Source organism: Oncorhynchus clarkii, unplaced genomic scaffold (genome assembly GCF_045791955.1).
Source record: "Oncorhynchus clarkii lewisi isolate Uvic-CL-2024 unplaced genomic scaffold, UVic_Ocla_1.0 unplaced_contig_11233_pilon_pilon, whole genome shotgun sequence".
In the NCBI taxonomy this organism is placed as follows: Eukaryota; Metazoa; Chordata; class Actinopteri; order Salmoniformes; family Salmonidae; genus Oncorhynchus; species Oncorhynchus clarkii.
Genome location: NW_027257950.1, coordinates 212791 through 347500, shown reverse-complemented (window position 1 = coordinate 347500; position 134710 = coordinate 212791). Strand labels below are relative to the sequence as shown.

Sequence of the window (134710 nt, the reverse complement as noted above, 5' to 3'; positions counted from 1 at the left end):
ATAATATAATAGAGTTATAATAATATATAATATGATATAATATAATAGAGTAAAATAACCAAGTTAATTGTTGTTTTTAAATAACTTTCCTGATCATCTATTTTAGCAATAAGGCACGAGGGGTGTGGTATAGGAGGGGGGGTGGTATAGGTGGGGGTATATGAGGGGGTACATGAGGGGTGTGGTATATGAGGGGGTACACAGGGGGGTGTGGTATAGGAGGGGGTACACGAGGGTGTACACGAGGGGGTGTGGTATAGGCGGGGGTGTGGTATAGGAGGGAGGGTGGTATTGGAGGGGGTATACGAGGGGGTGTGGTATAGGAGGGGGTAAATGAGGGGGTGTGGTATAGTAGGGGGTGTGGTATAGGAGGGGGTACACGAGGGGGTACATGAGGGGGTGTGGTATAGGAGGGGTGTGGTATAGGAGGGGGTATACAAGGGGGTACATGAGGGGGTGTGGTATACGAGGGGGAATACGAGGGGTATACGAGGGTGTTCATGAGGGTGTGTGGTATATGAGGGGGTATACGAGGGGGTATACGAGGGGGTGTGGTATACGATTGGGTATACGATGGGGTACATGAGGGGGTGTGGTATACGAGGGGGTACACGAGGGGGTGTGGTGCACGAAGAAGTGTGGTATACGAGGCGGTGCAGTATAGGAGGGGGTGTGGTATAGCAGGGGGTGTGGTATAGGAGGGGGTGTGGTATAGGTGGGGGTGTGGTATACGTGGGGGTGTGGTATACGTGGGGGTGTGGTATATGAAGGGGTGTGGTATAGATGGGGGTGTGGTATATGCCCAATATACCACGGCTAAAGGCATATAACACTACGCAACGCAGAGTGCCTCGATACAACCCTTAGCCGTGATATATTGACCATATACCACAAACCCCCAGGTGCCTTATTGCTATTACAAACTGGTTACCAACGTAATTAGAGCACTAAAAAAACATGTTTTGTCATACCCGTGGTATCCCGGTCTGATATACCACGGCTGTCAGCCAATCACCATTCAGGGCTCGAACCACCCAGTTTACAATAAACAATATATCAAATATAATATATTTAATACCATTATGAAATATAACATACAATATAATTCATACACTATTTAATAAATAAATAATGTAGTTAATACCGTGTGCAATATGATACATGATATAGTTAATATATTGAATACAGTGACATTTAATACAGTGTAAATTAATGTTGTAATCGGGCTTCAACCCAACAGCCATGTTCTCATTCCCTCCTCTCACCCCTAACCTCTGAACCCTAACCTCTGAACCCTAACCTCTGTAACCTCTCTATCCCCTAACCCAGTCTACACCAGTCCAGTGGTTTAAAGCCCTGAGAGGACACTCTGACTAGGGCTTCTGATGTCACCAGTCCTTCTCTTCTTGTGGTGATGATGTCACGTCCTGTAGTGAGGATGTCATGTCCTGTAGTGATGATGTCACATCCTGTAGTGATGATATCACGCCATGTAGTGATGATGTCACGTCCTGTAGTGAGGATGTCATGGCATGTAGTTATGATGTCACATCCTGTAGCGATGAGAAAACAATGAAAACAAGCAAGCATCCCAGAAAAGTGCTCAAAATAGACAATGTTAACATATGTTGCTTAAGAAACAAGGTTCATGAAGTCAATAACTTGCTAGGAACAGATGACATTCATATTCTGACCATCTCTGAAACTCACTTAGATAATACCTTTGATGATACAGTGGTAGCAATACATGGTTATAACATCTACCGAAAATACAGAAATGCCAAAGGTGGAGGTGTTTCTGTTTATATTTAGAACCACTTTACTGTAAAGATTAGAGAGGATCTCATGTTAAATACTGTTGAAGTAATATGGCTACAGGGTCATCTGCCTCACCTAAAGCCCATTCTGGTGGGAAGCTGCTATAGACCACCAAGTGCTAACAGTCAGTATCTGGATAATGTTAAATATTGTATTAGTAATATGGCTACAGGTTCATCTGCCTCAACTCAAGCCCATTCTGGTGGGAAGCTGCTATAGACCACCAAGTGATAACAGTCAGTATCTGGATAACGTGTGTGAAATGCTTGATAATGTATGTGATATCAAAAGAGAGGAATATTTTCTGGGTGATTTAAATATTGACTGGCTTTCATCAAGCTGCCCAGTCAAGAAAAACCTTCAAACTGTAACCAGTAACTAACTAGTGCCTGCAACCTGGTTGAGGTTATCAGTCACCCTACCAGGGTAGTTACAAACAGCACAGGAATTAAGTCATCAACATGTATTGATCACATCTTAAAACTAATGCTGCAGAAATGTGCTTGAAAGCAGTATACAAATCCATCGGATGTAGTGATCACAATATGGTGGCCACGTCTAGGAAAACCAAAGTTCCAAAGGCTGGGCCTGATATAGTGTATAAGAGGTCATACAATACTATTTGTAGTGATTCCTATATTGTGGATGTAAAGAATATTTGTTGGTCCGTGGTGTGTAATGAGGAGCAAACAGACACAGCACCCATTAAGAAAGTGACTGTAAAAACTGTTAAATCCCTGTGGATTGATGAGGAATTGAAAAATGGTTGAGAGGGAAGAGGCAAAAGGAACGGTAAGTAAGTCTGGCTGCACAACTGATTGGCAAATGTACTGCAAATTGAGAAATCATGTGACTAAACTGAATAAAAATAATAAACTACACTATAAAACAAAGATAAATGATATAAAGAATGATGGTAAATTGAACATTTAATTGGAGCTTCAATTAAATTGAGGGAAAACAAGGTAACCTCAGCTCATTGAATCAGATGCTCATTCATCACAAACCCTACTGATATTGACAACTACAATAATGATTCCTTTCAATGGCAAGATTAGCAAACTTAGGCATGGAATACCAGCAACAAACTCTGACGCTACACATCCAAGTATATCTGACCAAATTATGAAAAACAGGTAGAGGTGAAAAAATTATTGTTATCTATCATCAATGAAAAGCCACTGGGGTCTGACAACTTGAATGGAAAATTAATGAGGATAATAACAGACGATATTGCCGCTCCTATTTGCCATATCTTCAATCCAAGCCTACTAGAAAGTATGTTCCCTCAGGCCTGGAGGGAAGCTAAAGTCATTCTGCTACCTAAGAATAGTAAAGCCCTCTTTACTGGCTCAAATAGCCGACCAATCATTCTGTTACCAACCCTTATTAAACTTCTGGAAAAAATGGTGTTTGACCAGATGCAATGCTATTTCACAGTAAACAAATTAAGTCTCAGCACGCTTATAGGGAAGGACTTTCAACAAGCACACCACTTACACAAATGACTGATGATTGACTGATAGAAATTGATAATGAAAATATTGTGGGAGCTGTTTCGTTAGACTTCAGTGCAGCATTTGACATTATCGATCATAGTCTGCTGATGGAAAAACGTAAGTGTTTTGGCTTTACACCCCCTGCTGTATTGTGAATAAAGAGTTTCCTGTCTAAAAGAACACAGAGGGTGTTCTTTAATGGAAGCCAACCCAACATAATCCAGGTAGAATCAGGCATTCCCCAGGGCAGCTGTCTAGGACCTTACTTTTTTCAATCTTTACTAACTACATGCCACCGGCTTTAAGTAAAGCCTGAGTGTCTATGTATGTGGATCACTCAACACTATACACGCCAGCTACTACAGCGACTGAAATGACTGCAACACTTAACAAACACTTAACAAAGAGCTGCAGTTAGTTTCAGTTTTGGAAGAGTGTTTTCTATCCCAAGCTGTCAATTATATGCATATTCTAGCATCTGGTCTTGAGAAATAGGCGGTTTACTTTGGGAACGTTATTTTTCCAAAAATAAAAATAGTGCCCCCTAGTTTCAAGATGTTAACAGCACTATCAACAAGGCAGGCCCTAGCTTTGTCACACCTGGACTACTGTTCAGTCGTGTGGTCAGGTGCCACAAAGAGGGACTTTTGAATTGGCTCAGGAGAGGGCAGCACGGCTGGCCCGTGGACGTACACAGAGAGCTAACATTAATATTATGGGGGCTGGTTCAAAGTGGAGGTTGACTTCATCACTACTTGTATTTGTGAGAGGTATTAACATATTGAATGTGCCACAAGGTGTCTGTCTAAACTACTAGCACACAGGTCAGACACCCATGCATACCCCACAAGACATGCCACCAGAGGTCTATTCACAGTCCCCAAGTCCAGAACAGACTATGGGAGGGGCACAGTTCCAAGACTACATGGAACTCTATTCCACATCAGGTAACAATAGAATCAGATAAAAAAACAGATCAAAATACACCTTATGGACTGTGACAAACAGTGTATCTACAACACAAACATAGGCACAGACACATACATACAGACACAAGATGACATATGCACTATACACACACATACACATGGTAGTGGAGAAGGGGCCTGAGGGCACATACCTAGTGTGTATTGAAATCTGAAATCTGAATAATATTGTCACGTTTTAATAATGTTGTGACTGATTTAATTTTGCTGGACCACAGGAAGAGTATCTGCTGACTTGGCAGGAACTAATGGGGATCCATAATAAACCCTAGGAAGAGTAGCTGCTGCCTTGGCAGGAACTAATGGGGATCCATAATAAACCCCAGGAAGAGTAGCTGCTGCCTTGGCAGGAAATAATGGGGATCCATAATCAACCCCAGGAAGAGTAGCTGCTGCCTTGGCAGAAACTAATGGGGATCCATAATAAACCCCAGGAAGAGTTGATGCTGCAGGAACTAACGGGGATCCATAATAAACCCTAGGAAGAGTAGCAGCTGCCTTGGCAGGAACTAATGGGGATCCATAATAAACCACAGGAAGAGTAGCTGCTGCCTTGGCAGGAACTAATGGGGTTCCATAATAAACTCCAGGAAGAGTAGCTGCTGCCTTGGCAGGAACTAATGGGGATCCATAATAAACCCCAGGAAGAGTAGCTGCTGCCTTGACAGGAACTAATGGGGATCCATAATAAACCCCATGAAGAGTAGCTGCTGCCTTGGCAGGAACTAATGGGGATCCATAATAAACCCCAGGAAGAGTTGATGCTGCAGGAACTAACGGGGATCCATAATAAACCCTAGGAAGAGTAGCAGCTGCCTTGGCAGGAACTAATGGGGATCCATAATAAACCACAGGAAGAGTAGCTGCTGCCTTGGCAGGAACTAATGGGGTTCCATAATAAACTCCAGGAAGAGTAGCTGCTGCCTTGGCAGGAACTAATGGGGATCCATAATAAACCCCAGGAAGAGTAGCTGCTGCCTTGACAGGAACTAATGGGGATCCATAATAAACCCCATGAAGAGTAGCTGCTGCCTTGGCAGGAACTAATGGGGATCCATAATAAACCCCAGGAAGAGTAGCTGCTGTCTTGGCAGGAACTAATGGGGTTCCATGATAAACCCCAGGAAGAGTAGCTGCTGCAGGAACTAATGGGGATCCATAATAAACCACAGGAAGAGTAGCTGCTGTCTTGGCAGGAACTAATGGGGTTCCATGATAAACCCCAGGAAGAGTAGCTGCTGCAGGAACTAATGGGGATCCATAATAAACCCCAGGAAGAGTAGCTGCTGCAGGAACTAATGGGGATCCATAATAAATACAAATACAAATCATGTCATGTAGTGATGATGTCACGTCTTGTAGTGATGATGTCACCTGGTGTGTGTGTGGAGGTGGGCGTGGCAGAGCGGGCAGGAGTGATGAGCGTCCTGGAACCCTGCGACCAGGAACGGGATCAGACAGCATCCGCAGATGAACCTGTACACACACACACACACACACACACACACACACACATACACACATACACACACACACATACACACATACACACACACACATACACACACACACACACACACACACACACACACACACACACACACACACACACACACACACACACACACACACACACACACACACACACACACACACACACATTTGCTATTACGGTTATTGCTCAGTAGGAGGCATCAGAGGGCCAATATCAATGTTGTAGTGAGCATTAACCAGGCCACACATGGCCCATGCAGCTATGCCAGGTGTGTGTCTGTGTTACCCCATGAGTGTCAGCAGGCCACACATGGCCCACGCAGCCACGCCAGGTCTGTTGGTGACGACCGTCGTGACGCGCTGATGACAGTTAGAACACTGTGTCATACAGGGGGTGTCGCCCATCGGACCCACAGCCTCTGATTGGATGATCACCACCGTCGGGGAATGCTGCTGCACTGTCTCCATGTTGACAGCTGACAGAGAGAGAGTTGTGATCAGAACCATGTCTATAGAACCATGTCTATAGAGAGTTCTGATCAGAACCATGTCTATAGAGAGTTCTGATCAGAACCATGTCTATAGAGAGTTGTGATCAGAACCATGTCTATAGAACCATGTCTATAGAGAGTTCTGATCAGAACCATGTCTATAGAACCATGTCTATAGAGAGTTCTGATCAGAACCATGTCTATAGAGAGTTCTGATCAGAACCATGTCTATAGAGAGTTGTGATCAGAACCATGTCTATAGAGAGTTCTGATAAGAACCATGTCTGTAGAACCATGTCTATAGAACCATGTCTATAGAGAGTTGTGATCAGAACCATGTCTATAGAACCATGTCTATAGAACCATGTCTATAGAACCATGTCTATAGAGAGTTGTGATCAGAACCATGTCTATAGAACCATGTCTATAGAACCATGTCTATAGAGAGTTGTGATCAGAACCATGTCTATAGAACCATGTCTATAGAGAGTTCTGATCAGAACCATGTCTATAGAGAGTTCTGATCAGAACCATGTCTATAGAGAGTTGTGATCAGAACCATGTCTATAGAACCATGTCTATAGAGTTCTGATCAGAACCATGTCTATAGAACCATGTCTATAGAGAGTTCTGATCAGAACCATGTCTATAGAGAGTTCTGATCAGAACCATGTCTATAAAGAGTTGTGATCAGAACCATGTCTATAGAGAGTTCTGATAAGAACCATGTCTGTAGAACCATGTCTATAGAACCATGTCTATAGAGAGTTGTGATCAGAACCATGTCTATAGAACCATGTCTATAGAACCATGTCTATAGAGAGTTGTGATCAGAACCATGTCTATAGAACCATGTCTATAGAACCATGTCTATAGAGAGTTGTGATCAGAACCATGTCTATAGAACCATGTCTATAGAGAGTTGTGATCAGAACCATGTCTATAGAGAGTTCTGATAAGAACCATGTGTCTATAGAACCATGTCTATAGAGAGTTCTGATCAGAACCATGTCTATAGAACCATGTCTATAGAGAGTTCTGATCAGAACCATGTCGATAGAGAGTTCTGATCAGAACCATGTCTATAGAGAGTTCTGATCAGAACCATGTCTATAGAGAGTTGTGATCAGAACCATGTCTATAGAGAGTTCTGATAAGAACCATGTGTCTATAGAACCATGTCTATAGAGAGTTCTGATCAGAACCATGTCTATAGAACCATGTCTATAGAGAGTTCTGATCAGAACCATGTCTATAGAGAGTTCTGATCAGAACCATGTCTATAGAGAGTTCTGATCAGAACCATGTCTATAGAGAGTTGTGATCAGAACCATGTCGATAGAGAGTTCTGATCAGAACCATGTCTGTAGAACCATGTCTATAGAGAGTTGTGATCATAACCATGTCTATAGAGAGTTCTGATCAGAACCATGTCGATAGAGAGTTCTGATCAGAACCATGTCTGTAGAACCATGTCTATAGAGAGTTCTGATCAGAACCATGTCTATAGAGAGTTCTGATCAGAACCACGTTTATAGAGAGTTCTGATCAGAACCGTGTCTATAGAGAGTTCTGATCAGAACCATGTCTATAGAGAGTTCTGATCAGAACCGTGTCTATAGAGAGTTGTGATCAGAACCATGTCTATAGAGAGTTGTGATCAGAACCATGTCTATAGAGAGTTCTGATCAGAACCGTGTCTATAGAGAGTTCTGATCAGAGCCAATTATATTTCACAACTTTCTAAATGGCTCTGGTTCTGATAGGTAGTTACTTTGTGTTGAGTGGTAGAGGAAGAAGCCAGTCTGCTCCTGACTGGGTAGTGACTGCCTGGTGGGCGGAGTCAGGACAGGAAACGGGTCCGTCTGCATGGTGACTACAGAGACAACCAATCAGAGAGGAGAACACAAACACACGCATGCAAATGCACACACGCACACACGCACACACACACCTACCTGCTTCTCCGTAGGTGGGTGGGGGTGTGGTTGGTGTTGGGTGGTGGGGAGGAAGGGAGGGGATGGTTACTATGGCGGTCGTGGGAGCGGGGGAATAGTGGGGGGCCTCGGACTGAGCGTTGTACGACGGGGGGTCCATCAGGAAGACAACAGGAAGTAGGTGCCACTGACAGGAAGCAGCTGAACCACGCTCCAATCAGAATCAGTCTCACGAGAACTAGAGTTAGATGGAGAAGCGTTAGACAAGGGGTCCTAGTACAGATGCAACTGTCTGTATGTCTGTCTGTCTGTCTGTCTGTCTGTCTGCCTGTGTCTGTCTGCCTGTCTGTCTGTCTGTCTGTCTGTCTGTCTGCCTGTGTCTGTCTGTCTGTTACGTTAGTCAACTTGTTAGAGAGTAGAAACAGTGCCAAACCTGTTATAGAGGATAGTAGTAGTAGTAACAGAGTCTAACCTGTTATAGAGGGTAGTAGTAGTAACAGAGTCTAACCTGTTATAGAGGATAGTAGTAGTAACAGTGTCTTACCTGTTATAGAGGGTAGTAGTAGTAGTAACAGAGTCTAACCTGTTATAGAGGGTAGTAGTAGTAGTAACAGAGTCTAACCTGTTATAGAGGGTAGTAGTAGTAGTAGTAACAGAGTCTAACCTGTTATAGAGGGTAGTAGTAGTAGTAGTAACAGTGTCTTACCTGTTATAGAGGGTAGTAGTGGTAGTAACAGAGTCTAACCTGTTATAGAGGGTAGTAGTGGTAGTAACAGAGTCTAACCTGTTATAGAGGGTAGTAGTAGTAGTAGTAACAGAGTCTAACCTGTTATAGAGGGTAGTAGTAGTAGTAGTAACAGTGTCTTACCTGTTATAGAGGGTAGTAGTAGTAGTAACAGAGTCTAACCTGTTATAGAGGGTAGTAGTAGTAGTAGTAACAGAGTCTAACCTGTTATAGAGGGTAGTAGTAGTAGTAGTAACAGTGTCTTACCTGTTATAGAGGGTAGTAGTGGTAGTAACAGAGTCTAACCTGTTATAGAGGGTAGTAGTAGTAGTAACAGAGTCTAACCTGTTATAGAGGGTAGTAGTAGTAGTAGTAACAGAGTCTAACCTGTTATAGAGGGTAGTAGTAGTAACAGAGTCTAACCTGTTATAGAGGGTAGTAGTAGTAGTAGTAACAGAGTCTAACCTGTTATAGAGGGTGGTAGTAGTAGTAACAGAGTCTAACCTGTTATAGAGGGTAGTAGTAGTAGTAACAGAGTCTAACCTGTTATAGAGGGTAGTAGTAGTAACAGTGTCTTACCTGTTATAGAGGGTAGTAGTAGTAGTAGTAACAGAGTCTAACCTGTTATAGAGGGTGGTAGTAGTAGTAACAGAGTCTAACCTGTTATAGAGGATAGTAGTAGTAACAGAGTCTAACCTGTTATAGAGGGTAGTAGTAGTAACAGTGTCTTACCTGTTATAGAGGGTAGTAGTAGTAGTAGTAACAGAGTCTAACCTGTTATAGAGGGTGGTAGTAGTAGTAACAGAGTCTAACCTGTTATAGAGGGTAGTAGTAGTAGTAGTAACAGAGTCTAACCTGTTATAGAGGGTAGTAGTAGTAGTAACAGAGTCTAACCTGTTATAGAGGGTAGTAGTAGTAGTAGTAACAGAGTCAAACCTGTTATAGAGGGTAGTAGTAGTAACAGAGTCTAACCTGTTATAGAGGGTAGTAGTAGTAGTAGTAACAGAGTCTAACCTGTTATAGAGGGTAGTAGTAGTAGTAGTAACAGAGTCTAACCTGTTATAGAGGGTAGTAGTAGTAGTAGTAACAGAGTCTAACCTGTTATAGAGGGTAGTAGTAGTAGTAGTAACAGAGTCTAACCTGTTATAGAGGGTAGTAGTAGTAGTAACAGAGTCTAACCTGTTATAGAGGGTAGTAGTAGTAGTAGTAACAGAGTCTAACCTGTTATAGAGGGTAGTAGTAGTAGTAACAGAGTCTAACCTGTTATAGAGGGTAGTAGTAGTAGTAACAGAGTCTAACCTGTTATAGAGGGTAGTAGTAGTAGTAGTAACAGAGTCTAACCTGTTATAGAGGGTAGTAGTAGTAGTAACAGAGTCTAACCTGTTATAGAGGGTGGTAGTAGTAGTAACAGTGTCTAACCTGTTATAGAGGGTAGTAGTAGTAACAGAGTCTAACCTGTTATAGAGGGTAGTAGTAGTAACAGTGTCTAACCTGTTATAGAGGGTAGTAGTAGTAGTAGTAACAGTGTCTTACCTGTTATAGAGGGTAGTAGTAGTAGTAACAGTGTCTTACCTGTTATAGAGGGTAGTAGTAGTAGTAGTAACAGAGTCTAACCTGTTATAGAGGGTAGTAGTAGTAGTAGTAACAGTGTCTTACCTGTTATAGAGGGTAGTAGTAGTAGTAGTAACAGAGTCGAACCTGTTATAGAGGGTAGTAGTAGTAGTAACAGAGTCTAACCTGTTATAGAGGGTAGTAGTAGTAGTAACAGTGTCTAACCTGTTATAGAGGGTAGTAGTAGTAACAGAGTCTAACCTGTTATAGAGGGTAGTAGTAGTAGTAGTAACAGAGTCTAACCTGTTATAGAGGGTAGTAGTAGTAGTAACAGAGTCTAACCTGTTATAGAGGGTAGTAGTAGTAGTAGTAACAGAGTCTAACCTGTTATAGAGGGTAGTAGTAGTAGTAGTAACAGAGTCTAACCTGTTATAGAGGGTAGTAGTAGTAGTAACAGAGTCTAACCTGTTATAGAGGGTAGTAGTAGTAACAGTGTCTTACCTGTTATAGAGGATAGTAGTAGTAACAGAGTCTTACCTGTTATAGAGGGTAGTAGTAGTAGTAACAGAGTCTAACCTGTTATAGAGGGTAGTAGTAGTAACAGAGTCTAACCTGTTATAGAGGGTAGTAGTAGTAGTAACAGTGTCTTACCTGTTATAGAGGGTAGTAGTAGTAGTAGTAACAGTGTCTTACCTGTTATAGAGGGTAGTAGTAGTAGTAACAGAGTCTAACCTGTTATAGAGGGTAGTAGTGGTAGTAACAGAGTCTAACCTGTTATAGAGGGTAGTAGTAGTAGTAACAGTGTCTTACCTGTTATAGAGGGTAGTAGTAGTAGTAGTAACAGAGACTAACCTGTTATAGAGGGTAGTAGTAGTAGTAGTAACAGAGACTAACCTGTTATAGAGGGTAGTAGTAGTAGTAGTAACAGTGTCTTACCTGTTATAGAGGGTAGTAGTAGTAGTAGTAACAGAGACTAACCTGTTACAAGAGGCTCAGCTGACTGAAACTGGTAGTGAGGTGATGACATCACAGCCTGAACCAACCTCTTACACACAAACACACACACACACACACACATTACAATACTGAGGAATGAGGAACATACAGCATACCTTCTCTGTCTCTGTCTCTCTGTCTCTGTCTCTCTGTCTCTGTTTTTCTCTCTGTCTCTCTCTCTCTGTCTCTGTCTCTCTCTGTCTCTGTCTCTCTGTCTCTCTCTCTGTCTCTGTCTCTCTGTCTCTCTGTCTCTGTCTCTGTCTCTCTGTCTCTCTGTCTCTCTGTCTCTGTCTCTCTGTCTCTGTTTTTCTCTCTGTCTCTCTCTCTCTGTCTCTGTCTCTCTCTGTCTCTGTCTCTCTGTCTCTCTCTCTGTCTCTGTCTCTCTGTCTCTCTGTCTCTGTCTCTGTCTCTCTGTCTCTCTGTCTCTCTCTCTCTCTCTCTTTGTCTTTGTCTTTGTCTCTCTCTCTTTCTCTCTGTCTTTGTCTCTCTCTCTCTTTGTCTCTCTCTCTCTTTCTCTTTCTCTCTGTCTTTCTCTCTCTCTCTCTCTGTCTGTATCTCCCCCTCTCTCTCTGTCTTTATCTCTCTCTCTCTCTCAATTCAATTCAAGGGGCTTTATTGGCATTATTGGCATGGGAAAAGTGTTAACAATAAAGACATTACAAATGTCATATTATATATATATATATATACAGTGTTGTAACAATGTACAAATGGTTAAAGTACACAAGGGAAAATAAATAAGCATACATATGGGTTGTATTTACAATGGTGTTTGTTCTTCACTGGTTACCCTTTTCTTGTGGCAACAGGTCACACATCTTGCTGCTGTGATGTCAGACTGGAATTTCACCCAGTAGATATGGGAGTTTATTAAAACTGGTTGTTTTGGAATTCTTTGTGTATCTGAGGGAAATATGGTCGTACTTTCGGCAGAAGGAAGTTTACAGTGGCTCCACTAAAAGTGTTATTCTGAGGGACTTAGAGGTCATTTGTGGTTGAGTACGTTTCCCTGCGTCACTACTTGACTCCTCCTTGTGCTGCTCCAGACCACCACAAGGGGGAGGTAGAGCACTGATTTTGGGTCCCAAGGCGCTACTGTGCTGCTCCAGACCACCACAAGGGGGAGGTAGAGCACTGATTTTGGGTCCCAAGGCGCTACTGTGCTGCTCCAGACCACCACAAGGGGGAGGTAGAGCACTGATTTTGGGTCCCAAGGCGCTACTGTGCTGCTCCAGACCACCACAAGGGGGAGGTAGAGCACTGATTTTGGGTCCCAAGGCGCTACTGTGCTGCTCCAGACCACCACAAGGGGGAGGTAGAGCACTGATTTTGGGTCCCAAGGCGCTACTGTGCTGCTCCAGACCACCACAAGGGGGAGTTAGAGCACTGATTTTGGGTCCCAAGGCGCTACTGTGCTGCTCCAGACCACCACAAGGGGGAGTTAGAGCACTGATTTTGGGTCCCAAGGCGCTACTGTGTCTCTAACTGACAATGGATATTTAAATATCTTCTACACACATCCTGTTCATACACACACATCCTGTTTATACTTTACACACATATCCTATGTTTATACTTTACACACATATCCTGTTTATACTTTACACACACATCCTGTTTATACTTTACACATATCCTGTTTATACACACATATCCTATGTTTATACTTTACACATATCCTGTTTATACTTTACACATATCCTGTTTGTACACACATATCCTATGTTTATACTTTACACACATATCCTGTTTATACACGTTAATGAACGGGCAACATAAACCTACATAGAAAATGATAATTGTGCACGACTTCGGTATTACTTACTGAAGCTGTTGTTAAACTAAGGTTTTTATTCTAAGAGAAACTTGGACTTCAAGTAGGGTGGAAATGCTCTTACTGTAGCCTGTATCAACCAGTCACATTGCACCTGAGTGGCACAGCAGTCTAAGACACTGCATCACAGTGCAAACTGCTTGCTATAGATGCTGGTTGCCAACCGTAACTGGGAGGTGGCGGCAGGCTTTTGGTTTCTCTCCCTCTAAAAACAGAAATAAATCATTCTAAATAACAAACTGGCTTTATTAACAAATAGGTAACAATGTCTTCAGGCAAGTCAGTTATTAAGAACAAATTCTTATTTTCAATGACGGCCTAGGAACAAATCAAAAGACAAATCCAATTTATTTACATAGCCCTTCGTACATCAGCTGATATCTCAAAGTGCTGTACAGAAACCCAGCCTAAAACCCCAAACAGCAAGCAATGCAGGTGTAGAAGCACGGTGGCTAGGAACAACTCCCTAGAAAGGCCAAAACCTAGGAAGAAACCTAGAGAGGTACCAGGCTATGTGTGGTGGCCAGTCCTCTTCTGGCTGTGCCGGGTGCAGAACATGGCCAAGATGTTCAAATGTTCATAAATGACCAGCATGGTCGAATAATAATAAGGCAGAACAGTTGAAACTGGAGTAGCAGCACGACCAGGTGGACTGGGGACAGCAAGGAGTCATCATGTCAGGTAGTCCTGGGGCATGGTCCTAGGGCTCAGGTCCTCCGAGAGAGAGAAAGAAAGAGAGAAGGAGAGAATTAGAGAACGCACACTTAGATTCACACAGGACACCGAATAGGACAGGAGAAGTACTCCAGATATAACAAACTGACCCTAGCCCCCCGACACATAAACTACTGCAGCATAAATACTGGAGGCTGAGAGTGGGTTAACTGGTCTAGGAACAGTGGGTTAACTGGTCTAGGAACAGTGGGTTAACTGGTCTAGGAACAGTGGGTTAACTGGTCTAGGAACAGTGGGTTAACTGGTCTAGGAACTTTGGGTTAACTGGTCTAGGAACAGTGGGTTAACTGGTCTAGGAACAGTGGGTTAACTGGTCTAGGAACAGTGGGGTTAACTGGTCTAGGAACAGTGGGTTAACTGGTCTAGGAACAGTGGGTTAACTGGTCTAGGAACAGTGGGTTAACTGGTCTAGGAACAGTGGGTTAACTGGTCTAGGAACAGTGGGTTAACTGGTCTAGGAACAGTGGGTTAACTGGTCTAGGAACAGTGGGTTAACTGGTCTAGGAACAGTGGGTTAACTGGTCTAGGAACAGTGGGTTAACTGGCCTAGGAACAGTGGGTTAACTGGTCTAGGAACAGTGGGTTAACTGGTCTAGGAACAGTGGGTTAACTGGTCTAGGAACAGTGGGTTAACTGGTCTAGGAACAGTGGGTTAACTGGTCTAGGAACAGTGGGTTAACTGGTCTAGGAACAGTGGGTTAACTGGTCTAGGAACAGTGGGTTAACTGGTCTAGGAACAGTGGGTTAACTGCCTGTTCAGTGGCAGAACGACTGATTTCTACCTTGTCAGCTCGCGATTCAATCTTGTAACCTTTCAGTTACTGGCCCAACGCTTTAACCACTAGGCTACCTGCTCCAACCACTGGGCTACCTGCTCTAACCACTAGGCTACCTGCTCTAACCACTAGGCTACCTGCTCTAACCACTAGGCTACCTGCCTCTAACCACTAGGTTACCTGCTCTAACCACTAGGCTACCTGCTCTAACCACTAGGTTACCTGCTCTAACCACTAGGTTACCTGCTCTAACCACTAGGCTACCTGCTCTAACCACTAGGCTACCTGCCTCTAACCACTAGGCTACCTGCTCTAACCACTAGGCTACCTGCTCTAACCACTAGGCTACCTGCTCTAACCACTAAGCTACCTGCCTCTAACCACTAGGCTACCTGATCCAACCACTAGGCTACCTGCTCTAACCACTAGGCTACCTGCTCCAACCACTAGGCTACCTGCCTCTAACCACTAGGCTACCTGCCTCTAACCACTAGGCTACCTGCTCTAACCACTAGGCTACCTGCTCTAACCACTAGGCTACCTGCCTCTAACCACTCGGCTACCTGCTCTAACCACTAGGCTACCTGCTCTAACCACTAGGCTACCTGCTTTAACCACTAGGCTACCTGCTCTAACCACTAGGCTACCTACTCTAACCACTAGGCTACCTGCTCTAACCACTAGGCTACCTGCTCTAACCACTAGGCTACCTGCTCCAACCACTAGGCTACCTGCTCTAACCACTAGGCTACCTGCTCCAACCACTAGGCTACCTGCCTCTAACCACTAGGCTACCTGCTCTAACCACTAGGTTACCTGCTCTAACCACTAGGTTACCTGCTCTAACCACTAGGCTACCTGCTCTAACCACTAGGCTACCTGCCTCTAACCACTAGGCTACCTGCTCTAACCACTAGGCTACCTGCTCTAACCACTAGGCTACCTGCTCTAACCACTAGGCTACCTGCCTCTAACCACTAGGCTACCTGCTCCAACCACTAGGCTACCTGCTCTAACCACTAGGCTACCTGCTCCAACCACTAGGCTACCTGCCTCTAACCACTAGGCTACCTGCCTCTAACCACTAGGCTACCTGCTCTAACCACTAGGCTACCTGCTCTAACCACTAGGCTACCTGCTCTAACCACTAGGATACCTGCTCTAACCACTAGGCTACCTACTCTAACCACTAGGCTACCTGCTCTAACCACTAGGCTACCTGCTCTAACCACTAGGATACCTGCTCTAACCACTCGGCTACCTGCTCTAACCACTAGGCTACCTGCTCTAACCACTAGGCTACCTGCTCTAACCACTAGGCTACCTGCTCTAACCACTAGGCTACCTGCTCTAACCACTAGGCTACCTGCTCTAACCACTAGGCTACCTGCCTCTAACCACTAGGCTACCTGCTCTAACCACTAGGCTACCTGCTCTAACCACTAGGCAACCTGCTCTAACCACTAGGCTACCTGCTCTAACCACTAGGCTACCCTGCCTCTAACCACTAGGCTACCTGCTCTAACCACTAGGCTACCTGCTCTAACCACTAGGCTACCCTGCTCTAACCACTAGGCTACCTGCCTCTAACCACTAGGCTACCTGCTACCTGCTCTAACCACTAGGCTACCTGCTCTAACCACTAGGCTACCTGCTCTAACCACTAGGCTACCTGCTCTAACCACTAGGCTACCCTGCTCTAACCACTAGGCTACCTGCTCTAAACACTAGGCTACCTGCTCTAACCACTAGGCTACCTACTCTAACCACTAGGCTACCTGCTCTAACCACTAGGCTACCCTGCTCTAACCACTAGGCTACCCTGCTCTAACCACTAGGCTACCTGCTCTAACCACTAGGCTACCCTGCTCTAACCACTAGGCTACCTGCTCTAACCACTAGGCTACCTAGTACCTGCTCTAACCACTAGGCTACCTGCTCTAACCACTAGGCTACCTGCTCTAACCACTAGGCTACCTGCTCTAACCACTAGGCTACCTGCTCTAACCACTAGGCTACCCTGCCTCTAACCACTAGGCTACCTGCTCTAACCACTAGGCTACCTGCTCTAACCACTAGGCTACCTGCTCTTACCCCTAGGCTACCCTGCTCTAACCACTAGGCTACCTGCTCTAACCACTAGGCTACCTGCTCTAACCACTAGGCTACCTGCTCTAACCACTAGGCTACCCTGCTCTAACCACTAGGCTACCTGCTCTAACCACTAGGCTACCTGCTCTAACCACTAGGATACCTGCTCTAACCACTAGGCTACCTACTCTAACCACTAGGCTACCTGCTCTAACCACTAGGCTACCTGCTCTAACCACTAGGCTACCTGCTCTAACCACTAGGCTACCTGCCTCTAACCACTAGGCTACCTGCTCTAACCACTAGGCTACCTGCTCTAACCACTAGGCTACCTGCTCTAACCACTAGGCTACCTGCTCTAACCACTAGGATACCTGCTCTAACCACTAGGCTACCTACTCTAACCACTAGGCTACCTGCTCTAACCACTAGGCTACCTGCTCTAACCACTAGGATACCTGCTCTAACCACTAGGCTACCTGCTCTAACCACTAGGCTACCTGCTCTAACCACTAGGCTACCTGCTCTAACCACTAGGCTACCTGCTCTAACCACTAGGCTACCTGCTCTAACCACTAGGCTACCTGCTCTAACCACTAGGCTACCTGCCTCTAACCACTAGGCTACCTGCTCTAACCACTAGGCTACCTGCTCTAACCACTAGGCTACCTGCTCTAACCACTAGGCTACCTGCTCTAACCACTAGGCTACCCTGCCTCTAACCACTAGGCTACCTGCTCTAACCACTAGGCTACCTGCTCTAACCACTAGGCTACCCTGCTCTAACCACTAGGCTACCTGCCTCTAACCACTAGGCTACCTGCTACCTGCTACCTGCTCTAACCACTAGGCTACCTGCTCTAACCACTAGGCTACCTGCTCTAACCACTAGGCTACCTGCTCTAACCACTAGGCTACCCTGCTCTAACCACTAGGCTACCTGCTCTAAACACTAGGCTACCTGCTCTAACCACTAGGCTACCTACTCTAACCACTAGGCTACCTGCTCTAACCACTAGGCTACCCTGCTCTAACCACTAGGCTACCCTGCTCTAACCACTAGGCTACCTGCTCTAACCACTAGGCTACCCTGCTCTAACCACTAGGCTACCTGCTCTAACCACTAGGCTACCTAGTACCTGCTCTAACCACTAGGCTACCTGCTCTAACCACTAGGCTACCTGCTCTAACCACTAGGCTACCTGCTCTAACCACTAGGCTACCCTGCCTCTAACCACTAGGCTACCTGCTCTAACCACTAGGCTACCTGCTCTAACCACTAGGCTACCTGCTCTTACCCCTAGGCTACCCTGCTCTAACCACTAGGCTACCTGCTCTAACCACTAGGCTACCTGCTCTAACCACTAGGCTACCTGCTCTAACCACTAGGCTACCTGCCTCTAACCACTAGGCTACCCTGCTCTAACCACTAGGCTACCCTGCTCTAACCACTAGGCTACCTGCTCTAACCACTAGGCTACCTGCTCTAACCACTAGGCTACCCTGCTCTAACCACTAGGCTACCTGCCTCTAACCACTAGGCTACCTGCTCTAACCACTAGGCTACCCTGCTCTAACCACTAGGCTACCTGCTCTAACCACTAGGCTACCTGCTCTAACCACTAGGCTACCCTGCTCTAACCACTAAGCTACCCTGCTCTAACCACTAGGCTACCTGCTCTAACCACTAGGCTACCCTGCTCTAACCACTAGGCTACCTGCTCTAACCACTAGGCTACCTGCTCTAACCACTAGGCTACCCTGCTCTAACCACTAGGCTACCTGCTCTAACCACTAGGCTACCCTGCTCTAACCACTAGGCTACCTGCTCTAACCACTAGGCTACCTGCTACCTGCTCTAACCACTAGGCTACCTGCTCTAACCACTAGGCTACCTGCTCTAACCACTAGGCTACCTGCTCTAACCACTAGGCTACCTGCTCTAACCACTAGGCTACCTGCCTCTAACCACTAGGCTACCTGCTCTAACCACTAGGCTACCTGCTCTAACCACTAGGCTACCTGCTCTAACCACTAGGCTACCTGCTCTAACCACTAGGCTACCCTGCCTCTAACCACTAGGCTACCTGCTCTAACCACTAGGCTACCTGCTCTAACCACTAGGCTACCCTGCTCTAACCACTAGGCTACCTGCCTCTAACCACTAGGCTACCTGCTACCTGCTACCTGCTCTAACCACTAGGCTACCTGCTCTAACCACTAGGCTACCTGCTCTAACCACTAGGCTACCTGCTCTAACCACTAGGCTACCCTGCTCTAACCACTAGGCTACCTGCTCTAAACACTAGGCTACCTGCTCTAACCACTAGGCTACCTACTCTAACCACTAGGCTACCTGCTCTAACCACTAGGCTACCCTGCTCTAACCACTAGGCTACCCTGCTCTAACCACTAGGCTACCTGCTCTAACCACTAGGCTACCCTGCTCTAACCACTAGGCTACCTGCTCTAACCACTAGGCTACCTAGTACCTGCTCTAACCACTAGGCTACCTGCTCTAACCACTAGGCTACCTGCTCTAACCACTAGGCTACCTGCTCTAACCACTAGGCTACCCTGCCTCTAACCACTAGGCTACCTGCTCTAACCACTAGGCTACCTGCTCTAACCACTAGGCTACCTGCTCTTACCCCTAGGCTACCCTGCTCTAACCACTAGGCTACCTGCTCTAACCACTAGGCTACCTGCTCTAACCACTAGGCTACCTGCTCTAACCACTAGGCTACCTGCCTCTAACCACTAGGCTACCCTGCTCTAACCACTAGGCTACCCTGCTCTAACCACTAGGCTACCTGCTCTAACCACTAGGCTACCTGCTCTAACCACTAGGCTACCCTGCTCTAACCACTAGGCTACCTGCCTCTAACCACTAGGCTACCTGCTCTAACCACTAGGCTACCCTGCTCTAACCACTAGGCTACCTGCTCTAACCACTAGGCTACCTGCTCTAACCACTAGGCTACCCTGCTCTAACCACTAAGCTACCCTGCTCTAACCACTAGGCTACCTGCTCTAACCACTAGGCTACCCTGCTCTAACCACTAGGCTACCTGCTCTAACCACTAGGCTACCTGCTCTAACCACTAGGCTACCCTGCTCTAACCACTAGGCTACCTGCTCTAACCACTAGGCTACCCTGCTCTAACCACTAGGCTACCTGCTCTAACCACTAGGCTACCTGCTACCTGCTCTAACCACTAGGCTACCTGCTCTAACCACTAGGCTACCTGCTCTAACCACTAGGCTACCTGCTCTAACCACTAGGCTACCTGCTCTAACCACTAGGCTACCCTGCCTCTAACCACTAGGCTACCTGCTCTAACCACTAGGCTACCTGCTCTTACCACTAGGCTACCTGCTCTTACCCCTAGGCTACCCTGCTCTAACCACTAGGCTACCTGCTCTAACCACTAGGCTACCTGCTCTAACCACTAGGCTACCTGCTCTAACCACTAGGCTACCTGCCTCTAACCACTAGGCTACCCTGCTCTAACCACTAGGCTACCCTGCTCTAACCACTAGGCTACCTGCTCTAACCACTAGGCTACCTGCTCTAACCACTAGGCTACCCTGCTCTAACCACTAGGCTACCTGCCTCTAACCACTAGGCTACCTGCTCTAACCACTAGGCTACCCTGCTCTAACCACTAGGCTACCTGCTCTAACCACTAGGCTACCTGCTCTAACCACTAGGCTACCCTGCTCTAACCACTAAGCTACCCTGCTCTAACCACTAGGCTACCTGCTCTAACCACTAGCCTACCATGCTCTAACCACTAGGCTACCTGCTCTAACCACTAGGCTACCTGCTCTAACCACTAGGCTACCCTGCTCTAACCACTAGGCTACCTGCTCTAACCACTAGGCTACCTGCTACCTGCTCTAACCACTAGGCTACCTGCTCTAACCACTAGGCTACCTGCTCTAACCACTAGGCTACCTGCTCTAACCACTAGGCTACCTGCTCTAACCACTAGGCTACCCTGCCTCTAACCACTAGGCTACCTGCTCTAACCACTAGGCTACCTGCTCTAACCACTAGGCTACCTGCTCTAACCACTAGGCTACCTGCTCTAACCACTAGGCTACCTGCTCCAACCACTAGGCTACCTGCTCTAACCACTAGGCTACCTGCTCCAACCACTAGGCTACCTGCCTCTAACCACTAGGCTACCTGCTCTAACCACTAGGTTACCTGCTCTAACCACTAGGTTACCTGCTCTAACCACTAGGCTACCTGCTCTAACCACTAGGCTACCTGCCTCTAACCACTAGGCTACCTGCTCTAACCACTAGGCTACCTGCTCTAACCACTAGGCTACCTGCTCTAACCACTAGGCTACCCTGCTCTAACCACTAGGCTACCTGCCTCTAACCACTAGGCTACCTGCTCTAACCACTAGGCTACCTGCTCTAACCACTAGGCTACCCTGCTCTAACCACTAAGCTACCCTGCTCTAACCACTAGGCTACCTGCTCTAACCACTAAGCTACCCTGCTCTAACCACTAGGCTACCTGCTCTAACCACTAGGCTACCCTGCTCTAACCACTAGGCTACCCTGCTCTAACCACTAGGCTACCTGCTCTAACCACTAGGCTACCCTGCTCTAACCACTAGGCTACCTGCTCTAACCACTAGGCTACCTGCTACATGCTCTAACCACTAGGCTACCTGCTCTAACCACTAGGCTACCTGCTCTAACCACTAGGCTACCTGCTCGAACCACTAGGCTACCTGCTCTAACCACTAGGCTACCCTGCCTCTAACCACTAGGCTACCTGCTCTAACCACTAGGCTACCTGCTCTAACCACTAGGCTACCTGCTCTTACCCCTAGGCTACCCTGCTCTAACCACTAGGCTACCTGCTCTAACCACTAGGCTACCTGCTCTAACCACTAGGCTACCTGCTCTAACCACTAGGCTACCTGCCTCTAACCACTAGGCTACCCTGCTCTAACCACTAGGCTACCCTGCTCTAACCACTAGGCTACCTGCTCTAACCACTAGGCTACCTGCTCTAACCACTAGGCTACCCTGCTCTAACCACTAGGCTACCTGCCTCTAACCACTAGGCTACCTGCTCTAACCACTAGGCTACCCTGCTCTAACCACTAGGCTACCTGCTCTAACCACTAGGCTACCTGCTCTAACCACTAGGCTACCCTGCTCTAACCACTAAGCTACCCTGCTCTAACCACTAGGCTACCTGCTCTAACCACTAGGCTACCCTGCTCTAACCACTAGGCTACCTGCTCTAACCACTAGGCTACCTGCTCTAACCACTAGGCTACCCTGCTCTAAAAACTAGGCTACCTGCTCTAACCACTAGGCTACCTGCTCTAACCACTAGGCTACCCTGCTCTAACCACTAGGCTACCTGCTCTAACCACTAGGCTACCCTGCTCTAACCACTAGGCTACCTGCTCTAACCACTAGGCTACCCTGCTCTAACCACTAGGCTACCTGCTCTAACCACTAGGCTACCTGCTCTAACCACTAGGCTACCTGCTCTAACCACTAGGCTACCTGCTCTAACCACTAGGCTACCCTGCTCTAACCACTAGGCTACCTGCTCTAACCACTAGGCTACCTGCTCTAACCACTAGGCTACCTGCTCTAACCACTAGGCTACCCTGCTCTAACCACTAGGCTACCTGCTCTAACCACTAGGCTACCTGCTCTAACCACTAGGCTTCCCTGCTCTAACCACTAGGCTACCCTGCTCTAACCACTAGGCTACCTGCTCTAACCACTAGGCTACCTGCTCTAACCACTAGGCTACCCTGCTCTAACCACTAGGCTACCCTGCTCTAACCACTAGGCTACCCTGCTCTAACCACTAGGCTACCTGCTCCAACCACTAGGCTACCTGCTCTAACCACTAGGCTACCCTGCTCTAACCACTAGGCTACCTGCTCTAACCACTAGGCTACCTGCTCTAACCACTAGGCTACCCTGCTCTAACCACTAGGCTACCTGCTCTAACCACTAGGCTACCTGCTCTAACCACTAGGCTACCTGCTCTAACCACTAGGCTACCTGCTCTAACCACTAGGCTACCCTGCTCTAACCACTAGGCTACCCTGCCGCCGCCAATAACCTCATTATTGTTATTTTATTGTGTAACTTTTTATTTTGTTTGAATTTTATTTATTTTTATTTATTTATTATATTTTGTAACTATTTTTTCTTAAAATGGCATTGTTGGTTAAGGGCTTATTAGTAAACATTTCACTGTAAGGTCTGTACAGCAGATCGGTTAGGTATACAGCGCATGTCACAAATAACATTTGATTTGATCTGTCTGTCTCTGTTTCTGTCTGTCTCTGTTTCTGTCTGTGTCTCTGTCTCTGTCTCTATCTGTCTCTCTGTCTGTCTCTGTTTCTGTCTGTCTCTGTTTCTGTCTGTCTCTGTTTCTGTCTGTGTCTGTTTCTGTCTGTCTCTGTTTCTGTCTGTCTCTGTTTCTGTCTGTCTCTGTTTCTGTCTGTGTCTCTGTCTCTATCTGTCTCTCTGTCTGTCTCTGTTTCTGTCTGTCTCTGTTTCTGTCTGTCTCTGTTTCTGTCTGTGTCTGTTTCTGTCTGTCTCTGTTTCTGTCTGTCTCTGTTTCTGTCTGTCTCTGTTTCTGTCTGTGTCTCTGTCTCTATCTGTGTCTCTGTCTGTCTCTGTTTCTGTATGTCTCTGTTTCTGTCTGTCTCTGTTTCTGTCTGTGTCGCTGTCTCTATCTGTGTCTCTGTCTGTCTCTGTTTCTGTCTGTCTCTGTTTCTGTCTGTGTCTCTGTCTGTGTCTCTGTCTCTATCTGTGTCTCTGTCTGTCTCTGTTTCTGTCTGTCTCTGTTTCTGTCTCTATCTGTGTCTCTGTCTCTATCTGTGTCTCTGTCTGTCTGTGTCTCTGTCTCTATCTGTGTCTCTGTCTGTCTCTGTTTCTGTCTGTGTCTCTGTCTCTATCTGTGTCTCTGTCTGTCTGTGTCTCTGTCTCTATCTGTGTCTCTGTCTGTCTGTGTCTCTGTCTCTATCTGTGTCTCTGTCTGTCTGTGTCTCTGTCTGTCTGTGTCTCTATCTGTGTCTTTCTGTCTGTGTCTCTGTCTCTATCTGTGTCTCTGTCTGTCTGTGTCTCTGTCTCTATCTGTGTCTCTGTTTGTCTGTGTCTCTGTCTCTCTCTCTATCTGTGTCTCTGTCTCTGTGTGTGTCTATTTGTGTCTCTATATCTGTGTGTGTCTATCTGTGTCTCTATCTATGTGTGTGTCCCTATCTCTGTCTCTATCTCTGTGTGTGTCTATCTCTGTGTGTCCCTATATCTGTGTCTATCTCTGTGTGTCTCTATCTCTGTCTCTCTCTGTGTCTCTATCTCTGTGTGCATCTCAACAGTCTAAAGTTGTTTCCTCTTGTCGTCTCCTCTCCTAGTTGTCTATCCTTGTTTCCTATCCTTGTCTCCTCTTCTCCTCCCCTCTATAAAGACTCGCCACTCCAGACTTCAGAATCAAATCACTTTTATTATTAAACCAAGAGAAACCATAGAAACCAATAAACTACTCTTGATTGGTTCAGTCCTCTGACTTTACAGCTCGTCTTTAGACGTCTCATTGGCTGGCGGTGGCGATGACTCATCAGTGACCTGTCAGAAGGAGAGAGGGGATTGGTCAAGAGAGCTGGAGTGGGAGGGGTTTGTATTAACAGTGACAGGGGATTGGTCAGAAGAGCTTAGAGTGGGAGGGGTTTGCATAATTAGTCAGGTAAGTTCAACTTCACCTCCTCTTCATCATCCTCATCCTCCTCTTCCACCTTCGGAAGCTGTCCTCCATTGTCCAGGAACATAGCAAACGTCTCCAAGTCTCTGGTCCCACTGTACTCTACCTCCTACACACACACACACACACACACACACACACACACACACACACACACACACACACACACAGAGAGAGAGAGAGACAGAGGGTCAGGTGTGACTGGTTTTTATCATGATGCCTGACTGTTCAAATCTCTTCCTCATTGCTCTCCAACACACACACACACACACACACACACACACACACACACACACACACACACACACACACACACACACACACACACACACACACACACACACACACACACACACACACACACACACACACGGTGTAGTTTGTGATAGAGGTGTGACAGTGTAGTCTTTCTATCCTTCCGATAGATTGTGTGTGACTCCCTCCAGGGTCAGAGGTTAAGGTTAAGGTCAGAGGTTAAAGGTTACCTTGCTGTCTTCTCCAGCAGGGTAGTATCGTAGCGTAGGGAAGCCAGACACAGACACTCCCTCTACCTCGTTTGTTTAGGGTCAGAGGTTAAGGTTAAGGTCAGAGGTTAAGGGTTAAAGGTTACCTTGCTGTCTTCTCCAGCAGGGTAGTATCGTAGTGTAGGGAAGCCAGACACAGACACGCCCTCTACCTCGTTTGTTTATGGTCAGAGGTTTAGGTTAAGGTCAGAGGTTAAAGGTTACCTTGCTGTCTTCTCCAGCATGGTAGTATTGTAGCGTAGGGAAGCCAGACACAGACACTCCCTCTACCTCATTTGTTTAGGGTCAGAGGTTAAGGTTAAGGTCAGAGGTTAAGGGTTAAAGGTTACCTTGCTGTCTTCTCCAGCAGGGTAGTATCGTAGTGTAGGGAAGCCAGACACAGACACGCCCTCTACCTCGTTTGTTTATGGTCAGAGGTTTAGGTTAAGGTCAGAGGTTAAAGGTTACCTTGCTGTCTTCTCCAGCATGGTAGTATTGTAGTGTAGGGAAGCCAGACACAGACACTCCCTCTACCTCGTTTGTTTAGGGTCAGAGGTTAAGGTTAAGGTCAGACGTTAAGGGTTAAAGGTTACCTTGCTGTCTTCTCCAGCAGGGTAGTATCGTAGTGTAGGGAAGCCAGACACAGACACTCCCTCCACCTCATTGGTCGTGGCGTCAATCTTGGCAATGATGATGTCATCCCGGTCAGCGTACTTCTCTGCCAACATCTCCCAGACTGGTGCCAGCTCCTTACAGTGACCACACCATGGGGCATCTACACACAGGCACACTATCTTTAGCTAACGTTCGCTAGCTAGTTAGGGTTTGGGTTACTTCTCTGCCAGCTTCTCCCAGACAGGAGCCAGCTCCTTACAGTGACCAATGGGGCATCTACACACACACTATCTTTAGCTAACGTTCACTAGCTAGCTCAATTTACACTTAGCTAGCTACTAGCGACAGGTAACTGGCTAAAAAGAGGAAACACCACTAGCGACAGGTAACTGGCTAAATAGAGGAAACACCAAGATGGTGTCTTAATAAGTCTTCACCACGACGACCAGCCAAACAGCTTCACCTCAGATTCTACAGGTGTCTGGAACTCTCTCGGAGGGATGCGACACCATTCTTCCACAATAAAGACGACCAGCCAAACAGCTTCACCTCAGATTCTACAGGTGTCTGGAACTCTGTCGGAGGGATGCGACACCATTCTTCCACAATAAAGACGACCAGCCAAACAGCTTCACCTCAGATTCTACAGGTGTCTGGAACTCTGTCGGAGGGATGCGACACCATTCTTCCACAATAAAGACGACCAGCCAAACAGCTTCACCTCAGATTCTACAGGTGTCTGGAACTCTGTCGGAGGGATGCGACACCATTCTTCCACAATAAAGACGACCAGCCAAACAGCTTCACCTCAGATTCTACAGGTGTCTGGAACTCTGTCGGAGGGATGCGACACCATTCTTCCACAATAAAGACGACCAGCCAAACAGCTTCACCTCAGATTCTACAGGTGTCTGGAACTCTGTCGGAGGGATGCGACACCATTCTTCCACAATAAAGACGACCAGCCAAACAGCTTCACCTCAGATTCTACAGGTGTCTGGAACTCTGTCGGAGGGATGTGACACCATTCTTCCACAATAAAGACGACCAGCCAAACAGCTTCACCTCAGATTCTACAAGTGTCTGGAACTCTGTCGGAGGGATGCGACACCATTCTTCCACAATAAAGACGACCAGCCAAACAGCTTCACCTCGGATTCTACAGGTGTCTGGAACTCTGTCGGAGGGATGCGACACCATTCTTCCACAATAAAGAGGTTATTTTGTTGACGTTGGAAAATGCTGACTCCGCCCTTCCAGAACCGTAAGTGTTTAATTGGGTTGAGCTCTGGTGACTGAGACGGCCATGGCATATGGTTTACATCATTCAGCGACCACTCATACCCTGTGGATGGGGGCAGTGTCATCCTATGGGAGCAGAGCTATGGTGGCCAAAATAATGGCCTGCCGAGCATTCTTATACGTGACCCTAAACATGATGGGATGTTAATTGCTTAATTAACTCAGGAACCACACCTGCACACCTGCTTTCAATATACTTTGTATCCCTCATTTACTCAAGTGCTTCCTTTATTTTAGCAGTAATCTGTAGTACAGAGAGGATTTATTATGCCACGCCTTGGAAGTTGAACTGCTGATGATTGATACAGGAATAGTTGACTTACAGAACTCTACGAAGACATTCTTGTTGTTGTCGAGGGCGACAGCCTCAAAGTTCTTCCCGACCAGAACTTTAACGGGTCCTTTATCCCAGTCCTCTGGTACCTCCTCGCTCAGCAGGTGAGACTGTAACCACAACACACAGTTATCCTCTAACCCCTGACCTCTAACCCATAACCTCTCATCTCTAACCCTTGACCACTAATCGCTAACCTCTAACCCCTGACCTCTAACCCATAACCTCTCATCTCTAATCCTTGACCACTAATCTCTGATCTCTAACCCCTGACCTCTAACCTTAAACTCCTGACCCCTAACCCCTGACCCTTATGCCAGTCCTCAGGTACATCCTCACTGAGAAAGTGGGCCTGGAACCATAACAAACAGTTAGACCCTAATCCTGACCTCGAAACTTTACACCCTGTGTGGCTGTAGGGGTATACGTGTGAACTGGTTGGCTGGCTATAGTGGTGGGAGTATTGTGATTGGCTAGCTCTAGTAGTAGGGGTGATGTGACTGGCTAGCTCTAGTAGTAGGAGTGATGTTATTGGCTAGCTCTAGTAGTAGGGGTGATGTGATTGGCTAGCTCTAGTAGTGGGGGTGATGTGATATGTTGGCAGTAGGGTCAGGAATTATGTGATTGACTAGCTCTAGTAGTAGGAGTGATGTGATTGGCTAAGTCTAGTAGTAGGAATGATGTGATTGGCTAGCTCTAGTAGTAGGAGTGATGTGATTGTCCAAGTCTAGTAGTAGGAGTGATGTGATTGGCTAAGTCTAGTAGCAGGGGTGATGTGATTGGCTAAGTCTAGTAGTAGGAGTGATGTGAATGGCTAGCTCTAGTATTAGGGGTGATGTGATACGTTGGCAGTATGGTCAGGAGTGATGTGATTGGCTAAGTCTAGTAGTAGGTGTTATGTGATTAGTTAGCGCTAGCAGTAGGAGTGATGTGATTGGTTGGGTGGGTGGTTGATTACCTTCACGGTTCCGTCCAGAACTCCCTGACAGAACGTTTGGAGCGTGGCGGCCGTTATCTGCCCAATCAGAGCAAACTTTTTGGTGGTGTCGGTGTTGATGATGCGTACAGCGGGGGCGTCGCCCTCGGAAAGACCGAAGTACTTCAGGACATGACTGACTGGTCCCGTTACATCTATAATGATGAACAATACCTACACACACACACACACACACACACACACACACACACACACACACACACACACACACACACACACACACACACACACACACACACTTGTCAATGCCCATACCAACGAAAACCTTGAAAAACCATGACAATCTGCTGCTGAACAATGTACTGAATATAGTAGTGTGTAGTAGTATACTGCATATAGTAGTAGTAGTATAATGTTTATATTTTTTATTTTATTTTATTTCACCTTTGATTAACCAGGTAGGCTAGTTGAGAACAAGTTCTCATTTGCAACTGCGACCTGGCCAAGATAAAGCGTAGCAATTCGACACAAACAACAACACAGAGTTACACATGGAATAAACAAAACATACAGTCAATAATACAGTAGAACAAAAGAAAACAAAAAGTCTATATACAGTGAGTACAAATGAGGTAAGTTAGGAAATAAATAGGCCATGGTGGCAAAGTAATTACAATATAGCAATTAAACACTGGAATGGTAGATCGGCAGAAGATGAATGTGCAAGTAGAGATACTGGGGTGCAAAGGAGCAAAATAAATAAATAAATATGGGGATGATAGATGGGCTGTTCAAGCTGCTCTGACAGCTGGTGCTTAAAGTTAGTGAGGGAGATGTGAGTCTCCAGCTTCAGAGATTCTTGCAATTCTTTCCAGTCATTGGCAGCAGAGAACTGGAAGGAAAGACGACCAAAGGAGGAATTGGCTTTGGGAGTGACCAGTGAGATATACCTGCTGGAGCGCGTGCTACGGGTGGGTGCTGCTATGGTGACCAGTAAGCTGAGATAAGGCGGGGCTTTACCTAGCAGAGACTTGTAGATAACCTGTAGCCAGTGGATTTGGCGACGAGTATGAAGCGAGGGCCAACCAACGAGAGCGTACAGTTCGCAATGGTGGGTAGTGTATGGTTGCTTTGGTGACAAAACGGATGGCACTGTGATAGACTACATCCAGTTTGTTGAGTGTTGGAGGCTATTTTATAGATGACACCACCGAAGTCGAGGAACGGTAGGATGGTCGGTTTTACGATGGTATGTTTGGCAGCATGAGTGAAGGATGCTTTGTTGCGATATAGGAAGCCGATTCTAGATTTAATTTTGGATGCTTAATGTGAGTCTGGAAGGAGAGTTTACAGTCTAACCAGACACCCAGGTATTTGTAGTTGTCCACGTATTCTAAGTCAGAGCCGTCCAGAGTAGTGATGCTGGACGGGCGAGCAGGTGCGGGCAGTGATCGATTGAATAGCATGCATTTTAGTTTTACTTGCGTTTAAGAGCAGTTGGAGGCCACGGAAGGAGAGTTGTATGGCATTGAAGCTCGTCTGGAGGTTAGGTTAACACAGTGTCCAAGGAGGGATAGAAGTATACAGAATGGTGTCGTCTGCGTAGAGGTGAATCAGAGAATCACCAGCAGCAAGAGCAACATCATTGATGTATACAGAAAAGAGAGTCGGCCCGAGAACTAAACCCTGTGGCACACCCATACAGACTGTCAGAGGTCCGGACAACAGGCCCTCCGATTTGACACATTGAACTCTATCAGAGAAGTAGTTGGTAAACCAGGCGAGGCAATCATTTGAGAAACCAAGAAATCGAGTCTGCCAATAAGAATGTTGTGATTGACAGAGTCGAAAACCTTGGCCAGGTCGATGAATACGGCTGCACAGTAATGTCTCTTATCGATGGCGGTTATGATGTCGTTTAGAACCTTGAGCGTGGCTGAGGTGCACCCATGACCAGCTCTGAAACCAGATTGCATAGCGGAGAAGGTACGGTGGGATTCGAAATGGTCAGTAATCTGTTTGTTAACTTGGCTTTCGAAGACCTTAGAAAGGCAGGGTAGGATAGATATAGGTCTGTAGCAGTTTGGGTCTAGAGTGTCACCCCTTTGAAGAGGGGGATGACCGCGGAGCTTTCCAATCTTTGGGAATCTCAGACGATACGAAAGAGAGGTTGAACAGGCTAGTAATAGGGGTTGCAACAATTTCGGCAGATAATTTTAGAAAGAGAGGGTCCAGATTGTCTAGCCCGGCTGATTTGTAGGGGTCCAGATTTTGCAGCTCTTTCAAAACATCAGCTATCTGGATTTGGGTAAAGGAGAAATGGTGGGGGCTTTGGCGGGTTGCTGTGGAGGGTGCCGGGCAGTTGACCGGGGTAGGGGTAGCCAAGTGGAAAGCATGGCCAGCCGTAATGCTTATGGCCAGCCGAAATGCTTATTGAAATTCTCAATTATAGTGGATTTATCGGTGGTGACAGCCTTAAAAAACCACTGCCAGCGGTCATCAATTGTAAAAAGCCTTGCCTTATCTAACTGCCTGTCTATATTTGTTCCTAACTTCCTTGAAAAGTTGCATATCACGGGGGCTATTCGATGCTAATGCAGAATGCCACAGGATGTTTTTGTGCTGGTCAAGGGCAGACAGGTCTGGAGTGAACCAAGGACTATATCTGTTCCTGGTTCAAATTTTTTTGGGAGGGGCATGCTTATTTAAGATGGTGAGGAAGGCATTTTTTTAAATAACCAGGCATCCTCTACTGACAGGATGAGATCAATATCCTTCCAGGATACCCTGGCCAGGTCGATTAGAAAGGCCTGCTCGCTGAAGTGTTTCAGGGAGCGTTTGACAGTGATGAGTGGAGGTCGTTTGACCGCTGACCCATTACGGATGCAGGCAATGAGGCAGTGATCGCTGAGATCCTGGTTGAAGACAGCAGAGGTGTATTTAGAGGGCAAGTTGGTTAGGATGATATCTATGAGGGTGCCCGTGTTTACGGCTTTGGGGAGGTACCTGGTAGGTTCATTGATCATTTGTGTGAGATTGAGGGCATCAAGCTTAGATTGTAGGATGGCTGGGGTGTTAAGCATGTTCCAGTTTAGGTCGACTAGCAGCACGAGTTCTGAAGATAAATGGGGGGCAATCAGTTCACATATGGTGTCCAGAGCACAGCTGGGGGCAGAGGGTGGTCTATAGCAGGAAGCAACAGTGCGAGACTTGTTTTTAGAGAGGTGGATTTTTAAAAGTAGAACTTCAAATTGTTTGTGTACAGACCTGGATAGGACAGAACTCTGCAGGCTATCTTTGCAGTAGATTGCAACACCGCCCCCTTTGGCAGTTCTATCTTGTCTGAAAATATTGTAGTTAGGGAAGAAAATGTCAGAATTTTTGGTGGTCTTCCTAAGCCAGGATTCAGACACAGCTAGAACATCCGGGTTGGCAGAGTGTGCTAAAGCAGTGAATAAAACAAACTTAGGGAGGAGGCTTCTAATGTTAACATGCATGAAACCAAGGCTTTTACGGTTACAGAAGTCATCAAAAGCCTGGGGAATAGGAGTGGAGCTAGGCACTGCAGGGCCTGGATTCACCTCTACATCACCAGAGGAAAAGAGGAGAAGTAGGATAAGGTTTCTAGGCGCGATAAAATAGCTTCAAGGTATAAAGTACAGACAAAGGTATCGTCATCTGCTCATCTATCACTCCAGTGTTAATCTGCTAAAATGTAATTACTTAACTACTATGGCCTATTTAATGCCTTGTCACGCCATTTGCATGCACTGTATATAAACTTTATTTTTTCTATTGTATTGTATTTTTTATTCCATGTGTTACTCTGTGTTGTTGTTTTGTGTCGCCCTGATTTGCTTTATCTTGGCCAGGTCGCAGTTGTAAATGAGAACTTGTTCTCAACTGGCCTACCTGGTTAAATAAAGGGTTAGGGTTACATATATAATACATAAATACCTGGTTAATTAAAGGGTTATGGTTTTATATATATACAGTGCCTTGCGAAAGTATTCGGCCCCCTTGAACTTTGCGACCTTTTGCCACATTTCAGGCTTCAAACATAAAGATATAAAACTGTATTTTTTTGTGAAGAATCAACAACAAGTGGGACACAATCATGAAGTGGAACGACATTTATTGGATATTTCAAACTTTTTTAACAAATCAAAAACTGAAAAATTGGGCGTGCAAAATTATTCAGCCCCTTTACTTTCAGTGCAGCAAACTCTCTCCAGAAGTTCAGTGAGGATCTCTGAATGATCCAATGTTGACCTAAATGACTAATGATGATAAATACAATCCACCTGTGTGTAATCAAGTCTCCGTATAAATGCACCTGCACTGTGATAGTCTCAGAGGTCCGTTAAAAGCGCAGAGAGCATCATGAAGAACAAGGAAAACACCAGGCAGGTCCGAGATACTGTTGTGAAGAAGTTTAAAGCCGGATTTGGATACAAAAATATTTCCCAAGCTTTAAACATCCCAAGGAGCACTGTGCAAGCGATAATATTGAAATGGAAGGAGTATCAGACCACTGCAAATCTACCAAGACCTGGCCGTCCCTCTAAAATTTCAGCTCATACAAGGAGAAGACTGATCAGAAATGCAGCCAAGAGGCCCATGATCACTCTGGATGAACTGCAGAGATCTACAGCTGAGGTGGGAGACTCTGTCCATAGGACAACAATCAGTCGTATATTGCACAAATCTGGCCTTTATGGAAGAGTGGCAAGAAGAAAGACATTTCTTAAAGATATCCATAAAAAGTGTCATTTAAAGTTTGCCACAAGCCACCTGGGAGACACACCAAACATGTGGAAGAAGGTGCTCTGGTCAGATGAAACCAAAATTGAACTTTTTGGCAACAATGCAAAACGTTATGTTTGGCGTAAAAGCAACACAGCTGAACACACCATCCCCACTGTCAAACATGGTGGTGGCAGCATCATGGTTTGGGCCTGCTTTTCTTCAGCAGGGACAGGGAAGATGGTTAAAATTGATGGGAAGATGGATGGAGCCAAATACAGGACCATTCTGGAAGAAAACCTGATGGAGTCTGCAAAAGACCTGAGACTGGGACGGAGATTTGTCTTCCAACAAGACAATGATCCAAAACATAAAGCAAAATCTACAATGGAATGGTTCAAAAATAAACATATCCAGGTGTTAGAATGGCCAAGTCAAAGTCCAGACCTGAATCCAATCGAGAATATGTGGAAAGAACTGAAAACTGCTGTTCACAAATGCTCTCCATCCAACCTCACTGAGCTCGAGCTGTTTTGCAAGGAGGAATGGGAAAAAATGTCAGTCTCTCGATGTGCAAAACTGATAGAGACATACCCCAAGCGACTTACAGCTGTAATCGCAGCAAAAGGTGGCGCTACAAAGTATTAACTTAAGGGGGCTGAATAATTTTGCACGCCAAATTTTTCAGTTTTTGATTTGTTAAAAATGTTTGAAATATCCAATAAATGTCGTTCCACTTCATGATTGTGTCCCACTTGTTGTTGATTCTTCACAAAAAAATACAGTTTTATATCTTTATGTTTGAAACCTGAAATGTGGCAAAAGGTCGCAAAGTTCAAGGGGGCCGAATACTTTCACAAGGCACTGTATATACCTGGTTAAATAAAGGTGAAATTAAAAAAATAAAAAACATTCTGGAGATCAAATTTGAATATTGAAACAATGTTGCATATGTCAGAGAGACAGACAGCAAGGTTTATACAAATCTCTGCTGTTGAGAACTAAATGACAGTCTAAAAGACTAGAGGAGATCAAGTTTATAAATTGCCTGGCCGGGCTGAAGAGGCAGTGGATTGCGCAGTCAGATGGAACAGAGTAAATAGACATTTTAACATCATAGATTTAGACGGTGGTAACTTGTGGAATAGACGCCGGCTGGAATGCGGTTTTAACCAATCAGGATTAGACCCATCCATTATATAAATGTATAGCAGTATTTCTATAGTTGTGTATAGTATAATACCTTGCCCTTGAAGTCCCTGGCCACGGTGCTGTATTCAGTGAGAAGGTTCTTCTGCTCCTGGACTGTAGAGTTGATGAACAGGAGGGTGTGGGTGTGAACCTTTGAACCAAAGATCTTATCCGCATTCTGCAGGATAGACAGACACAACACACTCAATAGGCTGTGTGTGCGTGTGTGTGTGTGTGTATGTTTGTCTGTGCGTGTGTGTGTGTGTGTGTACCTGCTCGTTGAACTCTATGACCAGCTCCAGACTGTTGGTCCTGATGAAGACAGTCAGCTCCTCTTTACCCACCTTCTCCTTCTCAGACACAGACAGGTCTGCCCTGCCCTCGTCAAACTAACACACACACACACACACACACACACACACACACACACACACACACACACACACACACACACACACACACACACACACACACACACACACACACACACACACATTAGGGGTTAGAGGTCAGAGCTCCTCACCTTCTCCTCCTCAGACACAGACAGGTCTACTCTGCCCTCATCAAACTAACACACACACACACACACACACACACACACACACACACACACACACACACACACACACACACACACACACACACACACACACACACACACACACACACACACATTAGGGGTTAGAGGTCAGAGCTCCTCACCTTCTCCTCCTCAGACACAGACAGGTCTACCCTGCACTCGTCAAACTAACACACACACACACACACACACACACACACACACACACACACACACACTCACACTCACACACACACACACACACACACACACACACACACACACACACACACACACACACACACACACACACACACACACACACACACATTAGGGGTTAGAGGTCAGGGGTTAGAGGTCAGAGCTACTCACCTTCTTGAACAGCACCACACTGTTGTTCTTTACTTCATATTTCTGGAAGACCTCTGGACTGGTTGTCACCCCGAACACCATGTCAACCATCTCCATGGCAACACTATAGAACACCTTGGCCTCCTCACTCTCCAGACTCTGGTGGACAGATCAGATAGATTATATATAGAGCAGACAGACAGACAGAGAGACAGACAGACAGACAGACAGACAGACAGACAGACAGACAGACAGAGAGAGAGACAGACAGACAGACAGACAGACAGACAGACAGACAGACAGACAGACAGACAGACAGACAGACAGACAGACAGACAGACATCTGTACTAGACACATGGGCTCTAATATGATACAGGAACAATACGTTACATTTATTTTCAAACATATTGGTGTGATTTGGTTTTGATGTGATACGACTCGATGACATTTGGTTAGATTAGAGGATGAATAGATACGGTTTGTTTCGATGTGATACGTCTTGATAACATTTGGTTAGATTAGAGGATGAATAGATACGGTTTGTTTCGATACGATACGACTCGATAACATTTGGTTAGATTAGAGGGTGAATCGGTACGGTTTGTTTCGATGTGATACGACTCGATGACATTTGGTTAGATTAGAGGGTGAATAGATACGGTTTGTTTCGATGTGATACGACTCGATGACATTTGGTTAGATTAGAGGGTGAATAGATACGGTTTGTTTCGATGCGATACGACTCGATAACATTTGGTTAGATTAGAGGGTGAATAGATACGGTTTGTTTCGATGTGATACGACTCGATAACATTTGGTTAGATTAGAGGGTGAATCGATACGGTTTGTTTCGATGTGATACGACTCGATAACATTTGGTTAGATTAGAGGATGAATCGATACGGTTTGTTTCGATGTGATACGACTCGATAACATTTGGTTAGATTAGAGGGTGAATCGATACGGTTTGTTTCGATGTGATACGACTCGATAACATTTGGTTAGATTAGAGGGTGAATAGATACGGTTTGTTTCGATGTGATACGACTCGATAACATTTGGTTAGATTAGAGGATGAATCGATACGGTTTGTTTCGATGTGATACGACTCGATAACATTTGGTTAGATTAGAGGATGAATAGATATGGTTTGTTTCGATGCGATACGACTCGATAACATTTGGTTAGATTAGAGGGTGAATAGATACGGTTTGTTTCGATGCGATACGACTCGATAACATTTGGTTAGATTAGAGGATGAATCGATACGGTTTGTTTCGATGTGATACGACTCGATAACATTTGGTTAGATTAGAGGATGAATCGATACGGTTTGTTTCGATGCGATACGACTCGATAACATTTGGTTAGATTAGAGGGTGAATCGGTACGGTTTGTTTCGATGTGATACGACTCGATAACATTTGGTTAGATTAGAGGGTGAATCGGTACGGTTTGTTTCGATGTGATACGACTCGATAACATTTGGTTAGATTAGAGGGTGAATAGGTACGGTTTGTTTCGATGCGATACGACTCGATAACATTTGGTTAGATTAGAGGGTGAATAGATACGGTTTGTTTCGATGTGATACGACTCGATGACATTTGGTTAGATTAGAGGGTGAATCGATACGGTTTGTTTCGATGTGATACGACTCGATAACATTTGGTTAGATTAGAGGATGAATCGATACGGTTTGTTTCGATGTGATACGACTCGATAACATTTGGTTAGATTAGAGGGTGAATCGATACGGTTTGTTTCGATGTGATACGACTCGATAACATTTGGTTAGATTAGAGGGTGAATAGATACGGTTTGTTTCGATGTGATACGACTCGATAACATTTGGTTAGATTAGAGGATGAATCGATACGGTTTGTTTCGATGTGATACGACTCGATAACATTTGGTTAGATTAGAGGATGAATAGATATGGTTTGTTTCGATGCGATACGACTCGATAACATTTGGTTAGATTAGAGGGTGAATAGATACGGTTTGTTTCGATGCGATACGACTCGATAACATTTGGTTAGATTAGAGGATGAATCGATACGGTTTGTTTCGATGTGATACGACTCGATAACATTTGGTTAGATTAGAGGATGAATCGATACGGTTTGTTTCGATGCGATACGACTCGATAACATTTGGTTAGATTAGAGGGTGAATCGGTACGGTTTGTTTCGATGTGATACGACTCGATAACATTTGGTTAGATTAGAGGGTGAATAGGTACGGTTTGTTTCGATGCGATACGACTCGATAACATTTGGTTAGATTAGAGGGTGAATCGATACGGTTTGTTTCAATGCGATACGACTCGATAACATTTGGTTAGATTAGAGGGTGAATAGATACGGTTTGTTTCGATACGATACGACTCGATGCACTAACATTTGGTTAGATTAGAGGATGAATAGATACGGTTTGTTTCGATGCGATACGACTCGATAACATTTGGTTAGATTAGAGGGTGAATAGGTACGGTTTGTTTCGATGTGATACGACTCGATAACATTTGGTTAGATTAGAGGGTGAATAGATACGGTTTGTTTCGATGCGATACGACTCGATAACATTTGGTTAGATTAGAGGATGAATCGATACGGTTTGTTTCGATGTGATACGACTCGATAACATTTGGTTAGATTAGAGGATGAATCGATACGGTTTGTTTCGATGCGATACGACTCGATAACATTTGGTTAGATTAGAGGGTGAATCGGTACGGTTTGTTTCGATGTGATACGACTCGATAACATTTGGTTAGATTAGAGGGTGAATAGGTACGGTTTGTTTCGATGCGATACGACTCGATAACATTTGGTTAGATTAGAGGGTGAATCGATACGGTTTGTTTCAATGCGATACGACTCGATAACATTTGGTTAGATTAGAGGGTGAATAGATACGGTTTGTTTCGATACGATACGACTCGATGCACTAACATTTGGTTAGATTAGAGGATGAATAGATACGGTTTGTTTCGATGCGATACGACTCGATAACATTTGGTTAGATTAGAGGGTGAATAGGTACGGTTTGTTTCGATGTGATACGACTCGATAACATTTGGTTAGATTAGAGGGTGAATAGATACGGTTTGTTTCGATGTGATACGACTCGATAACATTTGGTTAGATTAGAGGATGAATAGGTACGTTTTGTTTCGATACGATACGATACGACTCGAAAACATTTGGTTAGATTAGAGGGTGAATAGATACGGTTTGTTTCGATGTGATACGACTCGATAACATTTGGTTAGATTAGAGGATGAATAGATACGGTTTGTTTCGATGCGATACGACTCAATAACATTTGGTTAGATTAGAGGGTGAATAGATACGGTTTGTTTCGATGTGATACGACTCGATAACATTTGGTTAGATTAGAGGGTGAATAGATACGGTTTGTTTCGATGTGATACGACTCGATAACATTTGGTTAGATTAGAGGATGAATAGATACGGTTTGTTTCAATGCGATACGACTCAATAACATTTGGTTAGATTAGAGGGTGAATAGATACGGTTTGTTTCGATGTGATACGACTCGATAACATTTGGTTAGATTAGAGGGTGAATAGGTACGGTTTGTTTCGATGTGATACGACTCGATAACATTTGGTTAGATTAGAGGATGAATAGATACGGTTTGTTTCGATGCGATACGACTCGATAACATTTGGTTAGATTAGAGGATGAATCGATACGGTTTGTTTCGATGTGATACGACTCGATAACATTTGGTTAGATTAGAGGATGAATAGATATGGTTTGTTTCGATGCGATACGACTCGATAACATTTGGTTAGATTAGAGGGTGAATAGATACGGTTTGTTTCGATGCGATACGACTCGATAACATTTGGTTAGATTAGAGGATGAATCGATACGGTTTGTTTCGATGTGATACGACTCGATAACATTTGGTTAGATTAGAGGATGAATCGATACGGTTTGTTTCGATGCGATACGACTCGATAACATTTGGTTAGATTAGAGGGTGAATCGGTACGGTTTGTTTCGATGTGATACGACTCGATAACATTTGGTTAGATTAGAGGGTGAATAGGTACGGTTTGTTTCGATGCGATACGACTCGATAACATTTGGTTAGATTAGAGGGTGAATCGATACGGTTTGTTTCAATGCGATACGACTCGATAACATTTGGTTAGATTAGAGGGTGAATAGATACGGTTTGTTTCGATACGATACGACTCGATGCACTAACATTTGGTTAGATTAGAGGATGAATAGATACGGTTTGTTTCGATGCGATACGACTCGATAACATTTGGTTAGATTAGAGGGTGAATAGATACGGTTTGTTTCGATACGATACGACTCGATAACATTTGGTTAGATTAGAGGGTGAATAGATACGGTTTGTTTCGATGTGATACGACTCGATAACATTTGGTTAGATTAGAGGATGAATAGGTACGGTTTGTTTCGATGTGATACGACTCGATAACATTTGGTTAGATTAGAGGATGAATAGATACGGTTTGTTTCGATACGATACGACTCGATGCACTAACATTTGGTTAGATTAGAGGGTGAATAGATACGGTTTGTTTCGATGTGATACGACTCGATGACATTTGGTTAGATTAGAGGATGAATAGATACGGTTTGTTTCGATACGATACGACTCGATAACATTTGGTTAGATTAGAGGGTGAATAGATACGGTTTGTTTCGATGTGATACGACTCGATAACATTTGGTTAGATTAGAGGATGAATAGGTACGGTTTGTTTCGATACGATACGATACGACTCGAAAACATTTGGTTAGATTAGAGGGTGAATAGATACGGTTTGTTTCGATGCGATACGACTCGATAAAATTTGGTTAGATTAGAGGGTGAATCGATACGGTTTGTTTCAATGCGATACGACTCGATAACATTTGGTTAGATTAGAGGGTGAATAGATACGGTTTGTTTCGATACGATACGACTCGATGCACTAACATTTGGTTAGATTAGAGGATGAATAGATACGGTTTGTTTCGATGCGATACGACTCGATAACATTTGGTTAGATTAGAGGGTGAATAGATACGGTTTGTTTCGATGTGATACGACTCGATAACATTTGGTTAGATTAGAGGGTGAATAGGTACGGTTTGTTTCGATGTGATACGACTCGATAACATTTGGTTAGATTAGAGGATGAATAGATACGGTTTGTTTCGATGCGATACGACTCGATAACATTTGGTTAGATTAGAGGATGAATCGATACGGTTTGTTTCGATGTGATACGACTCGATAACATTTGGTTAGATTAGAGGGTGAATAGGTACGGTTTGTTTCGATGCGATACGACTCGATAACATTTGGTTAGATTAGAGGGTGAATAGATACGGTTTGTTTCGATACGATACGACTCGATAACATTTGGTTAGATTAGAGGGTGAATAGGTACGGTTTGTTTCGATGCGATACGACTCGATAACATTTGGTTAGATTAGAGGGTGAATAGATACGGTTTGTTTCGATGTGATACGACTCGATGCACTAACATTTGGTTAGATTAGAGGATGAATAGATACGGTTTGTTTCGATGCGATACGACTCGATGCACTAACATTTAGCTAGATTAGAGGGTGAATCGATACGGTTTGTTTCGATGCGATACGACTCGATAACATTTGGTTAGATTAGAGGATGAATCGATACGGTTTGTTTCGATGTGATACGACTCGATAACATTTGGTTAGATTAGAGGATGAATCGATACGGTTTGTTTCGATGCGATACGACTCGATAACATTTGGTTAGATTAGAGGGTGAATCGGTACGGTTTGTTTCGATGTGATACGACTCGATAACATTTGGTTAGATTAGAGGGTGAATAGGTACGGTTTGTTTCGATGCGATACGACTCGATAACATTTGGTTAGATTAGAGGGTGAATCGATACGGTTTGTTTCAATGCGATACGACTCGATAACATTTGGTTAGATTAGAGGGTGAATAGATACGGTTTGTTTCGATACGATACGACTCGATGCACTAACATTTGGTTAGATTAGAGGATGAATAGATACGGTTTGTTTCGATGCGATACGACTCGATAACATTTGGTTAGATTAGAGGGTGAATAGGTACGGTTTGTTTCGATGTGATACGACTCGATAACATTTGGTTAGATTAGAGGGTGAATAGATACGGTTTGTTTCGATGCGATACGACTCGATAACATTTGGTTAGATTAGAGGATGAATCGATACGGTTTGTTTCGATGTGATACGACTCGATAACATTTGGTTAGATTAGAGGATGAATCGATACGGTTTGTTTCGATGCGATACGACTCGATAACATTTGGTTAGATTAGAGGGTGAATCGGTACGGTTTGTTTCGATGTGATACGACTCGATAACATTTGGTTAGATTAGAGGGTGAATAGGTACGGTTTGTTTCGATGCGATACGACTCGATAACATTTGGTTAGATTAGAGGGTGAATCGATACGGTTTGTTTCAATGCGATACGACTCGATAACATTTGGTTAGATTAGAGGGTGAATAGATACGGTTTGTTTCGATACGATACGACTCGATGCACTAACATTTGGTTAGATTAGAGGATGAATAGATACGGTTTGTTTCGATGCGATACGACTCGATAACATTTGGTTAGATTAGAGGGTGAATAGGTACGGTTTGTTTCGATGTGATACGACTCGATAACATTTGGTTAGATTAGAGGGTGAATAGATACGGTTTGTTTCGATGTGATACGACTCGATAACATTTGGTTAGATTAGAGGATGAATAGGTACGTTTTGTTTCGATACGATACGATACGACTCGAAAACATTTGGTTAGATTAGAGGGTGAATAGATACGGTTTGTTTCGATGTGATACGACTCGATAACATTTGGTTAGATTAGAGGATGAATAGATACGGTTTGTTTCGATGCGATACGACTCAATAACATTTGGTTAGATTAGAGGGTGAATAGATACGGTTTGTTTCGATGTGATACGACTCGATAACATTTGGTTAGATTAGAGGGTGAATAGATACGGTTTGTTTCGATGTGATACGACTCGATAACATTTGGTTAGATTAGAGGATGAATAGATACGGTTTGTTTCAATGCGATACGACTCAATAACATTTGGTTAGATTAGAGGGTGAATAGATACGGTTTGTTTCGATGTGATACGACTCGATAACATTTGGTTAGATTAGAGGGTGAATAGGTACGGTTTGTTTCGATGTGATACGACTCGATAACATTTGGTTAGATTAGAGGATGAATAGATACGGTTTGTTTCGATGCGATACGACTCGATAACATTTGGTTAGATTAGAGGATGAATCGATACGGTTTGTTTCGATGTGATACGACTCGATAACATTTGGTTAGATTAGAGGATGAATAGATATGGTTTGTTTCGATGCGATACGACTCGATAACATTTGGTTAGATTAGAGGGTGAATAGATACGGTTTGTTTCGATGCGATACGACTCGATAACATTTGGTTAGATTAGAGGATGAATCGATACGGTTTGTTTCGATGTGATACGACTCGATAACATTTGGTTAGATTAGAGGATGAATCGATACGGTTTGTTTCGATGCGATACGACTCGATAACATTTGGTTAGATTAGAGGGTGAATCGGTACGGTTTGTTTCGATGTGATACGACTCGATAACATTTGGTTAGATTAGAGGGTGAATAGGTACGGTTTGTTTCGATGCGATACGACTCGATAACATTTGGTTAGATTAGAGGGTGAATCGATACGGTTTGTTTCAATGCGATACGACTCGATAACATTTGGTTAGATTAGAGGGTGAATAGATACGGTTTGTTTCGATACGATACGACTCGATGCACTAACATTTGGTTAGATTAGAGGATGAATAGATACGGTTTGTTTCGATGCGATACGACTCGATAACATTTGGTTAGATTAGAGGGTGAATAGATACGGTTTGTTTCGATACGATACGACTCGATAACATTTGGTTAGATTAGAGGGTGAATAGATACGGTTTGTTTCGATGTGATACGACTCGATAACATTTGGTTAGATTAGAGGATGAATAGGTACGGTTTGTTTCGATGTGATACGACTCGATAACATTTGGTTAGATTAGAGGATGAATAGATACGGTTTGTTTCGATACGATACGACTCGATGCACTAACATTTGGTTAGATTAGAGGGTGAATAGATACGGTTTGTTTCGATGTGATACGACTCGATGACATTTGGTTAGATTAGAGGATGAATAGATACGGTTTGTTTCGATACGATACGACTCGATAACATTTGGTTAGATTAGAGGGTGAATAGATACGGTTTGTTTCGATGTGATACGACTCGATAACATTTGGTTAGATTAGAGGATGAATAGGTACGGTTTGTTTCGATACGATACGATACGACTCGAAAACATTTGGTTAGATTAGAGGGTGAATAGATACGGTTTGTTTCGATGCGATACGACTCGATAAAATTTGGTTAGATTAGAGGGTGAATCGATACGGTTTGTTTCAATGCGATACGACTCGATAACATTTGGTTAGATTAGAGGGTGAATAGATACGGTTTGTTTCGATACGATACGACTCGATGCACTAACATTTGGTTAGATTAGAGGATGAATAGATACGGTTTGTTTCGATGCGATACGACTCGATAACATTTGGTTAGATTAGAGGGTGAATAGATACGGTTTGTTTCGATGTGATACGACTCGATAACATTTGGTTAGATTAGAGGGTGAATAGGTACGGTTTGTTTCGATGTGATACGACTCGATAACATTTGGTTAGATTAGAGGATGAATAGATACGGTTTGTTTCGATGCGATACGACTCGATAACATTTGGTTAGATTAGAGGATGAATCGATACGGTTTGTTTCGATGTGATACGACTCGATAACATTTGGTTAGATTAGAGGGTGAATAGGTACGGTTTGTTTCGATGCGATACGACTCGATAACATTTGGTTAGATTAGAGGGTGAATAGATACGGTTTGTTTCGATACGATACGACTCGATAACATTTGGTTAGATTAGAGGGTGAATAGGTACGGTTTGTTTCGATGCGATACGACTCGATAACATTTGGTTAGATTAGAGGGTGAATAGATACGGTTTGTTTCGATGTGATACGACTCGATGCACTAACATTTGGTTAGATTAGAGGATGAATAGATACGGTTTGTTTCGATGCGATACGACTCGATGCACTAACATTTAGCTAGATTAGAGGGTGAATCGATACGGTTTGTTTCGATGTGATACGACTCGATAACATTTGGTTAGATTAGAGGGTGAATAGATACGGTTTGTTTCGATGTGATACGACTCGATAACATTTGGTTAGATTAGAGGGTGAATAGATACGGTTTGTTTCGATGTGATACGACTCGATAACATTTGGTTAGATTAGAGGGTGAATAGATACGGTTTGTTTCGATGTGATACGACTCGATAACATTTGGTTAGATTAGAGGATGAATCGATACGGCTTGTTTCGATGCGATACAACTCGATAACATTTGTTGCATAAACATATTAAAATCTGCTGCTGATGAAGGCCTCTGAACTGGATCTGTCTGAGACACTCATTGTTCTGTGTGTGTAAATGATGTACACTGAGGTGACAAACCATTAGGAACACCTTCGTTATTTATCTTATTGCACTTTTGCAACCCAGTATCTCTTCTTGCACATCTATCACTCCAGTGTTAATGCTACATTGTTCTATTGGTGTAGGCCTGTTTAGTTGGTATTGACCTGACTAGGGTGTTCTGATGAAGGTATGATGGCTGGTTCTATTGGTGTAGGCCTGTTTAGTTGGTATTGACCTGACTAGGGTGTTCTGATGAAGGTATGATGGCTGGTTCTATTGGTGTAGGCCTGTTTAGTTGGTATTGACCTGACTAGGGTGTTCTGATGAAGGTATGATGGCTGGTTCTATTGGTGTAGGCCTGTTTAGTTGGTATTGACCTGACTAGGGTGTTCTGATGAAGGTATGATGGCTGGTTCTATTGGTGTAGGCCTTAAAATGTTCAGATATAAGAGAAGAGGGTCAGATGCGTGAGATAGAAGAGAGGAAGGTCAGACGCGAGTTGGCAGCTCTGAAGTTGGATCGTCTTTTGAGGCTTTAAACTGTTCTTACACTGGGATTTACACTGGGATGTACACTGGGATGTACACTGGGATTTACACTGGGATTTACACTGGGATTTACACTGGGATTTACACTGGGATTTACACTGAGATTTACACTGGGATTTACACTGGGATTTACACTGAGATTTACACTGGGATTTACACTGAGATTTACACTGAGATTTACAACATTCAAATCAACTGGGAAATGGTGACGGTGAACCTGAATAATCAAAAATAAAATCTAATGTAGATTACTATGTACAGACACTATAGTCTCTAGTCTAATGTTCAGACTGCTGTACAGACACTATAGTCTCTAGTCTAATGTTCAGACTGCTGTACAGACACTATAGTCTCTAGTCTAATGTTCAGACTGCTGTACAGACACTGTAGTCTTTAGTCTAATGTTCAGACTGCTGTACAGACACTATAGTCTCTAGTCTAATGTTCAGACTGCTGTACAGACACTATAGTCTCTAGTCTAATGTTCAGACTGCTGTACAGACACTATAGTCTCTAGTCTAATGTTCAGACTGCTGTACATACACTATAGTCTCTAGTCTAATGTTCAGACTGCTGTACAGACACTATAGTCTGTAGTCTAATGTTCAGACTGCTGTACAGACACTATAGTCTCTAGTCTAATGTTCAGACTGCTGTACAGACACTATAGTCTCTAGTCTAATGTTCAGACTGCTGTACAGACACTATAGTCTCTAGTCTAATGTTCAGACTGCTGTACAGACACTATAGTCTCTAGTCTAATGTTCAGACTGCTGTACAGACACTATAGTCTCTAGTCTAATGTTCAGACTGCTGTACAGACACTATAGTCTCTAGTCTAATGTTCAGACTGCTGTACAGACACTATAGTCTCTAGACAGACAGACAGACAGACAGACGTCAGGGACTAGAGGTCAAAGGGTTAGGGTTGGAGACCAGGGGTCAGGGTCAGGGTCAGGGTTGGAGACCAGGGGTCAGGGTCAGGGTTAGGGTTGGAGGCCAGGGGTCAGGGTCAGGGTTAGGGTTGGAGACCAGGGGTCAGGGTTGGAGACCAGGGGTCAGGTGTCAGGGTCAGGGTTAGGGTTGGAGACCAGGGGTCAGGGTTAGGGTTGGAGACCAGGGGTCAGGGTTAGGGTTGGAGACCAGGGGTCAGGGTTAGGGTTGGAGACCAGGGGTCAGGGTCAGGGTTGGAGACCAGGGGTCAGGGTCAGAGTTGGAGACCAGGGGTCAGGGTTAGGGTTGGAGACCAGGGGTCAGGGTCAGGGTTGGAGACCAGGGGTCAGGGTCAGGGTTGGAGACCAGGGGTCAGGGTACTCACAGTGAAGAACCCCAGCACTGTAACGTTGTGAAGGCTGATGTGTTCTGAAGCGGCATCAGTCGTCTCTAACACCACGGCACTAGGACCTGACCGCCTCTTCAACCACTGGACAATACCCTGCACTGTCCTCTTCCCTAAAACACACACAGTTTGATGGTTAGGTTTAGGGTCAGTAGGGTTAGAGGTCAGAGGTCAGGGGCTAGAGGTTATTACCAGTGAAGTCGATGGGGTTGTTTCTGTCTCCATCGGTGAACAGTTTGATGGTTGGGAAACTTCCGACATCAAACTCTTCTGCCAGCTCCTTCTCCTCTGCAGCATCCACTTTAGCCAGACGGTATCCCTCGCTCTCTCCCTCCTTTCTCTCTCCCTTCAACACCCCCGCTGCCTCCGCATACACCGGCTCCAACTGACGGCAGTGACCACACCACGGAGCATCTACACACACACACACACACACACACACACACACACACACACACACACACACACACACACACACACACACACACACACACACACACACACACACACACACACACACACACACACACAATTGCATATGGCAAATTAATGATAAAATGCAAATATACCAGATCAGATCCAGAGTCAGTTGAGGCTAAACTGGTAACCATGGTAACTCCTCATAACCTTAACCTCAGGTAGAGATAGCCCTGGTAGCCATGGTAACTCCTCCTAACCTTAACCTCAGGTAGAGATAGCCCTTGGTAGCCATGGTAACTCCTCCTAACCTTAACCTCAGGTAGAGATAGCCCTGGTAACTCCTAACCTTAACCTCAGGTAGAGATAGCCCTGGTAACTCCTCCTAACCTTAACCTCAGGTAGAGGTAGCCCTGGTAACTCCTCCTAACCTTAACCTCAGGTAGAGATAGCCCTGGTAACCATGGTAACTCCTCCTAACCTTAACCTCAGGTAGAGATAGCCCTGGTAGCCATGGTAACTCCTCCTAACCTTAACCTAAGGTAGAGATAGCCCTGGTAACTACTACTAACCTTAACCTCAGGTAGAGGTAGCCCTGGTAACTCCTCCTAACCTTAACCTCAGGTAGAGATAGCCCTGGCAGCCATGGTAACTCCTCCTAACCTTAACCTCAGGTAGAGATAGCCCTGGTAGCCATGGTAACTCCTCCTAACATTAACCTCAGGTAGAGATAGCCCTGGTAACTCCTCCTAACCTTAACCTCAGGTAGAGGTAGCCCTGGGAGAATTTACATGTGCTGCAGTTGGAGAGAACATGTGAACATTCAGCTGATAAGGGTCCTTAGTGATGACGAGTGTTAAGGTCAGGGAGTAAAACAAATAAGCGTCCTGAGAGATGACGAGGGTTAGGGTAAGGGAGTTATAGAGTCATGAGGATGAATAGAAGGTTTCAAATGAATTGTACAACAGGCCAGGATGACTAGGTGACTAACCCTAACCCAAGACGACTAGGTGACTAACCCTAACCCTAACCCAAGAGGACTAGGTGACTAACCCTAACCCTAACCCAAGATGACTAGATGACTAACCCTAACCCAGATGACTAGGTGACTAACCCTAACCCAAGAGGACTAGGTGACTAACCCTAACACTAACCCAGATGACTAGATGACTAACCCTAACCCAAGATGGCTAGGTGACTAACCCTAACCCAGATGACTAGGTGACTAACCATAAAACAGATGACTAGGTGACTAACCCCAACCCAAGATGACTAGGTGACTAATCCCAACCTAAGATGACTAGGTGACTAACCCTAACCCAGATGACTAGGTGATTAACCCTAACCGAGATGACTAGGTGACTAACCCTAACCCAGATGACTAGGTGATTTACCATAACCCAAGATGACTAGGTGATTAACCCTAACCCTAGATGACTAGGTGACTAACCCTAACCCAAGATGACAGGTGACTAACCCTAACCCTAACCCAGATGACTAGGTGACTAACCCTAACCCAGATGACTAGGTGACTAACCCTAACCCAGATGACTAGGTGACTAACCGTAACCCAGATGACTAGGTAACTAACCCTAACCCAAGATGACTGGGTGACTAACCCTAACCAAGATGACTAGGTAACTAACCTTAACCTTCACTATGTTTCTACTCACAGAACTCAACCAGCAGGAACTTGTTTTCACTCAGGGCCCTTTGGAAGTTATTGATGTGTAGAACCATCACGTCCTTCTCCTCCTCTATCTCAGTCGTTTTCTCTTTCTTCTCCGGCTCCGTCTCTTGTTCCGCTGCGTCGGTCTGTTCTGGACTGGTGTCCTCCGCCGTCTCGGTCTGGGACACATGGAGAACCAGAACCACGGCTACTAGAACCACACAGAACCGCATGGTGATGATGCTGATGGAGAATAACCCTCGTCACAAACTGTTCTGCTGGTCACACACTATCCTGTCCACTAGTCACGCAGTGTCCTGCCTCTCCTGTCCACTAGTCACGCAGTGTCCTGTCTCTCCTGTCCACTAGTCACGCAGTGTCCTGTCTCTCCTGTCCACGAGTCACGCAGTGTCCTGTCTCTCCTGTCCACTAGTCACGCAGTGTCCTGTCTCTCCTGTCCACTAGTCACGCAGTGTCCTGTCTCTCCTGTCCACGAGACACGCAGTGTCCTGTCTCTCCTGTCCACTAGTCACGCAGTGTCCTGTCTCTCCTGTCCACTAGTCACGCAGTGTCCTGTCTATCCTGTCCACTAGTCACGCAGTGTCCTGTCTCTCCTGTCCACTAGTCACGCAGTGTCCTGTCTCTCCTGTCCACTAGTCACGCAGTGTCCTGTCTCTCCTGTCCACTAGTCACGCAGTGTTCTGTCTCTCCTGTCCACTGGTCACACTCTGTTCTGTCTCTCCTGTCCACTAGTCACACAGTGTCCTGTCTCTCCTGTCCACGAGTCACGCAGTGTCCTGTCTCTCCTGTCCACGAGTCACGCAGTGTCCTGTCTCTCCTGTCCACTGGTCACACTCTGTTCTGTCTCTCCTGTCCACTGGTCACACTCTCTTCTGTCTCTCCTCTCTCCAGTCTCTCCTCTCTCTAGTCTCTCCTCTGTTCTGTCTCTCCTCTCTCCAGTCTCTCCTCTGTTCTGTCTCTCCTCTCTCCAGTCTCTCCTCTGTTCTGTCTCTCCTCTCTCCAGTCTCTCCTCTGTTCTGTCTCTCCTCTCTCCAGTCTCTCCCCTGTTCTGTCTCTCCTGTATCCAGTCTCTCCTCTGTTCTGTCTCTCCTCTCTCCAGTCTCTCCTCTGTTCTGTCTCTCCTGTCCACTGGTCACACTCTGTTCTGTATCTCCTCTGTTCTGTCTCACTGCCACACACAACTGATAACACAGTCTCCTCTGACGAGCACAATAGGTGCGTGTGTGTGTGTGTCAGAATCCTACTGGTCTCACTACCGACCAATCAGAAGCCGAATAACAATCTTAAATGGCCAATCACAAAGTGTCACATTTCACTGGAGTAGAAACGGTAGCTCAGTTCAAACACACACACACACACACACACACACACACACACACACACACACACACACACACACACACACACACACACACACACACAAACATATATACATTGGGGCAACAAAGTATTTAGTCAGCCACCAATTGTGCAAGTTCTCCCACTTAAAAAGATGAGAGAGGCCTGTAATTTTCATCATAGGTACACTTCTACTATGACAGACAAAATGAGAAAAAAATTCCAGAAAATCACATTGTAGCATTTTTTATGAATATATTTGCAAATGATGGTGGAAAATAAGTATTTGGTCACCTACAAACAAGCAAGATTTCTGGCTCTCACAGACCTGTAACTTCTTCCTTAAGAGGCTCCTCTGTCCTCCACTCGTTACCTGTATTAATGGCACCTGTTTGAACTTGTAATCAGTATAAAAGACACCTGTCCACAACCTCAAACAGTCACACTCCAAACTTCACTATGGCCAAGACCATAGAGCTGTCAAAGGACACCAGAAACAAAATTGTAGACCTGCACCAGGCTGGGAAGACTGAATCTGCAATAGGTAAGCAGCTTGGTTTGAAGAAATCAACTGTGGGAGCAATTATTAGGAAATGGAAGACATACAAGACCACTGATAATCGCCCTCGATCTGGGGCTCCACGCAAGATCTCACCCCGTGGGGTCAAAATGATCACAAGAACGGTGAGCAAAAATCCCAGAACCACACGGGGGGACCTAGTGAATAACCTGCAGAGAGCTGGGACCAAAGTAACAAAGCCTACCATCAGTAACACACTACGCCGCCAGGGACTCAAATCCTGCAGTGCCAGACATGTCCCCCTGCTTAAGCCAGTACATGTCCAGTCCCGTCTGAAGTTTGCTAGAGAGCATTTGGATGATCCAGAAGAAGATTGGGAGAATGTCATATGGTCAGATGAAACCAAAATATAACTTTTTGGTAAAAACTCAACTCGTTGTGTTTGGAGGACAAAGTATGCTGAGTTGCATCCAAAGAACACCATACCTACTGTAAAGCATGGGGGTGGAAACATCATGCTTTGGGGCTGTTTTTCTGTAATGGTACCAGGACGACTGATCCGTTTAAAGGAAAGAATGAATGGGGCCATGTATCGTGAGATTTTGAGGGAAAACCTCCTTCCATCAGCAAGGGCATTGAAGATGAAACGTGCCTGGGTCTTTCAGCATAACAATGATCCCAAACACACAGAGAAGGAGAGAAGGAGTGGCTTCGTAAGAAGAATTTCAAGGTCCTGGAGTGGCCTAGCCAGTCTCCAGATCTCAACCCCATAGAAAATCTTTGGAGGGAGTTGAAAATCTGTGTTGCCCAGCAACAGCCCCAAAACATCACTGCTCTAGAGGAGATCTGCATGGAGGAATGGGCCAATATACCAGCAACAGTGTGTGAAAACCTTGTGAAGACTTACAGAAAACGTTAGACCTCAGTCATTGCCAACAAAGGGTATATAACAAAGTATTGAGATCAACTTTTGTTATTGACCAAAAACTTATTTTCCACCATAATTTGCAAATAAATTCATTAAAAATCCTACAATGTGATTTTCTGGATTTTTCTTTCTCATTTTGTCTGTCATAGTTGAAGTGTACCTATGATTAAAATTACAGGTCTCTCTCATCTTTTTAAGTGGGAGAACTTGCACAATTGGTGGCTGACTAAATACTTTTTTGCCCCACTGTATATCCTAGAAACCTAGTTAAACTATAATTACCACCCAGCTACCTCCCTGTTCCCTAACACTTTATCACCAACTACCTCCCTGTTCCCTAACACTTTATCTACAGCTACCTCCCTGTTCCCTAATACTTTATCTACAAGGCTTGAACTCATAACATTGTCATCTAATTTCTGTATACTGCTGTATAAGTACAACACGCTAACAGATTGCACCACAGGATCCATCAACAACACTTTCACTGATCTTCATATTTTGCAGAAATGGAGCTGAACGATATTCGGACCAAGTCAATACTACTGTTGAGGTACCTGGCTAGCTCAGTTGGTAGAGCATAAATAGACAGGCAGAGGGTTCAGGAAATGTACATGCTCCTGGTGAGGATCGAACTCACAACCTCGGCATTGCTTAGCTGCATACTGCTGTATAAGTACCACACACTAACCGATTGCGCCACAGGAGCCTGATCACCTGTTCACCATATTTTGCACAAACATAGATGTACAATATTCGGTCCGAGTCAGTCCGACGATTGACCTACCTGGCTAACTCAGACGGTAGAGAATGACACTCTTTATCTCGTATTCGTGGGTTCGAACCACAAATGGGGTGATTCTTTTCTGAGCCGAAGCACCAAAAAACTTCGCAAACAGCCATACGCTTGGACTTTCGAGCAGGCTTGCCACCCTGCATTGCTGACTTGTCAGGCATAGCTGGTGATAGAGAAGACGATGATTTTGTATTCTATCTCTGCCTGCACTCTGACCTGTTATCTCAATGACATACCTATTATCTACTAAACGTCCTCCTAAATGGATTGAATAAATGCTCCTTTTATGGACAAGAAATAGACAGGCAGAGGCTTCAAGAAGAATACTTGCTCCTGGTGGGGCTTGAACTCATAACCTTGTCATCTAATTTCTGTATACTGCTGTATAAGTACAACACGCTAACAGATTGACCACAGGATCCATCAACAACACTTTCCCTGATCTTCATATTTTGCAGAAACGGAGCTGAACGATATTCGGACCAAGTCAATACTACTGTTGAGGTACCTGGCTAGCTCAGTCGGTAGAGCATGACACTCTAAATCTCAGGGTCGTGGGTTTGATCCCCACGTTAGGTGGTTATTTTCACTGCAGAAGCACCAACTCACTGACTTTCGAGCAGGTTTGCCACCCTGCATTGCTGACTTGTCAGGCATAGCTGGTGATAGAGAAGACTATGAATTTGAATACTTGCTGTTCCTGCACTCTGACCTGTTATCTCAATGACATACCTATTATCTATTAAACGTCCTCCTAAATGGATTGAATAAATGCTCCTTTTATGGACAAGAAATAGACAGGCATAGGCTTCTAGAAGAATACTTGCTCCTGGTGGGAATTGAACTCATAACCTTGTCATCTAATTTCTGTATACTGCTGTATAAGTAAAACAGGCTAACCAATTGCACCACAGGATCCATCAACAACACTTTCACTGATCTTCATATTTTGCAGAAATGGAGCTGAACGATATTCGGACCAAGTCAATACTACTGTTGAGGTACCTGGCTAGCTCAGTCGGTAGAGCATAAATAGACAGGCAGAGGGTTCAAGAAAAGTACATGCTCCTGGTGAGGATCGAACTCACAACCTCGGCATTGCTTCGCTGCATACTGCTGTATAAGTACCACGCGCTAACCGATTGCGCCACAGGAGCCTGATCACCTGTTTACCACATTTTGCACAAACATAGATGTACAATATTCGGTCAGAGTCAGTCCGACAATTGACCTACCTGGCTAACTCAGACGGTAGAGAATGAGACTCTTCATCTCGTATTCGTGGGTTCGAACCACAAATGGGGTGATTATTTTCTGAGCCGAAGCACCAAAACACTTCGCAAACAGCCATACGCTTGGACTTTCGAGCAGGCTTGCCACCCTGCATTGCTGACTTGTCAGGCATAGCTGGTGTTAGAGAAGACGATGATTTTGTATTCTATCTCTGCCTGCACTTTGACCTGTCATCTCAATGACATCCCTATTATCTATTAAACGTCCTCCTAAATGGATTGAATAAATGCTCCTTTTATGGACAAGAAATAGACAGGCATAGGCTTCTAGAAGAATACTTGCTCCTGGTGGGGCTTGAAGTCGTAACCTTGTCATCTAATTTCTGTATACTGCTGTATAAGTACAACATGCTGACAGACTGCACCACAGGATCCATCAACAACACTTTCACTGATCTTCATAATTTGCAGAAATGGAGCTGAACGATATTCAGACCAAGTCAATACTACTGTTGAGGTACCTGGCTAGCTCAGTCGGTAGAGCATAAATAGACAGGCAGAGGGTTCAAGAAAAGTACATGCTCCTGGTGAGGATCGAACTCACAACCTCGGCATTGCTTCGCTGCATACTGCTGTATAAGTACCACGCGCTAACCGATTGCGCCACAGGAGCCTGATCACCTGTTTACCACATTTTGCACAAACATAGATGTACAATATTCGGTCAGAGTCAGTCCGACAATTGACCTACCTGGCTAACTCAGACGGTAGAGAATGAGACTCTTTATCTCGTATTCGTGGGTTCGAACCACAAATGGGGGGATTCTTTTCTGAGCCGAAGCACCAAAAAACTTCGCAAACAGCCATACGCTTGGACTTTCGAGCAGGCTTGCCACCCTGCATTGCTGACTTGTCAGGCATAGCTGGTGATAGAGAAGACGATGATTTTGTATTCTATCTCTGCCTGCACTCTGACCTGTCATCTCAATGACATCCCTATTATCTATTAAACGTCCTCCTAAATGGATTGAATAAATGCTCCTTTTATGGACAAGAAATAGACAGGCAGAGGCTTCAAGAAGAATACTTGCTCCTGGTGGGGCTTGAACTCATAACCTTGTCATCTAATTTCTGTATAAGTAAAACAGGCTAACCAATTGCACCACAGGATCCATCAACAACACTTTCACTGATCTTCATATTTTGCAGAAATGGAGCTGAACGATATTCGGACCAAGTCAATACAACTGTTGAGGTACCTGGCTAGCTCAGTCGGTAGAGCATGAGACTCTTAATCTCAGGGTCGTGGGTTTGATCCCCACGTTAGGTGGTTATTTTCACTGCAGAAGCACCAACTCACTGACTTTCGAGCAGTCTAGCCACCCTGCATTGCTGACTTGTCAGGCATAGCTGGTGATAGAGAAGACTATGAATTTGAATACTTGCTGTTCCTGCAATCTGACCTGTTATCTCAATGACATACCTATTATCTATTAAACGTCCTCCTAAATGGATTGAATAAATGCTCCTTTTATGGACAAGAAATAGACAGGCAGAGGCTTCTAGAAGAATACTTGCTCCTGGTGGGGCTTGAAGTCGTAACCTTGTCATCTAATTTCTGTATACTGCTGTATAAGTACAACATGCTGACAGACTGCACCACAGGATCCATCAACAACACTTTCACTGATCTTCATATTTTGCAGAAATGGAGCTGAACGATATTCGGACCAAGTCAATACTACTGTTGAGGTACCTGGCTAGCTCAGTCGGTAGAGCATAAATAGACAGGCAGAGGGTTCAAGAAAAGTACATGCTCTTGGTGAGGATCGAACTCACAACCTCGGCATTGCTTCGCTGCATACTGCTGTATAAGTACCACGCGCTAACCGATTGCGCCACAGGAGCCTGATAACCTGTTTACCACATTTTGCACAAACAGATGTACAATATTCGGTCAGAGTCAGTCCGACAATTGACCTACCTGGCTAACTCAGACGGTAGAGAATGAGACTCTTTATCTCGTATTCGTGGGTTCGAACCACAAATGGGGGGATTCTTTTCTGAGCCGAAGACTTTCGAGCAGTCTAGCCACCCTGCATTGCTGACTTGTCAGGCATAGCTGGTGATAGAGAAGACTATGAATTTGAATACTTGCTGTTCCTGCACTCTGACCTGTTATCTCAATGACATACCTATTATCTATTAAACGTCCTCCTAAATGGATTGAATAAATGCTCCTTTTATGGACAAGAAATAGACAGGCATAGGCTTCAAGAAGAATACTTGCTCCTGGTGGGGCTTGAACTCATAACCTTGTCATCTAATTTCTGTATACTGCTGTATAAGTAAAACAGGCTTACCAATTGCACCACAGGATCCATCAACAACACTTTCACTGATCTTCATATTTTGCAGAAATGGAGCTGAACGATATTCGGGCCAAGTCAATACTACTGTTGAGGTACCTGGCTAGCTCAGTCGGTAGAGCATGAGACTCTTAATCTCAGGGTCGTGGGTTTGATCCCCACGTTAGGTGGTTATTTTCACTGCAGAAGCACCAACTCACTGACTTTCGAGCAGTCTAGCCACCCTGCATTGCTGACTTGTCAGGCATAGCTGGTGATAGAGAAGACTATGAATTTGAATACTTGCTGTTCCTGCACTCTGACCTGTTATCTCAATGACATACCTATTTTCTATTAAACGTCCTCCTAAATGGATTGAATAAATGCTCCTTTTATGGACAAGAAATAGACAGGCATAGGCTTCTAGAAGAATACTTGCTCCTGGTGGGGCTTGAAGTAGTAACCTTGTCATCTAATTTCTGTATACTGCTGTATAAGTACAACAGGCTAACCAATTGCACCACAGGATCCATCAACAACACTTTCACTGATCTTCATATTTTGCAGAAATGGAGCTGAACGATATTCGGACCAAGTCAATACTACTGTTGAGGTACCTGGCTAGCTCAGTCGGTAGAGCATAAATAGACAGGCAGAGGGTTCAAGAAAAGTACATGCTCCTGGTGAGGATCGAACTCACAACCTCGGCATTGCTTCGCTGCATACTGCTGTATAAGTACCACGCGCTAACCGATTGCGCCACAGGAGCCTGATCACCTGTTTACCACATTTTGCACAAACATAGATGTACAATATTCGGTCAGAGTCAGTCCGACAATTGACCTACCTGGCTAACTCAGACGGTAGAGAATGAGACTCTTCATCTCGTATTCGTGGGTTCGAACCACAAATGGGGTGATTCTTTTCTGAGCCGAAGCACCAAAACACATCGCAAACAGCCATACGCTTGGACTTTCGAGCAGGCTTGCCACCCTGCATTGCTGACTTGTCAGGCATAGCTGGTGTTAGAGAAGACGATGATTTTGTATTCTATCTCTGCCTGCACTCTGACCTGTCATCTCAATGACATCCCTATTATCTATTAAACGTCCTCCTAAATGGATTGAATAAATGCTCCTTTTATGGACAAGAAATAGACAGTTAGAGGCTTCAAGAAGAATACTTGCTCCTGGTGGGGCTTGAACTCATAACCTTGTCATCTAATTTCTGTATACTGCTGTATAAGTAAAACAGGCTAACCAATTGCACCACAGGATCCATCAACAACACTTTCACTGATCTTCATATTTTGCAGAAATGGAGCTGAACGATATTCGGACCAAGTCAATACGACTGTTGAGGTACCTGGCTAGCTCAGTCGGTAGAGCATGAGACTCTTAATCTCAGGGTCGTGGGTTTGATCCCCATGTCAGGTGGTTATTTTCACTGCAGAAGCACCAACTCACTGACTTTCGAGCAGTCTAGCCACCCTGCATTGCTGACTTGTCAGGCATAGCTGGTGATAGAGAAGACGATGATTTTGTATTCTATCTCTGCCTGCACTCTGACCTGTCATCTCAATGACATCCCTATTATCTATTAAACGTCCTCCTAAATGGATTGAATAAATGCTCCCTTTATGGACAAGAAATAGACAGGCAGAGGCTTTAAGAAGAATACTTGCTCCTGGTGGGGCTTGAAGTCGTAACCTTGTCATCTAATTTCTGTATACTGCTGTATAAGTACAACGTGCTGACAGACTGCACCACAGGATCCATCAACAACACTTTCACTGATCTTCATATTTTGCAGAAATGGAGCTGAACGATATTCGGACCAAGTCAATACTACTGTTGAGGTACCTGGCTAGCTCAGTCGGTAGAGCATAAATAGACAGGCAGAGGGTTCAAGAAAAGTACATGCTCCTGGTGAGGATCGAACTCACAACCTCGGCATTGCTTCGCTGCATACTGCTGTATAAGTACCACGCGCTAACCGATTGGGCCACAGGAGCCTGATCACCTGTTTACCACATTTTGCACAAACATAGATGTACAATATTCGGTCAGAGTCAGTCCGACAATTGACCTACCTGGCTAACTCAGACGGTAGAGAATGAGACTCTTTATCTCGTATTCGTGGGTTCGAACCACAAATGGGGGGATTATTTTCTGAGCCGAAGCACCAAAAAACTTTGCAAACAGCCATACGCTTGGACTTTCGAGCAGGCTTGCCACCCTGCATTGCTGACTTGTCAGGCATAGCTGGTGATAGAGAAGACAATGATTTTGAATTCTATCTCTGCCTGCACTCTGACCTGTCATCTCAATGACATCCCTATTATCTATTAAACGTCCTCCTAAATGGATTGAATAAATGCTCCTTTTATGGACAAGAAATAGACAGGCAGAGGCTTCAAGAAGAATACTTGCTCCTGGTGGGGCTTGAACTCATAACCTTGTCATCTAATTTCTGTATACTGCTGTATAAGTAAAACAGGCTAACCAATTGCACCACAGGATCCATCAACAACACTTTCACTGATCTTCATATTTTGCAGAAATGGAGCTGAACGATATTCGGACCAAGTCAATACTACTGTTGAGGTACCTGGCTAGCTCAGTCGGTAGAGCATAAATAGACAGGCAGAGGGTTCAAGAAAAGTACATGCTCCTGGTGAGGATTGAACTCACAACCTCGGCATTGCTTCGCTGCATACTGCTGTATAAGTACCACGCGCTAACCGATTGCGCCACAGGAGCCTGATCACCTGTTTACCACATTTTGCACAAACATAGATGTACAATATTCGGTCAGAGTCAGTCCGACAATTGACCTACCTGGCTAACTCAGACGGTAGAGAATGAGACTCTTCATCTCGTATTCGTGGGTTCGAACCACAAATGGGGTGATTCTTTTCTGAGCCGAAGCACCAAAACACTTCGCAAACAGCCATACGCTTGGACTTTCGAGCAGGCTTGCCACCCTGCATTGCTGACTTGTCAGGCATAGCTGGTGTTAGAGAAGACGATGATGTTGTATTCTATCTCTGCCTGCACTCTGAACTGTCATCTCAATGACATCCCTATTATCTATTAAACGTCCTCCTAAATGGATTGAATAAATGCTCCTTTTATGGACAAGAAATAGACAGTTAGAGGCTTCAAGAAGAATACTTGCTCCTGGTGGGGCTTGAACTCATAACCTTGTCATCTAATTTCTGTATACTGCTGTATAAGTAAAACAGGCTAACCAATTGCACCACAGGATCCATCAACAACACTTTCACTGATCTTCATAGTTTGCAGAAATGGAGCTGAACGATATTCGGACCAAGTCAATACGACTGTTGAGGTACCTGGCTAGCTCAGTCGGTAGAGCATGAGACTCTTAATCTCAGGGTCGTGGGTTTGATCCCCATGTCAGGTGGTTATTTTCACTGCAGAAGCACCAACTCACTGACTTTCGAGCAGTCTAGCCACCCTGCATTGCTGACTTGTCAGGCATAGCTGGTGATAGAGAAGACTATGAATTTGAATACTTGCTGTTCCTGCACTCTGACCTGTTATCTCAATGACATACCTATTATCTATTAAACGTCCTCCTAAATGGATTGAATAAATGCTCCTTTTATGGACAAGAAATAGACAGGCATAGGCTTCTAGAAGAATACTTGGGGCTTGAAGTCGTAACCTTGTCATCTAATTTCTGTATACTGCTGTATAAGTACAACATGCTGACAGACTGCACCACAGGATCCATCAACAACACTTTCACTGATCTTCATATTTTGCAGAAATGGAGCTGAACGATATTCGGACCAAGTCAATACTACTGTTGAGGTACCTGGCTAGCTCAGTCGGTAGAGCATAAATAGACAGGCAGAGGGTTCAAGAAAAGTACACGCTCCTGGTGAGGATCGAACTCACAACCTCGGCATTGCTTCGCTGCATACTGCTGTATAAGTACCACGCGCTAACCGATTGCGCCACAGGAGCCTGATCACCTGTTTACCACATTTTGCACAAACATAGATGTACAATATTCGGTCAGAGTCAGTCCGACAATTGACCTACCTGGCTAACTCAGACGGTAGAGAATGAGACTCTTTATCTCATATTCGTGGGTTCGAACCACAAATGGGGTGATTATTTTCTGAGCCGAAGCACCAAAAAACTTCTCAAACAGCCATACGCTTGGACTTTCGAGCAGGCTTGCCACCCTGCATTGCTGACTTGTCAGGCATAGCTGGTGATAGAGAAGACGATGATTTTGTATTCTATCTCTGCCTGCACTCTGACCTGTCATCTCAATGACATCCCTATTATCTATTAAACGTCCTCCTAAATGGATTGAATAAATGCTCCTTTTATGGACAAGAAATAGACAGGCAGAGGCTTCAAGAAGAATACTTGCTCCTGGTGGGGCTTGAACTCATAACCTTGTCATCTAATTTCTGTATACTGCTGTATAAGTAAAACAGGCTAACCAATTGCACCACAGGATCCATCAACAACACTTTCACTGATCTTCATATTTTGCAGAAATGGAGCTGAACGATATTCGGACCAAGTCAATACTACTGTTGAGGTACCTGGCTAGCTCAGTCGGTAGAGCATGAGACTCTTAATCTCAGGGTCGTGGGTTTGATCCCCACGTTAGGTGGTTATTATCCCTGCAGAAGCATCAACTCACTGACTTTCGAGCAGTCTAGCCACCCTGCATTGCTGACTTGTCAGGCATAGCTGGTGATAGAGATGAATTTGAATACTTGCTGTTCCTGCACTCTGACCTGTTATCTCAATGACATACCTATTATCTATTAAACGTCCTCCTAAATGGATTGAATAAATGCTCCTTTTATGGACAAGAAATAGACAGGCTTCAAGAAGAATACTTGCTCCTGGTGGGGCTTGAAGTCGTAACCTTGTCATCTAATTTCTGTATACTGCTGTATAAGTACAACATGCTGACAGACTGCACCACAGGATCCATCAACAACACTTTCACTGATCTTCATATTTTGCAGAAATGGAGCTGAACGATATTCGGACCAAGTCAATACTACTGTTGATGTACCTGGCTAGCTCAGTCGGTAGAGCATGAGACTCTTAATCTCAGGGTCGTGGGTTTGATCCCCATGTTAAGTGGTTATTTTCACTGCAGAAGCACCAACTCACTGACTTTCGAGCAGTCTAGTCTGCATTGCTAACTTGTCAGGCATAGCTGGTGATAGAGAAGACTATGAATTTGAATACATGCTGTTCCTGCACTCTGACCTGTCATCTCGATGACATCCCTATTATCTATTAAACGTCCTCCTAAATGGATTGAATAAATGTTCCTTTTATGGACAAGAAATAGACAGGCAGAGGCTTCAAGAAGAATACTTGCTCCTGGTGGGGCTTGAACTCATAACCTTGTCATCTAATTTCTGTATACTGCTGTATAAGTAAAACAGGCTAACCAATTGCACCACAGGATCCATCAACAACACTTTCACTGATCTTCATATTTTGCAGAAATGGAGCTGAACGATATTCGGACCAAGTCAATACTACTGTTGAGGTACCTGGCTAGCTCAGTCGGTAGAGCATGAGACTCTTAATCTCAGGGTTGTGGGTTTGATCCCCACGTTAGGTGGTTATTTTCACTGCAGGAGCACCAACTCACTGACTTTCGAGCAGTCTAGCATTGCTGACTTGTCAGGCATAGCTGGTGATAGAGAAGACTATGAATTTGAATACTTGCTGTTCCTGCACTCTGACCTGTTATCTCAATGACATACCTATTAAACGTCCTCCTAAATGGATTGAATAAATGCTCCTTTTATGGACAAGAAATAGACTTCTAGAAGAATTCTTGCTCCTGGTGGGGCTTGAAGTCGTAACCTTGTCATCTAATTTCTGTATACTGCTGTATAAGTACAACATGCTGACAGACTGCACCACAGGATCCATCAACAACACTTTCACTGATCTTCATATTTTGCAGAAATGGAGCTGAACGATATTCGGACCAAGTCAATACTACTGTTGAGCTACCTGGCTAGCTCAGTTGGTAGAGCATAAATAGACAGGCAGAGGGTTCAAGAAAAGTACGTGCTCCTGGTGAGGATCGAACTCACAACCTCGGCATTGCTTCGCTGCATACTGCTGTATAAGTACCACGCGCTAACCGATTGCGCCACAGGAGCCTGATGACCTGTTTACCACATTTTGCACAAACATAGATGTACAATATTCGGTCAGAGTCAGTCCGACAATTGACCTACCTGGCTAACTCAGACGGTAGAGAATGAGACTCTTTATCTCGTATTCGTGGGTTCGAACCACAAATGGGGTGATTCTTTTCTGAGCCGAAGCACCAAAAAACTTTGCAAACAGCCATACGCTTGGACTTTCGAGCAGGCTTGCCACCCTGCATTGCTGACTTGTCAGGCATAGCTGGTGATAGAGAAGACGATGATTTTGTATTCTATCTCTGCCTGCACTCTGACCTGTCATCTCAATGACATCCCTATTATCTATTAAACGTCCTCCTAAATGGATTGAATAAATGCTCCTTTTATGGACAAGAAATAGACAGGCAGAGGCTTCAAGAAGAATACTTGCTCCTGGTGGGGCTTGAACTCATAACCTTGTCATCTAATTTCTGTATACTGCTGTATAAGTAAAACAGGCTAACCAATTGCACCACAGGATCCATCTACAACACTTTCACTGATCTTCATATTTTGCAGAAATGGAGCTGAACGATATTCGGACCAAGTCAATACTACTGTTGAGGTACCTGGCTAGCTCAGTCGGTAGAGTATGAGACTCTTAATCTCAGGGTAGTGGGTTTGATCCCCACGTTCGGTGGTTATTTTCACTGCAGAAGCACCAACTCACTGACTTTCGAGCAGTCTAGCCACCCTGCATTGCTGACTTGTCAGGCATAGCTGGTGATAGAGAAGACTATGAATTTGAATACATGCTGTTCCTGCACTCTGACCTGTTATCTCCATGACATACCTATTATCTATTAAACGTCCTCCTAAATGGATTGAATAAATGCTCATTTTATGGACAAGAAATAGACAGGCAGAGGCTTCAAGAAGAATACTTGCTCCTGGTGGGGCTTGAACTCATAACCTTGTCATCTAATTTCTGTATACTGCTGTATAAGTACAACATGCTGACAGACTGCACCACAGGATCCATCAACAACACTTTCACTGATCTTCATATTTTGCAGAAATGGAGCTGAACGATATTCGGACCAAGTCAATACTACTGTTGAGGTACCTGGCTAGCTCAGTCGGTAGAGCATGAGACTCTTAATCTCAGGGTCGTGGGTTTGATCCCCACGTTAGGTGGTTATTTTCACTGCAGAAGCACCAACTCACTGACTTTCGAGCAGTCTAGCCACCCTGCATTGCTGACTTGTCAGGCATAGCTGGTGATAGAGAAGACTATGAATTTGAATACTTGCTGTTCCTGCACTCTGACCTGTTATCTCAATGACATACCTATTATCTATTAAACGTCCTCCTAAATGGATTGAATAAATGCTCCTTTTATGGACAAGAAATAGACAGGCATAGGCTTCTAGAAGAATACTTGCTCCTGGTGGGAATTGAACTCATAACCTTGTCATCTAATTTCTGTATACTGCTGTATAAGTAAAACAGGCTAACCAATTGCACCACAGGATCCATCAACAACACTTTCACTGATCTTCATATTTTGCAGAAATGGAGCTGAACGATATTCGGACCAAGTCAATACTACTGTTGAGGTACCTGGCTAGCTCAGTCGGTAGAGCATAAATAGACAGGCAGAGGGTTCAAGAAAAGTACATGCTCCTGGTGAGGATCGAACTCACAACCTCGGCATTGCTTCGCTGCATACTGCTGTATAAGTACCACGCGCTAACCGATTGCGCCACAGGAGCCTGATCACCTGTTTACCACATTTTGCACAAACATAGATGTACAATATTCGGTCAGAGTCAGTCCGACAATTGACCTACCTGGCTAACTCAGACGGTAGAGAATGAGACTCTTCATCTCGTATTCGTGGGTTCGAACCACAAATGGGGTGATTATTTTCTGAGCCGAAGCACCAAAACACTTCGCAAACAGCCATACGCTTGGACTTTCGAGCAGGCTTGCCACCCTGCATTGCTGACTTGTCAGGCATAGCTGGTGTTAGAGAAGACGATGATTTTGTATTCTATCTCTGCCTGCACTCTGACCTGTCATCTCAATGACATCCCTATTATCTATTAAACGTCCTCCTAAATGGATTGAATAAATGCTCCTTTTATGGACAAGAAATAGACAGGCATAGGCTTCTAGAAGAATACTTGCTCCTGGTGGGGCTTGAAGTCGTAACCTTGTCATCTAATTTCTGTATACTGCTGTATAAGTAAAACAGGCTAACCAATTGCACCACAGGATCCATCAACAACACTTTCACTGATCTTCATATTTTGCAGAAATGGAGCTGAACGATATTCGGACCAAGTCAATACTACTGTTGAGGTACCTGGCTAGCTCAGTCGGTAGAGCATAAATAGACAGGCAGAGGGTTCAATAAAAGTACATGCTCCTGGTGAGGATCGAACTCACAACCTCGGCATTGCTTCGCTGCATACTGCTGTATAAGTACCACGCGCTAACCGATTGCGCCACAGGAGCCTGATCACTTGTTTACCACATTTTGCACAAACAGATGTACAATATTCGGTCAGAGTCAGTCCGACAATTGACCTACCTGGCTAACTCAGACGGTAGAGAATGAGACTCTTTATCTCGTATTCGTGGGTTCGAACCACAAATGGGGTGATTCTTTTCTGAGCCGAAGCACCAAAAAACTTCGCAAACAGCCATACGCTTGGACTTTCGAGCAGGCGTGCCACCCTGCATTGCTGACTTGTCAGGCATAGCTGGTGATAGAGAAGACGATGATTTTGTATTCTATCTCTGCCTGCACTCTGACCTGTCATCTCAATGACATCCCTATTATCTATTAAACGTCCTCCTAAATGGATTGAATAAATGCTCCTTTTACGGACAAGAAATAGACAGGCAGAGGCTTCAAGAAGAATACTTGCTCCTGGTGGGGCTTGAACTCATAACCTTGTCATCTAATTTCTGTATACTGCTGTATAAGTAAAACAGGCTAACCAATTGCACCACAGGATCCATCAACAACACTTTCACTGATCTTCATATTTTGCAGAAATGGAGCTGAACGATATTCGGACCAAGTCAAAACTACTGTTGAGGTACCTGGCTAGCTCAGTCGGTAGAGCATGAGACTCTTAATCTCAGGGTCGTGGGTTTGATCCCCACGTTAGGTAGTTACTTTCACTGCAGAAGCACCAACTCACTGACTTTCGAGCAGTCTAGCCACCCTGCATTGCTGACTTGTCAGGCATAGCTGGTGATAGAGAAGACTATGAATTTGAATACTTGCTGTTCCTGCACTCTGACCTGTTATCTCAATGACATACCTATTATCTATTAAACGTCCTCCTAAATGGATTGAATAAATGCTCCTTTTATGGACAAGAAATAGACAGGCATAGGCTTCTAGAAGAATACTTGCTCCTGGTGGGGCTTGAAGTCGTAACCTTGTCATCTAATTTCTGTATACTGCTGTATAAGTACAACATGCTGACAGACTGCACCACAGGATCCATCAACAACACTTTCACTGATCTTCATAATTTGCAGAAATGGAGCTGAACGATATTCAGACCAAGTCAATACTACTGTTGAGGTACCTGGCTAGCTCAGTCGGTAGAGCATAAATAGACAGGCAGAGGGTTCAAGAAAAGTACATGCTCCTGGTGAGGATCGAACTCACAACCTCGGCATTGCTTCGCTGCATACTGCTGTATAAGTACCATGCGCTAACCGATTGGGCCACAGGAGCCTGATCACCTGTTTACCACATTTTGCACAAACATAGATGTACAATATTCGGTCAGAGTCAGTCCGACAATTGACCTACCTGGCTAACTCAGACGGTAGAGAATGAGACTCTTTATCTCGTATTCGTGGGTTCGAACCACAAATGGGGGGATTCTTTTCTGAGCCGAAGCACCAAAAAACTTCGCAAACAGCCATACGCTTGGACTTTCGAGCAGGCTTGCCACCCTGCATTGCTGACTTGTCAGGCATAGCTGGTGATAGAGAAGACGATGATTTTGTATTCTATCTCTGCCTGCACTCTGACCTGTCATCTCAATGACATCCCTATTATCTATTAAACGTCCTCCTAAATGGATTGAATAAATGCTCCTTTTATGGACAAGAAATAGACAGGCAGAGGCTTCAAGAAGAATACTTAATCCTGGTGGGGCTTGAACTCATAACCTTGTCATCTAATTTCTGTATACTGCTGTATAAGTAAAACAGGCTAACCAATTGCACCATAGGATCCATCAACAACACTTTCACTGATCTTCATATTTTGCAGAAATGGAGCTGAACGATATTCGGACCAAGTCAATACAACTGTTGAGGTACCTGGCTAGCTCAGTCGGTAGAGCATGAGACTCTTAATCTCAGGGTCGTGGGTTTGATCCCCACGTTAGGTGGTTATTTTCACTGCAGAAGCACCAACTCACTGACTTTCGAGCAGTCTAGCCACCCTGCATTGCTGACTTGTCAGGCATAGCTGGTGATAGAGAAGACTATGAATTTGAATACTTGCTGTTCCTGCAATCTGACCTGTTATCTCAATGACATACCTATTATCTATTAAACGTCCTCCTAAATGGATTGAATAAATGCTCCTTTTATGGACAAGAAATAGACAGGCAGAGGCTTCTAGAAGAATACTTGCTCCTGGTGGGGCTTGAAGTCGTAACCTTGTCATCTAATTTCTGTATACTGCTGTATAAGTACAACATGCTGACAGACTGCACCACAGGATCCATCAACAACACTTTCACTGATCTTCATATTTTGCAGAAATGGAGCTGAACGATATTCGGACCAAGTCAATACTACTGTTGAGGTACCTGGCTAGCTCAGTCGGTAGAGCATAAATAGACAGGCAGAGGGTTCAAGAAAAGTACATGCTCTTGGTGAGGATCGAACTCACAACCTCGGCATTGCTTCGCTGCATACTGCTGTATAAGTACCACGCGCTAACCGATTGCGCCACAGGAGCCTGATAACCTGTTTACCACATTTTGCACAAACATAGATGTACAATATTCGGTCAGAGTCAGTCCGACAATTGACCTACCTGGCTAACTCAGACGGTAGAGAATGAGACTCTTTATCTCGTATTCGTGGGTTCGAACCACAAATGGGGGGATTCTTTTCTGAGCCGAAGACTTTCGAGCAGTCTAGCCACCCTGCATTGCTGACTTGTCAGGCATAGCTGGTGATAGAGAAGACTATGAATTTGAATACTTGCTGTTCCTGCAATCTGACCTGTTATCTCAATGACATACCTATTATCTATTAAACGTCCTCCTAAATGGATTGAATAAATGCTCCTTTTATGGACAAGAAATAGACAGGCATAGGCTTCAAGAAGAATACTTGCTCCTGGTGGGGCTTGAACTCATAACCTTGTCATCTAATTTCTGTATACTGCTGTATAAGTAAAACAGGCTTACCAATTGCACCACAGGATCCATCAACAACACTTTCACTGATCTTCATATTTTGCAGAAATGGAGCTGAACGATATTCGGGCCAAGTCAATACTACTGTTGAGGTACCTGGCTAGCTCAGTCGGTAGAGCATGAGACTCTTAATCTCAGGGTCGTGGGTTTGATCCCCACGTTAGGTGGTTATTTTCACTGCAGAAGCACCAACTCACTGACTTTCGAGCAGTCTAGCCACCCTGCATTGCTGACTTGTCAGGCATAGCTGGTGATAGAGAAGACTATGAATTTGAATACTTGCTGTTCCTGCACTCTGACCTGTTATCTCAATGACATACCTATTATCTATTAAACGTCCTCCTAAATGGATTGAATAAATGCTCCTTTTATGGACAAGAAATAGACAGGCATAGGCTTCTAGAAGAATACTTGCTCCTGGTGGGGCTTGAAGTAGTAACCTTGTCATCTAATTTCTGTATACTGCTGTATAAGTACAACAGGCTAACCAATTGCACCACAGGATCCATCAACAACACTTTCACTGATCACCATATTTTGCAGAAATGGAGCTGAACGATATTCGGACCAAGTCAATACTACTGTTGAGGTACCTGGCTAGCTCAGTCGGTAGAGCATAAATAGACAGGCAGAGGGTTCAAGAAAAGTACATGCTCCTGGTGAGGATCGAACTCACAACCTCGGCATTGCTTCGCTGCATACTGCTGTATAAGTACTACGCGCTAACCGATTGCGCCACAGGAGCCTGATCACCTGTTTACCACATTTTGCACAAACATAGATGTACAATATTCGGTCAGAGTCAGTCCGACAATTGACCTACCTGGCTAACTCAGACGGTAGAGAATGAGACTCTTCATCTCGTATTCGTGGGTTCGAACCACAAATGGGGTGATTCTTTTCTGAGCCGAAGCACCAAAACACATCGCAAACAGCCATACGCTTGGACTTTCGAGCAGGCTTGCCACCCTGCATTGCTGACTTGTCAGGCATAGCTGGTGTTAGAGAAGACGATGATTTTGTATTCTATCTCTGCCTGCACTCTGACCTGTCATCTCAATGACATCCCTATTATCTATTAAACGTCCTCCTAAATGGATTGAATAAATGCTCCTTTTATGGACAAGAAATAGACAGTTAGAGGCTTCAAGAAGAATACTTGCTCCTGGTGGGGCTTGAACTCATAACCTTGTCATCTAATTTCTGTATACTGCTGTATAAGTAAAACAGGCTAACCAATTGCACCACAGGATCCATCAACAACACTTTCACTGATCTTCATATTTTGCAGAAATGGAGCTGAACGATATTCGGACCAAGTCAATACGACTGTTGAGGTACCTGGCTAGCTCAGTCGGTAGAGCATGAGACTCTTAATCTCAGGGTCGTGGGTTTGATCCCCATGTCAGGTGGTTATTTTCACTGCAGAAGCACCAACTCACTGACTTTCGAGCAGTCTAGCCACCCTGCATTGCTGACTTGTCAGGCATAGCTGGTGATAGAGAAGACGATGATTTTGTATTCTATCTCTGCCTGCACTCTGACCTGTCATCTCAATGACATCCCTATTATCTATTAAACGTCCTCCTAAATGGATTGAATAAATGCTCCCTTTATGGACAAGAAATAGACAGGCAGAGGCTTTAAGAAGAATACTTGCTCCTGGTGGGGCTTGAAGTCGTAACCTTGTCATCTAATTTCTGTATACTGCTGTATAAGTACAACGTGCTGACAGACTGCACCACAGGATCCATCAACAACACTTTCACTGATCTTCATATTTTGCAGAAATGGAGCTGAACGATATTCGGACCAAGTCAATACTACTGTTGAGGTACCTGGCTAGCTCAGTCGGTAGAGCATAAATAGACAGGCAGAGGGTTCAAGAAAAGTACATGCTCCTGGTGAGGATCGAACTCACAACCTCGGCATTGCTTCGCTGCATACTGCTGTATAAGTACCACGCGCTAACCGATTGGGCCACAGGAGCCTGATCACCTGTTTACCACATTTTGCACAAACATAGATGTACAATATTCGGTCAGAGTCAGTCCGACAATTGACCTACCTGGCTAACTCAGACGGTAGAGAATGAGACTCTTTATCTCGTATTCGTGGGTTCGAACCACAAATGGGGGGATTATTTTCTGAGCCGAAGCACCAAAAAACTTTGCAAACAGCCATACGCTTGGACTTTCGAGCAGGCTTGCCACCCTGCATTGCTGACTTGTCAGGCATAGCTGGTGATAGAGAAGACAATGATTTTGAATTCTATCTCTGCCTGCACTCTGACCTGTCATCTCAATGACATCCCTATTATCTATTAAACGTCCTCCTAAATGGATTGAATAAATGCTCCTTTTATGGACAAGAAATAGACAGGCAGAGGCTTCAAGAAGAATACTTGCTCCTGGTGGGGCTTGAACTCATAACCTTGTCATCTAATTTCTGTATACTGCTGTATAAGTAAAACAGGCTAACCAATTGCACCACAGGATCCATCAACAACACTTTCACTGATCTTCATATTTTGCAGAAATGGAGCTGAACGATATTCGGACCAAGTCAATACTACTGTTGAGGTACCTGGCTAGCTCAGTCGGTAGAGCATAAATAGACAGGCAGAGGGTTCAAGAAAAGTACATGCTCCTGGTGAGGATTGAACTCACAACCTCGGCATTGCTTCGCTGCATACTGCTGTATAAGTACCACGCGCTAACCGATTGCGCCACAGGAGCCTGATCACCTGTTTACCACATTTTGCACAAACATAGATGTACAATATTCGGTCAGAGTCAGTCCGACAATTGACCTACCTGGCTAACTCAGACGGTAGAGAATGAGACTCTTCATCTCGTATTCGTGGGTTCGAACCACAAATGGGGTGATTCTTTTCTGAGCCGAAGCACCAAAACACTTCGCAAACAGCCATACGCTTGGACTTTCGAGCAGGCTTGCCACCCTGCATTGCTGACTTGTCAGGCATAGCTGGTGTTAGAGAAGACGATGATGTTGTATTCTATCTCTGCCTGCACTCTGAACTGTCATCTCAATGACATCCCTATTATCTATTAAACGTCCTCCTAAATGGATTGAATAAATGCTCCTTTTATGGACAAGAAATAGACAGTTAGAGGCTTCAAGAAGAATACTTGCTCCTGGTGGGGCTTGAACTCATAACCTTGTCATCTAATTTCTGTATACTGCTGTATAAGTAAAACAGGCTAACCAATTGCACCACAGGATCCATCAACAACACTTTCACTGATCTTCATAGTTTGCAGAAATGGAGCTGAACGATATTCGGACCAAGTCAATACGACTGTTGAGGTACCTGGCTAGCTCAGTCGGTAGAGCATGAGACTCTTAATCTCAGGGTCGTGGGTTTGATCCCCATGTCAGGTGGTTATTTTCACTGCAGAAGCACCAACTCACTGACTTTCGAGCAGTCTAGCCACCCTGCATTGCTGACTTGTCAGGCATAGCTGGTGATAGAGAAGACTATGAATTTGAATACTTGCTGTTCCTGCACTCTGACCTGTTATCTCAATGACATACCTATTATCTATTAAACGTCCTCCTAAATGGATTGAATAAATGCTCCTTTTATGGACAAGAAATAGACAGGCATAGGCTTCTAGAAGAATACTTGGGGCTTGAAGTCGTAACCTTGTCATCTAATTTCTGTATACTGCTGTATAAGTACAACATGCTGACAGACTGCACCACAGGATCCATCAACAACACTTTCACTGATCTTCATATTTTGCAGAAATGGAGCTGAACGATATTCGGACCAAGTCAATACTACTGTTGAGGTACCTGGCTAGCTCAGTCGGTAGAGCATAAATAGACAGGCAGAGGGTTCAAGAAAAGTACACGCTCCTGGTGAGGATCGAACTCACAACCTCGGCATTGCTTCGCTGCATACTGCTGTATAAGTACCACGCGCTAACCGATTGCGCCACAGGAGCCTGATCACCTGTTTACCACATTTTGCACAAACATAGATGTACAATATTCGGTCAGAGTCAGTCCGACAATTGACCTACCTGGCTAACTCAGACGGTAGAGAATGAGACTCTTTATCTCATATTCGTGGGTTCGAACCACAAATGGGGTGATTATTTTCTGAGCCGAAGCACCAAAAAACTTCTCAAACAGCCATACGCTTGGACTTTCGAGCAGGCTTGCCACCCTGCATTGCTGACTTGTCAGGCATAGCTGGTGATAGAGAAGACGATGATTTTGTATTCTATCTCTGCCTGCACTCTGACCTGTCATCTCAATGACATCCCTATTATCTATTAAACGTCCTCCTAAATGGATTGAATAAATGCTCCTTTTATGGACAAGAAATAGACAGGCAGAGGCTTCAAGAAGAATACTTGCTCCTGGTGGGGCTTGAACTCATAACCTTGTCATCTAATTTCTGTATACTGCTGTATAAGTAAAACAGGCTAACCAATTGCACCACAGGATCCATCAACAACACTTTCACTGATCTTCATATTTTGCAGAAATGGAGCTGAACGATATTCGGACCAAGTCAATACTACTGTTGAGGTACCTGGCTAGCTCAGTCGGTAGAGCATGAGACTCTTAATCTCAGGGTCGTGGGTTTGATCCCCACGTTAGGTGGTTATTATCCCTGCAGAAGCATCAACTCACTGACTTTCGAGCAGTCTAGCCACCCTGCATTGCTGACTTGTCAGGCATAGCTGGTGATAGAGATGAATTTGAATACTTGCTGTTCCTGCACTCTGACCTGTTATCTCAATGACATACCTATTATCTATTAAACGTCCTCCTAAATGGATTGAATAAATGCTCCTTTTATGGACAAGAAATAGACAGGCTTCAAGAAGAATACTTGCTCCTGGTGGGGCTTGAAGTCGTAACCTTGTCATCTAATTTCTGTATACTGCTGTATAAGTACAACATGCTGACAGACTGCACCACAGGATCCATCAACAACACTTTCACTGATCTTCATATTTTGCAGAAATGGAGCTGAACGATATTCGGACCAAGTCAATACTACTGTTGATGTACCTGGCTAGCTCAGTCGGTAGAGCATGAGACTCTTAATCTCAGGGTCGTGGGTTTGATCCCCATGTTAAGTGGTTATTTTCACTGCAGAAGCACCAACTCACTGACTTTCGAGCAGTCTAGTCTGCATTGCTAACTTGTCAGGCATAGCTGGTGATAGAGAAGACTATGAATTTGAATACATGCTGTTCCTGCACTCTGACCTGTCATCTCGATGACATCCCTATTATCTATTAAACGTCCTCCTAAATGGATTGAATAAATGTTCCTTTTATGGACAAGAAATAGACAGGCAGAGGCTTCAAGAAGAATACTTGCTCCTGGTGGGGCTTGAACTCATAACCTTGTCATCTAATTTCTGTATACTGCTGTATAAGTAAAACAGGCTAACCAATTGCACCACAGGATCCATCAACAACACTTTCACTGATCTTCATATTTTGCAGAAATGGAGCTGAACGATATTCGGACCAAGTCAATACTACTGTTGAGGTACCTGGCTAGCTCAGTCGGTAGAGCATGAGACTCTTAATCTCAGGGTTGTGGGTTTGATCCCCACGTTAGGTGGTTATTTTCACTGCAGGAGCACCAACTCACTGACTTTCGAGCAGTCTAGCATTGCTGACTTGTCAGGCATAGCTGGTGATAGAGAAGACTATGAATTTGAATACTTGCTGTTCCTGCACTCTGACCTGTTATCTCAATGACATACCTATTAAACGTCCTCCTAAATGGATTGAATAAATGCTCCTTTTATGGACAAGAAATAGACTTCTAGAAGAATTCTTGCTCCTGGTGGGGCTTGAAGTCGTAACCTTGTCATCTAATTTCTGTATACTGCTGTATAAGTACAACATGCTGACAGACTGCACCACAGGATCCATCAACAACACTTTCACTGATCTTCATATTTTGCAGAAATGGAGCTGAACGATATTCGGACCAAGTCAATACTACTGTTGAGCTACCTGGCTAGCTCAGTTGGTAGAGCATAAATAGACAGGCAGAGGGTTCAAGAAAAGTACGTGCTCCTGGTGAGGATCGAACTCACAACCTCGGCATTGCTTCGCTGCATACTGCTGTATAAGTACCACGCGCTAACCGATTGCGCCACAGGAGCCTGATGACCTGTTTACCACATTTTGCACAAACATAGATGTACAATATTCGGTCAGAGTCAGTCCGACAATTGACCTACCTGGCTAACTCAGACGGTAGAGAATGAGACTCTTTATCTCGTATTCGTGGGTTCGAACCACAAATGGGGTGATTCTTTTCTGAGCCGAAGCACCAAAAAACTTTGCAAACAGCCATACGCTTGGACTTTCGAGCAGGCTTGCCACCCTGCATTGCTGACTTGTCAGGCATAGCTGGTGATAGAGAAGACGATGATTTTGTATTCTATCTCTGCCTGCACTCTGACCTGTCATCTCAATGACATCCCTATTATCTATTAAACGTCCTCCTAAATGGATTGAATAAATGCTCCTTTTATGGACAAGAAATAGACAGGCAGAGGCTTCAAGAAGAATACTTGCTCCTGGTGGGGCTTGAACTCATAACCTTGTCATCTAATTTCTGTATACTGCTGTATAAGTAAAACAGGCTAACCAATTGCACCACAGGATCCATCTACAACACTTTCACTGATCTTCATATTTTGCAGAAATGGAGCTGAACGATATTCGGACCAAGTCAATACTACTGTTGAGGTACCTGGCTAGCTCAGTCGGTAGAGTATGAGACTCTTAATCTCAGGGTAGTGGGTTTGATCCCCACGTTCGGTGGTTATTTTCACTGCAGAAGCACCAACTCACTGACTTTCGAGCAGTCTAGCCACCCTGCATTGCTGACTTGTCAGGCATAGCTGGTGATAGAGAAGACTATGAATTTGAATACATGCTGTTCCTGCACTCTGACCTGTTATCTCCATGACATACCTATTATCTATTAAACGTCCTCCTAAATGGATTGAATAAATGCTCATTTTATGGACAAGAAATAGACAGGCAGAGGCTTCAAGAAGAATACTTGCTCCTGGTGGGGCTTGAACTCATAACCTTGTCATCTAATTTCTGTATACTGCTGTATAAGTACAACATGCTGACAGACTGCACCACAGGATCCATCAACAACACTTTCACTGATCTTCATATTTTGCAGAAATGGAGCTGAACGATATTCGGACCAAGTCAATACTACTGTTGAGGTACCTGGCTAGCTCAGTCGGTAGAGCATGAGACTCTTAATCTCAGGGTCGTGGGTTTGATCCCCACGTTAGGTGGTTATTTTCACTGCAGAAGCACCAACTCACTGACTTTCGAGCAGTCTAGCCACCCTGCATTGCTGACTTGTCAGGCATAGCTGGTGATAGAGAAGACTATGAATTTGAATACTTGCTGTTCCTGCACTCTGACCTGTTATCTCAATGACATACCTATTATCTATTAAACGTCCTCCTAAATGGATTGAATAAATGCTCCTTTTATGGACAAGAAATAGACAGGCATAGGCTTCTAGAAGAATACTTGCTCCTGGTGGGAATTGAACTCATAACCTTGTCATCTAATTTCTGTATACTGCTGTATAAGTAAAACAGGCTAACCAATTGCACCACAGGATCCATCAACAACACTTTCACTGATCTTCATATTTTGCAGAAATGGAGCTGAACGATATTCGGACCAAGTCAATACTACTGTTGAGGTACCTGGCTAGCTCAGTCGGTAGAGCATAAATAGACAGGCAGAGGGTTCAAGAAAAGTACATGCTCCTGGTGAGGATCGAACTCACAACCTCGGCATTGCTTCGCTGCATACTGCTGTATAAGTACCACGCGCTAACCGATTGCGCCACAGGAGCCTGATCACCTGTTTACCACATTTTGCACAAACATAGATGTACAATATTCGGTCAGAGTCAGTCCGACAATTGACCTACCTGGCTAACTCAGACGGTAGAGAATGAGACTCTTCATCTCGTATTCGTGGGTTCGAACCACAAATGGGGTGATTATTTTCTGAGCCGAAGCACCAAAACACTTCGCAAACAGCCATACGCTTGGACTTTCGAGCAGGCTTGCCACCCTGCATTGCTGACTTGTCAGGCATAGCTGGTGTTAGAGAAGACGATGATTTTGTATTCTATCTCTGCCTGCACTCTGACCTGTCATCTCAATGACATCCCTATTATCTATTAAACGTCCTCCTAAATGGATTGAATAAATGCTCCTTTTATGGACAAGAAATAGACAGGCATAGGCTTCTAGAAGAATACTTGCTCCTGGTGGGGCTTGAAGTCGTAACCTTGTCATCTAATTTCTGTATACTGCTGTATAAGTAAAACAGGCTAACCAATTGCACCACAGGATCCATCAACAACACTTTCACTGATCTTCATATTTTGCAGAAATGGAGCTGAACGATATTCGGACCAAGTCAATACTACTGTTGAGGTACCTGGCTAGCTCAGTCGGTAGAGCATAAATAGACAGGCAGAGGGTTCAATAAAAGTACATGCTCCTGGTGAGGATCGAACTCACAACCTCGGCATTGCTTCGCTGCATACTGCTGTATAAGTACCACGCGCTAACCGATTGCGCCACAGGAGCCTGATCACTTGTTTACCACATTTTGCACAAACAGATGTACAATATTCGGTCAGAGTCAGTCCGACAATTGACCTACCTGGCTAACTCAGACGGTAGAGAATGAGACTCTTTATCTCGTATTCGTGGGTTCGAACCACAAATGGGGTGATTCTTTTCTGAGCCGAAGCACCAAAAAACTTCGCAAACAGCCATACGCTTGGACTTTCGAGCAGGCGTGCCACCCTGCATTGCTGACTTGTCAGGCATAGCTGGTGATAGAGAAGACGATGATTTTGTATTCTATCTCTGCCTGCACTCTGACCTGTCATCTCAATGACATCCCTATTATCTATTAAACGTCCTCCTAAATGGATTGAATAAATGCTCCTTTTACGGACAAGAAATAGACAGGCAGAGGCTTCAAGAAGAATACTTGCTCCTGGTGGGGCTTGAACTCATAACCTTGTCATCTAATTTCTGTATACTGCTGTATAAGTAAAACAGGCTAACCAATTGCACCACAGGATCCATCAACAACACTTTCACTGATCTTCATATTTTGCAGAAATGGAGCTGAACGATATTCGGACCAAGTCAAAACTACTGTTGAGGTACCTGGCTAGCTCAGTCGGTAGAGCATGAGACTCTTAATCTCAGGGTCGTGGGTTTGATCCCCACGTTAGGTAGTTACTTTCACTGCAGAAGCACCAACTCACTGACTTTCGAGCAGTCTAGCCACCCTGCATTGCTGACTTGTCAGGCATAGCTGGTGATAGAGAAGACTATGAATTTGAATACTTGCTGTTCCTGCACTCTGACCTGTTATCTCAATGACATACCTATTATCTATTAAACGTCCTCCTAAATGGATTGAATAAATGCTCCTTTTATGGACAAGAAATAGACAGGCATAGGCTTCTAGAAGAATACTTGCTCCTGGTGGGGCTTGAAGTCGTAACCTTGTCATCTAATTTCTGTATACTGCTGTATAAGTACAACATGCTGACAGACTGCACCACAGGATCCATCAACAACACTTTCACTGATCTTCATAATTTGCAGAAATGGAGCTGAACGATATTCAGACCAAGTCAATACTACTGTTGAGGTACCTGGCTAGCTCAGTCGGTAGAGCATAAATAGACAGGCAGAGGGTTCAAGAAAAGTACATGCTCCTGGTGAGGATCGAACTCACAACCTCGGCATTGCTTCGCTGCATACTGCTGTATAAGTACCATGCGCTAACCGATTGGGCCACAGGAGCCTGATCACCTGTTTACCACATTTTGCACAAACATAGATGTACAATATTCGGTCAGAGTCAGTCCGACAATTGACCTACCTGGCTAACTCAGACGGTAGAGAATGAGACTCTTTATCTCGTATTCGTGGGTTCGAACCACAAATGGGGGGATTCTTTTCTGAGCCGAAGCACCAAAAAACTTCGCAAACAGCCATACGCTTGGACTTTCGAGCAGGCTTGCCACCCTGCATTGCTGACTTGTCAGGCATAGCTGGTGATAGAGAAGACGATGATTTTGTATTCTATCTCTGCCTGCACTCTGACCTGTCATCTCAATGACATCCCTATTATCTATTAAACGTCCTCCTAAATGGATTGAATAAATGCTCCTTTTATGGACAAGAAATAGACAGGCAGAGGCTTCAAGAAGAATACTTAATCCTGGTGGGGCTTGAACTCATAACCTTGTCATCTAATTTCTGTATACTGCTGTATAAGTAAAACAGGCTAACCAATTGCACCATAGGATCCATCAACAACACTTTCACTGATCTTCATATTTTGCAGAAATGGAGCTGAACGATATTCGGACCAAGTCAATACAACTGTTGAGGTACCTGGCTAGCTCAGTCGGTAGAGCATGAGACTCTTAATCTCAGGGTCGTGGGTTTGATCCCCACGTTAGGTGGTTATTTTCACTGCAGAAGCACCAACTCACTGACTTTCGAGCAGTCTAGCCACCCTGCATTGCTGACTTGTCAGGCATAGCTGGTGATAGAGAAGACTATGAATTTGAATACTTGCTGTTCCTGCAATCTGACCTGTTATCTCAATGACATACCTATTATCTATTAAACGTCCTCCTAAATGGATTGAATAAATGCTCCTTTTATGGACAAGAAATAGACAGGCAGAGGCTTCTAGAAGAATACTTGCTCCTGGTGGGGCTTGAAGTCGTAACCTTGTCATCTAATTTCTGTATACTGCTGTATAAGTACAACATGCTGACAGACTGCACCACAGGATCCATCAACAACACTTTCACTGATCTTCATATTTTGCAGAAATGGAGCTGAACGATATTCGGACCAAGTCAATACTACTGTTGAGGTACCTGGCTAGCTCAGTCGGTAGAGCATAAATAGACAGGCAGAGGGTTCAAGAAAAGTACATGCTCTTGGTGAGGATCGAACTCACAACCTCGGCATTGCTTCGCTGCATACTGCTGTATAAGTACCACGCGCTAACCGATTGCGCCACAGGAGCCTGATCACCTGTTTACCACATTTTGCACAAACATAGATGTACAATATTCGGTCAGAGTCAGTCCGACAATTGACCTACCTGGCTAACTCAGACGGTAGAGAATGAGACTCTTTATCTCGTATTCGTGGGTTCGAACCACAAATGGGGGGATTCTTTTCTGAGCCGAAGACTTTCGAGCAGTCTAGCCACCCTGCATTGCTGACTTGTCAGGCATAGCTGGTGATAGAGAAGACTATGAATTTGAATACTTGCTGTTCCTGCAATCTGACCTGTTATCTCAATGACATACCTATTATCTATTAAACGTCCTCCTAAATGGATTGAATAAATGCTCCTTTTATGGACAAGAAATAGACAGGCATAGGCTTCAAGAAGAATACTTGCTCCTGGTGGGGCTTGAACTCATAACCTTGTCATCTAATTTCTGTATACTGCTGTATAAGTAAAACAGGCTTACCAATTGCACCACAGGATCCATCAACAACACTTTCACTGATCTTCATATTTTGCAGAAATGGAGCTGAACGATATTCGGGCCAAGTCAATACTACTGTTGAGGTACCTGGCTAGCTCAGTCGGTAGAGCATGAGACTCTTAATCTCAGGGTCGTGGGTTTGATCCCCACGTTAGGTGGTTATTTTCACTGCAGAAGCACCAACTCACTGACTTTCGAGCAGTCTAGCCACCCTGCATTGCTGACTTGTCAGGCATAGCTGGTGATAGAGAAGACTATGAATTTGAATACTTGCTGTTCCTGCACTCTGACCTGTTATCTCAATGACATACCTATTATCTATTAAACGTCCTCCTAAATGGATTGAATAAATGCTCCTTTTATGGACAAGAAATAGACAGGCATAGGCTTCTAGAAGAATACTTGCTCCTGGTGGGGCTTGAAGTAGTAACCTTGTCATCTAATTTCTGTATACTGCTGTATAAGTACAACAGGCTAACCAATTGCACCACAGGATCCATCAACAACACTTTCACTGATCACCATATTTTGCAGAAATGGAGCTGAACGATATTCGGACCAAGTCAATACTACTGTTGAGGTACCTGGCTAGCTCAGTCGGTAGAGCATAAATAGACAGGCAGAGGGTTCAAGAAAAGTACATGCTCCTGGTGAGGATCGAACTCACAACCTCGGCATTGCTTCGCTGCATACTGCTGTATAAGTACTACGCGCTAACCGATTGCGCCACAGGAGCCTGATCACCTGTTTACCACATTTTGCACAAACATAGATGTACAATATTCGGTCAGAGTCAGTCCGACAATTGACCTACCTGGCTAACTCAGACGGTAGAGAATGAGACTCTTTATCTCGTATTCGTGGGTTCGAACCACAAATGGGGTGATTCTTTTCTGAGCCGAAGCACCAAAAAACTTCGCAAACAGCCATACGCTTGGACTTTCGAGCAGGCTTGCCACCCTGCATTGCTGACTTGTCAGGCATAGCTGGTGATAGAGAAGACGATGATTTTGTATTCTATCTCTGCCTGCACTCTGACCTGTCATCTCAATGACATCCCTATTATCTATTAAACGTCCTCCTAAATGGATTGAATAAATGCTCCTTTTATGGACAAGAAATAGACAGGCAGAGGCTTCAAGAAGAATACTTGCTCCTGGTGGGGCTTTAACTCATAACCTTGTCATCTAATTTCTGTATACTGCTGTATAAGTAAAACAGGCTAACCAATTGCACCACAGGATCCATCTACAACACTTTCACTGATCTTCATATTTTGCAGAAATGGAGCTGAACGATATTCGGACCAAGTCAATACTACTTTTGAGGTACCTGGCTAGCTCAGTCGGTAGAGCATGAGACTCTTAATCTCAGGGTCGTGGGTTTGATCCCCACGTTAGGTGGTTATTTTCAATGCAGAAGCACCAACTCACTGACTTTCGAGCAGTCTAGCCACCCTGCATTGCTGACTTGTCAGGCATAGCTGGTGATAGAGAAGACTATGAATTTGAATACTTGCTGTTCCTGCACTCTGACCTGTCATCTCAATGACATACCTATTATCTATTAAACGTCCTCCTAAATGGATTGAATAAATGCTCCTTTTATGGACAAGAAATAGACAGGCATAGGCTTCTAGAAGAATACTTGCTCCTGGTGGGGCTTGAAGTCGTAACCTTGTCATCTAATTTCTGTATACTGCTGTATAAGTACAACATGCTGACAGACTGCACCACAGGATCCATCAACAACACTTTCACTGATCTTCATATTTTGCAGAAATGGAGCTGAACGATATTCGGACCAAGTCAATACTACTGTTGAGGTACCTGGCTAGCTCAGTCGGTAGAGCATAAATAGACAGGCAGAGGGTTCAAGAAAAGTACATGCTCCTGGTGAGGATCGAACTCACAACCTCGGCATTGCTTCGCTGCATACTGCTGTATAAGTACCACGCGCTAACCGATTGCGCCACAGGAGCCTGATCACCTGTTTACCACATTTTGCACAAACATAGATGTACAATATTCGGTCAGAGTCAGTCCGACAATTGACCTACCTGGCTAACTCAGACGGTAGAGAATGAGACTCTTCATCTCGTATTCGTGGGTTCGAACCACAAATGGGGTGATTATTTTCTGAGCCGAAGCACCAAAACACTTCGCAAACAGCCATACGCTTGGACTTTCGAGCAGGCTTGCCACCCTGCATTGCTGACTTGTCAGGCATAGCTGGTGTTAGAGAAGACGATGATTTTGTATTCTATCTCTGCCTGCACTCTGACCTGTCATCTCAATGACATCCCTATTATCTATTAAACGTCCTCCTAAATGGATTGAATAAATGCTCCTTTTATGGACAAGAAATAGACAGGCATAGGCTTCTAGAAGAATACTTGCTCCTGGTGGGGCTTGAAGTCGTAACCTTGTCATCTAATTTCTGTATACTGCTGTATAAGTAAAACAGGCTAACCAATTGCACCACAGGATCCATCAACAACACTTTCACTGATCTTCATATTTTGCAGAAATGGAGCTGAACGATATTCGGACCAAGTCAATACTACTGTTGAGGTACCTGGCTAGCTCAGTCGGTAGAGCATAAATAGACAGGCAGAGGGTTCAAGAAAAGTACATGCTCCTGGTGAGGATCGAACTCACAACCTCGGCATTGCTTCGCTGCATACTGCTGTATAAGTACCACGCGCTAACCGATTGCGCCACAGGAGCCTGATCACCTGTTTACCACATTTTGCACAAACATAGATGTACAATATTCGGTCAGAGTCAGTCCGACAATTGACTTACCTGGCTAACTCAGACGGTAGAGAATGAGACTCTTCATCTCGTATTCGTGGGTTCGAACCACAAATGGGGTGATTCTTTTCTGAGCCGAAGCACCAAAAAACTTCGCAAACAGCCATACGCTTGGACTTTCGAGCAGGCGTGCCACCCTGCATTGCTGACTTGTCAGGCATAGCTGGTGATAGAGAAGACGATGATTTTGTATTCTATCTCTGCCTGCACTCTGACCTGTCATCTCAATGACATCCCTATTATCTATTAAACGTCCTCCTAAATGGATTGAATAAATGCTCCTTTTACGGACAAGAAATAGACAGGCAGAGGCTTCAAGAAGAATACTTGCTCCTGGTGGGGCTTGAACTCATAACCTTGTCATCTAATTTCTGTATACTGCTGTATAAGTAAAACAGGCTAACCAATTGCACCACAGGATCCATCAACAACACTTTCACTGATCTTCATATTTTGCAGAAATGGAGCTGAACGATATTCGGACCAAGTCAATACTACTGATCTAGCTGGTCTGTCATAATATAATAGAAACAGTAGATCTAGCTGGTCTGTCATAATATAATAGAGAGAGTATATCTAGCTGGTCTGTCATAATATAATAGAAAAATAGAGACAGTAGATCTAGCTGGTCTGTCGTAATATAATAGACACAGTAGATCTAGCTGGTCTGTCATAATAAAATAGAGGCAGTAGATCTAGCTGGTCTGTCATAATATAATAGAGACATAGAGACAGTAGATCTAGCTGGTCTGTCATAATATAATAGAGACAGTAGATCTAGCTGGTCTGTCACAATATAATAGACACAGTAGATCTAGCTGGGTTGTCATAATATAATAGAGACAGTAGATCTTGCTGGTCTGTCATAATATAATTGAGACAGTAGATCTAGCTTGTCTGTCATAATATAATAGAGAGAGTATATCTAGCTGGTCTGTCATAATATAATAGAGACATAGAGACAGTAGATCTAGCTGGTCTGTAATAATATAATAGAGACAGTAGATCTAGCTGGTCTGTCATAATATAATAAAGACAGTGGATCTAGCTGGTCTGTAATAATATAATAGAGACAGTAGATCTAGCTGGTCTGTCATAATATAATAGAGATAGTATATCTAGCTGGTCTGTCATAATATAATAGAGACATAGAGACAGTAGATCTAGCTGGTCTGTCATAATATAATAGACACAGTAGATCTAGCTGGTCTGTCATGATATAATAGAGACAGTAGATCTAGCTTTTCTGTCATATAATAATAGAGAGAGTAGATCTTGCTCGTCTGTCATAATATAATTGAGACAGTAGATCTAGCCTGTCTGTCATATTATAATAGAGACAGTAGATCTAGATGGTCTGTCATAATATAATAGAGAGAGTATATCTAGCTGGTCTGTCATAATATAATAGAAAAATAGAGACAGTAGATCTAGCTGGTCTGTCGTAATATAATAGAGACAGTAGATCTAGCTGGTCTGTCATAATATAATAGAGACAGTAGATCTAGCTGGTCTGTCATAATATAATAGAGACAGTAGATCTAGCTGGTCTGTCATAATATAATAGAGACAGTATATCTAGCTGGTCTGTCATAATATAATAGAGAAAGTATATCTAGCTGGTCTGTCGTAATATAATAGACACAGTAGATCTAGCTGGTCTGTAATAATAAAATAGAGGCAGTAGATCTAGCTGGTCTGTCATAATATAATAGAGACATAGAGACAGTAGATCTAGCTGGTCTGTTATAATATAATAGAGACAGTAGATCTAGCTGGTCTGTTATAATATAATAGACACAGTAGATCTAGCTGGTCTGTCATAATATAATAGAGACAGTAGATCTTGCTGGTCTGTTAAAATATAATTGAGACAGTAGATCTAGCTTGTCTGTCATAATATAATAGAGACAGTAGATCTAGCTGGTCTGTCATAATATAATAGAGACAGTAGATCTAGCTGGTCTGTCATAATATAATAGAGAGAGTACATCTAGCTGGTCTGTCATAATATAATAGAGACATAGAGACAGTAGATCTTGCTGGTCTGTCATAATATAATAGAGACAGTAGATCTAGCTGGTCTGTCATAATATAATAAAGACAGTGGATCTAGCTGGTCTGTCATAATATAATAGAGACAGTAGAGCTAGCCTGTCTGTCATATTATACTAGAGACAGTAGATCTAGCTGGTCTGTCATAATATAATAGAGAGAGTATATCTAGCTGGTCTGTCATAATATAATAGAAAAATAGAGACAGTAGATCGAGCTGGTCTGTCGTAATATAATAGACACAGTAGATCTAGCTGGTCTGTCATAATATAATAGAGACAGTAGATCTAGCTGGTCTGTCATAATAAAATAGAGGCAGTAGATCTAGCTGGTCTGTCATAATATAATAGAGACAGTAGATCTAGCTGGTCTTTCATAATATAATAGACACAGTAGATCTAGCTGGTCTGTCATAATATAATAGAGACAGTAGATCTAGCATGTCTGACATAATATAATAGAGAGAGTATATCTAGCTGGTCTGTCATAATATAATAGAGAGAGTACATCTAGCTGGTCTGTCATAATATAATAGAGACAGTAGAACTAGCATGTCTGACATAATATAATAGAGACAGTAGATCTTGCTGGTCTGTGAAAATATAATTGAGACAGTAGATCTAGCTTGTCTGTCATAATATAATAGAGAGAGTATATCTAGCTGGTCTGTCATAATATAATAGAGACATAGAGACAGTAGATCTAGCTGGTCTGTCATAATATAATAGACACAGTAGATCTAGCTGGTCTGTCATGATATAATAGAGACAGTAGATCTAGCTTTTCTGTCATATAATAATAGAGAGAGTAGATCTTGCTCGTCTGTCATAATATAATTGAGACAGTAGATCTAGCCTGTCTGTCATATTATAATAGAGACAGTAGATCTAGATGGTCTGTCATAATATAATAGAGAGAGTATATCTAGCTGGTCTGTCATAATATAATAGAAAAATAGAGACAGTAGATCTAGCTGGTCTGTCGTAATATAATAGAGACAGTAGATCTAGCTGGTCTGTCATAATATAATAGAGACAGTAGATCTAGCTGGTCTGTCATAATATAATAGAGACAGTAGATCTAGCTGGTCTGTCATAATATAATAGAGACAGTATATCTAGCTGGTCTGTCATAATATAATAGAGAAAGTATATCTAGCTGGTCTGTCGTAATATAATAGACACAGTAGATCTAGCTGGTCTGTAATAATAAAATAGAGGCAGTAGATCTAGCTGGTCTGTCATAATATAATAGAGACATAGAGACAGTAGATCTAGCTGGTCTGTTATAATATAATAGAGACAGTAGATCTAGCTGGTCTGTCATAATATAATAGACACAGTAGATCTAGCTGGTCTGTCATAATATAATAGAGACAGTAGATCTTGCTGGTGTGTTAAAATATAATTGAGACAGTAGATCTAGCTTGTCTGTCATAATATAATAGAGACAGTAGATCTAGCTGGTCTGTCATAATATAATAGAGACAGTAGATCTAGCTGGTCTGTCATAATATAATAGAGAGAGTACATCTAGCTGGTCTGTCATAATATAATAGAGACATAGAGACAGTAGATCTTGCTGGTCTGTCATAATATAATAGAGACAGTAGATCTGGCTGGTCTGTCATAATATAATAAAGACAGTGGATCTAGCTGGTCTGTCATAATATAATAGAGACAGTAGAGCTAGCCTGTCTGTCATATTATACTAGAGACAGTAGATCTAGCTGGTCTGTCATAATATAATAGAGAGAGTATATCTAGCTGGTCTGTCATAATATAATAGAAAAATAGAGACAGTAGATCGAGCTGGTCTGTCGTAATATAATAGACACAGTAGATCTAGCTGGTCTGTCATAATATAATAGAGACAGTAGATCTAGCTGGTCTGTCATAATAAAATAGAGGCAGTAGATCTAGCTGGTCTGTCATAATATAATAGAGACAGTAGATCTAGCTGGTCTTTCATAATATAATAGACACAGTAGATCTAGCTGGTCTGTCATAATATAATAGAGACAGTAGATCTAGCATGTCTGACATAATATAATAGAGAGAGTATATCTAGCTGGTCTGTCATAATATAATAGAGAGAGTACATCTAGCTGGTCTGTCATAATATAATAGAGACAGTAGAACTAGCATGTCTGACATAATATAATAGAGACAGTAGATCTTGCTGGTCTGTGAAAATATAATTGAGACAGTAGATCTAGCTTGTCTGTCATAATATAATAGAGAGAGTATATCTAGCTGGTCTGTCATAATATAATAGAGACATAGAGACAGTAGATCTAGCTGGTCTGTCATAATATAATAGACACAGTAGATCTAGCTGGTCTGTCATGATATAATAGAGACAGTAGATCTAGCTTTTCTGTCATATAATAATAGAGAGAGTAGATCTTGCTCGTCTGTCATAATATAATTGAGACAGTAGATCTAGCCTGTCTGTCATATTATAATAGAGGCAGTAGATCTAGATGGTCTGTCATAATATAATAGAGAGAGTATATCTAGCTGGTCTGTCATAATATAATAGAAAAATAGAGACAGTAGATCTAGCTGGTCTGTCGTAATATAATAGAGACAGTAGATCTAGCTGGTCTGTCATAATATAATAGAGACAGTAGATCTAGCTGGTCTGTCATAATATAATAGAGACAGTAGATCTAGTTGGTCTGTCATAATATAATAGAGACAGTATATCTAGCTGGTCTGTCATAATATAATAGAGAAAGTATATCTAGCTGGTCTGTCGTAATATAATAGACACAGTAGATCTAGCTGGTCTGTAAGAATAAAATAGAGGCAGTAGATCTAGCTGGTCTGTCATAATATAATAGAGACATAGAGACAGTAGATCTAGCTGGTCTGTTATAATATAATAGAGACAGTAGATCTAGCTGGTCTGTCATAATATAATAGACACAGTAGATCTAGCTGGTCTGTCATAATATAATAGAGACAGTAGATCTTGCTGGTCTGTTAAAATATAATTGAGACAGTAGATCTAGCTTGTCTGTCATAATATAATAGAGACAGTAGATCTAGCTGGTCTGTCATAATATAATAGAGACAGTAGATCTAGCTGGTCTGTCATAATATAATAGAGAGAGTACATCTAGCTGGTCTGTCATAATATAATAGAGACATAGAGACAGTAGATCTTGCTGGTCTGTCATAATATAATAGAGACAGTAGATCTAGCTGGTCTGTCATAATATAATAAAGACAGTGGATCTAGCTGGTCTGTCATAATATAATAGAGACAGTAGAGCTAGCCTGTCTGTCATATTATACTAGAGACAGTAGATCTAGCTGGTCTGTCATAATATAATAGAGAGAGTATATCTAGCTGGTCTGTCATAATATAATAGAAAAATAGAGACAGTAGATCGAGCTGGTCTGTCGTAATATAATAGACACAGTAGATCTAGCTGGTCTGTCATAATATAATAGAGACAGTAGATCTAGCTGGTCTGTCATAATAAAATAGAGGCAGTAGATCTAGCTGGTCTGTCATAATATAATAGAGACAGTAGATCTAGCTGGTCTTTCATAATATAATAGACACAGTAGATCTAGCTGGTATGTCATAATATAATAGAGACAGTAGATCTAGCATGTCTGACATAATATAATAGAGAGAGTATATCTAGCTGGTCTGTCATAATATAATAGAGAGAGTACATCTAGCTGGTCTGTCATGATATAATAGAGACAGTAGAACTAGCATGTCTGACATAATATAATAGAGACAGTAGATCTTGCTGGTCTGTGAAAATATAATTGAGACAGTAGATCTAGCTTGTCTGTCATAATATAATAGAGAGAGTATATCTAGCTGGTCTGTCATAATATAATAGAGACATAGAGACAGTAGATCTAGCTGGTCTGTCATAATATAATAGAGACAGTAGATCTAGCTGGTCTGTCATAATATAATAGAGACAGTAGATCTAGCTGGTCTGTCATAATATAATAGAGAGAGTACATCTAGCTGGTCTGTCATAATATAATAGAGACATAGAGACAGTAGATCTTGCTGGTCTGTCATAATATAATAGAGACAGTAGATCTAGCTGGTCTGTCATAATATAATAGAGACAGTAGATCTAGCCTGTCTGTCATATTATACTAGAGACAGTAGATCTAGCTGGTCTGTCATAATATAATAGAGAGAGTATATCTAGCTGGTCTGTCATAATATAATAGAAAAATAGAGACAGTAGATCGAGCTGGTCTGTCGTAATATAATAGACACAGTAGATCTAGCTGGTCTGTCATAATATAATAGAGACAGTAGATCTAGCTGGTCTGTCATAATAAAATAGAGGCAGTAGATCTAGCTGGTCTGTCATAATATAATAGAGACAGTAGATCTAGCTGGTCTTTCATAATATAATAGACACAGTAGATCTAGCTGGTCTGTCATAATATAATAGAGACAGTAGATCTAGCATGTCTGACATAATATAATAGAGAGAGTATATCTAGCTGGTCTGTCATAATATAATAGAGAGAGTACATCTAGCTGGTCTGTCATAATATAATAGAGACAGTAGATCTAGCATGTCTGACATAATATAATAGAGACAGTAGATCTTGCTGGTCTGTTAAAATATAATTGAGACAGTAGATCTAGCTTGTCTGTCATAATATAATAGAGAGAGTATATCTAGCTGGTCTGTCATAATATAATAGAGACATAGAGACAGTAGATCTAGCTGGTCTGTCATAATATAATAGAGACAGTAGATCTAGCTGGTCTGTCATAATATAATAGAGACAGTAGATCTAGCTGGTCTGTCATAATATAATAGAGAGAGTACATCTAGCTGGTCTGTCATAATATAATAGAGACATAGAGACAGTAGATCTTGCTGGTCTGTCATAATATAATAGAGACAGTAGATCTAGCTGGTCTGTCATAATATAATAAAGACAGTGGATCTAGCTGGTCTGTCATAATATAATAGAGACAGTAGATCTAGCCTGTCTGTCATATTATACTAGAGACAGTAGATCTAGCTGGTCTGTCATAATATAATAGAGAGAGTATATCTAGCTGGTCTGTCATAATATAATAGAAAAATAGAGACAGTAGATCGAGCTGGTCTGTCGTAATATAATAGACACAGTAGATCTAGCTGGTCTGTCATAATATAATAGAGACAGTAGATCTAGCTGGTCTGTCATAATAAAATAGAGGCAGTAGATCTAGCTGGTCTGTCATAATATAATAGAGACAGTAGATCTAGCTGGTCTTTCATAATATAATAGACACAGTAGATCTAGCTGGTCTGTCATAATATAATAGAGACAGTAGATCTAGCCTGTCTGTCATATTATACTAGAGACAGTAGATCTAGCTGGTCTGTCATAATATAATAGAGAGAGTATATCTAGCTGGTCTGTCATAATATAATAGAAAAATAGAGACAGTAGATCGAGCTGGTCTGTCGTAATATAATAGACACAGTAGATCTAGCTGGTCTGTCATAATATAATAGAGACAGTAGATCTAGCTGGTCTGTCATAATAAAATAGAGGCAGTAGATCTAGCTGGTCTGTCATAATATAATAGAGACAGTAGATCTAGCTGGTCTTTCATAATATAATAGACACAGTAGATCTAGCTGGTCTGTCATAATATAATAGAGACAGTAGATCTAGCATGTCTGACATAATATAATAGAGAGAGTATATCTAGCTGGTCTGTCATAATATAATAGAGAGAGTACATCTAGCTGGTCTGTCATAATATAATAGAGACAGTAGATCTAGCATGTCTGACATAATATAATAGAGACAGTAGATCTTGCTGGTCTGTTAAAATATAATTGAGACAGTAGATCTAGCTTGTCTGTCATAATATAATAGAGAGAGTATATCTAGCTGGTCTGTCATAATATAATAGAGACATAGAGACAGTAGATCTAGCTGGTCTGTCATAATATAATAGAGACAGTAGATCTAGCTGGTCTGTCATAATATAATAGAGACAGTAGATCTAGCTGGTCTGTCATAATATAATAGAGAGAGTACATCTAGCTGGTCTGTCATAATATAATAGAGACATAGAGACAGTAGATCTTGCTGGTCTGTCATAATATAATAGAGACAGTAGATCTAGCTGGTCTGTCATAATATAATAAAGACAGTGGATCTAGCTGGTCTGTCATAATATAATAGAGACAGTAGATCTAGCCTGTCTGTCATATTATACTAGAGACAGTAGATCTAGCTGGTCTGTCATAATATAATAGAGAGAGTATATCTAGCTGGTCTGTCATAATATAATAGAAAAATAGAGACAGTAGATCGAGCTGGTCTGTCGTAATATAATAGACACAGTAGATCTAGCTGGTCTGTCATAATATAATAGAGACAGTAGATCTAGCTGGTCTGTCATAATAAAATAGAGGCAGTAGATCTAGCTGGTCTGTCATAATATAATAGAGACAGTAGATCTAGCTGGTCTTTCATAATATAATAGACACAGTAGATCTAGCTGGTCTGTCATAATATAATAGCGACAGTAGATCTAGCATGTCTGACATAATATAATAGAGAGAGTATATCTAGCTGGTCTGTCATAATATAATAGAGACATAGAGACAGTAGATCTAGCTGGTCTGTCATAATATAATAGAGACAGTAGATCTACCTGGTCTTTCATAATATAATAGAGACAGTAGATCTAGATGGTCTGTCATAATATAATAGAGACAGTAGAACTAGCCGGTCTGTCATAATATAATAGAGACAGTAGATCTTGCTGGTCTGTCATAATATAATTGAGACAGTAGATCTAGCTGGTCTGTCATAATATAATAAAGACAGTAGATCTAGCTTGCATGTCATAATATAATAGACACAGTAGATCTAGCTGGTCTGTCATAATATAATAGAGACAGTAGATCTAGCTGGTCTGTCTTAATATAATATAGACAGTAGATCTAGCTGGTCTGTCATAATATAATAGAGAGAGTATATCTAGCTGGTCTGTCATAATATAATAGAGACATAGAGACAGTAGATCTAGCTGGTCTGTCTTAATATAATATAGACAGTAGATCTAGCTGGTCTGTCTTAATATAATATAGACATTAGATCTAGCTGGTCTGTCATAATATAATAGAGATACTAGATCTAGCTGGTCTGTCATAATATAATAGAGAACGTAGATCTAGGTGATCTGTCATAATATAATAGAGACATTAGATCTAGCTTGTCTGTCATAATATAATAGAGGCAGTAGATCTAGCGTGTCTGTAATAATATAATAGAGACAGTAGATCTAGCTGGACTGTCATAATATAATAGAGACAGTAGATTTAGCTGGTCTGTCATAATATAATAGAGACAGTAGAGACAGTTAATCTAGCTGGTCTGTCATATTATAATAGAGACAGTAGATCTAGCTGGTCTGTCATAATAAAACAGAGGCAGTAGATCTAGCTGGTCTGTCATAATATAATAGAGACATAGAGACAGTAGATCTAGCTGGTCTGTTATAATATAATAGAGACAGTAGATCTAGCTGGTCTGTCATAATATAATAGACACAGTAGATCTAGCTGGTCTGTCATAATATAATAGAGACAGTAGATCTTGCTGGTCTGTCAAAATATAATTGAGACAGTAGATCTAGCTTGTCTGTCATAATATAATAGAGAGAGTATATCTAGCTGGTCTGTCATAATATAATAGAGACATAGAGACAGTAGATCTAGCTGGTCTGTCATAATATAATAGAGACAGTAGATCTAGCAGGTCTGTCATAATATAATAGAGACAGTAGATCTAGCTGGTCTGTCATAATATAATAGAGAGAGTACATCTAGCTGGTCTGTCATAATATAATAGAGACATAGAGACAGTAGATCTTGCTGGTCTGTCATAATATAATTGAGACAGTAGATCTAGCTGGTCTGTCATAATATAATAAAGACAGTGGATCTAGCTGGTCTGTCATAATATAATAGAGACAGTAGATCTAGCATGTCTGACATAATATAATAGAGAGAGTATATCTAGCTGGTCTGTCATAATATAATAGAGACATAGAGACAGTAGATCTAGCTGGTCTGTCATAATATAATAGAGACAGTAGATCTACCTGGTCTTTCATAATATAATAGAGACAGTAGATCTAGATGGTCTGTCATAATATAATAGAGACAGTAGAACTAGCTGGTCTGTCATAATATAATAGAGACAGTAGATCTTGCTGGTCTGTCATAATATAATTGAGACAGTAGATCTAGCTGGTCTGTCATAATATAATAAAGACAGTAGATCTAGCTTGCATGTCATAATATAATAGACACAGAAGATCTAGCTGGTCTGTCATAATATAATAGAGACAGTAGATCTAGCTGGTCTGTCTTAATATAATATAGACAGTAGATCTAGCTGGTCTGTCATAATATAATAGAGAGAGTATATCTAGCTGGTCTGTCATAATATAATAGAGAAATAGAGACAGTAGATCTAGCTGGTCTGTCTTAATATAATATAGACAGTAGATCTAGCTGGTCTGTATTAATATAATATAGACATTAGATCTAGCTGGTCTGTCATAATATAATAGAGATAGTAGATCTAGCTGGTCTGTCATAATATAATAGAGAACGTAGATCTAGGTGATCTGTCATAATATAATAGAGACATTAGATCTAGCTGGTCTGTCATAATATAATAGAGGCAGTAGATCTAGCGTGTCTGTCATAATATAATAGAGACAGTAGATCTAGCTGAACTGTCATAATATAATAGAGACAGTAGATTTAGCTGGTCTGTCATAATATAATAGAGACAGTAGAGACAGTTAATCTAGCTGGTCTGTCATATTATAATAGAGACAGTAGATCTAGCTGGTCTGTCATAATATAATAGAGAATGTAGATCTAGCTGGTCTGTCATAAAATAATAGAGATATTAGATCTAGCTGGTCTGTCATAATATAATAGAGACAGTAGATCGAGCTGGTCTGTCATAATTGAATAGGGACAGTAGATCTAGCGTGTCTGTAATAATATAATAGAGAGAATAGATCTAGCTGATCTGTCACAATATAATAGAGACAGTAGATCTAGGTGATCTGTCATAATATAATAGAGACATTAGATCTAGCTGGTCTGTCATAATATAATAAGAGAGAGTACATCTAGCTGGTCTGTCATAATATAATAGGGACATAGAGACAGTAGATCTTGCTGGTCTGTCATAATATAATTGAGACAGTAGATCTAGCTGGTCTGTCATAATATAATAAAGACAGTTGATCTAGCTGGTCTGTCATAATATAATAGAGACAGTAGATCTAGCCTGTCTGTCATATTATAATAGAGACAGTAGATCTAGCTGGTCTGTCATAATATAATAGAGAGAGTATATCTAGCTAGTCTGTCATAATATAATAGAAAAATAGAGACAGTAGATCTAGCTGGTCTGTCGTAATATAATAGAGACAGTAGATCTAGCTGGTCTGTCATAATAAAATAGAGGCAGTAGATCTAGCTTGTCTGTCATAATATAATAGAAACAGTAGATCTAGCTGGTCTTTCATAATATAATAGACACAGTAGATCTAGCTGGTCTGTCATAATATAATAGAGACAGTAGATCTAGCTTGTCTGACATAATATAATAGAGAGAGTATATCTAGCTGGTCTGTCATAATATAATAGAGACATAGAGACAGTAGATCTAGCTGGTCTGTCATAATATAATAGAGACAGTAGAACTAGCTGGTCTGTCATAATATAATAGAGACAGTAGATCTTGCTGGTCTGCCATAATATAATTGAGACAGTAGATCTAGCTGGTCTGTCATAATATAATAAAGACAGTAGATCTAGCTTGCATGTCATAATATAATAGACACAGTAGATCTAGCTGGTCTGTCATAATATAAAAGAGACAGTAGATCTAGCTGGTCTGTCTTAATATAATATAGACAGTAGATCTAGCTGGTCTGTCATAATATAATAGAGAGAGTATATCTAGCTGGTCTGTCATAATATAATAGAGACATAGAGACAGTAGATCTAGCTGGTCTGTCTTAATATAATATAGACAGTAGATCTAGCTGGTCTGTCTTAATATAATATAGACATTAGATCTAGCTGGTCTGTCATAATATAATAGAGACAGTAGATCTAGCTGGTCTGTCATAATATAATAGAGAGAGTATATCTAGCTGGTCTGTCATAATATAATAGAAAAATAGAGACAGTAGATCGAGCTGGTCTGTCGTAATATAATAGACACAGTAGATCTAGCTGGTCTGTCATAATATAATAGAGACAGTAGATCTAGCTGGTCTGTCATAATAAAATAGAGGCAGTAGATCTAGCTGGTCTGTCATAATATAATAGAGACAGTAGATCTAGCTGGTCTTTCATAATATAATAGACACAGTAGATCTAGCTGGTCTGTCATAATATAATAGAGACAGTAGATCTAGCATGTCTGACATAATATAATAGAGAGAGTATATCTAGCTGGTCTGTCATAATATAATAGAGAGAGTACATCTAGCTGGTCTGTCATAATATAATAGAGACAGTAGATCTAGCATGTCTGACATAATATAATAGAGACAGTAGATCTTGCTGGTCTGTTAAAATATAATTGAGACAGTAGATCTAGCTTGTCTGTCATAATATAATAGAGAGAGTATATCTAGCTGGTCTGTCATAATATAATAGAGACATAGAGACAGTAGATCTAGCTGGTCTGTCATAATATAATAGAGACAGTAGATCTAGCTGGTCTGTCATAATATAATAGAGACAGTAGATCTAGCTGGTCTGTCATAATATAATAGAGAGAGTACATCTAGCTGGTCTGTCATAATATAATAGAGACATAGAGACAGTAGATCTTGCTGGTCTGTCATAATATAATAGAGACAGTAGATCTAGCTGGTCTGTCATAATATAATAAAGACAGTGGATCTAGCTGGTCTGTCATAATATAATAGAGACAGTAGATCTAGCTGGTCTGTCATAATATAATAGAAAAATAGAGACAGTAGATCCAGCTGGTCTGTCGTAATATAATAGACACAGTAGATCTAGCTGGTCTGTCATAATATAATAGAGACAGTAGATCTAGCTGGTCTGTCATAATAAAATAGAGGCAGTAGATCTAGCTGGTCTGTCATAATATAATAGAGACAGTAGATCTAGCTGGTCTTTCATAATATAATAGACACAGTAGATCTAGCTGGTCTGTCATAATATAATAGAGACAGTAGATCTAGCATGTCTGACATAATATAATAGAGAGAGTATATCTAGCTGGTCTGTCATAATATAATAGAGAGAGTACATCTAGCTGGTCTGTCATAATATAATAGAGACATAGAGACAGTAGATCTTGCTGGTCTGTCATAATATAATTGAGACAGTAGATCTAGCTGGTCTGTCATAATATAATAAAGACAGTGGATCTAGCTGGTCTGTCATAATATAATAGAGACAGTAGATCTAGCCTGTCTGTCATATTATAATAGAGACAGTAGATCTAGCTGGTCTGTCATAATATAATAGAGAGAGTATATCTAGCTGGTCTGTCATAATATAATAGACAAATAGACACAGTAGATCTAGCTGGTCTGTCATAATATAATAGAAACAGTAGATCTAGCTGGTCTGTCATAATAAAATAGAGGCAGTAGATCTAGCTGGTCTGTCATAATATAATAGAGACAGTAGATTTAGCTGGTCTTTCATAATATAATAGACACAGTAGATCTAGCTGGTCTGTCATAATATAATAGAGACAGTAGATCTAGCATGTCTGACATAATATAATAGAGAGAGTATATCTAGCTGGTCTGTCATAATATAATAGAGACATAGAGACAGTAGATCTAGCTGGTCTGTCATAATATAATAGAGACAGTAGATCTAGATGGTCTGTCATAATATAATAGAGACAGTAGAACTAGCTGGTCTGTCATAATATAATAGAGACCGTAGATCTTGCTGGTCTGTCATAATATAATTGAGACAGTAGATCTAGCTGGTCTGTCATAATATAATAAAGACAGTAGATCTAGCTTGCATGTCATAATATAATAGACACAGAAGATCTAGCTGGTCTGTCATAATATAATAGAGACAGTAGATCTAGCTGGTCTGTCTTAATATAATATAGACAGTAGATCTAGCTGGTCTGTCACAATATAATAGAGAGAGTATATCTAGCTGGTCTGTCATAATATAATAGAGAAATAGAGACAGTAGATCTAGCTGGTCTGTCTTAATATAATATAGACAGTAGATCTAGCTGGTCTGTATTAATATAATATAGACATTAGATCTAGCTGGTCTGTCATAATATAATAGAGATAGTAGATCTAGCTGGTCTGTCATAATATAATAGAGAACGTAGATCTAGGTGATCTGTCATAATATAATAGAGACATTAGATCTAGCTGGTCTGTCATAATATAATAGAGGCAGTAGATCTAGCGTGTCTGTCATAATATAATAGAGACAGTAGATCTAGCTGAACTGTCATAATATAATAGAGACAGTAGATTTAGCTGGTCTGTCATAATATAATAGAGACAGTAGAGACAGTTAATCTAGCTGGTCTGTCATATTATAATAGAGACAGTAGATCTAGCTGGTCTGTCATAATATAATAGAGAATGTAGATCTAGCTGGTCTGTCATAAAATAATAGAGATATTAGATCTAGCTGGTCTGTCATAATATAATAGAGACAGTAGATCGAGCTGGTCTGTCATAATTGAATAGGGACAGTAGATCTAGCGTGTCTGTAATAATATAATAGAGAGAATAGATCTAGCTGATCTGTCACAATATAATAGAGACAGTAGATCTAGGTGATCTGTCATAATATAATAGAGACATTAGATCTAGCTGGTCTGTCATAATATAATAAGAGAGAGTACATCTAGCTGGTCTGTCATAATATAATAGAGACATAGAGACAGTAGATCTTGCTGGTCTGTCATAATATAATTGAGACAGTAGATCTAGCTGGTCTGTCATAATATAATAAAGACAGTTGATCTAGCTGGTCTGTCATAATATAATAGAGACAGTAGATCTAGCCTGTCTGTCATATTATAATAGAGACAGTAGATCTAGCTGGTCTGTCATAATATAATAGAGAGAGTATATCTAGCTGGTCTGTCATAATATAATAGAAAAATAGAGACAGTAGATCTAGCTGGTCTGTCGTAATATAATAGAGACAGTAGATCTAGCTGGTCTGTCATAATAAAATAGAGACAGTAGATCTAGCTGGTCTGTCATAATAAAATAGAGGCAGTAGATCTAGCTGGTCTGTCATACTATAATAGAAACAGTAGATCTAGCTGGTCTTTCATAATATAATAGACACAGTAGATCTAGCTGGTCTGTCATAATATAATAGAGACAGTAGATCTAGCTTGTCTGACATAATATAATAGAGAGAGTATATCTAGCTGGTCTGTCATAATATAATAGAGACATAGAGACAGTAGATCTAGCTGGTCTGTCATAATATAATAGAGACAGTAGATCTAGATGGTCTGTCATAATATAATAGAGACAGTAGAACTAGCTGGTCTGTCATAATATAATAGAGACAGTAGATCTTGCTGGTCTGCCATAATATAATTGAGACAGTAGATCTAGCTGGTCTGTCATAATATAATAAAGACAGTAGATCTAGCTTGCATGTCATAATATAATAGACACAGTAGATCTAGCTGGTCTGTCATAATATAAAAGAGACAGTAGATCTAGCTGGTCTGTCTTAATATAATATAGACAGTAGATCTAGCTGGTCTGTCATAATATAATAGAGAGAGTATATCTAGCTGATCTGTCATAATATAATAGAGACATAGAGACAGTAGATCTAGCTGGTCTGTCTTAATATAATATAGACAGTAGATCTAGCTGGTCTGTCTTAATATAATATAGACATTAGATCTAGCCTGGTCTGTCATAATATAATAGAGACAGTAGATCTAACTGGTCTGTCATAATATAATAGAGAGAGTATATCTAGCTGGTCTGTCATAATATAATAGAAAAATAGAGACAGTAGATCGAGCTGGTCTGTCGTAATATAATAGACACAGTAGATCTAGCTGGTCTGTCATAATATAATAGAGACAGTAGATCTAGCTGGTCTGTCATAATAAAATAGAGGCAGTAGATCTAGCTGGTCTGTCATAATATAATAGAGACAGTAGATCTAGCTGGTCTTTCATAATATAATAGACACAGTAGATCTAGCTGGTCTGTCATAATATAATAGAGACAGTAGATCTAGCATGTCTGACATAATATAATAGAGAGAGTATATCTAGCTGGTCTGTCATAATATAATAGAGAGAGTACATCTAGCTGGTCTGTCATAATATAATAGAGACAGTAGATCTAGCATGTCTGACATAATATAATAGAGACAGTAGATCTTGCTGGTCTGTTAAAATATAATTGAGACAGTAGATCTAGCTTGTCTGTCATAATATAATAGAGAGAGTATATCTAGCTGGTCTGTCATAATATAATAGAGACATAGAGACAGTAGATCTAGCTGGTCTGTCATAATATAATAGAGACAGTAGATCTAGCTGGTCTGTCATAATATAATAGAGACAGTAGATCTAGCTGGTCTGTCATAATATAATAGAGAGAGTACATCTAGCTGGTCTGTCATAATATAATAGAGACATAGAGACAGTAGATCTTGCTGGTCTGTCATAATATAATAGAGACAGTAGATCTAGCTGGTCTGTCATAATATAATAAAGACAGTGGATCTAGCTGGTCTGTCATAATATAATAGAGACAGTAGATCTAGCCTGTCTGTCATATTATACTAGAGACAGTAGATCTAGCTGGTCTGTCATAATATAATAGAGAGAGTATATCTAGCTGGTCTGTCATAATATAATAGAAAAATAGAGACAGTAGATCGAGCTGGTCTGTCGTAATATAATAGACACAGTAGATCTAGCTGGTCTGTCATAATATAATAGAGACAGTAGATCTAGCTGGTCTGTCATAATAAAATAGAGGCAGTAGATCTAGCTGGTCTGTCATAATATAATAGAGACAGTAGATCTAGCTGGTCTTTCCTAATATAATAGACACAGTAGATCTAGCTGGTCTGTCATAATATAATAGAGACAGTAGATCTAGCATGTCTGACATAATATAATAGAGAGAGTATATCTAGCTGGTCTGTCATAATATAATAGAGACAGTAGATCTACCTGGTCTTTCATAATATAATAGAGACAGTAGATCTAGATGGTCTGTCATAATATAATAGAGACAGTAGAACTAGCTGGTCTGTCATAATATAATAGAGACAGTAGATTTAGCTGGTCTGTCATAATATAATAGAGACAGTAGAGACAGTTAATCTAGCTGGTCTGTCATATTATAATAGAGACAGTAGATCTAGCTGGTCTGTCATAATAAAATAGAGGCAGTAGATCTAGCTGGTCTGTCATAATATAATAGAGACATAGAGACAGTAGATCTAGCTGGTCTGTTATAATATAATAGAGACAGTAGATCTAGCTGGTCTGTCATAATATAATAGACACAGTAGATCTAGCTGGTCTGTCATAATATAATAGAGACAGTAGATCTTGCTGGTCTGTCAAAATATAATTGAGACAGTAGATCTAGCTTGTCTGTCATAATATAATAGAGAGAGTATATCTAGCTGGTCTGTCATAATATAATAGAGACATAGAGACAGTAGATCTAGCTGGTCTGTCATAATATAATAGAGACAGTAGATCTAGCTGGTCTGTCATAATATAATAGAGACAGTAGATCTAGCTGGTCTGTCATAATATAATAGAGAGAGTACATCTAGCTGGTCTGTCATAATATAATAGAGACATAGAGACAGTAGATCTTGCTGGTCTGTCATAATATAATTGAGACAGTAGATCTAGCTGGTCTGTCATAATATAATAAAGACAGTGGATCTAGCTGGTCTGTCATAATATAATAGAGACAGTAGATCTAGCCTGTCTGTCATATTATAATAGAGACAGTAGATCTAGCTGGTCTGTCATAATATAATAGAGAGAGTATATCTAGCTGGTCTGTCATAATATAATAGAAAAATAGACACAGTATATCTAGCTGGTCTGTCATAATATAATAGAAACAGTAGATCTAGCTGGTCTGTCATAATAAAATAGAGGCAGTAGATCTAGCTGGTCTGTCATAATATAATAGAGACAGTAGATCTAGCTGGTCTTTCATAATATAATAGACACAGTAGATCTAGCTGGTCTGTCATAATATAATAGAGACAGTAGATCTAGCATGTCTGACATAATATAATAGAGAGAGTATATCTAGCTGGTCTGTCATAATATAATAGAGACATAGAGACAGTAGATCTAGCTGGTCTGTCATAATATAATAGAGACAGTAGATCTACCTGGTCTTTCATAATATAATAGAGACAGTAGATCTAGATGGTCTGTCATAATATAATAGAGACAGTAGAACTAGCTGGTCTGTCATAATATAATAGAGACAGTAGATCTTGCTGGTCTGTCATAATATAATTGAGACAGTAGATCTAGCTGGTCTGTCATAATATAATAAAGACAGTAGATCTAGCTTGCATGTCATAATATAATAGACACAGAAGATCTAGCTGGTCTGTCATAATATAATAGAGACAGTAGATCTAGCTGGTCTGTCTTAATATAATATAGACAGTAGATCTAGCTGGTCTGTCATAATATAATAGAGAGAGTATATCTAGCTGGTCTGTCTTAATATAATATAGACAGTAGATCTAGCTGGTCTGTATTAATATAATATAGACATTAGATCTAGCTGGTCTGTCATAATATAATAGAGATAGTAGATCTAGCTGGTCTGTCATAATATAATAGAGAACGTAGATCTAGGTGATCTGTCATAATATAATAGAGACATTAGATCTAGCTGGTCTGTCATAATATAATAGAGGCAGTAGATCTAGCGTGTCTGTCATAATATAATAGAGACAGTAGATCTAGCTGAACTGTCATAATATAATAGAGACAGTAGATTTAGCTGGTCTGTCATAATATAATAGAGACAGTAGAGACAGTTAATCTAGCTGTTCTGCCATATTATAATAGAGACAGTAGATCTAGCTGGTCTGTCATAATATAATAGAGAATGTAGATCTAGCTGGTCTGTCGTAAAATAATAGAGATATTAGATCTAGCTGGTCTGTCATAATATAATAGAGACAGTAGATCGAGCTGGTCTGTCATAATTGAATAGGGACAGTAGATCTAGCGTGTCTGTAATAATATAATAGAGAGAATAGATCTAGCTGATCTGTCACAATATAATAGAGACAGTAGATCTAGGTGATCTGTCATAATATAATAGAGACATTAGATCTAGCTGGTCTGTCATAATATAATAAGAGAGAGTACATCTAGCTGGTCTGTCATAATATAATAGAGACATAGAGACAGTAGATCTTGCTGGTCTGTCATAATATAATTGAGACAGTAGATCTAGCTGGTCTGTCATAATATAATAAAGACAGTTGATCTAGCTGGTCTGTCATAATATAATAGAGACAGTAGATCTAGCCTGTCTGTCATATTATAATAGAGACAGTAGATCTAGCTGGTCTGTCATAATATAATAGAGAGAGTATATCTAGCTGGTCTGTCATAATATAATAGAAAAATAGAGACAGTAGATCTAGCTGGTCTGTCGTAATATAATAGAGACAGTAGATCTAGCTGGTCTGTCATAATAAAATAGAGACAGTAGATCTAGCTGGTCTGTCATAATATAATAGAAACAGTAGATCTAGCTGGTCTTTCATAATATAATAGACACAGTAGATCTAGCTGGTCTGTCATAATATAATAGAGACAGTAGATCTAGCTTGTCTGACATAATATAATAGAGAGAGTATATCTAGCTGGTCTGTCATAATATAATAGAGACATAGAGACAGTAGATCTAGCTGGTCTGTCATAATATAATAGAGACAGTAGATCTAGATGGTCTGTCATAATATAATAGAGACAGTAGAACTAGCTGGTCTGTCATAATATAATAGAGACAGTAGATCTTGCTGGTCTGCCATAATATATTTGAGACAGTAGATCTAGCTGGTCTGTCATAATATAATAAAGACAGTAGATCTAGCTTGCATGTCATAATATAATAGACACAGTAGATCTAGCTGGTCTGTCATAATATAAAAGAGACAGTAGATCTAGCTGGTCTGTCTTAATATAATATAGACAGTATATCTAGCTGGTCTGTCATAATATAATAGAGACATAGAGACAGTAGATCTAGCTGGTCTGTCTTAATATAATATAGACAGTAGATCTAGCTGGTCTGACTTAATATAATATAGACATTAGATCTAGCTGGTCTGTCATAATATAATAGAGATAGTAGATCTAGCTGGTCTGTCATAATATAATAGACACAGTAGATCTAGCTGGTCTGTCATAATATAAAAGAGACAGTAGATCTAGCTGGTCTGTCTTAATATAATATAGACAGTAGATCTAGCTGGTCTGTCATAATATAATAGAGACAGTAGAACTAGCTGGTCTGTCATAATATAAAAGAGACAGTAGATCTAGCTGGTCTGTCTTAATATAATACAGACAGTAGATCTAGCTGGTCTGTCATAATATAAAAGAGACAGTAGATCTAGCTGGTCTGTCTTAATATAATATAGACAGTAGATCTAGCTGGTCTGTCATAATATAATAGAGACATAGAGACAGTAGATCTAGCTGGTCTGTCTTAATATAATATAGACAGTAGATCTAGCTGGTCTGTCTTAATATAATATAGACATTAGATCTAGCTGGTCTGTCATAATATAATAGAGATAGTAGATCTAGCTGGTCTGTCATAATATAATAGAGAACGTAGATCTAGGTGATCTGTCATAATATAATAGAGACATTAGATCTAGCTGGTCTGTCATAATATAATAGAGACAGTAGATCTAGCTGGTCTGTCATAATATAATAGAGGCAGTAGATCTAGCGTGTCTGTCATAATATAATAGAGACAGTAGATCTAGCTGGACTGTCATAATATAATAGAGACAGTAGATTTAGCTGGTCTGTCATAATATAATAGAGACAGTAGAGACAGTTAATCTAGCTGGTCTGTCATATTATAATAGAGACAGTAGATCTAGCTGGTCTGTCATAATATAATAGAGAATGTAGATCTAGCTGGTCTGTCATAAAATAATAGAGATATTAGATCTAGCTGGTCTGTCATAATATAATAGAGACAGTAGAGACAGTTAATCTAGCTGGTCTGTCATATTATAATAGAGACAGTAGATCTAGCTGGTCTGTCATAATATAATAGAGAATGTAGATCTAGCTGGTCTGTCATAAAATAATAGAGATATTAGATCTAGCTGGTCTGTCATAATATAATAGAGACAGTAGATCGAGCTGGTCTGTCATAATTGAATAGGGACAGTAGATCTAGCTGGTCTGTAATAATATAATAGAGAGAATAGATCTAGCTGATCTGTCACAATATAATAGAGACAGTAGATCTAGGTGATCTGTCATAATATAATAGAGACATTAGATCTAGCTGGTCTGTCATAATATAATAAGAGAGAGTACATCTAGCTGGTCTGTCATAATATAATAGAGACATAGAGACAGTAGATCTTGCTGGTCTGTCATATTATAATAGAGACAGTAGATCTAGCTGGTCTGTCATAATATAATAGAGAATGTAGATCTAGCTGGTCTGTCATAAAATAATAGAGATATTAGATCTAGCTGGTCTGTCATAATATAATAGAGACAGTAGATCTAGCTGGTCTGTCATAATATAATAGAGACAGTAGATTTAGCTGGTCTGTCATAATATAATAGAGACAGTAGATTTAGCTGGTCTGTCATAATATAATAGAGGCTGTAGATCTAGCGTGTCTGTCAGCGCCGTGTGTATAGGTGGCAAGGAAGTCAGGCTCAGGAGAGTCGAAATAGAGTGTAAATGGAGTCTTTTAATAACATTCCACAGAACATGCTCCATAACACTAAATAGTACAGACATGAAAAAACATGGGTACGAGGCACCAATACAACAAATAAACAACTCTGACAATAAAACAATCTCTGACAAAGACATGAGGGGAAACAGAGCGTTAAATACAGAACAGTTAATGAATGGGATTGAAAACAGGTGTGTGGGAAGACAAGACAAAAGACAAAATAATATAATAGAGACAGTAGATCTAGGTGATCTGTCATAATATAATAGAGACATTAGATATAGCTGGTCTGTCATAATATAATAGAGACAGTAGATCTAGCTGGTCTGTCATAATATAATAGAGGCAGTAGATTTAGCTGGTCTGTCATAATATAATAGAGGCAGTAGAGACAGTTAATCTAGCTGGTCTGTCATATTATAATAGAGACAGTAGATCTAGCTGGTCTGTCATAATATAATAGAGACAGTAGAGACAGTTAATCTAGCTGGTCTGTCATATTATAATAGAGACAGTAGATCTAGCTGGTCTGTCATAATATAATAGAGAATGTAGATCTAGCTGGTCTGTCATAATATAATAGAGACAGTAGATCGAGCTGGTCTGTCATAATTTAATAGGGACAGTAGATCTAGCTGGTCTGTAATAATATAATAGAGAGAATAGATCTAGCTGATCTGTCATAATTTAATAGGGACAGTAGATCTAGCTGGTCTGTAATAATATAATAGAGAGAATAGATCTAGCTGGTCTGTCATAATATAATAGAGACAGTAGATCTAGCTGGTCTGTCACAATATAACAGTGTCATTAGATCAGGCGGGTCTGTCATAACATAATTGAGACAGTAGATCGAGCTGGTCTGTCATAATTTAATAGGGACAGTAGATCTAGCTGGTCTGTAATAATATAATAGAGAGAATAGATCTAGCTGATCTGTCATAATTTAATAGAGACAGTAGATCTAGCTGGTGTGTCATAATATAATAGAGGCAGTAGATCTAGCGTGTCTGTCATAATATAATAGAGACAGTAGATCTAGCTGGTCTGTCATAATTTAATAGAGACAGTAGATTTAGCTGGTCTGTCATAATAAAATAGAGACAGTAGATTTAGCTGGTTTGTCATAATATAATAGAGACAGTAGATTTAGCTGGTCTGTCATAATATAATAGAGACAGTAGAGACAGTTAATCTAGCTGGTCTGTCATATTATAATAGAGACAGTAGATCTATCTGGTCTGTCATAATATAATAGAGAATATAGATCTAGCTGGTCTGTCATAAAATAATAGAGAATGTAGATCTAGCTGGTCTGTCATAATATAATAGAGACAGTAGATCGAGCTGGTCTGTCATAATTTAATAGGGACAGCAGATCTAGCTGGTCTGTCATAATATAATAGAGATAGTAGATCTAGCGGGTCTGTCATAATATAACAGTGTCATTAGATCAGGCGGGTCTTTCATAACATAATAGAGACAGTAGATCTAGCTGGTGTGTCATAATATAATAGAGGCAGTAGATCTAGCATGTCTGTCATAATATAATAGAGACAGTAGATCTAGCTGGTCTGTCATAATATAATAGAAACAGTAGATTTAGCTGGTCTGTCATAATATAATAGAGACAGTAGATCTAGCTGGTCTGTCATAATATAATAGAGATAGTAGATCTAGCGGGTCTGTCATAATATAACAGTGTCATTAGATCAGGCGGGTCTGTCATAACATAATAGAGACAGTAGATCTAGCTGGTGTGTCATAATATAATAGAGGCAGTAGATCTAGCATGTCTGTCATAATATAATAGAGACAGTAGATCTAGCTGGTCTGTCATAATATAATAGAAACAGTAGATTTAGCTGGTCTGTCATAATATAATAGAGACAGTAGAGACAGTTAATCTAGCTGGTCTGTCATATTATAATAGAGACAGTAGATCTAGCTGGTCTGTCATAATATAATAGAGAATGTAGATCTAGCTGGTCTGTCATAATATAATAGAGACAGTAGATCGAGCTGGTCTGTCATAATTTAATAGGGGCAGTAGATCTAGCTGGTCTGTAATAATATAATAGAGAGAATAGATCTAGCTGATCTGTCATAATTTAATAGGGACAGTAGATCTAGCTGGTCTGTAATAATATAATAGAGAGAATAGATCTAGCTGGTCTGTCATAATATAATAGAGACAGTAGATCTAGCTGGTCTGTCACAATATAACAGTGTCATTAGATCAGGCGGGTCTGTCATAATTTAATAGGGACAGCAGATCTAGCTGGTCTGTCATAATATGATAGAGATAGTAGATCTAGCGGGTCTGTCATAATATAATAAAGACAGTAGATTTAGCTGGTTTGTCATAATATAATAGAGACAGTAGATTTAGCTGGTCTGTCATAATATAATAGAGACAGTAGAGACAGTTAATCTAGCTGGTCTGTCATATTATAATAGAGACAGTAGATCTATCTGGTCTGTCATAATATAGTAGAGAATATAGATCTAGCTGGTCTGTCATAAAATAATAGAGAATGTAGATCTAGCTGGTCTGTCATAATATAATAGAGACAGTAGATCGAGCTGGTCTGTCATAATTTAATAGGGACAGCAGATCTAGCTGGTCTGTCATAATATAATAGAGATAGTAGATCTAGCGGGTCTGTCATAATATAACAGTGTCATTAGATCAGGCGGGTCTTTCATAACATAATAGAGACAGTAGATCTAGCTGGTGTGTCATAATATAATAGAGGCAGTAGATCTAGCATGTCTGTCATAATATAATAGAGACAGTAGATCTAGCTGGTCTGTCATAATATAATAGAAGCAGTAGATTTAGCTGGTCTGTCATAATATAATAGAGAAAGTAGATCTAGCTGGTCTGTAAAAATTTAATAGAGACAGTAGATTTAGCTGATCTGTCATAATATAATAGAGAGAATAGATCTAGCTGATCTGTCATAATTTAATAGGGACAGTAGATCTAGCTGGTCTGTAATAATATAATAGAGAGAATAGATCTAGCTGGTCTGTCATAATATAATAGAGACAGTAGATCTAGCTGGTCTGTCACAATATAACAGTGTCATTAGATCAGGCGGGTCTGTCATAACATAATAGAGACAGTAGATCTAGCTGGTCTGTCACAATATAACAGTGTCATTAGATCAGGCGGGTCTGTCATAACATAATAGAGACAGTAGATCTAGCTGGTGTGTCATAATATAATAGAGGCAGTCGATCTAGCGTGTCTGTCATAATATAATAGAGAAAGTAGATCTAGCTGGTCTGTAAAAATTTAATAGAGACAGTAGATTTAGCTGATCTGTCATAATATAATAGAGACAGTAGATTTAGCTGGTTTGTCATAATATAATAGAGACAGTAGATTTAGCTGGTCTGTCATAATTTAATAGGGACAGCAGATCTAGCTGGTCTGTCATAATATAATAGAGATAGTAGATCTAGCGGGTCTGTCATAATATAACAGTGTCATTAGATCAGGCGGGTCTGTCATAACATAATAGAGACAGTAGATCTAGCTGGTGTGTCATAACATAATAGAGGCAGTAGATCTAGCATGTCTGTCATAATATAATAGAGACAGTAGATCTAGCTGGTCTGTCATAATATAATAGAAGCAGTAGATTTAGCTGGTCTGTCATAATATAATAGAGACAGTAGATCTAGCTGGTCTGTCATAATATAATAGAGATAGTAGATCTAGCGGGTCTGTCATAATATAACAGTGTCATTAGATCAGGCGGGTCTGTCATAACATAATAGAGACAGTAGATCTAGCTGGTGTGTCATAATATAATAGAGGCAGTAGATCTAGCATGTCTGTCATAATATAATAGAGACAGTAGATCTAGCTGGTCTGTCATAATATAATAGAAACAGTAGATTTAGCTGGTCTGTCATAATATAATAGAGACAGTAGAGACAGTTAATCTAGCTGGTCTGTCATAATTTAATAGAGACAGTAGATTTAGCTGGTCTGTCATAATATAATAGAAACAGTAGATTTAGCTGGTCTGTCATAATATAATAGAGACAGTAGATCTAGCTGGTCTGTCATAATATAATAGAGATAGTAGATCTAGCGGGTCTGTCATAATATAACAGTGTCATTAGATCAGGCGGGTCTGTCATAACATAATAGAGACAGTAGATCTAGCTGGTGTGTCATAATATAATAGAGGCAGTAGATCTAGCATGTCTGTCATAATATAATAGAGACAGTAGATCTAGCTGGTCTGTCATAATATAATAGAAACAGTAGATTTAGCTGGTCTGTCATAATATAATAGAGACAGTAGAGACAGTTAATCTAGCTGGTCTGTCATATTATAATAGAGACAGTAGATCTAGCTGGTCTGTCATAATATAATAGAGAATGTAGATCTAGCTGGTCTGTCATAATATAATAGAGACAGTAGATCGAGCTGGTCTGTCATAATTTAATAGGGGCAGTAGATCTAGCTGGTCTGTAATAATATAATAGAGAGAATAGATCTAGCTGATCTGTCATAATTTAATAGGGACAGTAGATCTAGCTGGTCTGTAATAATATAATAGAGAGAATAGATCTAGCTGGTCTGTCATAATATAATAGAGACAGTAGATCTAGCTGGTCTGTCACAATATAACAGTGTCATTAGATCAGGCGGGTCTGTCATAATTTAATAGGGACAGCAGATCTAGCTGGTCTGTCATAATATGATAGAGATAGTAGATCTAGCGGGTCTGTCATAATATAATAAAGACAGTAGATTTAGCTGGTTTGTCATAATATAATAGAGACAGTAGATTTAGCTGGTCTGTCATAATATAATAGAGACAGTAGAGACAGTTAATCTAGCTGGTCTGTCATATTATAATAGAGACAGTAGATCTATCTGGTCTGTCATAATATAGTAGAGAATATAGATCTAGCTGGTCTGTCATAAAATAATAGAGAATGTAGATCTAGCTGGTCTGTCATAATATAATAGAGACAGTAGATCGAGCTGGTCTGTCATAATTTAATAGGGACAGCAGATCTAGCTGGTCTGTCATAATATAATAGAGATAGTAGATCTAGCGGGTCTGTCATAATATAACAGTGTCATTAGATCAGGCGGGTCTTTCATAACATAATAGAGACAGTAGATCTAGCTGGTGTGTCATAATATAATAGAGGCAGTAGATCTAGCATGTCTGTCATAATATAATAGAGACAGTAGATCTAGCTGGTCTGTCATAATATAATAGAAACAGTAGATTTAGCTGGTCTGTCATAATATAATAGAGACAGTAGAGACAGTTAATCTAGCTGGTCTGTCATATTATAATAGAGACAGTAGATCTAGCTGGTCTGTCATAATATAATAGAGAATGTAGATCTAGCTGGTCTGTCATAATATAATAGAGACAGTAGATCAAGCTGGTCTGTCATAATTTAATAGGGACAGTAGATCTAGCTGGTCTGTAATAATATAATAGAGAGAATAGATCTAGCTGATCTGTCATAATTTAATAGGGACAGTAGATCTAGCTGGTCTGTAATAATATAATAGAGAGAATAGATCTAGCTGGTCTGTCATAATATAATAGAGACAGTAGATCTAGCTGGTCTGTCACAATATAACAGTGTCATTAGATCAGGCGGGTCTGTCATAACATAATAGAGACAGTAGATCTAGCTGGTCTGTCACAATATAACAGTGTCATTAGATCAGGCGGGTCTGTCATAACATAATAGAGACAGTAGATTTAGCTGGTCTGTCATAATAAAATAGAGACAGTAGATCTAGCTGGTCTGTCATAATATAATAGAAACAGTAGATTTAGCTGGTCTGTCATAATATAATAGAGACAGTAGAGACAGTTAATCTAGCTGATCTGCCATATTATAATAGAGACAGTAGATCTAGCTGGTCTGTCATAATATAATAGAGAATGTAGATCTAGCTGGTCTGTCATAATATAATAGAGACAGTAGATCGAGCTGGTCTGTCATAATTTAATAGGGACAGTAGATCTAGCTGGTCTGTAATAATATAATAGAGAGAATAGATCTAGCTGATCTGTCATAATTTAATAGGGACAGTAGATCTAGCTGGTCTGTAATAATATAATAGAGAGAATAGATCTAGCTGGTCTGTCATAATATAATAGAGACAGTAGATCTAGCTGGTCTGTCACAATATAACAGTGTCATTAGATCAGGCGGGTCTGTCATAACATAATAGAGACAGTAGATCTAGCTGGTGTGTCATAATATAATAGAGGCAGTAGATCTAGCGTGTCTGTCATAATATAATAGAGACAGTAGATCTAGCTGGTCTGTCATAATTTAATAGAGACAGTAGATTTAGCTGGTCTGTCATAATATAATAGAGACAGTAGATTTAGCTGGTTTGTCATAATATAATAGAGACAGTAGATTTAGCTGGTCTGTCATAATATAATAGAGACAGTAGAGACAGTTAATCTAGCTGTTCTGTCATATTATAATAGAGACAGTAGATCTAGCTGGTCTGTCATAATATAATAGAGACAGTAGATCGAGCTGGTCTGTCATAATTTAATAGGGACAGCAGATCTAGCTGGTCTGTCATAATATAATAGAGATAGTAGATCTAGCGGGTCTGTCATAATATTACAGTGTCATTAGATCAGGCGGGTCTGTCATAACATAATAGAGACAGTAGATCTAGCTGGTGTGTCATAATATAATAGAGGCAGTAGATCTAGCATGTCTGTCATAATATAATAGAGACAGTAGATCGAGCTGGTCTGTCATAATATAATAGAAACAGTAGATTTAGCTGGTCTGTCATAATATAATAGAGACAGTAGAGATAGTTAATCTAGCTGGTCTGTCATATTATAATAGAGACAGTAGATCTAGCTGGTCTGTCATAATATAATAGAGAATGTAGATCTAGCTGGTCTGTCATAATATAATAGAGACAGTAGATCGAGCTGGTCTGTCATAATTTAATAGGGACAGTAGATCTAGCTGGTCTGTAATAATGTAATAGAGAGAATAGATCTAGCTGATCTGTCATAATTTAATAGGGACAGTAGATCTAGCTGGTCTGTAATAATATAATAGAGAGAATAGATCTAGCTGGTCTGTCATAATATAATAGAAACAGTAGATTTAGCTGGTCTGTCATAATATAATAGAGACAGTAGAGACAGTTAATCTAGCTGGTCTGTCATATTATAATAGAGACAGTAGATTTAGCTGGTCTGTCATAATATAATAGAGAATGTAGATCTAGCTGGTCTGTCATAATATAATAGAGACAGTAGATCGAGCTGGTCTGTCATAATTTAATAGGGACAGTAGATCTAGCTGGTCTGTAATAATATAATAGAGAGAATAGATCTAGCTGGTCTGTCATAATATAATAGAGACAGTAGATCTAGCTGGTCTGTCACAATATAACAGTGTCATTAGATCAGGCGGGTCTGTCATAACATAATAGAGACAATAGATCTAGCAGGTCTGTCACAATATAACAGTGTCATTAGATCAGGCGGGTCTGTCATAACATAATAGAGACAGTAGATCTAGCTGGTGTGTCATAATATAATAGAGGCAGTAGATCTAGCGTGTCTGTCATAATATAATAGAGACAGTAGATCTAGCTGGTCTGTCATAATTTAATAGAGACAGTAGATTTAGCTGGTCTGTCATAATATAATAGAGACAGTAGATTTAGCTGGTTTGTCATAATATAATAGAGACAGTAGATTTAGCTGGTCTGTCATAATATAATAGAGACAGTAGAGACAGTTAATCTAGCTGTTCTGTCATATTATAATAGAGACAGTAGATCTAGCTGGTCTGTCATAATATAATAGAGACAGTAGATCGAGCTGGTCTGTCATAATTTAATAGGGACAGCAGATCTAGCTGGTCTGTCATAATATAATAGAGATAGTAGATCTAGCGGGTCTGTCATAATATAACAGTGTCATTAGATCAGGCGGGTCTGTCATAACATAATAGAGAAAGTAGATCTAGCTGGTGTGTCATAATATAATAGAGGCAGTAGATCTAGCATGTCTGTCATAATATAATAGAGACAGTAGATCTAGCTGGTCTGTCATAATATAATAGAAACAGTAGATTTAGCTGGTCTGTCATAATATAATAGAGACAGTAGATCTAGCTGGTCTGTCATAATATAATAGAGATAGTAGATCTAGCGGGTCTGTCATAATATAACAGTGTCATTAGATCAGGCGGGTCTGTCATAACATAATAGAGACAGTAGATCTAGCTGGTGTGTCATAATATAATAGAGGCAGTAGATCTATCATGTCTGTCATAATATAATAGAGACAGTAGATCTAGCTGGTCTGTCATAATATAATAGAAACAGTAGATTTAGCTGGTCTGTCATAATATAATAGAGACAGTAGAGACAGTTAATCTAGCTGGTCTGTCATATTATAATAGAGACAGTAGATCTAGCTGGTCTGTCATAATATAATAGAGAATGTAGATCTAGCTGGTCTGTCATAATATAATAGAGACAGTAGATCGAGCTGGTCTGTCATAATTTAATAGGGACAGTAGATCTAGCTGGTCTGTAATAATGTAATAGAGAGAATAGATCTAGCTGATCTGTCATAATTTAATAGGGACAGTAGATCTAGCTGGTCTGTAATAATATAATAGAGAGAATAGATCTAGCTGGTCTGTCATAATATAATAGAAACAGTAGATTTAGCTGGTCTGTCATAATATAATAGAGACAGTAGAGACAGTTAATCTAGCTGGTCTGTCATATTATAATAGAGACAGTAGATCTAGCTGGTCTGTCATAATATAATAGAGAATGTAGATCTAGCTGGTCTGTCATAATATAATAGAGACAGTAGATTGAGCTGGTCTGTCATAATTTAATAGGGACAGTAGATCTAGCTGGTCTGTAATAATATAATAGAGAGAATAGATCTAGCTGATCTGTCATAATTTAATAGGGACAGTAGATCTAGCTGGTCTGTAATAATATAATAGAGAGAATAGATCTAGCTGGTCTGTCATAATATAATAGAGACAGTAGATCTAGCTGGTCTGTCACAATATAACAGTGTCATTAGATCAGGCGGGTCTGTCATAACATAATAGAGACAGTAGATCTAGCAGGTCTGTCACAATATAACAGTTTCATTAGATCAGGCGGGTCTGTCATAACATAATAGAGACAGTAGATCTAGCTGGTGTGTCATAATATAATAGAGGCAGTAGATCTAGCGTGTCTGTCATAATATAATAGAGACAGTAGATCTAGCTGGTCTGTCATAATTTAATAGAGACAGTAGATTTAGCTGGTCTGTCATAATATAATAGAGACAGTAGATTTAGCTGGTTTGTCATAATATAATAGAGGCAGTAGATCTAGCGTGTCTGTAATAATTTAATAGAGACAGTAGATTTAGCTGATCTGTCATAATATAATAGAGAAATTAGATTTAGCTGGTTTGTCATAATATAATAGAGACAGTAGATCGAGCTGGTCTGTCATAATTTAATAGGGACAGCAGATCTAGCTGGTCTGTCATAATATAATAGAGATAGTAGATCTAGCGGGTCTGTCATAATATAACAGTGTCATTAGATCAGGCGGGTCTGTCATAACATAATAGAGACAGTAGATCTAGCTGGTGTGTCATAATATAATAGAGGCAGTAGATCTAGCATGTCTGTCATAATATAATAGAGACAGTAGATCTAGCTGGTCTGTCATAATATAATAGAAGCAGTAGATTTAGCTGGTCTGTCATAATATAATAGAGACAGTAGATCTAGCTGGTCTGTCATAATATAATAGAGATAGTAGATCTAGCGGGTCTGTCATAATATAACAGTGTCATTAGATCAGGCGGGTCTGTCATAACATAATAGAGACAGTAGATCTAGCTGGTGTGTCATAATATAATAGAGGCAGTAGATCTAGCATGTCTGTCATAATATAATAGAGACAGTAGATCTAGCTGGTCTGTCATAATATAATAGAAACAGTAGATTTAGCTGGTCTGTCATAATATAATAGAGACAGTAGAGACAGTTAATCTAGCTGGTCTGTCATAATTTAATAGAGACAGTAGATTTAGCTGGTCTGTCATAATATAATAGAGACAGTAGATTTAGCTGGTTTGTCATAATATAATAGAGACAGTAGATTTAGCTGGCCTGTCATAATATAATAGAGACAGTAGAGACAGTTAATCTAGCTGGTCTGTCATATTATAATAGAGACAGTAGATCTAGCTGGTCTGTCATAATATAATAGAAACAGTAGATTTAGCTGGTCTGTCATAATATAATAGAGACAGTAGATCTAGCTGGTCTGTCATAATATAATAGAGATAGTAGATCTAGCGGGTCTGTCATAATATAACAGTGTCATTAGATCAGGCGGGTCTGTCATAACATAATAGAGACAGTAGATCTAGCTGGTGTGTCATAATATAATAGAGGCAGTAAATCTAGCATGTCTGTCATAATATAATAGAGACAGTAGATCTAGCTGGTCTGTCATAATATAATAGAAACAGTAGATTTAGCTGGTCTGTCATAATATAATAGAGACAGTAGAGACAGTTAATCTAGCTGGTCTGTCATAATTTAATAGAGACAGTAGATTTAGCTGGTCTGTCATAATTTAATAGAGACAGTAGATTTAGCTGGTCTGTCATAATATAATAGAGACAGTAGATTTAGATGAATTGTCATAATATAATAGAGACAGTAGATTTAGCTGGTCTGTCATAATATAATAGAGACAGTAGAGACAGTTAATCTAGCTGGTCTGTCATATTATAATAGAGACAGTAGATCTAGCTGGTCTGTCATAATATCATAGAGAATATAGATCTAGCTGGTCTGTCATAAAATAATAGAGAATGTAGATCTAGCTGGTCTGTCATAATTTAATAGGGACAGCAGATCTAGCTGGTCTGTCATAATATAATAGAGATAGTAGATCTAGCGGGTCTGTCATAATATAACAGTGTCATTAGATCAGGCGGGTCTGTCATAACATAATAGAGACAGTAGATCTAGCTGGTGTGTCATAATATAATAGAGGCAGTAGATCTAGCATGTCTGTCATAATATAATAGAGACAGTAGATCTAGCTGGTCTGTCATAATATAATAGAAACAGTATATTTAGCTGGTCTGTCATAATATAATAGAGACAGTAGAGACAGTTAATCTAGCTGGTCTGTCATATTATAATAGAGACAGTAGATCTAGCTGGTCTGTCATAATATAATAGAGAATGTAGATCTAGCTGGTCTGTCATAATATAATAGAGACAGTAGATCGAGCTGGTCTGTCATAATTTAATAGGGACAGTAGATCTAGCTGGTCTGTAATAATATAATAGAGAGAATAGATCTAGCTGATCTGTCATAATTTAATAGGGACAGTAGATCTAGCTGGTCTGTAATAATATAATAGAGAGAATAGATCTAGCTGGTCTGTCATAATATAATAGAGACAGTAGATCTAGCTGGTCTGTCACAATATAACAGTGTCATTAGATCAGGCGGGTCTGTCATAACATAATAGAGACAGTAGATCTAGCTGGTGTGTCATAATATAATAGAGGCAGTAGATCTAGCTGGTCTGTCATAATTTAATAGAGACAGTAGATTTAGCTGGTCTGTCATAATATAATAGAGACAGTAGATTTAGCTGGTTTGTCATAATATAATAGAGACAGTAGATTTAGCTGGTCTGTCATAATATAATAGAGACAGTAGAGACAGTTAATCTAGCTGTTCTGTCATATTATAATAGAGACAGTAGATCTAGCTGGTCTGTCATAATATAATAGAGACAGTAGATCGAGCTGGTCTGTCATAATTTAATAGGGACAGCAGATCTAGCTGGTCTGTCATAATATAATAGAGATAGTAGATCTAGCGGGTCTGTCATAATATAACAGTGTCATTAGATCAGGCGGGTCCGTCATAACATAATAGAGACAGTAGATCTAGCTGGTGTGTCATAATATAATAGAGGCAGTAGATCTAGCATGTCTGTCATAATATAATAGAGACAGTAGATCTAGCTGGTCTGTCATAATATAATAGAAACAGTAGATTTAGCTGGTCTGTCATAATATAATAGAGACAGTAGAGATAGTTAATCTAGCTGGTCTGTCATATTATAATAGAGACAGTAGATCTAGCTGGTCTGTCATAATATAATAGAGAATGTAGATCTAGCTGGTCTGTCATAATATAATAGAGACAGTAGATCGAGCTGGTCTGTCATAATTTAATAGGGACAGTAGATCTAGCTGGTCTGTAATAATGTAATAGAGAGAATAGATCTAGCTGGTCTGTCATAATATAATAGAAACAGTAGATTTAGCTGGTCTGTCATAATATAATAGAGACAGTAGAGACAGTTAATCTAGCTGGTCTGTCATATTATAATAGAGACAGTAGATCTAGCTGGTCTGTCATAATATAATAGAGAATGTAGATCTATCATGTCTGTCATAATATAATAGAGACAGTAGATCTAGCTGGTCTGTCATAATATAATAGAAACAGTAGATTTAGCTGGTCTGTCATAATATAATAGAGACAGTAGAGACAGTTAATCTAGCTGGTCTGTCATATTATAATAGAGACAGTAGATCTAGCTGGTCTGTCATAATATAATAGAGAATGTAGATCTAGCTGGTCTGTCATAATATAATAGAGACAGTAGATCGAGCTGGTCTGTCATAATTTAATAGGGACAGTAGATCTAGCTGGTCTGTAATAATGTAATAGAGAGAATAGATCTAGCTGATCTGTCATAATTTAATAGGGACAGTAGATCTAGCTGGTCTGTAATAATATAATAGAGAGAATAGATCTAGCTGGTCTGTCATAATATAATAGAAACAGTAGATTTAGCTGGTCTGTCATAATATAATAGAGACAGTAGAGACAGTTAATCTAGCTGGTCTGTCATATTATAATAGAGACAGTAGATCTAGCTGGTCTGTCATAATATAATAGAGAATGTAGATCTAGCTGGTCTGTCATAATATAATAGAGACAGTAGATTGAGCTGGTCTGTCATAATTTAATAGGGACAGTAGATCTAGCTGGTCTGTAATAATATAATAGAGAGAATAGATCTAGCTGATCTGTCATAATTTAATAGGGACAGTAGATCTAGCTGGTCTGTAATAATATAATAGAGAGAATAGATCTAGCTGGTCTGTCATAATATAATAGAGACAGTAGATCTAGCTGGTCTGTCACAATATAACAGTGTCATTAGATCAGGCGGGTCTGTCATAACATAATAGAGACAGTAGATCTAGCAGGTCTGTCACAATATAACAGTTTCATTAGATCAGGCGGGTCTGTCATAACATAATAGAGACAGTAGATCTAGCTGGTGTGTCATAATATAATAGAGGCAGTAGATCTAGCGTGTCTGTCATAATATAATAGAGACAGTAGATCTAGCTGGTCTGTCATAATTTAATAGAGACAGTAGATTTAGCTGGTCTGTCATAATATAATAGAGACAGTAGATTTAGCTGGTTTGTCATAATATAATAGAGGCAGTAGATCTAGCGTGTCTGTAATAATTTAATAGAGACAGTAGATTTAGCTGATCTGTCATAATATAATAGAGAAATTAGATTTAGCTGGTTTGTCATAATATAATAGAGACAGTAGATCGAGCTGGTCTGTCATAATTTAATAGGGACAGCAGATCTAGCTGGTCTGTCATAATATAATAGAGATAGTAGATCTAGCGGGTCTGTCATAATATAACAGTGTCATTAGATCAGGCGGGTCTGTCATAACATAATAGAGACAGTAGATCTAGCTGGTGTGTCATAATATAATAGAGGCAGTAGATCTAGCATGTCTGTCATAATATAATAGAGACAGTAGGTCTAGCTGGTCTGTCATAATATAATAGAAGCAGTAGATTTAGCTGGTCTGTCATAATATAATAGAGACAGTAGATCTAGCTGGTCTGTCATAATATAATAGAGATAGTAGATCTAGCGGGTCTGTCATAATATAACAGTGTCATTAGATCAGGCGGGTCTGTCATAACATAATAGAGACAGTAGATCTAGCTGGTGTGTCATAATATAATAGAGGCAGTAGATCTAGCATGTCTGTCATAATATAATAGAGACAGTAGATCTAGCTGGTCTGTCATAATATAATAGAAACAGTAGATTTAGCTGGTCTGTCATAATATAATAGAGACAGTAGAGACAGTTAATCTAGCTGGTCTGTCATAATTTAATAGAGACAGTAGATTTAGCTGGTCTGTCATAATATAATAGAGACAGTAGATTTAGCTGGTTTGTCATAATATAATAGAGACAGTAGATTTAGCTGGCCTGTCATAATATAATAGAGACAGTAGAGACAGTTAATCTAGCTGGTCTGTCATATTATAATAGAGACAGTAGATCTAGCTGGTCTGTCATAATATAATAGAAACAGTAGATTTAGCTGGTCTGTCATAATATAATAGAGACAGTAGATCTAGCTGGTCTGTCATAATATAATAGAGATAGTAGATCTAGCGGGTCTGTCATAATATAACAGTGTCATTAGATCAGGCGGGTCTGTCATAACATAATAGAGACAGTAGATCTAGCTGGTGTGTCATAATATAATAGAGGCAGTAAATCTAGCATGTCTGTCATAATATAATAGAGACAGTAGATCTAGCTGGTCTGTCATAATATAATAGAAACAGTAGATTTAGCTGGTCTGTCATAATATAATAGAGACAGTAGAGACAGTTAATCTAGCTGGTCTGTCATAATTTAATAGAGACAGTAGATTTAGCTGGTCTGTCATAATTTAATAGAGACAGTAGATTTAGCTGGTCTGTCATAATATAATAGAGACAGTAGATTTAGCTGAATTGTCATAATATAATAGAGACAGTAGATTTAGCTGGTCTGTCATAATATAATAGAGACAGTAGAGACAGTTAATCTAGCTGGTCTGTCATATTATAATAGAGACAGTAGATCTAGCTGGTCTGTCATAATATCATAGAGAATATAGATCTAGCTGGTCTGTCATAAAATAATAGAGAATGTAGATCTAGCTGGTCTGTCATAATTTAATAGGGACAGCAGATCTAGCTGGTCTGTCATAATATAATAGAGATAGTAGATCTAGCGGGTCTGTCATAATATAACAGTGTCATTAGATCAGGCGGGTCTGTCATAACATAATAGAGACAGTAGATCTAGCTGGTGTGTCATAATATAATAGAGGCAGTAGATCTAGCATGTCTGTCATAATATAATAGAGACAGTAGATCTAGCTGGTCTGTCATAATATAATAGAAACAGTAGATTTAGCTGGTCTGTCATAATATAATAGAGACAGTAGAGATAGTTAATCTAGCTGGTCTGTCATATTATAATAGAGACAGTAGATCTAGCTGGTCTGTCATAATATAATAGAGAATGTAGATCTAGCTGGTCTGTCATAATATAATAGAGACAGTAGATCGAGCTGGTCTGTCATAATTTAATAGGGACAGTAGATCTAGCTGGTCTGTAATAATGTAATAGAGAGAATAGATCTAGCTGGTCTGTCATAATATAATAGAAACAGTAGATTTATCTGGTCTGTCATAATATAATAGAGACAGTAGAGACAGTTAATCTAGCTGGTCTGTCATATTATAATAGAGACAGTAGATCTAGCTGGTCTGTCATAATATAATAGAGAATGTAGATCTAGCTGGTCTGTCATAATATAATAGAGACAGTAGATCGAGCTGGTCTGTCATAATTTAATAGGGACAGTAGATCTAGCTGGTCTGTAATAATATAATAGAGAGAATAGATCTAGCTGGTCTGTCATAATATAATAGAGACAGTAGATCTAGCTGGTCTGTCACAATATAACAGTGTCATTAGATCAGGCGGGTCTGTCATAACATAATAGAGACAATAGATCTAGCAGGTCTGTCACAATATAACAGTGTCATTAGATCAGGCGGGTCTGTCATAACATAATAGAGACAGTAGATCTAGCTGGTGTGTCATAATATAATAGAGGCAGTAGATCTAGCTGGTCTGTCATAATATAATAGAGACAGTAGATCGAGCTGGTCTGTCATAATTTAATAGAGACAGTAGATTTAGCTGGTCTGTCATAATATAATAGAGACAGTAGATTTAGCTGGTTTGTCATAATATAATAGAGACAGTAGATTTAGCTGGTCTGTCATAATATAATAGAGACAGTAGAGACAGTTAATCTAGCTGTTCTGTCATATTATAATAGAGACAGTAGATCTAGCTGGTCTGTCATAATATAATAGAGACAGTAGATCGAGCTGGTCTGTCATAATTTAATAGGGACAGCAGATCTAGCTGGTCTGTCATAATATAATAGAGATAGTAGATCTAGCTGGTGTGTCATAATATAATAGAGGCAGTAGATCTAGCATGTCTGTCATAATATAATAGAGACAGTAGATCTAGCTGGTCTGTCATAATATAATAGAAACAGTAGATTTAGCTGGTCTGTCATAATATAATAGAGACAGTAGATCTAGCTGGTCTGTCATAATATAATAGAGATAGTAGATCTAGCGGGTCTATCATAATATAACAGTGTCATTAGATCAGGCGGGTCTGTCATAACATAATAGAGACAGTAGATCTAGCTGGTGTGTCATAATATAATAGAGGCAGTAGATCTAGCATGTCTGTCATAATATAATAGAGACAGTAGATCTAGCTGGTCTGTCATAATATAATAGAAACAGTAGATTTAGCTGGTCTGTCATAATATAATAGAGACAGTAGATCTAGCTGGTCTGTCATAATATAATAGAGATAGTAGATCTAGCGGGTCTGTCATAATATAACAGTGTCATTAGATCAGGCGGGTCTGTCATAACATAATAGAGACAGTAGATCTAGCTGGTGTGTCATAATATAATAGAGGCAGTAGATCTAGCATGTCTGTCATAATATAATAGAGACAGTAGATCTAGCTGGTCTGTCATAATATAATAGAAACAGTAGATTTAGCTGGTCTGTCATAATATAATAGAGACAGTAGAGACAGTTAATCTAGCTGGTCTGTCATATTATAATAGAGACAGTAGATCTAGCTGGTCTGTCATAATATAATAGAGAATGTAGATCTAGCTGGTCTGTCATAATATAATAGAGACAGTAGATCGAGCTGGTCTGTCATAATTTAATAGGGACAGTAGATCTAGCTGGTCTGTAATAATGTAATAGAGAGAATAGATCAAGCTGATCTGTCATAATTTAATAGGGACAGTAGATCTAGCTGGTCTGTAATAATATAATAGAGAGAATAGATCTAGCTGGTCTGTCATAATATAATAGAAACAGTAGATTTAGCTGGTCTGTCATAATATAATAGAGACAGTAGAGACAGTTAATCTAGCTGGTCTGTCATATTATAATAGAGACAGTAGATCTAGCTGGTCTGTCATAACATAATAGAGAATGTAGATCTAGCTGGTCTGTCATAATATAATAGAGACAGTAGATCGAGCTGGTCTGTCATAATTTAATAGGGACAGTAGATCTAGCTGGTCTGTAATAATATAATAGAGAGAATAGATCTAGCTGATCTGTAATAATTTAATAGGGACAGTAGATCTAGCTGGTCTGTAATAATATAATAGAGAGAATAGATCTAGCTGGTCTGTCATAATATAATAGAGACAGTAGATCTAGCTGGTCTGTCACAATATAACAGTGTCATTAGATCAGGCGGGTCTGTCATAACATAATAGAGACAGTAGATCTAGCAGGTCTGTCACAATATAACAGTGTCATTAGATCAGGCGGGTCTGTCATAACATAATAGAGACAGTAGATCTAGCTGGTGTGTCATAATATAATAGAGGCAGTAGATCTAGCGTGTCTGTCATAATATAATAGAGACAGTAGATCTAGCTGGTCTGTCATAATTTAATAGAGACAGTAGATTTAGCTGGTCTGTCATAATATAATAGAGACAGTAGATTTAGCTGGTTTGTCATAATATAATAGAGACAGTAGATTTAGCTGGTCTGTCATAATATAATAGAGACAGTAGAGACAGTTAATCTAGCTGTTCTGTCATATTATAATAGAGACAGTAGATCTAGCTGGTCTGTCATAATATAATAGAGACAGTAGATCGAGCTGGTCTGTCATAATTTAATAGGGACAGCAGATCTAGCTGGTCTTTCATAATATAATAGAGATAGTAGATCTAGCGGGTCTGTCATAATATAACAGTGTCATTAGATCAGGCGGGTCTGTCATAACATAATAGAGACAGTAGATCTAGCTGGTGTGTCATAATATAATAGAGGCAGTAGATCTAGCATGTCTGTCATAATATAATAGAGACAGTAGATCTAGCTGGTCTGTCATAATATAATAGAGGCAGTAGATCTAGCATGTCTGTCATAATATAATAGAGACAGTAGATCTAGCTGGTCTGTCATAATATAATAGAAACAGTAGATTTAGCTGGTCTGTCATAATATAATAGAGACAGTAGAGACAGTTAATCTAGCTGGTCTGTCATATTATAATAGAGACAGTAGATCTAGCTGGTCTGTCATAATATAATAGAGAATGTAGATCTAGCTGGTCTGTCATAATATAATAGAGACAGTAGATCGAGCTGGTCTGTCATAATTTAATAGGGACAGTAGATCTAGCTGGTCTGTAATAATGTAATAGAGAGAATAGATCTAGCTGATCTGTCATAATTTAATAGGGACAGTAGATCTAGCTGGTCTGTAATAATATAATAGAGAGAATAGATCTAGCTGGTCTGTCATAATATAATAGAAACAGTAGATTTAGCTGGTCTGTCATAATATAATAGAGACAGTAGAGACAGTTAATCTAGCTGGTCTGTCATATTATAATAGAGACAGTACATCTAGCTGGTCTGTCATAATATAATAGAGAATGTAGATCTAGCTGGTCTGTCATAATATAATAGAGACAGTAGATCGAGCTGGTCTGTCATAATTTAATAGGGACAGTAGATTTAGCTGGTCTGTCATAATATAATAGAGACAGTAGATTTAGCTGGTTTGTCATAATATAATAGAGACAGTAGATTTAGCTGGTCTGTCATAATATAATAGAGACAGTAGATCGAGCTGGTCTGTCATAATTTAATAGGGACAGCAGATCTAGCTGGTCTGTCATAATATAATAGAGATAGTAGATCTAGCTGGTGTGTCATAATATAATAGAGGCAGTAGATCTAGCATGTCTGTCATAATATAATAGAGACAGTAGATCTAGCTGGTCTGTCATAATATAATAGAAACAGTAGATTTAGCTGGTCTGTCATAATATAATAGAGACAGTAGATCTAGCTGGTCTGTCATAATATAATAGAGATAGTAGATCTAGCGGGTCTGTCATAATATAACAGTGTCATTAGATCAGGCGGGTCTGTCATAACATAATAGAGACAGTAGATCTAGCTGGTGTGTCATAATATAATAGAGGCAGTAGATCTAGCATGTCTGTCATAATATAATAGAGACAGTAGATCTAGCTGGTCTGTCATAATATAATAGAAACAGTAGATTTAGCTGGTCTGTCATAATATAATAGAGACAGTAGATCTAGCTGGTCTGTCATAATATAATAGAGATAGTAGATCTAGCGGGTCTGTCATAATATAACAGTGTCATTAGATCAGGCGGGTCTGTCATAACATAATAGAGACAGTAGATCTAGCTGGTGTGTCATAATATAATAGAGGCAGTAGATCTAGCATGTCTGTCATAATATAATAGAGACAGTAGATCTAGCTGGTCTGTCATAATATAATAGAAACAGTAGATTTAGCTGGTCTGTCATAATATAATAGAGACAGTAGAGACAGTTAATCTAGCTGGTCTGTCATATTATAATAGAGACAGTAGATCTAGCTGGTCTGTCATAATATAATAGAGAATGTAGATCTAGCTGGTCTGTCATAATATAATAGAGACAGTAGATCGAGCTGGTCTGTCATAATTTAATAGGGACAGTAGATCTAGCTGGTCTGTAATAATGTAATAGAGAGAATAGATCAAGCTGATCTGTCATAATTTAATAGGGACAGTAGATCTAGCTGGTCTGTAATAATATAATAGAGAGAATAGATCTAGCTGGTCTGTCATAATATAATAGAAACAGTAGATTTAGCTGGTCTGTCATAATATAATAGAGACAGTAGAGACAGTTAATCTAGCTGGTCTGTCATATTATAATAGAGACAGTAGATCTAGCTGGTCTGTCATAACATAATAGAGAATGTAGATCTAGCTGGTCTGTCATAATATAATAGAGACAGTAGATCGAGCTGGTCTGTCATAATTTAATAGGGAAAGTAGATCTAGCTGGTCTGTAATAATATAATAGAGAGAATAGATCTAGCTGATCTGTCATAATTTAATAGGGACAGTAGATCTAGCTGGTCTGTAATAATATAATAGAGAGAATAGATCTAGCTGGTCTGTCATAATATAATAGAGACAGTAGATCTAGCTGGTCTGTCACAATATAACAGTGTCATTAGATCAGGCGGGTCTGTCATAACATAATAGAGACAGTAGATCTAGCAGGTCTGTCACAATATAACAGTGTCATTAGATCAGGCGGGTCTGTCATAACATAATAGAGACAGTAGATCTAGCTGGTGTGTCATAATATAATAGAGGCAGTAGATCTAGCGTGTCTGTCATAATATAATAGAGACAGTAGATCTAGCTGGTCTGTCATAATTTAATAGAGACAGTAGATTTAGCTGGTCTGTCATAATATAATAGAGACAGTAGATTTAGCTGGTTTGTCATAATATAATAGAGACAGTAGATTTAGCTGGTCTGTCATAATATAATAGAGACAGTAGAGACAGTTAATCTAGCTGTTCTGTCATATTATAATAGAGACAGTAGATCTAGCTGGTCTGTCATAATATAATAGAGACAGTAGATCGAGCTGGTCTGTCATAATTTAATAGGGACAGCAGATCTAGCTGGTCTTTCATAATATAATAGAGATAGTAGATCTAGCGGGTCTGTCATAATATAACAGTATCATTAGATCAGGCGGGTCTGTCATAACATAATAGAGACAGTAGATCTAGCTGGTGTGTCATAATGTAATAGAGAGAATAGATCAAGCTGATCTGTCATAATTTAATAGGGACAGTAGATCTAGCTGGTCTGTAATAATATAATAGAGAGAATAGATCTAGCTGGTCTGTCATAATATAATAGAAACAGTAGATTTAGCTGGTCTGTCAAAATATAATAGAGACAGTAGAGACAGTTAATCTAGCTGGTCTGTCATATTATAATAGAGACAGTAGATCTAGCTGGTCTGTCATAACATAATAGAGAATGTAGATCTAGCTGGTCTGTCATAATATAATAGAGACAGTAGATCGAGCTGGTCTGTCATAATTTAATAGGGACAGTAGATCTAGCTGGTCTGTAATAATATAATAGAGAGAATAGATCTAGCTGATCTGTCATAATTTAATAGGGACAGTAGATCTAGCTGGTCTGTAATAATATAATAGAGAGAATAGATCTAGCTGGTCTGTCATAATATAATAGAGACAGTAGATCTAGCTGGTCTGTCACAATATAACAGTGTCATTAGATCAGGCGGGTCTGTCATAACATAATAGAGACAGTAGATCTAGCAGGTCTGTCACAATATAACAGTGTCATTAGATCAGGCGGGTCTGTCATAACATAATAGAGACAGTAGATCTAGCTGGTGTGTCATAATATAATAGAGGCAGTAGATCTAGCGTGTCTGTCATAATATAATAGAGACAGTAGATCTAGCTGGTCTGTCATAATTTAATAGAGACAGTAGATTTAGCTGGTCTGTCATAATATAATAGAGACAGTAGATTTAGCTGGTTTGTCATAATATAATAGAGACAGTAGATTTAGCTGGTCTGTCATAATATAATAGAGACAGTAGAGACAGTTAATCTAGCTGTTCTGTCATATTATAATAGAGACAGTAGATCTAGCTGGTCTGTCATAATATAATAGAGACAGTAGATCGAGCTGGTCTGTCATAATTTAATAGGGACAGCAGATCTACTTGGTCTTTCATAATATAATAGAGATAGTAGATCTAGCGGGTCTGTCATAATATAACAGTGTCATTAGATCAGGCGGGTCTGTCATAACATTATAGAGACAGTAGATCTAGCTGGTGTGTCATAATATAATAGAGGCAGTAGATCTAGCATGTCTGTCATAATATAATAGAGACAGTAGATCTAGCTGGTCTGTCATAATATAATAGAAACAGTAGATTTATCTGGTCTGTCATAATATAATAGAGACAGTAGATCTAGCTGGTCTGTCATAATATAATAGAGATAGTAGATCTAGCGGGTCTGTCATAATATAACAGTGTCATTAGATCAGGCGGGTCTGTCATAACATAATAGAGACAGTAGATCTAGCTGGTGTGTCATAATATAATAGAGGCAGTAGATCTAGCATGTCTGTCATAATATAATAGAGACAGTAGATCTAGCTGGTCTGTCATAATATAATAGAAACAGTAGATTTAGCTGGTCTGTCATAATATAATAGAGACAGTAGAGACAGTTAATCTAGCTGGTCTGTCATATTATAATAGAGACAGTAGATCTAGCTGGTCTGTCATAATATAACAGAGAATGTAGATCTAGCTGGTCTGTCATAATATAATAGAGACAGTAGATCGAGCTGGTCTGTCATAATTTAATAGGGACAGTAGATCTAGCTGGTCTGTAATAATGTAATAGAGAGAATAGATCTAGCTGATCTGTCATAATTTAATAGGGACAGTAGATCTAGCTGGTCTGTAATAATATAATAGAGAGAATAGATCTAGCTGGTCTGTCATAATATAATAGAAACAGTAGATTTAGCTGGTCTGTCATAATATAATAGAGACAGTAGAGACAGTTAATCTAGCTGGTCTGTCATATTATAATAGAGACAGTACATCTAGCTGGTCTGTCATAATATAATAGAGAATGTAGATCTAGCTGGTCTGTCATAATATAATAGAGACAGTAGATCGAGCTGGTCTGTCATAATTTAATAGGGACAGTAGATCTAGCTGGTCTGTAATAATATAATAGAGAGAATAGATCTAGCTGATCTGTCATAATTTAATAGGGACAGTAGATCTAGCTGGTCTGTAATAATATAATAGAGAGAATAGATCTAGCTGGTCTGTCATAATATAATAGAGACAGTAGATCTAGCTGGTCTGTCACAATATAACAGTGTCATTATATCAGGCGGGTCTGTCATAACATAATAGAGACAGTAGATCTAGCAGGTCTGTCACAATATAACAGTGTCATTAGATCAGGCGGGTCTGTCATAACATAATAGAGACAGTAGATCTAGCTGGTGTGTCATAATATAATAGAGGCAGTAGATCTAGCGTGTCTGTCATAATATAATAGAGACAGTAGATCTAGCTGGTCTGTCATAATTTAATAGAGACAGTAGATTTAGCTGGTCTGTCATAATAAAATAGAGACAGTAGATTTAGCTGGTTTGTCATAATATAATAGAGACAGTAGATTTAGCTGGTCTGTCATAATATAATAGAGACAGTAGAGACGGTTAATCTAGCTGTTCTGTCATATTATAATAGAGACAGTAGATCTAGCTGGTCTGTCATAATATAATAGAGACAGTAGATCAAGCTGGTCTGTCATAATTTAATAGGGACAGCAGATCTAGCTGGTCTGTCATAATATAATAGAGATAGTAGATCTAGCGGGTCTGTCATAATATAACAGTGTCATTAGATCAGGCGGGTCTGTCATAACATAATAGAGACAGTAGATCTAGCTGGTGTGTCATAATATAATAGAGGCAGTAGATTTAGCTGGTCTGTCATAATATAATAGAGACAGTAGATCTAGCTGGTCTGTCATAATATAATAGAGATAGTAGATCTAGCGGGTCTGTCATAATATAACAGTGTCATTAGATCAGGCGGGTCTGTAATAACATAATAGAGACAGTAGATCTAGCTGGTGTGTCATAATATAATAGAGGCAGTAGATCTAGCATGTCTGTCATAATATAATAGAGACAGTAGATCTAGCTGGTCTGTCATAATATAATAGAAACAGTAGATTTAGCTGGTCTGTCATAATATAATAGAGACAGTAGATCTAGCTGGTCTGTCATAATATAATAGAGGCAGTAGATCTAGCGTGTCTGTCATAATATAATAGAGACAGTAGATCTAGCTGGTCTGTCATAATATAATAGAGACAGTAGATTTAGCTGGTCTGTCATAATATAATAGAGACAGTAGATTTAGCTGGTATGTCATAATATAATAGAGAGAATAGATCTAGCTGGTCTGTCATAACATAATAGACAGTAGATCTAGCTGGTCTGTAATAAAATAATAGAGATTAGATCTAGCTGGTCTGTCATAATATAATAGAGGCAGTAGATCTAGCGTGTCTGTCATAATATAATAGAGACAGCAGATCTAGCTGGTCTGTCATAATATAATAGAGACAGTAGATTTAGCTGGTCTGTCATAATATAATAGAGACAGTAGATCTAGCTGGTCTGTCATAATATAATAGAGACAGTAGATCTAGCTGGTCTGTCAAAATATAATAGAGACAGTAGATTTAGCTGGTCTGTCATAATATAATAGAGACAGTAGATCTAGCTGGTCTGTCATAATATAATAGAGACAGTAGATCTAGCTGGTCTGTCATAATATAATAGAGACAGTTAATCTAGCTGTTCTGTCATATTATAATAGAGACAGTAGATCTAGCTGGTCTGTCATAATATAATAGAGGCAGTAGATCTAGCGTGTCTGTCATAATATAATAGAGACAGTAGATCTAGCTGGTCTGTCATAATATAATAGAGACAGTAGAATTAGCTGGTATGTCATAATATAATAGAGACAGTAGATTTAGCTGGTCTGTCATAATATAATAGAGACAGTAGAGACAGTTGATCTAGCTGGTCTGTCATATTATAATAGAGACAGTAGATCTAGCTGGTCTGTCATAATATAATAGAGAATGTAGATCTAGCTGGTCTGTCATAATATAATAGAGAGAATAGATCTAGGTGGTCTGTCATAACATAATAGAGACAGTAGATCTAGCTGGTCTGTCATAAAATAATAGAGATTAGATCTAGCTGGTCTATCATAATATAATAGAGGCAGTAGACCTAGCGTGTCTGTCATAAAATAATAGAGACATTAGATCTAGCTGGTCTGTCATAAAATAATAGAGACAGTAGATCGAGCTGGTCTGTCATAATTTAATAGGGACAGTAGATCTAACTGGTCTGTAATAATATAATAGAGAGAATAGATCTAGCTGATCTGTCACAATATAATAGAGACAGTAGATCTAGCTGGTCTGTCATAATATAATAGAGACAGTAGATCTAGCTGGTCTGTCATAATATAATAGAGACATTAGATCTAGCTGGTCTGTCATAATATAATAGAGACAGTAGATCTAGCTGGTCTGTCACAATATAACAGTGTCATTAGATCAGGCGGGTCTGTCATAACATAATAGAGACAGTAGATCTAGCTGGTCTGTCATAATTTAATAGAGACAGTAGATTTAGCTGGTCTGTCATAATATAATAGAGATAATAGATTTAGCTGGTCTGTCATAATATAATAGAGACAGTAGAGACAGTAGATCTAGCTGGTCTGTCATAATATAATAGAAACAGTAGATCTAGCTGGTCTTTCATAATATAATAGAGAGAATAGATCTAGCTGGTCTGTCATAATATAATAGAGGCAGTAGATCTAGCTGGTCTGTCATAATATAATAGAGACAGTAGATCTAGCTGGTCTGTCATAATATAATAGATAATGTAGATCTAGCTGGTCTGTCATAATATAATAGAGAGAATAGATCTAGCTGGTCTGTCATAACATAATAGAGACAGTAGATCTAGCTGGTCTGTCATAAAATAATAGAGATTAGATCTAGCTGGTCTGTCATAAAATAGAGATATTAGATCTAGCTGGTCTGTCATAATTTAATAGGGACAGTAGATCTAGCTGGTCTGTCATAATATAATAGAGATAGTAGATCTAGCTGATCTGTCACAATATAATAGAGACAGTAGATCTAGGTGATCTGTCATAATATAATAGAGACATTAGATCTAGCTGGTCTGTCATAACATAATAGAGACATTAGATCTAGCTGGTCTGTCATATTATAATAGAGACAGTAGATCTAGCTGGTCTGTCATAATATAAAAGAGACAGTAGATCTAGCTGGTCTGTCATATTATAATAGAGCCAGGAGATCTAGCTGGTCTGTCATAATATAATAGAGAATGTAGATCAAGCTGGTCTGTCATAAAATAGAGATATTAGATCTAGCTGGTCTGTCATGATTTATTTTGGACAGTAGATCTAGCTGGTCTTTCATAATATAATAGAGATAGTAGATCTAGTGGGTCTGTCATAATATAATAGAGACAGTAGATCTAGCTGGTCTGTCATAATATAATAGAGAGAATAGATCTAGCTGATCTGTCACAATATAATAGAGACAGTAGATCTAGGTGATCTGTCATAATATAATAGAGACATTAGATCTAGCTGGTCTGTCATAACATAATAGAGACATTAGATCTAGCTGGTCTGTCACAATATAACAGTGTCCTTAGATCAGGCGGGTCTGTCATAATATAATAGAGACAGTAGATCTAGCTGGTCTGTCATAATATAATAGAGGCACTAGATCTAGCGTGTCTGTCATAATATAAAAGAGACAGTAGATCTAGCTGGTCTGTCATAGTATAATAGAGACAGTAGATTTAGCTGGTCTGTCATAATATAACAGAGACAGTAGATCTAGCTGGTCTGTCATAATATAATAGAGGCAGTAGATCTAGCGTGTCTGTCATTATATAATAGAGACAGTAGATCTAGCTGGTCTGTCATAATATAATAGAGACAGTAGATCTAGCTGGTCTGTCATAATATAATAGAGACAGTAGAGACAGTTGATCTAGCTGGTCTGTCATATTATAATAGAGGCAGTAGATCTAGCGTGTCTGTCATAATATAATAGAGACAGTAGATCTAGCTGGTCTGTCATAATATAATAGAGACAGTAGATTTAGCTGGTTTGTCATAATATAATAGAGACAGTAGATTTAGCTGGTCTGTCATAATATAATAGAGACAGTAGAGACAGTTAATCTAGCTGGTCTGTCATATTATAATAGAGACAGTAGATCTAGCTGGTCTGTCATATTATAATAGAGAATATAGATCTAGCTGGTCTGTCATAAAATAATAGAGAATGTAGATCTAGCTGGTCTGTCATAATATAATAGAGGCAGTAGATCTAGCGTGTCTGTCATTATATAATAGAGACAGTAGATCTAGCTGGTCTGTCATAATATAATAGAGACAGTAGATCTAGCTGGTCTGTCATAATATAATAGAGACAGTAGAGACAGTTGATCTAGCTGGTCTGTCATATTATAATAGAGGCAGTAGATCTAGCGTGTCTGTCATAATATAATAGAGACAGTAGATCTAGCTGGTCTGTCATAATATAATAGAGACAGTAGATTTAGCTGGTTTGTCATAATATAATAGAGACAGTAGATTTAGCTGGTCTGTCATAATATAATAGAGACAGTAGAGACAGTTAATCTAGCTGGTCTGTCATATTATAATAGAGACAGTAGATCTAGCTGGTCTGTCATATTATAATAGAGAATATAGATCTAGCTGGTCTGTCATAAAATAATAGAGAATGTAGATCTAGCTGGTCTGTCATAATATAATAGAGACAGTAGATCGAGCTGGTCTGTCATAATTTAATAGAGACAGTAGATCTAGCTGGTCTGTCATAATATAATAGAGATAGTAGATCTAGCGGGTCTGTCATAATATAATAGAGACAGTAGATCTAGCTGGTCTGTCATAATATAATAGAGAGAATAGATCTAGCTGATTTGTCACAATATAATAGAGACAGTAGATCTAGGTGATCTGTCATAACATAATAGAGACGTTAGATCTAGCTGGTCTGTCATAATATAATAGAGACAGTAGATCTAGCTGGTCTGTCACAATATAACAGTGTCATTAGATCAGGCGGGTCTGTCATAACATAATAGAGACAGTAGATCTAGCTGGTATGTCATAATATAATAGAGGCAGTAGATCTAGTGTGTCTGTCATAATATAATAGAGACAGTAGATCTAGCTGTTCTGTCATAATATAATAGAGGCACTAGATCTAGCGTGTCTGTCATTATATAATAGAGACAGTAGATCTAGCTGGTCTGTCATAATATAATAGAGACAGTAGATCTAGCTGGTCTGTCATAATATAATAGAGACAGTAGAGACAGTTGATCTAGCTGGTCTGTCATATTATAATAGAGGCAGTAGATCTAGCGTGTCTGTCATAATATAATAGAGACAGTAGATCTAGCTGGTCTGTCATAATATAATAGAGACAGTAGATTTAGCTGGTTTGTCATAATATAATAGAGACAGTAGATTTAGCTGGTCTGTCATAATATAATAGAGACAGTAGAGACAGTTAATCTAGCTGGTCTGTCATATTATAATAGAGACAGTAGATCTAGCTGGTCTGTCATATTATAATAGAGAATATAGATCTAGCTGGTCTGTCATAAAATAATAGAGAATGTAGATCTAGCTGGTCTGTCATAATATAATAGAGGCAGTAGATCTAGCGTGTCTGTCATTATATAATAGAGACAGTAGATCTAGCTGGTCTGTCATAATATAATAGAGACAGTAGATCTAGCTGGTCTGTCATAATATAATAGAGACAGTAGAGACAGTTGATCTAGCTGGTCTGTCATATTATAATAGAGGCAGTAGATCTAGCGTGTCTGTCATAATATAATAGAGACAGTAGATCTAGCTGGTCTGTCATAATATAATAGAGACAGTAGATTTAGCTGGTTTGTCATAATATAATAGAGACAGTAGATTTAGCTGGTCTGTCATAATATAATAGAGACAGTAGAGACAGTTAATCTAGCTGGTCTGTCATATTATAATAGAGACAGTAGATCTAGCTGGTCTGTCATATTATAATAGAGAATATAGATCTAGCTGGTCTGTCATAAAATAATAGAGAATGTAGATCTAGCTGGTCTGTCATAATATAATAGAGACAGTAGATCGAGCTGGTCTGTCATAATTTAATAGAGACAGTAGATCTAGCTGGTCTGTCATAATATAATAGAGATAGTAGATCTAGCGGGTCTGTCATAATATAATAGAGACAGTAGATCTAGCTGGTCTGTCATAATATAATAGAGAGAATAGATCTAGCTGATTTGTCACAATATAATAGAGACAGTAGATCTAGGTGATCTGTCATAACATAATAGAGACGTTAGATCTAGCTGGTCTGTCATAATATAATAGAGACAGTAGATCTAGCTGGTCTGTCACAATATAACAGTGTCATTAGATCAGGCGGGTCTGTCATAACATAATAGAGACAGTAGATCTAGCTGGTATGTCATAATATAATAGAGGCAGTAGATCTAGTGTGTCTGTCATAATATAATAGAGACAGTAGATCTAGCTGTTCTGTCATAATATAATAGAGGCACTAGATCTAGCGTGTCTGTCATAATATAAAAGAGACAGTAGATCTAGCTGGTCTGTCATAGTATAATAGAGACAGTAGATTTAGCTGGTCTGTCATAATATAAAAGAGACAGTAGATCTAGCTGGTCTGTCATAGTATAATAGAGACAGTAGATTTAGCTGGTCTGTCATAATATAACAGAGACAGTAGATCTAGCTGGTCTGTCATAATATAATAGAGGCAGTAGATCTAGCGTGTCTGTCATTATATAATAGAGACAGTAGATCTAGCTGGTCTGTCATAATATAATAGAGACAGTAGATCTAGCTGGTCTGTCATAATATAATAGAGACAGTAGAGACAGTTGATCTAGCTGGTCTGTCATATTATAATAGAGGCAGTAGATCTAGCGTGTCTGTCATAATATAATAGAGACAGTAGATCTAGCTGGTCTGTCATAATATAATAGAGACAGTAGATTAAGCTGGTTTGTCATAATATAATAGAGACAGTAGATTTAGCTGGTCTGTCATAATATAATAGAGACAGTAGAGACAGTTAATCTAGCTGGTCTGTCATATTATAATAGAGACATTAGATCTAGCTGGTCTGTCATATTATAATAGAGAATATAGATCTAGCTGGTCTGTCATAAAATAATAGAGAATGTAGATCTAGCTGGTCTGTCATAATATAATAGAGACAGTAGATCGAGCTGGTCTGTCATAATTTAATAGAGACAGTAGATCTAGCTGGTCTGTCATAATAT

At 40.6% G+C, this 134710-nt stretch overlaps 3 protein-coding genes and 25 non-coding genes across 28 annotated transcripts; all 28 read right to left on the bottom strand.

The window, feature by feature from the left end:
- Positions 1-97: 97 nt before the first annotated feature.
- LOC139394188 (uncharacterized) lies at positions 98-826 on the bottom strand. The gene has a single exon (XM_071142233.1). The coding sequence runs from the start codon at positions 824-826 to the stop codon at positions 98-100; it is 729 nt and encodes a 242-aa protein (XP_070998334.1).
- Positions 827-1454: 628 nt separating this feature from the next.
- On the bottom strand, positions 1455-8385 carry LOC139394187 (lipopolysaccharide-induced tumor necrosis factor-alpha factor homolog). Its single transcript, XM_071142232.1, has 5 exons — positions 8247-8385; positions 8063-8164; positions 6084-6273; positions 5678-5779; positions 1455-1553 (listed from the first exon to the last, which is right to left on the bottom strand). Exons 1-5 carry the CDS (start codon positions 8383-8385, stop codon positions 1547-1549), a joined length of 540 nt encoding a protein of 179 aa, XP_070998333.1. The 3' UTR covers positions 1455-1546.
- Positions 8386-24425: 16040 nt separating this feature from the next.
- On the bottom strand, positions 24426-50056 carry LOC139394184 (protein disulfide-isomerase A2-like). Its single transcript, XM_071142229.1, has 11 exons — positions 48857-50056; positions 46959-47180; positions 46746-46879; positions 35260-35397; positions 34601-34717; positions 34381-34506; positions 28413-28604; positions 27444-27564; positions 25797-25978; positions 24702-24809; positions 24426-24567 (listed from the first exon to the last, which is right to left on the bottom strand). The coding sequence occupies exons 1-11, from the start codon at positions 49083-49085 to the stop codon at positions 24511-24513; spliced, it is 1626 nt and encodes a 541-aa protein (XP_070998330.1). The 5' UTR covers positions 49086-50056; the 3' UTR covers positions 24426-24510.
- Positions 50057-52274: 2218 nt separating this feature from the next.
- trnai-uau (transfer RNA isoleucine (anticodon UAU)) lies at positions 52275-52368 on the bottom strand. Its single transcript has 2 exons — positions 52331-52368; positions 52275-52310 (listed from the first exon to the last, which is right to left on the bottom strand). It is a non-coding gene; the product is annotated as a tRNA-Ile (tRNA).
- Positions 52369-53518: 1150 nt separating this feature from the next.
- Positions 53519-53612, bottom strand: trnai-uau (transfer RNA isoleucine (anticodon UAU)). The gene is made up of 2 exons: positions 53575-53612; positions 53519-53554 (listed from the first exon to the last, which is right to left on the bottom strand). It is a non-coding gene; the product is annotated as a tRNA-Ile (tRNA).
- Positions 53613-54266: 654 nt separating this feature from the next.
- On the bottom strand, positions 54267-54360 carry trnai-uau (transfer RNA isoleucine (anticodon UAU)). Its single transcript has 2 exons — positions 54323-54360; positions 54267-54302 (listed from the first exon to the last, which is right to left on the bottom strand). It is a non-coding gene; the product is annotated as a tRNA-Ile (tRNA).
- Positions 54361-55501: 1141 nt separating this feature from the next.
- On the bottom strand, positions 55502-55595 carry trnai-uau (transfer RNA isoleucine (anticodon UAU)). The gene is made up of 2 exons: positions 55558-55595; positions 55502-55537 (listed from the first exon to the last, which is right to left on the bottom strand). It is a non-coding gene; the product is annotated as a tRNA-Ile (tRNA).
- Positions 55596-56710: 1115 nt separating this feature from the next.
- Positions 56711-56804, bottom strand: trnai-uau (transfer RNA isoleucine (anticodon UAU)). Its single transcript has 2 exons — positions 56767-56804; positions 56711-56746 (listed from the first exon to the last, which is right to left on the bottom strand). It is a non-coding gene; the product is annotated as a tRNA-Ile (tRNA).
- A 1151-nt stretch (positions 56805-57955) lies between these two features.
- trnai-uau (transfer RNA isoleucine (anticodon UAU)) lies at positions 57956-58049 on the bottom strand. The gene is made up of 2 exons: positions 58012-58049; positions 57956-57991 (listed from the first exon to the last, which is right to left on the bottom strand). It is a non-coding gene; the product is annotated as a tRNA-Ile (tRNA).
- Positions 58050-58703: 654 nt separating this feature from the next.
- Positions 58704-58797, bottom strand: trnai-uau (transfer RNA isoleucine (anticodon UAU)). Its single transcript has 2 exons — positions 58760-58797; positions 58704-58739 (listed from the first exon to the last, which is right to left on the bottom strand). It is a non-coding gene; the product is annotated as a tRNA-Ile (tRNA).
- Positions 58798-59939: 1142 nt separating this feature from the next.
- On the bottom strand, positions 59940-60033 carry trnai-uau (transfer RNA isoleucine (anticodon UAU)). Its single transcript has 2 exons — positions 59996-60033; positions 59940-59975 (listed from the first exon to the last, which is right to left on the bottom strand). It is a non-coding gene; the product is annotated as a tRNA-Ile (tRNA).
- Positions 60034-62137: 2104 nt separating this feature from the next.
- Positions 62138-62231, bottom strand: trnai-uau (transfer RNA isoleucine (anticodon UAU)). The gene is made up of 2 exons: positions 62194-62231; positions 62138-62173 (listed from the first exon to the last, which is right to left on the bottom strand). It is a non-coding gene; the product is annotated as a tRNA-Ile (tRNA).
- A 1648-nt stretch (positions 62232-63879) lies between these two features.
- trnai-uau (transfer RNA isoleucine (anticodon UAU)) lies at positions 63880-63973 on the bottom strand. Its single transcript has 2 exons — positions 63936-63973; positions 63880-63915 (listed from the first exon to the last, which is right to left on the bottom strand). It is a non-coding gene; the product is annotated as a tRNA-Ile (tRNA).
- Positions 63974-64627: 654 nt separating this feature from the next.
- On the bottom strand, positions 64628-64721 carry trnai-uau (transfer RNA isoleucine (anticodon UAU)). The gene is made up of 2 exons: positions 64684-64721; positions 64628-64663 (listed from the first exon to the last, which is right to left on the bottom strand). It is a non-coding gene; the product is annotated as a tRNA-Ile (tRNA).
- Positions 64722-65870: 1149 nt separating this feature from the next.
- On the bottom strand, positions 65871-65964 carry trnai-uau (transfer RNA isoleucine (anticodon UAU)). Its single transcript has 2 exons — positions 65927-65964; positions 65871-65906 (listed from the first exon to the last, which is right to left on the bottom strand). It is a non-coding gene; the product is annotated as a tRNA-Ile (tRNA).
- Positions 65965-67115: 1151 nt separating this feature from the next.
- Positions 67116-67209, bottom strand: trnai-uau (transfer RNA isoleucine (anticodon UAU)). The gene is made up of 2 exons: positions 67172-67209; positions 67116-67151 (listed from the first exon to the last, which is right to left on the bottom strand). It is a non-coding gene; the product is annotated as a tRNA-Ile (tRNA).
- A 1117-nt stretch (positions 67210-68326) lies between these two features.
- On the bottom strand, positions 68327-68420 carry trnai-uau (transfer RNA isoleucine (anticodon UAU)). Its single transcript has 2 exons — positions 68383-68420; positions 68327-68362 (listed from the first exon to the last, which is right to left on the bottom strand). It is a non-coding gene; the product is annotated as a tRNA-Ile (tRNA).
- Positions 68421-69571: 1151 nt separating this feature from the next.
- On the bottom strand, positions 69572-69665 carry trnai-uau (transfer RNA isoleucine (anticodon UAU)). The gene is made up of 2 exons: positions 69628-69665; positions 69572-69607 (listed from the first exon to the last, which is right to left on the bottom strand). It is a non-coding gene; the product is annotated as a tRNA-Ile (tRNA).
- Positions 69666-70319: 654 nt separating this feature from the next.
- Positions 70320-70413, bottom strand: trnai-uau (transfer RNA isoleucine (anticodon UAU)). Its single transcript has 2 exons — positions 70376-70413; positions 70320-70355 (listed from the first exon to the last, which is right to left on the bottom strand). It is a non-coding gene; the product is annotated as a tRNA-Ile (tRNA).
- Positions 70414-71555: 1142 nt separating this feature from the next.
- Positions 71556-71649, bottom strand: trnai-uau (transfer RNA isoleucine (anticodon UAU)). Its single transcript has 2 exons — positions 71612-71649; positions 71556-71591 (listed from the first exon to the last, which is right to left on the bottom strand). It is a non-coding gene; the product is annotated as a tRNA-Ile (tRNA).
- A 2104-nt stretch (positions 71650-73753) lies between these two features.
- trnai-uau (transfer RNA isoleucine (anticodon UAU)) lies at positions 73754-73847 on the bottom strand. The gene is made up of 2 exons: positions 73810-73847; positions 73754-73789 (listed from the first exon to the last, which is right to left on the bottom strand). It is a non-coding gene; the product is annotated as a tRNA-Ile (tRNA).
- Positions 73848-75495: 1648 nt separating this feature from the next.
- On the bottom strand, positions 75496-75589 carry trnai-uau (transfer RNA isoleucine (anticodon UAU)). The gene is made up of 2 exons: positions 75552-75589; positions 75496-75531 (listed from the first exon to the last, which is right to left on the bottom strand). It is a non-coding gene; the product is annotated as a tRNA-Ile (tRNA).
- Positions 75590-76243: 654 nt separating this feature from the next.
- On the bottom strand, positions 76244-76337 carry trnai-uau (transfer RNA isoleucine (anticodon UAU)). The gene is made up of 2 exons: positions 76300-76337; positions 76244-76279 (listed from the first exon to the last, which is right to left on the bottom strand). It is a non-coding gene; the product is annotated as a tRNA-Ile (tRNA).
- Positions 76338-77486: 1149 nt separating this feature from the next.
- trnai-uau (transfer RNA isoleucine (anticodon UAU)) lies at positions 77487-77580 on the bottom strand. Its single transcript has 2 exons — positions 77543-77580; positions 77487-77522 (listed from the first exon to the last, which is right to left on the bottom strand). It is a non-coding gene; the product is annotated as a tRNA-Ile (tRNA).
- Positions 77581-78731: 1151 nt separating this feature from the next.
- On the bottom strand, positions 78732-78825 carry trnai-uau (transfer RNA isoleucine (anticodon UAU)). The gene is made up of 2 exons: positions 78788-78825; positions 78732-78767 (listed from the first exon to the last, which is right to left on the bottom strand). It is a non-coding gene; the product is annotated as a tRNA-Ile (tRNA).
- Positions 78826-79942: 1117 nt separating this feature from the next.
- On the bottom strand, positions 79943-80036 carry trnai-uau (transfer RNA isoleucine (anticodon UAU)). The gene is made up of 2 exons: positions 79999-80036; positions 79943-79978 (listed from the first exon to the last, which is right to left on the bottom strand). It is a non-coding gene; the product is annotated as a tRNA-Ile (tRNA).
- A 1151-nt stretch (positions 80037-81187) lies between these two features.
- Positions 81188-81281, bottom strand: trnai-uau (transfer RNA isoleucine (anticodon UAU)). The gene is made up of 2 exons: positions 81244-81281; positions 81188-81223 (listed from the first exon to the last, which is right to left on the bottom strand). It is a non-coding gene; the product is annotated as a tRNA-Ile (tRNA).
- Positions 81282-81935: 654 nt separating this feature from the next.
- trnai-uau (transfer RNA isoleucine (anticodon UAU)) lies at positions 81936-82029 on the bottom strand. Its single transcript has 2 exons — positions 81992-82029; positions 81936-81971 (listed from the first exon to the last, which is right to left on the bottom strand). It is a non-coding gene; the product is annotated as a tRNA-Ile (tRNA).
- Between the last annotated feature and the right edge of the window lie 52681 nt (positions 82030-134710).

Bases quoted from the DNA above. Each gene is read 5' to 3' on its own strand.
- LOC139394188 (XM_071142233.1), bottom strand. From the start codon at position 826: ATGCCTTTAGCCGTGGTATATTGGGCATATACCACACCCCCATCTATA.
- LOC139394187 (XM_071142232.1), bottom strand. From the start codon at position 8,385: ATGGACCCCCCGTCGTACAACGCTCAGTCCGAGGCCCCCCACTATTCC. The intron at 6,274-8,062 runs GTAACTACCTAT...TCTCTCTGTCAG, and splicing joins CCTCTACCACTCAACACAAA to CTGTCAACATGGAGACAGTG. The intron at 5,780-6,083 runs GTAACACAGACA...GTGTGTGTACAG, and splicing joins GGCCTGCTGACACTCATGGG to GTTCATCTGCGGATGCTGTC.
- LOC139394184 (XM_071142229.1), bottom strand. From the start codon at position 49,085: ATGCGGTTCTGTGTGGTTCTAGTAGCCGTGGTTCTGGTTCTCCATGTG. The intron at 47,181-48,856 runs GTGAGTAGAAAC...GTGTGTGTGTAG, and splicing joins GTTCCTGCTGGTTGAGTTCT to ATGCTCCGTGGTGTGGTCAC. The intron at 24,568-24,701 runs GTGAAGTTGAAC...TCCTTCTGACAG, and splicing joins ATGAGGATGATGAAGAGGAG to GTCACTGATGAGTCATCGCC.